This window comes from Leptosomus discolor, chromosome 2 (genome assembly GCF_034619465.1).
Source record: "Leptosomus discolor isolate bLepDis1 chromosome 2, bLepDis1.hap2, whole genome shotgun sequence".
Classification (NCBI taxonomy): Eukaryota; Metazoa; Chordata; class Aves; order Leptosomiformes; family Leptosomidae; genus Leptosomus; species Leptosomus discolor.
In genome coordinates this window covers 52,246,823-52,387,895 of record NC_141392.1, presented here as the reverse complement: position 1 = coordinate 52,387,895, position 141,073 = coordinate 52,246,823, and the positions used below count along the sequence as shown (strand labels likewise).

Below are 141,073 nucleotides of genomic sequence, written 5' to 3'. Positions count from 1 at the left end.
CACTAGTGCTCATACCTCAAAGTGGCTGTGGCGTGGGGACACACGTGCTGTGGCAGCCGTTAGCCATCTGCGCCTTGCCCAACTTCGGTGCCTGAGCCTCTGATTCGCAAGGTAAACTAAACTCGCTAATGCTGGTATCCCTTTTCCCTTTCTTATGTTATTTTTTTCCATGAGTTGCTGCTTTGGTTTGTCAAAAAAATGCAGAGCTCTCTTTTGATCTTACAACTTGCTGAAAAGTAGTTTAATCTTCTTTTTCATGCTGTTGCTTCAGTGTCTTAAAAACAAAGCTAGATAGCTGGAAAGGCTGACCTGCAGGCAAGGTTATTTATTCCCAGTAACTTGTTTGGACCTTGCTTGCACAACTGCTTTCAACAGTGGCCTGGGTTGGCCCTCCCTGCCTCCCGCTGCTGGTGTGTGGCCAGAAACTACTGCGAGCCAGACCGAGAGCTAGCTGGGCTCAATCCCCTCTCCATACACATGCAGCTGTTGTTTTGGCTGAGTTAATTTTGAGAGAGGGCAGTCCATGGTCCCAGCTCGTGTCAGGTGCTGAGGCCAGCAACATGCAGTGGAGGAGAAAGGGAGGGGAGAGGAACACAGCCTGCCCTGGGGGTTTGATGTTGGGTGTCTTTTTCAGACCTCTAACTGTGGGATAGTCCACGGTTGGGTTTGTTTGGAAACAGGTGTCATGTGGTTTCATCAAAAATAACTGTTTGACAGTTTTAATCGAGGCAGATGTCATGTTTGAGCCTGGATCTTGAGCTGCGCCAGAAATGGCTGCTTGAACGGTGTCAACCATGAGGCAGCAGCTGTATTGAGGCCCCTGGATAGAGGGTGCGTCGCACCCCACCCATGACCAAGGCTGTTGCTTTTTAAAGCTGTGGGTATGACAGCTCCCTAAACTAGCTCAACGGCATTGAATCTGGGATAGCTTAAGCCATTCAAACAAGATAACTTTGGCTGGGTCCGGCGAGGGGGTAATTATGTGAGGCATCAGCGCTGGTGGCAGTGAGTGCCGAGCAGCCGCAGTAAGCCGGTCCGTGTGCCTCAGCCTTGGTCAGGACGGGTGATGTGATTGCCAACAGATCATTTCCATTATGCAATGCAGCAGAGACGTCAGCTTGTATCTTATTGGAAAGTAGAGCACATGCAGCTTGAAACTATTCCCAGGCACTCATTTAATGCCAGGAGTCTTACTTGTGAGAGAAATAATTCTTGCTTTTACTGTGAATGTGTATTTTGCATCTCTCTGAGAACAGCTGCTTAGGCTACATCCAGCTTGCTGTTACTCCCAATGAATAAATCCTGCCCTGCTCTTCCCACACATTTAAAAAAACCCCAAAAGTCCCTTCAACTTCCTTGAAAGTAATACTGCTCTGAAACTGCATTAGATTTTCATTTTTGTGTGCCACTGAAGATGTGGTTTGGAACATGATTAAATGTGGGATTTCTTATTTCCTTTCTGTGACTGTTTTGAAGGACTCCTCAGCCTTCCGTGTCCAGGGGCCTGTGAAAGGGTGGAGGGAAGGGCTGGCTTCAGTGACTACCTTGCTGCTGTTCATCTTGTTTCTCTCTTGCTTCTGGCATGTGAGTGAACTGTCTTGAAGATGTTGCTTTCCTCTGTTTCATAACATGGAACTGGGAGAGCAAAACCCTTGATGTCCCATAAAGTGATAACTCTGTTGTATAAAGGACTTAAATTCTCATTCTGTTCTCAAACAGATTTTAATTTGCAAGTTCCCTAAAAAAACCCCACACTGAAGGACACTAGCTTGATCAAAAACTTTGTCCTTTAGTAGTATGTTACCTTTTTGTTGTCTTCCAAAACCAGTCAGAAAAGAATACTGGAGCCCTCAGGAATTTTTCAGAGAAATGCTAACTTTCTGGGGCTTCATTGAGAAGAAATTGTATTCTGATTAGAATGCATTTTCTCCTGGAGGTAAAAACAGCTTTAGTCTTAATCTCTTGCTGTTTTCAGAGCCCTTGAAGGTAGAGTTAGGTGGTTCTGGTTTTGTGTGTGTGTAATTGTGTGTTGTCAAGCTTTCTTCTACTCCTGAACTTTGGTTATTCTCTACTGTAGCTTAATTCTTATCATCATCCTGCGTCGGGATTGTCTTTATCCACTTCAGAAATGCAAGAAACTGGCTCAGAGAACTGATCGGTACAATTGTAAAATGTCATCTTTGCTTGTGAGGAAGGAATAATGGCAAGTATTTGTCTAGGATTGACACAGTCCTTGAATCTGAATAAAAAGTAATTTTATTAGTGGAATTTGGTATGACTCAGCACCTGGTAAGCTGTTTTTTGAGCCTTATATTATTATACTTGAGCCTTTATATGCTGATATTCTTAGGATATAAACTTGTTTTTTCAGTTCACAGAGGGAACTCTCTTGTAGTTGTCTCTAACTTGTTCCAGCCATTAGCAGACTGAAATTAGTACAGCTGCCGTAGTACAGGGAAGACAAGAATCCTGTAGTCAGTAGTTAAATGGAAAAGTATGTGTTATCTTACTGCTGGCTCTTTGATTAGAAATAGGATGCACTGGATTTGAGAGTTCTCTGAGGATTCAAAATCTAGAGTAAAGTAGCTGAACTGCTGTTCCTTCCTCACCCAAGGATTTGGCTTCAGAGTGGAACAAGAATCTGTTCTCCTTCTGGGGGGAGCTGGGGTAAGATAATGTCAAGCGGTATAACACCTATGAGCTAGAAATTAAGGCAAACAAACCTTATGGGTGAAGCTTCTGTTCAACTTGTGATTTCTTGATAGCTGAGAGGAGGGAGTTGAGCTCACTTGCTGGATTTGGTACTAATCTGTAGATTAAGACAAATGCTTCTATGCGTCAGATAAATGCATTAAACCGTGTGTGAGTTGTAAATAACAGGAATCCCTAATAAGTCACTGTGCTGATGTCTTCAGTTTTCTCATGTGATGACTGTGTTAAATAGTACTGAAGTTTCCATTTGGGATAGAAGGGGAGCTGGGGAATCTCTTATGTTGCAAGAATCAATACTGTCCAGAGGATGCAGGCTGCTGCCAATACCAGAAGTGTAGCTGAGCCAAGCTGCCAGCAAATGTTTACTGGGCTGTGCCTTTTTAACAGAGCTTGGCCAGAGCACCGTGCTAGTAAGCCAGGCTGTCTAAAGAACTCCTGACTCCAAACCAGCTGACGTGGGCCTGCGTTGAAACTGGTGGTGCTGTGTCATGCACATCTCACTGCAGTCTTTAACACCTGCTATGGGGGAAATGAATCCTTGCTCTACCTCTGAACTACATTCCATTTAATTTTTTTCTTCTGTTACTCTGATTTATTCCCCATCATATTTAACCAGAGCTTCATGTTCCTTTGTCAGTTTTTAGACAGCTGACTTTCTGATATGGTGGTAGCTAGCTAGTAGGATCTTTAACCGAGTCTCTTGTGGATAGCTCTGCTTGCTTTCCACCTTCTGGCATCACCCTTCAGAAACTGTCTGTTCAAAACTGAGATAGATAGATAGATGTATAAAATGCATAAAGGTGCAGCTAGGCACTAATAAGCATTATTAGCATCTTTCAGTCTGGATGCTGTGAGAATCTCAACCCCAAGATTGGTCTTTTGACCCTGAAGCTAGGTGTCTCCGCTTAGACCTAGTACTTCTGCCGCTGTTGTTGGATATTGCTAAAGTGCAATAGTGTGCAGCCTGCCAAAGCTGTTTGAGAAGTTTATCAGGCTCTCAAGGAAAAAGGTTCACCACCTGCGATATACCTAGTCAGACTGGGCTTTACAGAGATTTAATGGGAAGAGTGAGCGGTTGGGTGTTCAAGAAAGGGGACCTGAAAGAATGGACCTGATACCTGCTCCTCAAGTGGTTATATCTGCTTTGGTCTTGGCCCTAACACAATAACAGTTATTTCTGGTATTTACAGATAGAGAACACGAACATGAAATTTAAGCTAGTGGTGCTCTTAGCTTTATAACTTTGTTATTTCAGGGACTGGTGTCTAGAGGATGACAGTGCAGACAATATGAATACCAACTGACAGGCTTTTTTTCTTTTCAGTTACACATGGGAAGCAATTGATGAGGACAAACATGTGCTTTATAAAATAAACTTCTGTTTTGGTGTTCAAGAGTGTGGAAGATCAAGTGCAGTGTGTGCATATGACATCAATAAGAAGACCTATCTGTCCGTAGGTAAGTAAACAAATGTCTTTCCTCATAAGTAGTTCAGTCATGTTAATGGATGGTTCTTAGAACTATTGCAAACTTTGGTATGTTAGCAAAGATTTTTTTTTTCTTCTGAGAACAGTGTAAAACTTTATTCTGTGGTAGATTTACTGGAGAGATTTGGGAAAATATGATCTGATTGTAGATAATCACAGGACAGTGAAGCTTACCTTATGGTCTAGTTAACTGTAATCCAGTGTGAAACTATGCAGGGCTTATGAAGAAATAACTGCATCTACCTGTGGCAGGATATGTACTGTGAGTTGTAGCTCTAAACTATACCACGACCTAGCCTGATGTAACATCAGCTCTTTGTTCAGAGTCAGGTTACCCTCTGTAATGCAATCTTGGAGTATTGCTAAGCTTCTGGGATGTAGTCTTTAAGCTGTTACACACAGAAAGGAAGTCAATTACATGCAGTCCTCTGTTTTCAGTTACACTTGTCAAATCTGGTGGTTGCTTCGGTAATTCACGGATGTCCTTGGAATTCTGACGAGTCGGTGGACTTCTGCATGGTGATCTAAATATGAAACTGGCACATTCCTGTACATGTGCTTGCACGTGATTTCATCAGTTAGAAGCACCTTGTGCTCTGAACAGTATTTGTGTACTTCTTTTCATGGATGCTTGTCACTTTCAAGGTTGCTTCTGTGCTTCAGCTAATAAAACAATAATATACAAATACTGATGAAGAGGTTTTTCTGATAGTTGACTGTTAACTTCTAATAGAACAGAGCAGTAGCTTTCTGAAGAGTGATATCTCTTCAGAGTGCTCTTAGTACCTGCAGATACAAAGTCTGAATTTAACATGCTTGCCTATCTTGCCTTCCATTAGCAGACAGCTCTTATGGGAAGCTATGAGTCTTCAGTAAAAGTGCTTGAGCTTGAGCTGCTGGAAGCTGGTGAGGAGGAAAAGATTCTTGCCTGTATGCAGATGCAGAGGAGCTAGTCAGCCTCCATTCTCCCCACGCCTCTCCATTAACTGTACAGATACCTTTGTTTTGGGCTGTCGTCAATCGGTGCTTTTCAAACAAACTGCTGCTGTTGTGACCCAGGCTTATAAAATCCCTGGGTGCATGAATAAAAGTATATCTCAGTTCATGGCTGCATGTCTTTTTTTTTTTTTTTTTTTTTTTCTCTATAGTGCAGTATATCCGTGCTCCAGAGTTTTCTGGGATGACTGGTTAGATTGCATTTGAATTCAAACTGCAATTGCATATAGTGGCATATTCTACTCTGAGAAGTGTGGCATCTCTGACCACTTGATGCTGTTAACATATTTCATTCCTAAAATGTACAGCAAGAATTTTGTTTCCTGATGATGTGGGTCTCAACTCACACGCGGTTAAGGCTTCAGTTGCTTGTGAATTACAAAAGGAAGCAGCATCTGGGCGTCTGCTTTAACGTGCTTTTTTGAGTGAGACTGGAATGTGGCAGGTTGAGTGAGCCTGAGGAGGCCTGTTCTCCCCAGTGAAGTGTGAGACCTAGAGACTTGTGTAGGTTTTGTTCCATGCTTCTTGCAGAAGGAGGAAAACTAGAGCTTGGTAGAGACCATAAGCAGTATCAAATATTCCACTGTATGCAAACCTTGAGTGTCTTATTGCCTGACTGCTACTGGGTGGAAGAGGGTTTGGCAACAATCGTAACTTGGTCTTGCAGAGGCTGTTTGACACTTAAGGGTTAAGCCACAAGTCCTGTCCAAGTAAGACATGTTTTTAACCACTCTGCCATAAATTAAGAAATCAAGGCAGTGCAGTTAACATTGTCATTGCATTTTGCTTTGTTTTATTGGTCAAATTGTTTAAGTTTTATTCTTGTTCATGGTTAGTCTGAGACTTACCAGTGATGCTTGCCGCTTCATCATTGTGCCTCTTGTTGCATTGGAGCTTCAGCACCATCACACTGTGTTGAGATCATGCTGATGGGTTATCAAGCTTCTTGCTCGTAAAAAAAACCAAACCAAAACAAAAAAAAAAACAACAAAAAACCCCAAAAAAACCTTAATGAGAAAAGAACCACCTCTTTGATCCAGATCTAGGCAGTTGTAGACTCCCAGTGTAGATTCCAGTTACCTAAAACAGCTAAGCTGCATATTTATCCTCAAGCAATGCAGCTGATACGAGATTACTTGTATGCCAAAGCTGAGTGCAGCTGAAGGGCTTTGATTTGGGAGAAGGGCAGTTTGCCAGCTGATAAACTTTACTAGGTTGTAAGCTTTCTTCAAATACGGGCTTAATCAGATCTCTTCTTCATTCTTTCAGAAAAAAATTTTCACTGGAAACAATAGTTTTGTTTTTAAATATCAGCTGTACAAGGGGTGACAGGTGTAGGATTGGTTCTGTTTGCTGCTCACAGCTTTGGTAGGTCGTAAGGCCATACGCTCTGTGACAGTGATCAGTCTGTATCCAAGGGAAGCCTTGTGGCTAACGTTAACTGTGTATCAGTGTGAGGTACCAGGGTCGGTGTTGAGACCCCAAAGGCCTCTATAGCTTTGATTGACATTAGAAGTTTGCAAGGTGTAGGGAAATGCTTAGCTCTTGAACGACAGCGAGGATGGAATTGACAGGGCACTTACTTAACTTAGGGTGACATCTAGTGACTCGTGTGCCATTTAGCTGGACGACTACTACTAAAATTAAAAGCACAAATATTATTGTAACTGTTTAACCCAAGTGGTGAAATGTGCACTTCGTCCAGCTGCAGTAGAAGGACTGGACATGAAGTGATAACTGCCACCTAAATGCCCCCTTCTTCTGGACAGCTGCTTGGATGTCTTCCGTGGCTGTCTTTCTCCTTTCAAACAACTGAACAGATGAAGTCAATGAGCAAAAAGTGTTGCTGACAGTGCCTTTGATACTACTGTGTAAATATGAAGTATCTGATGCTAACTTTTGTGAGCTGTATTAGCTGATTTGCAGTGTGTTACTTTGCAGAAGAAACAGATCTCTAGAGTCATGAAGAAACACGAGTGATCATTGAAGAGGGAGCTTGATGTTATGGTAAAGGTGGTTGCAGAATTGGTACTCTGGAAGGAAGCTTACGGGAAGCTAATGGTGTGAGCGAATGGTTCATAAGACTATTTGCTCTATGAGCAGGGATGGGACACGTTATGTGCCATGGAAGAGATTCTTGCTAAAACTTCTAGTGAGTTCCCAAAGTAGTTCTAAGTATGCAAGGAGGAAGAGAGCATGTTTATTGGCCTGTAGGAAACAAGATGTACTGACTTAACTTGATTTTTCTTGAATATACTTTAACTGAGGAAATTTGAGTTAGCTCCCAAGTGCCTTTAGTGCAAGGTAGTGTGCTTTTAGCATTGAGAGAAAACTAATGCTTACAAAGCATTCAGGTAAGTCCTCAGATGGTGCTGCTGTGAGTTCTCTGCTAAGTTGGGGCTTAGAACTGTATACATTTATAGCTGAGGAGTTTTTAATCATGTGTGTGTATTGTTACTATACACAGCTCTTGCCTAGAAAGTTGCATTGGCTTCCTTCTGCTCATCTAGGGAAGAAAACAAGGACACTTTGCCAGCATCTTCTAAGCAGTGATGTGATAAGTAGCACTCTTGCTTTCGAAGTAGTAGGTTTAAGAAAGCTGCATGGCACCTTTGCCAGCATCAGTGCAGGAAGTCTTGAAACCTGAAGATAGCCTTTTGATAACAAGATTGTCAGGAAATATAAATGGCAGAAACCACTGCCAGCCTCCATGTGCCTGGAAGGTGCCACTGAACTGCAGTGGTCGTAACATGGTTCACTGTTGCCGCTTCTCAGCCTGGCACATATCCTGTGCACATGTGTACGTGTGCAGGTTTAGTCTACGCTGCCATTCTTCTGTGCTGACGTCTCCACTCTTACCTTCCCTTGAGAAGGCAGAGGGTTACTGAATGGTCTGTAATACTTGTTGCCCTGGTTATATAGGGGATGCTGTGAATGGCTGCTGAGGTATGATCATCTTAATGGGCCCTCCTGTAACGCAGTTAGTGTGAGCATATGCAGCATGAATAGAAGAGCCCTGAGCTACTGAGGGGATGCTGTGTGGGTTAGCATCAAGTTTCCGTTCTGATTGCCACTATTTCAGCTTTACCTGCAAGTTTGGTGGCTATAGTTGCTTTCTCTCTGATGCAGTTCAACAGAATATTTTTGAGGTTCTGGTACCCTCTTTCTGCCCAATTTGCTTATTTCTGCTCCTTTTGCTTACAAGACTATATTACTTGGGTGTAGCGTAGTTTTGCTTGCCTTGAGTGAGGCGATAACAGGCTGGGCAAAGTTCCAGCAAGTGTATTTTTAAGATGAAAAACATTTGGCCTAGGTGCAAAGCTCCTGTCTGCAGTGGTTACGGATTTGCCTTGCTTTCTTCCTAGTGTAGACACCAATAAACATGGAAAAGCTGAAGATGATCAATAATCACATGTTATAGCATTCTCTATAGTTCAACCCAAACTCTTTGCAGAATTAAAATCTACCTATCAAAGATGGGCAGGCTGGAGTTAGCATGCTAGATCTAAAAGGCTTGTTGTTTAATGCTAACCAAAATAGGTTTGAGCAGGAACATTTCAGTGCTGTGAGATGGTGCTCATCATGATTTGAAATACGCTCCATCTTTCCTCTTCGTGTCAGGTGCTGGGGAGGAGAGGGATGTGCAGTGACACGTCACCGACCCCAGCCTTCGTGCAGACATGAGCTGTGGTAAAGGGGATGGGAGATGCAGGGGGACATGCACTGAGGCAGTGGATCTGTGTTGGGTTTGTCTTCAGGCAGTGCCAGTACAGTGGCTGTGCCCAGGTACCAGTGGGTTCTTCATTAAGTAGACTTAAGATTAAGTAAGCTGGCAATGTGCGCTGGAAGCCCAGAAAGCCAACTCTATCATGGGCTGCATCAAGAGAAGTGTGGCCAGCAGGTCGAGGGAGGTGATTCTGCCCCTTTACTCTTCTCTCCTGAGACCCCACCTGGAGTGTTGCGTTCAGCTCTGGAGTCCTCAGCACAAGACAGACATGGACCTGTTAGAGTGGGTCTAGAAGGGGGCCACAAAAATGATGACAGGGCTGGAACACCTCTCCTGTGAGGACAGGCTGAGAGAATTGGGGTTGTTCAGCCTGGAGAAGAGAAGGCCCTGGGGAGACCTTATTGGCAGCCTTTCAATACTTAAAGGGGGCTTGTGAGAAAGATGGGGATAGACTTTTTAGTAGGGCCTCTAGTGGTGGGACAAAGAGTAGTGGGTTTTAACTGCAAGAGGGTAGATTTAGACTGGACATAAGGAAGAAATTTTTTGTGATTAGAGTGGTAAAACACCGGCACAGGCTGCCCAGAGCGGTGGTAGAAGCCTGGAAACATTCGAGATCATGTTGGACCTGAGCAACCTGATCTAGTTGAAAATGTTCCTACTAACTGCAGAGGGCTTGGACTAGATGACCTCTAAAGGTCCCTTCCAAGCCAAACCATTCTATGATAGACTCTCATATTGTGCTCATACTATTCATATTAACAGCATAAAGGCTGGGAAGCTGATAAATAGAAGCTGGTGGGAGGAAGAAGTGAATTGTGGTACTTGCAAATAGCTGGTAACAGTTTTCTGATGGAGTTCTTTAGCTCTTGTTCCTAAGGCAATGACTAATTTGTAGTGGCACCTGCTGTTGGGCTTAAAATTCAAAGTTTGCTAAAAACCTTTGAGAAAGTAGAAATGTGATTAGCGATGTCAAACACTATCTTAACTTGGATCTAGTCTTCCAAATCGCAAGAACTACAAGGAAGGTCTTCAGTTGAACTCTGTTCAAAGACTGTCTTCAAGTGGACTGGTACGTCTTGTGCTGCTCAGTGCTTGAAGTTAGAGCCTGTCTGTTGAGCTTCTGTCAAGGTGCTGTATTATAACCTCTCCTTTTCTTTTCTTTTCTTTTTTAAAAAACCCTAGGTGACATAGGCTTGCAAAAAGTTTCTAAAACTCTTCTGGAACTCAACACTACAAGTGACTGCTTGCAGCAAGGCAGTCGGCACCAAATTCAAAGCAACATTAACTTCCTGTGTGGGAAAACACTGGTAAGCTGAAATCATGTGTTCTTATCTTCAATGGAAATGTATGTCTAACTTAACTTTTAAGAAGACTTGATGTACTTGTGGAGGTACTAATTACTGAGCTTTATAGCTTAAGAAAGAGTCAGTTATGTTTTAGTACCAAGTTAAGGTCATGATCTAATGTGGCTTTCAAAATTCAGTCCCAGCAGAAAATAATTAGAGAGCTTAGCTCTGCTCAGGGGCTCTTCTGGGCCTTTAATGTTTTTAGAGGGATTGCACTGTAGTATTTTAATAGCCTAATATGGAGGAATGAGTCAACAGTGTACAGGGTGCTGTAACAATGAGAGCTATTGTTCCAATGTTGTCTGTGCCCAAGCTGTGGACCTAGCATGTCTGTTTAATAGAAGAGCATTGAAGAAAATGACTGACCTCTGTTACGGGTCAGCATAGCTGACAGCAGTAAGCATTAGGTTTTGTCTGCACATAGTTGAACTAGAAGTGCTTACACATCCAGCTGGGCTTTTGAGGGAGTGGTTGTTGGTGAAAATCTCCTTAAAGTGTGAATGAAGATCCCTGAAAAGTTCCTAGGGATGTCTGTATATGTAGTTCACCTCCACATGCTGCTGGAGTTACACCTTCCACACGCTTAACTGATACCACAGCTTGGTCTTCTGTACAGGCTATGATCAGTTTACATATTTGTGTGTCAGAGATAAGTACTTGTTGGTGCCACTGTTGGCAACTGATGATGCTGTTGCGCACTCTGTCTTGGAAATCTAGCCAATTCAAACAAAGTGTCAGTGCAGCAGAGATTAAATGCTTCTGTTTCAGCAGATGACTCTTTAAACTAAATTAAAACTTATTGCTCAACTCCAGCTGTGCAGCAGACCACAACAATCTTCAAATTTCGTCTAGTTAGCGTAGTTCTAACACCTATTCTTCACGTGACCTAGTAAAAGCATTTTTAATAGTGTCTGGAGCAACTCGTTTCTAACACTTACGGCAGGGTTAAACGAGGAGCAGATTGGTTTAAATATGCTGAAGTGCTTCTAGCTGAGGTGATGGAGGGAGAATGGAAAAATCTGATTGTTGTCTTTCTCTTAAGACATTCAGTTGAGCATCCAGCTCTGAACTGTGGTAGAACCCCCGTCTTGAAATACATACAAATGTGTATAACATAAGCCTATGAAAATAAGTAGCTGAGATCAGAGGTATTCTTTCTGTGTAGCAGAAGAGGTTGCTAATCAGTCGTCTTTGTAGGATAAAGGATGGGGAACTGGTAAACCGTGTACTGCCTTGCTGTTCACCTATTTATACACATTTGTATTGGTGTTTTCCTTTCTAGCAACTAGATGTGACAGGTGCTTCTGCCAGTGTCAATTGGCACAATGAGCGCTTCTAAAAGATGTAGTACAGTTACTACATATTAGGACTGGCATGTGTTATTTTGAGAATTGATGCATATGCAGACTGAGAAGGGTTTGGCACCCTGAATCTTCTAGAGTTTATCAACAAAGCTGTTAAGTAACAAACTTGCTGTTAAGAAACTGTATGCCCTTGTTCTGTGACATGCTGTATGCTGTTTTTCTTACTCTTTTGAATGAACTTCTTGCTGTCTACAGATGCAAAATAAAACTGAAGTCTGTTTTTCAAAGATTTATTTTTGTCTCCTTTAAATAGGGTACCCCTGAATTTGTAACAGCAACAGAGTGTGTTCACTATTTTGAATGGAGGACCTTTGTGGCTTGCAAGAAAGACTTGTTTAAACCTGTGAAAGAGGTAATTTACATACTACCCGTGCAGAAGTTACTCTTCACACATCTGGCAATTGTACTCTAACTGCCTGCTCCCACCTGAAATGAACCCAAACAACCTCCATAAACATAACTTTTTCATAGGCATGTAAAGCATCTGTTGGAAGTTGGTGGAGCTGAGAATTTTAAATAACTCTTCAACCTTTTTTGTGATCTGAATGATTGTTTATAGTAAAACTCTTCTAAAAGCTGGAGCAGAACAATCTGACTTTGGATGCCTCGTTTTAGTCAGCATATCTAGCTTTAAGTCTAGCTTTAAGTATTTGAGCTTCCAGAAATAAAAACCTTTTCTGCATATTAACTTGGCTCTATATGTGCCTGTTCATAACTTCTCCCTACTTGTGTAGCATGGATTGCATGTAATATTTTGTTGTCATTCTAGGTCCCTTGCTATGTGTTTGATGAAGATTTGAAGAAACATGACTTGAATCCTCTCATCCAAGTTTCAGGACACTACTTGGTGGATGATTCTGATGATGATTCCCTATTCATAAACATCTGCAGGGACTTAGGTGTGAACACTTGCTTGTGTCACTAGTGCGTGTATAAATTTCTAGTATTGTAGTTCTTTTCCAGTGCCTCAATTGAGTTTGTCCTATGACCGAAGATCAATATTTTAGGACTTGAACTATTGTTTCAGATTACTTTTGATGATTTGAAGGCTGCTTTCTGTGAAGTCAGGTCTTACTTTCCAACTATTGAGGTGTTCAGCGATATGCCCCTTCTGGATGGGCAAAGTTGACTTTGTTGGAAAAGTTGACTTAAACTGGACTGAGTGGAAGAGCTCAGCTTGTCTTGTAGCCCCTTCTGTTTGCTGCCAAATAGAACTGAGATGGTTCATAGCACTTCACGTGCTCTAGATTTATTCCTTTGGGCTCCAGTTCAGGCTGTTGCTTAGTTCCAAGTGAATGTCCTGAGGTGCTTCTAAAATAGTGTCTAGGTGCTTGGGTACGTAATGGTGCATAGCTAGCACTTTCATGTCATTTGGGAGCTATATATGTAAGGCATTAAACCAGCAAGATCACTCATTTGAAACTCGCTGAAAAGGCTAGTTTAGCTGTATACTCCCACTGTGTTTTTTACTCTGCAGTTAAATATGTGTTTTGTGCCTCTATTAAGGGTTTAATACTTTTAGTGTTAGTGGCAGGTCTAGTCTTTTAAAAATCCTACTAAACTGAAACTTCTTGCTGACAGCTTTGAATAAGATGGTTTATAAGAAACAAAGGAGGGGGAGAAACCTTCCTTGTGAGAGGGGTTACCCGTTATTTGGTATAATTTTGGTGTGGGGTGGTGGGGACACACACATGATGACATGGGTCTAACTTTGCACACTTCTAGAAGTTCTCAAAGCCCTAGGTGTCCAGCAGCTTTACTAGCAACTGGTAACTAGCTGCAGGTGCTTTGGCAAGAAGGATGAATTTGCTGTCCAAACCAGGGCAGCATGAACTATCTCAAGCACTTCAGGTTTGATCTTGTCAGTTTCACATTTTAATGTAACTGGTTTTAAAGCTGTTTTTAGAAAAGGGTAAAGCAATGAATGGTAAGTGGGCACACAGATAAAATGGCAAGATACTTCAGGTAGAGCAGGGCTTAGAAACTGAGTCTTATATTCTGTTTCCTATGTTCTATAACAGGAAGATCAAGTGGAGAGACCAGAAACTGCCCTGCTGGCAGTGCTGCTTGCTTGTTACACGAAGGTCAGGCGTATGATGTTGGCCATCCACAGGAACAGCTGAAACTTCATGACAAAGACAGGCATGTAATTTTTGTGGTGATACTTCTATGAACACTTGTCAGTCGTCTAGGCTGGAAAAAGTAGTCTTGGCAACAGATGAGCCTTCTAAAACTTAACATCAATACCACTTCAATTTTGAAGCATTGGCAGAAAAAAATTCTTCAAATACTGGCAGGGCAGAGTCTTTATCAGGCATCCTGCTGCACTGCCATAACAGATCAAATTTTCTTCATTGTGAGACGCTCCGTTTTACAGAATTGCAAAACTCTTAAAAGGGAGGGATGATTGTTGCTCTCTGTCTACAAGCAGAAGAGTGAGATTTGACCCCATCTACCTACTGTCTGGGGACCCACCGGGTAAATGCACTTGGTGCTCTATGGGTTTACGCATTGTATTTGGCACACTCTACTGCCCAGGGGTATTTTTAAAGTTGAGAATAGGGCCAGATGTTGCCCTTCTGTATTTTTACCTTAATGAGTTCTTAATAGAAGAAATAGGTAAGCAATGCAAGGCTTGTTGTTCCTGTTGGTGGCAGAGCTGGGACTAGGAGAAACTGTTTCCTTAATGCTGCCTCTGTTCTGTTTGCCTTCTGTGCCGGAAGTATAGCTTGAAAGAAAAAAAAAAAAAAAAGAACCACCCAAACAACCCAATGTAGCTCAGGGGACTTACTTACCGTGCTGATCGTTCTGAGTTTCAGGTCATCTGAGCCTGCTTACCTTGTCTGTAGGGTCAATAGTACCCTGTTGACTTCTTTAGCACTCCTTTTATCTCTGGTGCAAGCTGAAGAAAACAAGCAGAATAAACCAGGTTAACAACAGGGCCACCAAAGGTTCTAGCCTGTCAGTGATAAAGTTGAGGGGTTTCTTTTAGTTTACAAATGAAGTTGTTAGTCCTTCATTGCAGGGCCTTGCCCCAGCATGAGACAAGTGGCTGAGGTGTTCTATACCAGGGCAGAAGCATAGATCTGAGGAAGCAGAAGCTTGTTCTCATATTAAGGTGCAACTAGTACTCTATGAAAAGTGCTTGGCAAGAAACCTTTATCTTATCCCTGCTAGGATTGAAGAGCTCTTCATTGTTTGGGGAAAATTCATTGTATGTGCTTGATCAGAATAGGGTGTCCTGAGAAAGAAGCAAGATGATTGTATATCTGTGTCCTGAAGTATAGAGAGGCCAGTTAGAGGTGTGGCTAACCTAAAACCAGGCTGTCAGGCCTCTGCGAGCTGTTGTCTTCTGCCTGTTAGACTGCATAGAACTGTAATGCTTAGTTGGGAAGTTGCCTTGATCTTGTTCTCTCATCCAAGTCACGTTGCCACTTGTCTCTCTCTGTCAGATAGTTAGCATGTTTTATTCTCTTACTCTTGCCTCGTCTGATCCCGGTTGCCTTGCTCCTGTCAGTTTGCTAATGAGTTGATCTTGCTCTTAATTGTGGGGGCAGAATGGAAAGAGATTATACATACAGAGGTGATAAGACATGAGTGGTTATTACTTCCAAAAGTTGTAAGAGTGTTTATCACATCTGTTATCCAGCAGTTTAAAAACAAAGCTGAGAGTGGTCTTGTGACATTCAGCCAAGTTCTTGCTACAATACAGTTTACAAGGCATTCAGCAGAGTCTTAACTGGGGTGCAAGAGGATGCTGTGTTAAGTACTTTTTCTGGGACTGTTTTAATCTTTATTTTAGTTAACTGTAAGGTTAAAGGAATAAAGACCTCCATAAAAGTTGCTTTCAGAAGCAGGGCTACTTTGGTATATTCTGCCTGGGTGTTTAGCAAAGACTGGATGTTCTTTCAAGGATATCCTTCTGTACAGTGCACGGTGTCTTAATTGTATTTTTGGTTTGCCATTCTCTGTTTCTAGGCTGATACTGAGTTATGAAAGAATATATAGCGATGAAGAAAAGCCAGACTTCTGCCTAGGCCATAACCCAGCAGTGACGATCACTTTTGTTTGCCCATCAAGGAGGGGAGAAGAGGTAACTTCATTGTTTTAGTTTGCGTTAAATGGATTCTCTGTATCTTTCGCTCCATTATGTTTCGTTTTTGTTCAGGGCTGAAGAGAACGGAGATTACCCTGACTTGCAGCTTGCAAAGAGTACGAGATGCTAAATATACACTTCAAAAAGTCTTCTAGAACTTAAGAAATAAACAAGAACTTGAATAAAATTTCCGCAGGGGTGTGTTCTTTCTTGTCTTGGTGATTTTGGTTGTCCTTTTCTGGGTTCAAAGCTTTCCTCTGAGAATAGGATGGAGTTAGTATAGTGTTAGGCCTTGGCACAGAGCTTTGCTTGTTAATGAGTACTCTTCCATCATCAGTCAGGCTGGGCATGCTTATAGTTGTTGTCTGTAACTTGTTTCTGTATTAATCTGGTGTTCCTCAAGAAAGAAATAACTAGCACAAGTCCCACTTACTAAGCAGGCTTTGAACTCCTTTTAACTTAAATTCTTCAGCGTTAAGCAGCAACTCAGTTTTTGCAGGACACGGTTTTACCTAGCTTCAGTGCAGTATGATGATCTCTCTGATGTGATGCTGGGGTAATCTTGGCAACACACACCCCTTGAATTTGGCCAGAGTGTCTATTATGATGCTTTTAGTTGTAGGTTGGTGAAGGAGGAACTCTGGCTAATTTTTGGTTTAATGTTTTGTCCCTCATCTGACCTAGACAGGTACCATACTTCACCCTCATTGCCGCAGAATCAAGCCATAGGGCTTTCTCTACTGTCACTTTGTGATGCCTCACTGCAGCTATGTATGCTTGTAGTATGAGTAGTATTAATCATGTTACTTGTGCCTGTAACGTACCTGATACTTACGTGTGTATCTGCCAGTTGTTTTAGTAGATGGCGGAAATACAGATTTATGAAACAAAGTGGTTTTCTAACTGTTTCACTTTGAAGTGAGGAAAACAAAGGCTACCCCTTCTTCCAGAGATGCAAAAATATTTTACTACAGAAAACACATCTGATGGAGGCGTTGACTAAAGAATTCTCGAACGTCTTTCAGTCTTGATTTGGACTGAGGGAATCAAAGTTGCTGAAACGCTAGCGTCTAAGAGACTGCTTTGCCCTCAGAGGATGTGTGATCTCTGCTCCCCTCTTTGAGGACTGTGCTGAGGCAAACACAATCCAAGCTGTGCTTAGCAATTTGGGCTTGCATATCTCTGCTTTTGTCAATGTATTAAGGAAAAGTGGTTTTTAATGTACTATTACTTCTGCCGTCCTCTGTTTAGACTTCTAGTAGTTTGCCACATCATTAATAAGAGCTGTTTTATTTCTTCTCAACACCTATTTCTGAGAGGCCAGAGATGATGTTTGTACCTCTAAAGCAATTTACAGATGAAGTTATGTCATTACCAACGCTAAAGGAATGTGATACTGTTGCTTGAAAGATTATATTTCAAATAGGTCTCTATTTGTAATTTAAATTCTGTTCACTTCTGTATCAGAGTGCAGGTCCCAAACTCACAGCAAAAACAAATTGCCGGTATGAAATTGAGTGGGTTACTGAGTATGCCTGTCACAGGGATTACCTGGAGAGTAAGAGCTGTCTTCTGACTAATGAACAACATGATATCTCCATTGATTTAAGACCACTTACTCAATTTACAGGTAAGCTCACTATTTTTCTTTCATGTTTGTGGCGTTACTAGCCAGTTTTCCGGTTCCATGTTTGGATATAGGAAAAATGTTTGGGTTTTTACATCTGTTTTGCTTGTGTTAGAACAATTCTCCTTTTGTTATTCATTCAGATTATGTCACACCATATTTAGCCAAAGATGACAAAGAGGAGTATTACTATTACTTGAACATATGTGGGAAAACCACTGCAGGAAACTGCAAGGACATCACGGGATACGTTTCATCTTGCCAAGTAAAATCTTCAAATAACCAGCAAAAAGTGGCAGGACGATTTGAAAACCAAACCCTAAGGTGTGTAAAGGCTCTTTAGCCCTGTTAACTGGTCTGATTGATTGATCTTTGTTCGCTACTTTGATGTCCTTATTTGTCCTCTAAGTAATATTTGATACAAGATGCAAGTATTTTTGCTCAGTTTTTTTGTAGAAAAACTTTAACAGTATACCAGGATAGCATTAGTAAACAAAGGAGCAGGCGAGGTTGGTAGAGGCTGTGGCATAGACAGGGAAGAAACTTTCACCGACTTTGATGTCAGAATTGCAGATTGTGCTGTGCTGCCTCTTGCTCTCCTTGAGTTTTGCATGTAAAGTGGCATCAGGATCGGATGCTTTAGAAGCTGTCCTCAACAAGAGGGCATCTCTGCTTCCTTTGCAAGAGCATGCATTAATCATATCCAAGACTACTGAGGTCCAGGATTTTGTACATTTTTTTTTTTCCTCCCAAGACCGTCAGGATTTCCAAGTGGCATATGGGGATAATAGTTTGCATGAAATTGCGAAGTAGAGATTGTTCATCTAGGTATGGTATTTCATTCTGTCAGTAAGCATGACAGACTTGTCAGAGTGATCTCCCAGGAAGTATGACTTCCTCCACCTGCAAAAATAGCCATGCAATAAACTAATGGAACAGGTATTCCACCACAGCTCAAATAGCTTTAGAGTGTTCTTTAAACTCTATACAAAATTGTGAAAAGTAACCAGAAAAATCAGTGGATCAAGCTTTTGTTGCAGTAGAAATGTCAGTATTAATGTTGAACGAGCATTTGTTTTCCCTTTGAGTGAGACAATAAATAGTATGGTTTCTGTTATGTGAAGAACACTGTGATTGTGTGTGATCCCATGTTTCTGTCTAAAACTGACTTCTTACTCAGATACTCTGATGGGGATCTCACTTTAATTTATCCGAATGGGGATGCATGTAGTTCCGGCTTTCAGAGAATGACCGTCATAAACTTTGAGTGCAATGAAACAGCAGGTGAGTTTAAAAGCTGTGATGACTCAGGGTTTGACTTCACTGCTTGCTAGTAGACCTTACGTTCAAAGGAATGCATGCTTTGAGCCACAGCTAACATAAGGAGTGAATAGTTAGAATAAGCACTAATTTCTGTGTCTGGCAGGATTGTTTTATGCTGTGTAGTAGCACTGCTATTCTGAATTTATACTGATGATCAAGAATATTGAGGTATAGAAGAGCCTTGTTTCTTAGCCAACAGTAAAAAAAAAAAAATCAACCAACCAACCAAAACCACAAATGCAAGTCCTGTGCAGCTAAAGGATTTTTATCTTCCTTGTTCATTGTTAGTCTTCAAGTCTCCTTGCTTTTCCCCCCTTCCTCCACTGGAAACCTAACATCTATTTATCCACCTTCAATGTTAAGGTAATGATGGTAGAGGAACTCCTGTGTTTACTGGTGAAGTGGACTGCACCTATTTTTTCACTTGGGATACAAAATATGCATGTATTAAAGAGAAAGAAGATCTCCTTTGCAGAGTTGCTGACAAGAGAAAACACTATGACTTGTCACCTCTCATCCGCAGTTCAGGTATGGCAATGAAAACTAGCTTTCAGTTACTTTTGCCCTGAATTTACATTCTATCTCTAGTGCAATTCTTTAGCTGAACATTAATCAGCTTTTGCTTTTCTTAATGAGTTTCTGGGGTACTGGCATTCACTTCCTTTGTCCCAAAAGGAGTGAGTGCGTTATGAAAGCAGCTGTATCCATGACTACCTTGGTAGTTGTTATCATAAGTGTTTTTAAATGTGGGTCCTTTTTTGTGATAAAAGGCAATTTGTCAAGGAGAGGCTAGAACAGTTAAGCCTGATGACTTGTTCTTAACACCCCCCTTTATTTCAGAGTTAGCCCAGAACTGGGAAGCTGTGGACAGTAGCTTTTCGGAGGTAGGGAAGAAACATTATTACATCAATGTCTGCCATAAAGTGTGGAAGAGAGGAGGAGCTTCCAGCTGCCCAGATGCTGCTGCTGTTTGCTCTGTAGGTGAGTCTTTTTGAGTTATGTGTGGGTTTTTTCTTTTTTTTTGCGGGGGGGGTGGGGTGGTGGTGTGTGTCATGTGGTTTTGTGTGGGGTGTTTTTTTTTTGTTGTTAAGGCACTGAAGGCTTGGCACTTTCTCTGCAAATGGAGTTGGCTGCCCTAAGTGCCTTCAGTTATTTGAGGAAACAGAAGTTAGGAGCTCGTTTCTCTTGTGCTCCCAAAGACGCTAGAAGAAATGATGCAAGTAGCCTTTTATAACTAAAGAACTCCAGGCTTTGTAGCACGGTTTTGGTGAAGTAAAACCAAACTCCTAGTGATAGGCTTTCTTAAGACTTTTTCCATTTGGCTAGTTAATATTATCTCAGTAGTGTAAACTTCACTTCCTTCCAGGGAAACAAGTAATTTATTTACTGTCTTTACAGATAAACAAAACAAGAGTAAGAATCTTGGAACGTTTTTGTCTTCTCCTAAAAAGGTTGGAGAAAATATTCAACTTACCTATTCAAATGGAGACCACTGTGGTGTTAACAAAAAAATCAAAACTGTCATCACTCTAGTGTGCAGACCAGGTGAGAATATTCACACCTTGTTCTCTGATCCAGTTAAAAACTGGAGGTCATTTAATATGCCCAGACATGACTGCTAAATATTAGCGTGTGTGTTTGTCTTGTATTTCCTTCTATGCAAAAGCTGAGGCATTGTGTTTTGTTTACTAGTATGATAGCAATGTAATTGCAGGTATTAAGCTCTGTTCACCTTGTATACAAGTGCTCTTTAAAGACCCTTGAGTAAGTCTCTTGAACTAAGATTCTCCCAAACACGATGAAAGTATGTGTAAGTGTTTAAGTCCCCAAATACCTGGAAGTTACACAAAGCGCTTTCTTTCCATAGATTGTCTTGATGGGAAAGAATGGTTCTGAACTGAGATCAGATACTTTAATCTTCTCTTCCAATAAGGGTGTTCTGTGCTTAAAGTGCTTGCCATTTACAAAAAGCAGAAGCATTAGCAGAAGTTGTTAATGTTGTTCATCTACACATAATAGCCCATTAGTTTAACCATCTGGCAGGGAAAAAGAAAAACTGTGTTCCTCTACCTCAGTTTGAGGAAGCTGAATCATCCAAGTGTGCTGGCTGTTAGGATCAGGTTATGCGTTACTTCCTAATAAAGCTATTGTGTTGTAGCAAAACCCCAGGTTTTTGTATCAAAGCAAACATTTTTTTCCAAAGAGTTGGGAGCAGACTGAGCAGTATTCTTGGGAGGAGGATGCAAAGAATTTGTGCAAGGAATTTTTGGTTCTATTTAGTCCTTATTTTCAGAGGAGAGGTACTTTAACAGTTAATCTTGGTCTGCTGTCGGGGAGGAGTTTGTATTCCTAACCTTAAATTCCTGGTTCCTTTTGGCAGCCTGACTGTCTATATGTGTAACACATTGCTCTTATGATACCAGGTGATCTAGAAAGTGCTCCAATCTTGATGTCTGAAGGTGTATGTTCATATGCATTTGACTGGTATACTGCTGCTGCATGTGTCCTGTCGAAAACAGAAGGAGATAACTGTCAGGTCTCTGATCCTCAGGCAGGTATGTATTTATGTTTAGCAAATGGAAAGGTCGTGAGGGAGAGAACTTGTGTCACAGCACTGAGTCCTTTTGATGCACAAGAGTAAAGCAAATTCTGCTCAAGTCTAAGTACCCCCAACATCAGAGCACAGCAGTTTTAAGCACATACATATGGAAGATTAGAACAGCACAGGCATGATGTTCTGCTAGTGTGCATGTAGGAAAATAAGTGTAAAGTGTATTTTACTGTAGTAAATCTCTCTGTATAAGAAAACGTACTTTTAATATGTCCATGTTGTTTCTGGAACAATAATTAAATGGAAGATTTGTTTGGGGGGTGGTGAACTAGCTGTGAGAGGTGGCAGGAAAAAATTGAACTGATAAAGTTTATTCCTTCCCGATTAGGCTTCTCTTTTGATTTATCACCTCTGGCCAAGAAAAATGGGCACTATGTAGTTAATACTACTGAATACTTGTTTTACATAAACATCTGTGGCAGTGTGCCGGATGAGTTATGTGGCACAAAATCAGCAGCATGCCAAGTGACGCAGAGGTGAGTAACTCTAGTTCTCTTGTCTGTAATAGAAGGTCACTTGTAGCATGATGTGTTGTCTGTATGCAGCAATGAACAATTTGCATCTAAATAATTACTATGCTGCCTGTAATAGATTCAGGTAACTTGCATGCAAAATAATATTTGGTAGTGCAGTAATTATGCTGCCAACTGTTTCAAGCAAAGTGCACACACATGCAATCTTGCTTACAGCTAGCTTTTGAGATTGAATGTGTCCATTGCTCCCCTATATGTTTCCCATAGGGAGTGTAAGCTGTAGATTTAACTGCTGTAGCTGTATTAAGCCAACCTCCAATTTGGAATCAGGGTCATCTGGATTCCAAGAGCTGGCCTAAAGAAGGACTGCTGCACTCAGGATGAGTAGTGGCTGCCTTATGCGGAGGTGGAGCCCAGAGCTTGCGTGTTGTGCTGTATTTCCATTACTAAAAGTGCTCCGCAGGCACAGTCCCAGTGTGTACCACTACTGACAGCATTATTGCTGTTGTCTTCTACAAGCTATGTTTGGGACGGTATCTGTACACTTCAGGTTCCAGGTCAGCCTATTGCCAAAGATGTGGTATGGTACAAGCGCAAGCAACTGTACTTGAGTTGGCTCTGAGTTACCCTCCAAACAGGGAGAGTTCATTGCAGATGCTAAAAACATTCTTCAGGGGAAGGTGGTCAGGCTAGATGTGATAGAGCCAGTGTTAAGTCAGGGCAAGGCTGGTCCCGAGCTAAGAGGGCATACGAAGGCAGTTTTGTTCCCTGAGTGAGAATACTTGCTGTTGTGCAGTGCTAGGTCTTCACTGTCCGCATGTATTTGCATGGAACCAGTCTGAGCTCAGCATTAGGGTGCCCGCTATTTGAAGTCTACTCTGGAGAATGGGAAGTTGATATTTCTGACAGTCTTCTAGAGAAGAGAGTGTTAAACTTTTCTAGATATCTAAGCAAGGTACAACTTCCTTTCCTTTTCAGAGAAGGACACCTGTTCCTGTTTTAAGTTTCCTTTTGTCAGCGTTCTATTCATCCTAGCTCGCTTACTAGTCAACCTTATTTAGTTATTTTGTTTTATTATGGTGCCTTCTATAAACTTACCTGTGTGCTTACTACTTGTAAGACTTTTCTTAAACACAGAATTAATTTTGCATTCTGTTCAGTGTCAAAGCCCACTTTTTCTTTTCTAGTAAGGATCAGTTTTGGAGTCTTGGACTGCCCAGTTCCAAACTTTCATATTATGATGGTCTGATTCAGTTGACCTACAAAAACGGTACAGCATACAATGATGAGAAGAAAACACAGCGATCTACCCTTATAACTTTCCTGTGTGACCGTCAGGCTGGAATAGGTCAGCCGGAATATCAGGTAAGAAATTCTGTATGAAGAGTGGAAGGATCTCAATCTCAAAATCCTCATGATAATTGCTGCCAGGCCAGTGCAAGCAGAGATTCATGGATGGAAATATCCAGTATCCATAAAGCAGACTAAGAGAATTAGTTATTTCTCTTGGTAGATCTGCCTCTTGTTGTAGCCATAAAGCTTGTCTTGACCACTGAGCAGTAAGCCATTCACCTGGATTCAGGTTCTTGCTTCAGTATTCACTAGTCTCTGGGCCGTGTAATTACTAGTGCTTTTGATCATCTTGTATTTCTTGCTAAAAAACCCAAACTGGTTGAGAAGTAACAAGTGGTAGGACTGTCTGTCCTGTAACACAGCAGACAGCAGTTACATTGCTCTACTTGCTGTGGTTCTGTTATTTTTGGAAAGATTATTTTTGGTGACACAACAAATAACAAGGTCTACAGCAAAACAGATCTACACAAATCAGTCTGAGAAGTTATATTCTAAAATCAAGGGGAAGTAAAAAGCTTACCATGTAAAGGAGTGTCTGTGAGTCACAAAATATTCTGTGTGGAAAGCCTCACTGACCTATTCTGCTGTTTTTCAGATAGAAGATAACTATACCTACAACTTCAGGTGGTACACTGAATATGCTTGTCCTGAAATGCCACTGGAATGTGTTGTGACTGATCCCAAAACCATGGACCAATATGACTTGTCAAGGTAGGAAAGTACCGTGTACAACATAACTTGGCTATTCTAGTTTAGTGTTCTGTCTGATAAAAGCTCTGGATGAAGTTGGTTTCCTGTGTATGCAGCACTAGAAACTTCATCTGTTGTGATAATTGTAAGTACAAGTGTCTTGAAATGAAGACAGTATTTCCCTCTAGTATACTGACTTGCCTCCTAAGATACACGTTGACGTTCTGGGATAGTTTCGCTTAATAAAACTTATTACATTGTCAACTGTTTTCTGTTTCCTATGAGTATTCTTTTTAATTGTTAATACTTAAAAATGAGAGGGAAAAAGTTATTTTGAAATGTCTTATGGTTGCTTTGTTTCTTGAGACTGACAGAGAAAGCTAGAGAGAATCTGTGAAGAGTATGTGTTCTTAGCGTAGAACTTTCTCTTCCTGCTCAGCTTAGCAAAATCTGAGAAGAGAGGTGAAAACTGGTATTCCGTGGATAATTCAAAACTAAGTGAGCGCAAGAAGTACTACATAAACGTCTGTCGACCACTGATTGCTGTCCCAGGATGCGACCGGCGAGCATCTGTCTGTCAGATGGAATATCAGCATGATCATGTGAGTAGCCTTTCTATCCCAGCTGGTTTTTCAAGTGAGGGAGACTAAAGGGTATGCAAGATAGGCACGTGAATTTTAGCTTCTTTGTGCAAAATGGTGTTCTGTGTATCCATAATGTTGGCATAATCGCTGCATAATGGTAGACCTCCCGTCCATCTCTTCAAAGATCAAAGCTTTAACTTTTATAAATGTACCAATGTCATGTTTGACCTGCATGATTCTTTGTTCTGTATTGCAGACAAACTGCATGTTTTCTGTGTTGACTGCTGCAGTCTCAGAGATTGCTAGTGTTGCTTTAGGAACAGGCTGCTCTCCTGGATGTTCTGTCTTGCTTCTGGCTTGTTTTAGATTGAACTGCGGAAGAAATGTGGTTTAAAGTTTCTTTGTCAGTCCTCTCTGAGCTCTCTTTGGCTTTGGGGAGTAGACAGGCAGATGGGCTTCTACTTCTGTATTTCCCTGAAGAGTAAGAATTTATCGTGGGACTTATCATGTCCATGCTGACAGCCTGGTTGGACACTTTGCCCAAGGCCTGGCTTCAGTGCTTCTCAAAGCTGTAGGGGAAGTTGAACTGGAGGCTCACCAACCTGTCCTAATTCCTTCTGTAAAATGGAGAGAACACCTTGCCTCCATATGTTTGACGAGGATGTCTGAGTGACTGAATCTGTACGTTGCCATCATGGCACTTGAGCTAAATATTACTACATTCCCTGTGCTTGCATTAGTCCTTGTTGTGTAAGGCTACTTACTTTACAGTGGAGACACATTAGGCCTTCTTCACGTCATTGATGAAGACACCGGAGTAAAAAGTGAGCACATTGGGTCAACCTAAATGCAATGTTGTTAAAAAAAAAAAAAAAAAAACAAAAAAGTGGAAGTCTTCATGGACAGAGTTGCTTTGGCATTATATTATTCTGTTTGTTGTTGTTGCTGAGTTAAAATGATTTCTTAAAAACAAAAAACACCAATTATCTTGCAGAAGTGAAGATTGATTTGGACCTTGGTAGTAGCACTTACTGATGTTCTAATGCTCAGTTTCTGCTAGTGCTTTTTGGGCTTTGCAAAGCATGGTAGATCCCTAAGATCAATTCTAAGAATGCCTGGAGTCTTCCATACACTGTTTTTTAAAGAGCTGTACAAATTAAATCCTACTTACTGCACATGAGGCATAGGCCTCCCTAAATTCCTAAGCTGTGTAGCTGCTGAGATGAGGATGGCTGTTGTGAGGCACTGCAGGCACCTTAGTGTACTAAAAATAAAAGCAAAAAACCCCAAACCATGCCTGCTTGTGGAGCTTGTCTGTTAAATATGTGAAACTTAAGTACAGAATGGGGGAGAAATGTAAGGGGATCTCTACAGCTCTGTTATCTTCAAAGCTCTCAAGATAACTTTCTGTGTACAAGATTACTGTGATAGGTATTTTCTTCTTTTTGGCCATATCTGTAACTCTTCACTTGAGTTTAGAATTGCTGACACGTGTTTGTTTATTTCTAGGCTTCTTACTCTGAAGTCACCTCTATTAGTAATCTTGGTGTTGCCAGCAAAGAACTGGTAGTTGAAAGACCTGGACACGTTTTTCTAACCTATGCAAATGGCTCTGTGTGCATCAATGCTGATGGAAAGAAAACTACTTATACCACCACCATCCACTTCATCTGTTCCAGGGGCACTCTTGTAAGGACAAATGTTCTTTAAGTTGTTGCTTTGTCATAGTAGGTTTTCCATCATATGCGAAGCTACGTGAAAATGTGTAGTGTATAGGAGATCCATGACAAGGGAGACTTCTTGAGCACTTAAAATAGAGATGTAAAAACAAAGGTGACTTAGATGCTAGAGAAGCGTGAGTCTCAAGAGTATTTTACCATAAGCCAGAACTAGTTAAAAACTAGCAGCCTCAGTGGACAGTGATAGTTCAGACTAGTCTAATTAGCGTGAAAAATTAATGGGGACTTAAGACTGAGAAGTCATACATGCAAAAACTGCAGACCCTCTTAAGAGGAAGACTATTGTAAAGTGCATCTTCAGGCTTAGGTTTTGCATCCTCTGTAGCTTATTGATTCTAGATGAGTTCTTAAATCTGTAAAGCTTTTGCTAATACAACCCTACATACTGAAGTTTAAACAAAGGGGATCGTTACACTGGAGATTGCCTAGGCTTGTTCTTGCTGGTTTTTGAAGCTGCAAGTCTTACTCCCCTCACTCACATGATCTTCAGCCCAAGAGGTACGGTGGGAGTCTGTGAGTTGGAGCAGTTATGAACTGCTTTGCTTTTGCCTGAAAACCCTGAAGTATGTATGATTAATACTCCTGTTACCTTGTTACCTCAGCTAAGAGTTTTGTGTTGCTTGGTTTGGTGTGTTGTGGTTTTGGTTTGGGTTGTTTTTTGTTTGTTTGGTTTTGTTTTTTTTTTTTTTAATATATATAGTGGACTATGCGTTATACCCCAAAACTCTTCAAGGCTTAGACTGAGGCAAGGTCTGAGTATGCATGTATAGATTCAGTATTGAATTTAATCTGAATATTTGGATGTCAGATTCAGTTCTTTGCTAAAGCTTAATGACATGCTAGACAAAGTTTTCAGCAGTGACCTTCAAAATAAGTAGGGGAGAGGGAAGCAGGGTGGGAGTTGTGTGCATTTGTAGTGAGGTCTGTTAGAAGAACCTGACAGTTTCTCATAAAGCTGAATCTCGAAACATGGGAAGGTATTGGCTGTTACACTTATTCTGGTCTTTTCTCTGCAATCTGTTTCCAGAGTAGCAGCCCACGGTTTATAGCTATTCAGGAATGTGTGGTCACGTTCTTGTGGGAAACTGAGGCTGCTTGTCCAATCAAGGAAACAAAAGATGATTCTCAGGTGAGGAAGGGGTTGATAATTGTATTCATAGTCTCAAGTTGATCATGACAGAGTCTTGTGATATCTTACTGCTTTCTTGAAGTGTTCTTGAAATGCGTTAACTTCTGACCAAAGTATTCCAGTGCTCTCTCTTGAGAACAACTTGCTTGCTGTGGCACTGAATGTTTCATTCCCTTAGAAGGTTGCTAGTGAAACCTGACTTTGTATGTAAGGATGTATATTGTTCTTGTTTGTGTACAGATCATCAAATGAGCCTTTTTTTTTGTTTTGTTTTACACTGAGCTATATGGTTTCTTCTACTTTATATGTCTCAAAATAAACATGTTAGTCTGAAAACAGCCCTCAGTTAAAATTTCCTTGCTCTTAGCTAACCTGATAGATGTCATCTGTTAAATTACACTTTGATACTTTAGTATGTGGCTGAAGTCAATGGACAGCAGTGCAAAGAATTGAATGAAGTGTTGCTACTGCCAGAGCTGTATTCTGATTGTCCAGATGAAATTGTTGATTGGTAGGCAGGCTAGGAATATGTGTAAATCACTGCTTTGGCTCCTTAAACAAGTTAGGGGTAAAACTTAAACAGAGGAAATGCAGAAGGAGAAAATAATGGTGTTTTAATTTTTTTTTTTTTTCCTAGTCCTGCTCTGTGCGAGATCCAAACACTGGCTTTCTGTTCAATCTGCAGCCATTAGATTCTGGAAAAGGCTATATGGCTACTGGCATTGGGAAAACGTTCTTGGTAAGGATTCTGACTGTACAATCTGTTGTTTATGGATTCTGTTTTTACATTTTTCCAGTCTTGCTTGGTGAACAAAGTGGAGCTTTGACTCAGTTCTCTTATGGAATTTGAGTTGGCAAGAAAGTACTTTGCTTGAGGGGACAAATGGAAGATAACGTGATTCATGTTGAGTGGTCTTAAAAGCATCAAGCTTCTAGTTCTAAGCAAACATAAGGTAGCCGCACTTTCAAGGTGTGGTTTTCTGGTTAGGGACTCTGTTACATAATGCCAGTTTATCTGCTGGTGCTGAAGAAATGGACGGTGGAAGCCTAGAAAGGGATTTAATCTGTCCCTATCTATGTTCTTAATGCAATCTGCATGTATCAGTAGTCCTAGGCTGTCCACAGATACTACCATAGTGTTTTTTTGATTTAAGAATAAACTTGCTAAACCTCACCCTGTACTTCTAGTGGGGAGAATTTATGGACCCTGTAAGATGAAGATTAAGGGTACTGTTCCTATGTCATAGTTGGTTGTCTTGCAGTCTAGAAATGACAGACATTTCATGCTGTTTGAAATAGTTTTTGACAAGTGAGTTCTATTGATGTAGAAATGACTATGTGGACCTAATTTTTTTGATGCAGTTAATACTGTGTACACCCACATTTTTTCAAAAATTCTAGCTAAACATTTGTGGAACCATGCCAGATTGTGGTGAAATCAATGGCAAAACAGCTGCTGGATGTGAAGCAGAAAATCTGACATCAGTGAGACTGGTGGAATTGGACAAAACCCTGTATCTGTCTGGTGAAGGGTTTCTAACTCTCACCTACAGGGGTCCTCTTCATCTACAATCAGGTGAGTTCAGGAAATATGCAGTAGAGATGGATGCCGATATTTTACAAACATTCTGTGAATGGTCTTCATTTCTGACTTTGTTTGTGTACTAAAGTCTACTGGGCTTGGTTTTAGTCACTTAAATGAGCTAGTTCGTATGAAAATTGTAGGAGGAAATCAAATCCTGCAGGAAGGTAATGGCTCAGTTTTCAGTAATACATGTGCATTTCGAACTCCTGGAAACAGACTAAATAAAGTATAGGATTTTTTTTTTTTCTTTACTGAGTAGATGAAAACTTTTGTTCCTCACATGGAGAAATTGACAGTCAAATTGGGAAAACAAGCAAAACAAACTCTGGCTTTTTTACTAAGTGTAGTCATTGCTTTAAGCTTCAGCTTCATGAATAATGGTCTCTAAAGCTGTTTCATATGTGAAGGGTCATTTTTCAGTAGGCTTATTCTCTCTCAAATGGAATTTCTTGAGAAAGTGCTCTAGTACCTCATGTGCACCTGCTTCATTAATTTGTTTTGCAGGTAAGAATGATGAAAACCATGTATTTTACTTGTGGATTTTACATGCTTCCCAGCTGTACTGAAATTGACTTTTTGTAGAAAGGCATATGACACCTTAACAACAAAAAGGTTTTAGGAAAACAGGATTTTTGGATTCAGCAGTCTCAGATACTCCTGAATGTTTTTCCTCTGTACAAATTACTGTGGTGGTATCTTCTTATTTTCCTGGCCGTAATGTTTTCGTACGTAATATCCAATGAGAAACCACTGATTGGGCTCTCATATATTTTGCTTTAAGAGCTTGTACCATTTTGGTAACACTAGGATACACTGATGACAAATGTTACTGTCCCCCCATAATTCTACCGTTTCCTGTGGGCTGTGGAAGGGACTACTAAACAGAACTTAGCATATGCTGCTTAAATAGTATCAGTATTATTTGTTCTGCAGTCAGTATACTGAACTTACAAAGAAAACCCTCAAACCCAAAACTTTGTGTGGTGTAGTTTAGAGGTTACTGGTACAGCTGGCTTGGTGTTTTGTAGGTTTTCTGTTTCTTCAAATATATCGTGTCAAAGACCTCAAAAGCACAGTTCAATGAAGGTTATTATCGTCTTGAACTGTCTCAAGGCATTCTAGTCTTCCAGAATGGAGAGACAGTTGTGGCTGCTAGGCAATTTAGCAGAGATCTCTAAAGAAGGCTTGTGTATTTATAGCTAAAAACCCCAAACAATACAGTAGTATTTTCCTTGAAGCAGTTAGCAATAAGAAACTGTTAGAAAATTTTAAGGTCAGCTGTTAGCTTGAACTTAAATTCAAACCAAGTGAACCAGTAGCAGATAAGTGTTTCTTTTACAGGAACATCAGACACATTCACGGTGACTTTCATTTGTAATGATTCCTATCCTGGAGAGCTCAAGTTTGTGCGTGAAGAGATAAACAGTGTGCTGAACATCCATGATACTTTTTTTGAGTTTCACACAGCTCTGGCCTGTGCTCCTGCTCCTGTAGACTGCCAGGTTACAGGTAAGTACCTGGAATTTGGATGGTCTCTGTCCAACAAATGTCGGAAGGATTAACTGAACGGCAGACTTTTGCAGAGGAGGGCTTTAAGAATATTTATTGTGAAGACGTTTTTAAGACTTGAAGTCTTCATAGAAGTTGTAGAGAGGGAGAGGAGGTAAGTTGTTTGAAGCAGGCTTAACTTACAACGACAGGCAAGAAGCTGATGTGGAACATAGTGGTATACACAAGAGAGCTGATAATTACTTTCAAAACCTTTAATCCTTGTCATGACTGGATGCTGCTTCAGTCCAACTCTGAAGAAAAGGGATTAATGTAGTATCGACCTCTGAAAAAATGCACCTGTGAATTGTGGAGTAGTTACTCCTGGGAAGTAGCTGTCAAGGGAAGTCTGTTCTACATTTGGTGTAGTGATATTTTTTATGGAAACAGCCACTGAGAGAAGATACTATCTAATGTGATTCTGAAAATTACTTTGAGTTATGTGTATTCATCAGTGAAACTTGTATCATTTCAAAGCCAATACCCCTGCAAGTATCTAATAGGTTGTCTTTTCAGCTTACTGTACGTACCACATCTCTTTCAGATGCTGCTGGCAATGAGTATGACCTAAGTGACCTGAGCAAAGAGGGTGAACCATGGGTTGCTATAGACACTTCAGAGGAAGCAAAGAAGCGAACATTTTTCTTGAATGTCTGCAAGCCTTTGCCCTATGTGCCTGGATGCCCTGGTAAGCCATGTGGCAAGCATTTCTTCACTTGTGACTTCTGATGCAAGACCTTATATGCAGAATGCTATCCCTGATTATTTTAGTAGGATTTCTTGAATGCTGCCCACTTGATTACTGAGCTTGCATAGACCTGAGTGAGGTGTGTCAAGGGTGTAATAAACAGACTTTCTCAAACTGAGAGCAGTCTTAATGCTCGTCAGGACTCTTGCATTGAGATGTGTGGGTATGCATTTGGGAAAAATGCATTGAGGGCAGTATTTGACAGTATCCTTGATTTTATTTATTTATTTTTTTAAAAACAAAGGAAGGGAAGTTAAATGTCGAAGCCTCCTAACTGAATGAGGCCAGAATGAGAAACTTATGCCATGTCTTATTGCACTTCTAGACAGTTTGGTTTATTTAACTTGGTGCTGTAGCCTTCTGTCAGTCTGTGGGAGCAGGTAAGTTAGTGCAGTTTTAAAGATTTCAGTGAATGCAGGACAGTAACTTGTTCTATTCCTCAAAGGCTTTAGGCACACGATGTCTCTAGCCGTATTTACGAAAACATTTCTGTTGTGTTCTGCTTCAGGAGTTTGAGATGATGCTTGAAACTCTTAAAGGTACACCGTTGTGTTATTTTGTAGTAAAGTTAACTCGGTTGTCAAAGCTCTGAACTAAAATACAGGCTTTTTCTTTTTCCTGTAGGTGGTGCCATAGGATCTTGTGTGAAATATGCTGATAAAAACAAGAACCTTGGAGTCATTCAGATAAACCCACAGGCTGCTACTGATGGGTCATTAAGCATTACTTACTTGAATGGGGACACATGCAAAGATAAGCAACGTTATTCTACACGTATAATCTTCCAGTGTGATCAAACAATGGTAAGTTTTTGTGCTGATTGCTATTGAGAATTTTAGAGCTTGGACTTGCTATAACAAAATAGGCAGTGTTTATTCCTCTTGGAATGGAGAGACTGGTTCTAAAAAATAATATCTTCTATACAGACTTTTCCCTTGTTTCTTCTTACAACTGCTTTCCTGAGCCCATAGAACACAACAGTGAACTCTATCATGGAATCCTGTGAGCCACCAAAACCAGCTCTTTGCTGAAAATGAGTGCTGAAATTTTATAATGGAGGTCTTAAACTGTGCAACTCAACTGAAAAAAAAAAAAAAACCCCAACAAACGGTTCTACATGTGCATTTTGAGACTTGCGGTGTAATTGTTAGTAAGCCTCCTTCATATGGCTCTTTTCTGTAGGGATCACCGGTGTTAGAGCAAGAGGGTGACTGTGAGTTTGTATTTGTTTGGAGAACCTTGGCAGCGTGTCCTGTTCACAAAGCAGAAGGTAAGTGTAGTTATTTGAGCTTTAATATATCAAAGAAATCTGTACGCAAGTAAGTACTTAGTGGTTTGTTTCTTGCCCTGTGAATCTTTCTGTAAAAGGTGCTGGCTTGTGGAGGAATGTCTCTCCTGAGGTTTAGACCAACTAAGAGTCACATCTGACATTAAAAGTACAATTCAGATGACAGGCAAATATATCTCCCTGCCTAGGGAAAGAAGATAAAATTATAATGCTGTCTGACAAATCATAGTAATACGTTGTTAAATCACAGGAAAACTTGCTAGTGTCTTGTAAATCTTAAAAGCATCACATTTAATGAAAACACAGTTGATCCTGTGCCTGGCAAGTCATTCTCTGTCCCCTGCTGCAGACTGGAAGCTACATGGACCCTTGTTAGACAATGGGAGAGAGACCAGTAGCAGAATATCATAGTTTACAGGTCACTTCAGGACATGCAAGAAGGAATCACAGGTTTAGTTCTGGTGCTTGGTTGGCTTTCAGGTGAAAAGTTGAATGTGCAGGTATCTTCTCTGCTCTTGCAGGCTTTGTTTTGTAACTTGAGATAATGCCTTGTAAAACATCCAGACTTCCTGTAAAGGATCTGTCACAACAGTCCTAGACATTGTTGAAACTGCCAGTGATCTCACATGGCGTAAGAGGGATGTTTGCAAGCTACTGCTCTGTAACGCACAGTTACTGTGCAGGATGCTGGTGACAAGAGTTGTGGTTTTGAAGGGAGGGAAACTGATGTCTTTAAGTCGGTACCGAATTGTTGGATGATTGAGGATAGCATAATAATCATGTGATACAATCTGACTTTTTTTTTTTATATATATAGCTTCACAATATTGAGCAAAGGGTTGCTTTACTGTTGATCAAGTCCTCAGTTTTAAAGTTACTGATGTGCATCAGCTGCATCAGCTGATTAGGCTCATGGAACTAGGATTTTCCCAAACATTTTCTGTGTTTTTCTGTATGCATCTTGGTAGACCCATAAGCTGTAGTTAACATTTCCTATAATCAATTATTTCCTAACTTGGCAAGCTTCATAGCTGTTAAAAGAAGATACAAGACTCATATCTAGGACAACTTTTGCTTTGGCCTTGTGACCTTGCTGTTCTTTCCAGATAATTAAGCAAGTGCTGGACTTAGTGTCTCTAGTTCTGTACTTAACCTTCAGCATGGCTGAAGGAAGAACCTGTGAGGCCACTTTGAGGAGGTTTTTGAAGAGAATCATCATAGAATGGTTTGGGTTGGAAGGGACCTTGAAGATCTAGTTCCAACCCCCCTGCCATGGGCAGGGACACCTTGCACTAAACTAGGTTGCTCAAAGCCCCATCCAACCTGGCCTTGAACTACAGTGTGACTTTTGCATCTTCCTTCAGTGGCAGTTATAAAAGAAATGTTCCATTTGTAGCTTAGTCTCATGGTTCTCGATATTGGTGACTTCCTGAAATGAGCTGCTTAGTGTCACTGCCCTGAAGTGCCCATTACTCATTTTTGTGGCCTTATTTATGCCAGTAAGCCGTAATTGTCCTAAGTGTATTTGGCATGGCTCATGGATATTAAATGGTATTTTAAATTCTTAACTTTTCTTTAAAGGAGAGGATTGCCAGGTGAAAGATCCAAGGTATGGTCATGTTTATAACCTGAAGCCACTTTCCAAGAAAGACATAAAAGTGAGTACAGATGAGTACGACTACTACTTCAGAGTTTGTGGAGAAATAACAGAACCTTGCAAACCAGAGGCTCACACAGTGTCATCGTGTCAAGTAAAGAAGACGGACAATACTTTCAGAAAAGTAGCAGGTATAGCACTCGATCAGAAGGAACTTAGAGAATGGGAAGATTAACCAGGGTGTAATTGAAACTTCTATGCGATATGAGAGGGGTTCTTGCGAATCTTGTACGTCTTATGAGATAAAGTACCCTACCACTTTCGCTTCATGTGCAAATAAAATATCACGTGTATAGTTATCTGGACACACAATTAGGAATGAACTCAACTCTACTATACTAGAGTAGTACTCATTCAATAGCTAGATCATAAGTTTTAGAGCAAGATTGACGTCTTTCTAGCAGTACTTTATTATGCGTGTTATGGCTGTCTATGTAACCCTATTGCCAGAGGCAGTTATGTGTTTTTACTGGATTAGCTGTTTATTTTCTCAACTCTTTGCTTCTAGGCTTGCTTACAGAAAAACTGACTTTCAAAAGTGGTTTAATAATGATTAATTACACCAGTGGAGAAAAATGTCATAAAATATATGAACGATCAACTGCCATATTATTCTATTGTGACAAGACTACATCTGAGGTTAGTTTCAAAACATATGCTTCCTGTATGTGCTGTCTTCCAGAGTTGCCCTCCTCTTAACGTGTGGGAGGACAGGGTGAAGAACATGAATTGACTTCATTCAAGGACTACTTAATCATTTGCAGTTTAGGCAGGAGATTGAAAAGTCCTGTGAGGCAATAAAAAAATGAGCAATATTTTGAATTTCCTACTTAAGGAAGGTACCTTTGTCATGACCCAGGAAAGTCAGGGCATGTTGCTCCTTTTAAGGGGTGCCTGATATTAGCAAAGCTCTTGGAGATGTTGGGGAGGGATGTTTTCCCAGAAATAACAGCAGTTTCTTTGTAAGAAATAAAAGGTAGGAGGATAAACCTGCAGAAAAGCAGGTGTATTACATGGCCAGACCAAAATAAGCTGGTTACTTGCTTTTAATATCTCCCTCTATACTTGTTCTTTCCTTCCTGTTCTTAAACAATGGTACCTAGAGTTACTTTAGCTCTTCCTTTTATTTCACGGAGGAAGCAGGAGCTCCTAATGGCTGCCCTTTTATCAGAAGCGTGCATGTGGATAAACTCAGGTTTGGGAGAAGCCACGTTTTCAGCTGGTCAGAGGCACAGTGTGACTCTAAGATAATATGTAAATATGAGTTTCTGGAACTTCTTGAGACATTTTGGTAGCTTCTTGAGACATTTTGGTGGCTTCAGTGTGTCTAAATGAGAAAGTAAATTCCTTTTGTATTTTCTTCTTTCAGCCTGTATTTTTGAAGGAAACTCCAGATTGCACCTACATGTTTGAATGGCATACTCAGTATGCTTGCCCGCCTGTTAAATCTACCGAGTGCTCCTACAAGTAAGTTGTTTCCACCAACTTAAAATGGAGCTGTATGATGACAGAAACAAATAGAGCCTTACTGCAACTCAGTGCAATACTGCCACTTTAGCTATTGTGTTTTGACTTAGTTGTAGCCTGCTAATGTGGCATTCGGTGCCAGTGCAATGCTTTTTAAGTAAGTCTTGTAATTTGTACTTCCTAAAATTAATTTCACAGAAGAAAAATAGTTTCTTTGAGCTTCCTCTAGGGAATAAGCTTAGTATCAAACTGAACTGTTGGGTGTACAGTTATTGATGGTTGAACTCTGTGTGTCAGGTTGCTACAAGTGTCTAGTTATCATTTAACTAGGGCTAATTTAAACAAGAATACAACTGATGTCTGTTTGGAACTTCCACCAAACAAAGCTCCAGGAAAAATGTCATCTATTTCTGTCACAACCAAGTATGCTCATTAAGTTTTGCTAAGTGGGATCAAATGTGGCTAATAATTGGCCTAGAGTTTTTAACATCTGGCATCATGATAAGTTTCTACCCTAAGGTAAAACAATCCACTGTACCTGTGCATTTGTGCTTGCCATGCACTGAATGCTTGCATGCTTCAACAAAGTCTGAATTACTCTTGCGTTGCCTGAGGACTGTGTGGACAGTTACTGTGGGGATGGCTGGTGAAGTGATGTATCTCTGTACTGAATTTGAGGTTTGTAGGGAGCAAGGAATCTGAGGCAGATTTCTCTTCCAGCATGATACTCTACTTATAGAGTTAAGTTAAAAGTTTTTGTAGTAACTTAAGAATTGTAACTTACAATTATTTGATTTTTTTTTTAAATGAATCCTTTGTCTTTTTTACAGGGATGATGAAGGAAACTTCTACGACTTTTCATCTCTGACACGGCATAGAGAGAATTGGGAGGCAATTGCTCTATCTGCTTCTGCACAAAAATACTATATTAATGTCTGCAAGCCCTTAGTACCATATGGTGCTGCACGTAAGAGCAAAATAAAAATACGTACTCACTGTAGCTAGGGGAGGCAAGTAGTAGGACAGTACTGCTGGCTGTTGTTCAGGGTGAAAAAATCACAGGCAAAATATGTGGAGACAGTGGTGTAATTTCAGCACGAGAGGGAAGGGTAGATTGTGGGCCTGATTTCTGTCTGCTTGGCAGATAAGATTGACTAGCAGCTCTTATCTTCTCTTGATAACTTCAGCACTCTGACTCTTCCATCCTTATCCAAAGTCTGCTATAGCTCTTAAAGATTAAAATAATCTTTTGGTGCAAGATGTTAACTTCAGAATTTTTTTCTGTGGTATCTTCTGACTGACTCCACGTTTTGTGCAGTGGAAGACGAGGTAACAGACTCTAGCCTTTCACTTTGTGTAGTAGTCTACTTCCCCAGTAGTAGCTGCCACTGTTCTCTGCATGACCTTGAGTGAAGTGAGGTTATTGCTGCTACTTGTGATTTGGGGGAAAAAACACCCCAATGAGTGTGGTTTGGACAGTGGCTTGGAGATAGATCAGCCGTGCCATACCTGAAAGTAGAGTAGTGGAGTTTTATTCCAGGCAAGTAAACCCTGATAATGTTTGGAGTAATAACGCAGTTTTTGTTCATCTGTATAGGTTCCTGTCCTTCCGATGCTGCTGCCTCCCTCATGGAGGGTGCAAAATGTACAAGTCTCGGGGAAGTGGCTGATGGTCCCCGGTGGGAAAATGGCATTTCTATTCTGAAATACATTAACGGGGAGCAGTGCCCAGATAAAGTTCGCAAGAAAACGACAATATTGCGCCTCAAGTGTGATGAAAGCAAAATTGTAAGTGGGTTCCTTCTGGCAGGGTTTTATGTTTTGATGAGTTGTTCGTGCCACTGTACATGTATGCAGAATGGTGGGCAGTACTTATTCCCTAATCGTTTGTAGCTGGATGGGAGCCAACCTTGTAAGCAGACTGGCTTATAAGTACTTGAACTTCAGCTGCTGAGAAGTTTTTTAAGAGATCTTCTTGTACAATCTGTTAGCACAGATTTTATTATCTGTAATAGCTTCAGATTGTTGGTTTGTGTCTTGAAGATGAATGTATTGCAGGTTGGGAAGTGTTTCAAGTAGTAAATAATGCTATTGGCTGTGTAGTTCTTAACTCTTGCACATCTGTATGCCTTGCCAGTCGGAACTCTTCTGTTTGGTAAGATGTCTTACCCTCACGTTTTGGATTTTCTGTTGCCCAGCTAGGCTGCCTTTAGCTCCCCGCTCATCAGTTTTATTGCTCGTGATAATATTTCTGTACTGTTGTGTATTTGAAATAGTCACAGTTAAATGCTGTGTCCTTGGGGTAATTAACTGGACTACAGTGGTCTGTTGAGTCCTAGAACTGGCATTCACATTGAGCTCAGCTACAGGCTTCAGGGATAACCCTGTGGCATGAAATCTTACACTATCACTCTGTAGAGATGTCACTCTCTCCGCTGTTTCATGTTTAGGAATCAAAGCCAGAACTCATAACTGCCATTGAAGATTGTGAATATACCTTCTTATGGTTCACTGCTGCTGCGTGTCCTCTCAAAAGCAATGTGCAGAATGACTGTCGGGTGACCAATCCGGCAACAGGTAAGGAGGAGGCCTCAGGATTTTGTTTGTGAAATTTGCTGCTGGAAGCAGCTCTACTGCGTTTGTGGTCTTGAGGGCCTTCATTAGAAAAGGGCAGTGTGACACATCCTCTGGATAGTGACTAACAAGCTTATTGGTAGGTAGAAGTATCTTGTAAGGTACTACAATGTCCCTTGGAACACAAAATAGTCTATAGATCTGAAACTAGTCTCTATTAATATGAGTTAGTAATTGTTTGCCTTTCTAAGCTAGCAGGCAAGTAGAGGCTGGTTGACCTTCAGTAACACTTTAAGTTACTGGAAGCCCTTAATACCAAGAAATGTCTGAATTTTGAATCAAAAAAAAAAAAAAAATTACATTATTCCCTGATCTGTTTACAGGCCACCTCTTTGATTTGACGTCACTGAAGCGAGAGTCTGCCTATACCATCAGTGATTCACACAACAGAAGAATTGAGTTGAATGTTTGCGCTGAAGCTAAAAGTTCATGTGCTAGTGGAGCTGGTAAGCATCTTATACCCTCTGATATTGTAGTCACTGACTATGGAGTGCCCACAGGAAATGCTTATGCTCAAGTTTACAGTAAAATGTGAGGGGCAGGTTTTACTGCAAATGTGGAAGGAGTGAAGAGAACAGCTGTGTGCCTGAATTGGCTGGGAAAAGTTCCTAAAACAGTTTTAGGAAATGAAGTGATGTAAATTTTCGTGGGATCGCCTCTAGTCCAATCCCTTTCGATCTGAATGGGTGGGTATTCTTTTGGACATGGGGGCAGGAGTGTAGACACTTCTACTGCACCTCTTGGCTGTTGCGAAAAGGAAGAAGTTACAAGCTTCCCGATAGAGCGAGGTGAGCACAAAACTTGCTCTATGGTGATGTATTTCTGTAATGCATCTACACTGAGCCTTGTGTCCGCACTTCAAACCCTTGCTAACCCTCTTTCTCGCTCTCTGTTCTCTTTTGGATGTTGCTGAAACATCAGTAGAAGTTAACTTGTATTTTGAGCTGCTTACTAGCAGGTTGAATTGCTAGCTCTTCTGTCAAACTGAATATGAGATAATATTTTAGCATCTTAAATGCTAAAATAAGAGTATTGCTCATGAATTAAAAATTATTTTTGTGTAGTTAGAAGAAATTGATTGATTTGGTTTTTAAGAGGCATCTTAATAAAATTATATATAACCTGGCTGACATTTTGTGTTAATCTCTTGGTTTTCAGAGAAGTGGTAACCAAACACTATGCTCTGTGGTTGCTTAAATGTGTATAGATGCAGTACATTCTGCTGGTTAATGAAGTATTAAAGACAATATTTGGTTTTTGTTTCAGTGCAGTTCAGCTCAGTTTAATGGCAACTCCGGATGGTGTGAAAAAGCCTAACTTTCATAGGAAAATTAAAGTGAGACTAAAATTTTAAGTTTCCTGCTGTTCATGTTGTAAGGTGCAATTCTGAAGGGCAGTTACATCAGACTTGATCTTGTTTGTTCATTTTTCTTTCTTACCTTAGCTGTCTGCATCACTGGTGGTCCAAAACCAATTAATGCTGGAAAAATGAGTAAAACTTTAACTTATGAAGATCAGGTGTTAAAGCTTGTCTATGAAGGTGGAGATCCTTGCCCTGCAGACCCTGAACTGAAGCATAAAAGCTATTTTAGCTTTGTATGCAAGTCTGATGTTGGAGATGACAGCCGTCCTGTCTTTCTGTCTTTTGATGAGCAGACGTGCACTAGTTACTTCTCTTGGCATACTTCCTTGGCTTGTGAGGAAGAGGTAAGAATTACCTCTACGGAAAGCACTTGTGGGACTAAATTTCTGGGAGGGTTAGGTATAGTAGGAGCACATGTTTTAAATTCCTTGAGCGAAAGGTCTCTTCCTGTAGTGCAGAACCCAAGTTCATGTGGAAGTTCTCAAATACTTTTCTTACTGAATTTTCCAGCAAGGTTGAACAATACGTGGCAGACTTCTGGTCCACATGGTGAGCCAAGTTAAAACTTAAATGCTTCAGAATAACCTCTCTGTGGAACGTACTTAGCTGCTTTTCTGTACAGCTCAAATGGAAACCATAGGGCAGCATCTTAGGAATTGATGGTTGAGATCCTGCAATGCAACAGACCAGCAGAGCTTAGGTTGAGTTGAGGATGCATAGCTTCTCTGTGCATGAGGATAGTCTCTGTTTCTAAGCAAGTGACTAGAGGCCAGGCAAGCGTACGATCAGTTTGGTCAATGCAAAAATGATAAACCTCGATAGCATGAGTTTAGGATCTGCCTCTTCTGTATAAAACATGCTCTAATAACATGATTTGGTCAACTCTAGATGAACTGGTGTTCCAGACAATACGTTGAGCTACTCTTACTTTAGCTAGTGAAATTATTAGCAGTAGTGGGTGCACAGAGTAAAAGCCAGCAATGGGAACAGAAGGCTAAATGAGTTATAGGGTGAATTCAGATCTCTTCTTTACACCTAAACATTACCTTTTGTGAATATGCCTCATCATTCTTTTCACTGCTTTGATTACTTCTAGTATGACCATCGTTCTCTGTGACAAGTTGTTCTCCTTATCAGTCTCAATACTACCATAGCTCTCACCTCCATTTAGGAAAAACATTTTCCAGTTTTCCTTTCCCCAACAGGAACTGTCATGTGTCCCCTCGTTCTTTGGTAAGAGTTGTGCTACACATAGCTCAGGTTTCTTCTTCAGTAGTATGTGCCATGCTGCAATACAAATCAACAGTGCCTAAAAATAGTGTGTTTTCTAGCCTATTAACTCTGTTCAGTGATCATTTGTGCATTTCTGATCACTGTTCACAGTGTGTCCACAGTGGCCCTAGCTATTTCAGGGTGGTGATCACTAGGTAGCAATGATGATTGTTTGTCCTGAAATTAAACGATAATTTTGTTAGTTGCTCCTTATCTAATATCTAAATGAGAAGAGACTTTCCAAATTCCAGGTAGGCTGTCAGTAAGCTTATGCACTTTAAGAAAGTATGAAATAGGTTCTGAGGAAACGCAGTGCTCAAGCCATCAGCTGGCAATACAATAACTTTATAACAACTTCTTATAACCAAGCTTGTTTGTTGGGGGTGGCCCAATGATGCAAGAGAGATGGGAAGAGGAAGGAACTGTAGGATCTACTGATCTTACGAAGACTTAGTACTACGTATGCTGAAATATGCATGCCAGAACTTTACGTCTTTATATTGTTCTGACATGGACTTTGTTCCATAAGAATGTTTAAATGATTGAGGTTTTTCATATGCAGCTTGTAGCTGCTTAGTATCTATAGACAAATAAAAATTGTAACAAGTGCTGCTTTACTTAAATCAAATTTGAAACTTTCAAATGCAGCCACTCTTCTGGCCTTATGAAGGACAGGATGTTTGTCAATAAATCAAAGCAAGTAGTAAAAGAATAAGAGCAATAAAACATACTTTCTTGTAGGTGAAGTGCTCAGTATTGAATGGCAGTTCCATTATTGACCTGTCTCCTCTGATCCATCGCACTGGGTATTATGAGGCGTTTGTGGATGAAGATATAACAGATGTTTCTCCAGACTTCTACATCAACATATGTGAGCCTCTCAATCCTATCAAAGATGTGAATTGCCCACCTGGAGCAGCTGTTTGCATGGTTCCTGTTAATGAATCACCAGTAGTAAGTACTATGCCTGGAATTACTGAAAAGTGCAGTTCCCTCCTAGTTTAAAACAGAATCCCTGCCTAGAGACCTGATTTGAACCAGAGGCTTGACAATGGGTTAAAGAAATGGAATACAAAATCAAAATCTACCCTGCAGAATTCCCTTTCATCGCTTTGCCCTACAAAGCAGTATTTTCTTATCCTGAACCCCAGTGATTTTTTTTTTCGTGTCAGAAGATTCCATACTGTGCCGAATATGAAACATTACTACAGAGAATTTTTTCATCTAGTGCTGTGTGCCAAATACGGAGACTGGGCAGCAGAATGCCTCCTAGTCTGACATTCTGTAGCACAGAAACGACATGCTTGATTCTGTGATAGCCTGTTGCAATATGAAGCAGGATATGTCCTAGTGTGCTCCAAAAATGCATTTAGTACTTTCCTCTAAGAACTTGATAGCTGCATGAATAGCAAGCCTGTGACAGAATGTTGATTAACTTGTCTGTGTTATTACCTTGGGAGATGGAGGCTTTTACCTTTTGAGGTCTTGTTTGTGAGCTGTAGAAGATGCACATAAAACTTGAGATTGTTTTCCATGAACTTCAACATTGATCTAGTGATCCCACGCCATTGTTAATACTGCAGTATTTTTAAGTGATGTGTTGGTATTTTGGCACGGTGACTTAAAGAAGAATCTGCTTGTAAGATCCAGAGCCTCCCTGGCTTCTGTCAAGCTTAATCAAAGCTGCTCAACTTGTGTTTTCTTAGGATTGAAATATAACAACTCTTCTTTGAGTATAGAATGCAGTTTTCAAAAGTGCAATAGTTGTGCTCCCATGTAAACCAGATGAATCTGAATTGATCTGAATCTCTGGGCTGATCTGAAATCTAGGTGTGTCCGTTGTGTCTCTTAATACGTATTTTTGCTTGTGTAGGACATTGGTCGTGTTACTGAACCTCCCAAGTTAAATGAGGCAGTAAATGAAGTTTACATCACTTACAACAGCACTACTCCTTGTCAGATAAACAACAAATTGAACTATACTTCTCTTATTGTATTTCACTGCAGCCAAGGAACTAGTCTGGTAAGACCTCTATTAAACTTATGTTAGTGTTGGAGTGCGATGGGAAGTGGGTAGTAACCAGTGTTAGTTTTGTTCAAAACTAAATCAAGGATTTATTTCTAGCTTGTGAGGCTGGGCTTGTTTCCACAATGAGTATACTTAGTATTTGTATTCTTAACTACTTAAGTAGTACTTAAATACTTAGTAGTTGTATTCTTAACCAGGCAAAATTTCATAGAGTGCATGAACTGTAGACTTGAGAGTAGTAGGTTCTGATGGTTTCAAGGATCAGACTTCACTGAAGTAATGTAGTGGTAACTTATTGCTGGTGTTAATGCTGTATTCCACCTTGTCTAGGTCCAAAAGCTTGTACTCATATCACAAGCTAACACAAGGGCCATTGTAACTGTAAAGCTATTGCTGTGAAATGTTGCCACTATGTTGTAACCCTTTCCATAATCATACACAGCTTTAAAAATTTGCATTTAGATTTTTTTTTTTGTTGTGTTGACACCTGAACACTAGATTGAGGTTGCATGGTTGTGTGAATCAAACACTTCTTGAATTTCTTTGAATGCTTTAACAAACTGTAGAGAAGGACTTAGGTATGATGTTGGACAAACTAGGGCTTGTTGAAGGTACTTGGTGGGACCATTTCCTATCAACATGGGGCATGAGCTGAAACTCTAGGCAGCTCCGAGTATTATACAGGCCATAGTCATATTTTTTACATAAAATATGACAAAGGAAACAGCATTCTTTCTAAACCTTAACTGAGTGAACTTTCTTAATGTTCTCTAACATGGAGAAGCACAGCTCTCCTGCTTTTGTTGCTGCTTGCCACTAAGCTGAACATCAAAGTTTTGACCCTAATTAATGAGAAAGCTTGTGTACTTCAGTTACTACTTTGATTGTTTTCTGGAGCTAGGTAGAACGTACTTCACTTGTAGCTTTTTGGTACCAGTTGTAATACGAAGGCACAGTGTTTGACCTATGGTCAGTGTAGTCTAGCTTCAGTAATAACTGAGGTTAACTGTTGGGGTGGAGGGGAATGCAGAAGGAACAACAAACTCCAAAAATTGAACCTAGTATATCTTGCTGTGTTCTTTCATAACAGGGCAAGCCAAAGATGATAAGGAAACTTGACTGCAGTTTTGTATTTGAGTGGGAAACTCCAGTTGTGTGTCCTGATAAAGTGAAGACTTTCGGCTGCTCTGTGACTGATGAACAACTACACTATACTTTTAACCTGACCAGCCTTTCTGGAACATCATTCGAGGTAGTGCCTTCTGGTGGTGTGATTATTTATTTATTTATTTTTATTTGCCCATTGCTATCAGTACTTTAAAACTGAAGCAGGGGTTTCTTTTAAGCATCCTGGAGTGTGAGAGCAGACTGAAGCATGTGCTGCAGCTGTGGTGAGCGTTCATACTTGTTTGGCCTCTGACAGAAGGAATATCACTAGGTTTTTAATGTTTTTGAGAGGGAGATTCATGGATATACTGATGGGGAAGGGAAGGAGAAATCTTTACCTGTAGCAGAATCCTGACCATGAAAACAAGTCTGCTGAACAGACTGTATCCTTGGTTATGTGGGTGTACTTTGTCTGCAGTTTTGCCATGTTAAGGAAGACCAGACTTGTGAAATTAGTTATCTTATTTTCTTCTTGCATTATGCAAGTATTGAATGAGACTTAGTTTATAAAGCACTTGAGTGGTTCCTTGCAAGTATTGACTGTAGGCTCTGAAGCAGCCTTGTTTGTGATGCTTCTGGATATCCCCACAGGTATTTTCTGGATCCAACAGTTACCATGTTGGTGTATGCAGTAAGGCAGCAGGCTTGCCCCAGGGAAAATGCGAAGATGGGGCGGTGTGTCTGACATCTGAAAGTGGTGTGTCATCTTTTGGAAACATAAAGGAAATGAAAATGGACTATAGCCACCAGGATGAAACTGTCATCTTGCAGTACACAGGAGGTGATCGGTGCCCTCCAGGTGAGATTGAAGCAGATCCATTGTTTATGTAAAAACTCGTCAGCTTTTTTTACCCTTAAAGTAAGAGGTTTTGTTACGATAGGAGGGAAGCAACATGGATTTTGCATACGTTAATAGAAACATGTGGTTCCGTTAAATCTCATGCACCATACTAATCTGCAACATCAACGTGTGCCTCCTTGAAGAGAGAGTGCAGCGCTTCTGTAGGGGTGATCAGAGCTAGCTGTACGCTACCTCCTAGTTTTCTAATTTGGTTTAGACTCAATGTTTCAGTATTTCTGTTGTCTGCCTCTGACTTCTTTAGTATTGAAGTGCAGTCTTTGGAGGTGGTCCTGAATACGGATGTGCCTGCGCTGCTACTGTGTGTTAAGAGGATATACCTTTCCTTCTCAGTGACTGAAGGAGGAGAGCTTTGTGTGTTCCCCTTCAAGTACAAAGGGAAGACCTATGAGGAATGCATTACAGAAGAAAAGAATAGGCCATGGTGTGCTACAACTGAAAACTACCAGGGAGATGGAAAGTGGGGATTTTGTGGTAATGGTAAGAACTTCCTATACTTCATGTGCAAGGATCTGAGCTAATACAGGGAGTGAGCCATTATCAGGCTGGGCAAAAGACACCTGGTGCAATATGGTGGTAGTAAAGGGATAGGAGTGGGCAAGACAAGGAACCGATGGGACGAACCTGACTTTACTCAAGTGAGTGAGTGAAATACTTTTGAAATAGGAAGTTCATGCCTTTAGATCATGACTGTTCAAGTTATAAGTGATGGCTCTGCTTTGGAGATCAGTTGTTTTGGAAAGAACACTACTTTCTAAAAAGCATTAAAACTAACCAAGGGAATAAAATTACTAGGCAAAGCATTTGTGCCTCTTTGCTGTCTGAAACAATACCTGATTAAAATTTTTGTTGATACCACAAAATTGCTACACTAAAATCCATACATGCAGGAAAGCCTTTTGCAAAGTATTTTTTCCTCCCTTTTTTTTTTTTTTTTCCCCCAACCTTCTTCCTTATAGCAACTGCAAGAAGGGAATCTACCATTGTCTTCACATGTGATGAAAATGCTGGTGTTGGGAGACCACTCCTTCTGAGTGAGACACTTGGCTGTGCTGTGACATTTGAATGGAAGACTCAGGCTGTTTGTCCTCCCAAGAAGATGGAGTGCAAGTTTGTCCAAAAACACAGAACTTATGACTTGAGAATGCTCTCTTCCCTGACAGGATCATGGATCTTTTTCCACAATGGGAACTCGTGAGTAATGAGCAACTCCCAGGGAGCAGCTTGCTATTCAATAGTTGAAGTTGTGATGTGGGATAGTATTTCTGTTTGGTCCCTGGTCAGAGCCTGTTTAAATTGCTGACAGTGTCTTAAAACTGTTGATGCTTAATACTGCATATAGACAAAAAACCAGAAAGGAACCTATTTTATCTGAAGAAGATGAGTAATTACTGTCTTCATCCTCACCCCTTCCCTCTATTGGTAACCCTTTTTAAAGGAGGAATAAGTCTAAACTAAAAGGTTCTTAAAGGCTTTCTAAAAAAAAGTAATTTTGTAGTTTAAATGCCATTTTTTTGGTTCTTAATCATGTTGAATAAAAATCTTAGTGACTTAGTTGCTCTCTTTTGGCTCAAGTGTGTAACTTTTTTCTCTAAAGTTTACGTAGGCTTTTTTTGGCAGGAAGTCATCAACCTCTTCAGCCTCCTCCCTCCAGTTAGCAAATAGAAATGAACTGGCGAGGATGAGAACATCTAATTCTAGACTTAGGATAAACCTGGGGGGTAATAAAACTGTTTCAGTCACTGCCTTGCTACTATGTCCTCTGTTCTAATAAAACTTAACTGGCATAGCTCCGAAGAGACACTGAATTTAGGATAGTACTGTAACTTTTATAGCTGAAAAAACTTTTGGGCATTTTTTGACTCAGTTCCAATTTCTAGTTTTGGCCTAGATCAAAATTAACTACTGATTAAACTTTTTGCAGTCATTTACTTGAAAATGATGGTTAGAAGTAATCTGCTAAGCCTTAGTACATGCTTTGTTGTGTCAGGTAATTAGAGTATTTAATTTCTTTCAACTCGGCTAGCTTCCCATGAGGATTCTAAAGTTTATATCTCACTTTTTCAGTTTAACCTAAATTAAAGAAGTTTTGTCTACCATCTTCTCTGTAGGTACTATGTGAATCTCTGTCAGAGGGTACATGAGGGACCCACTGGCTGCCCTGAAAGAGCCAGTATTTGCAGGAAGAGCAACAATGGAGATGTTCAAGTTCTTGGACTTGTTCATACACAGAAGCTGAATGTGACAGGTGGAGTTACTTTTGTTCCTGTAGAGAGCTGGAATTGGTTTAAATCTTATAGCCTAGCTATAGTGGTTCTTAAATTATGGTGAAGCCTTTATTTTGAAACAGCTTTATGAGTGAATCTTCTGTTTAAAAACAAAAACTATAAACATTACTACTCAAATTTAAAAGTGGTGTTCAAGCCATGAGAAAACATTGAAGCAAATGAACAGTGTTGTCATTAAAGCTGTAAGAAGTGAATTGTCCATCTGAACATCAAGAAACGCTTTTTTTTATTATTTATTTTTACTGTGGGGGTGACCGAGCACTGGCACAGGTTGCCCAAAGAGGTTGTGGAGTCTCTTACCTTGGAGGTATTCAAAAGCTGTCTGGATGTGGTCCTGGGCAGCTGGTTCCTGGTGGCCCTCCTTGAGGAAGGGATTTGGACCAGATGATCTCCAGGGGTCCTTTCCAGCCTCAGCTAGTCTGTGATTCCATAATGGTGGGATGGGGAATTACTTTTCTTCATCCCATTTTGAAAGACTTGTTTTATGTCCACTAACTTCTTCAATTAAAGCAGCATGTGAAAGATGACTAATTGGCTTCACTCTTAAGAAAAGGAATAAAAAAAATCTCAACCTTACTCAAGTTTTCAATTTAAAGAATATTTTTTTTAAATTGCTGCTGAGTTTGTGAAACTGAGGGAAATTTTCCATCCAGCTGTAAAAACAATAGTATGTATTGCCAGAGTTTGTTTAAAAATGGATATCTTAATTTACTCTTATGTTTAAAAGAGGATATCTTAAATGTAAAAATTCATTATGGCCATACCGATGACCTGAACACATGGTATGATTTAAATACAAAGGTGTTTGAGGAGTGATTTTTAAATGATGATCAGTGTGAAGGCCTCAGATTACTGAAGTGCTGTAACATATGGTCTATGCAGGGGGAAAAAAAAATCCTAGAAGTTAGTCTAAAGTAATGAAGTCTGGAGAAGAAGCAAAGGGAATTTCTGACACCTGCTTACAAAAATGTTGAGTGTCACCATTTTCTCTTCTAGGTGATACAGTGTATATTAGTTATTCCAGTGGGCAGGAATGTAGGAAGAACAAGAAAGTAACGACGATTATAGAACTGAAGTGTGCAAAAACGGTTGGCATGCCCATGCTGCAGAGGTGAGTAACAAATTAACATACCGCTGATCTTCATGGTTTATTCCTTTGTACCTCTCTAGTAAACTGTAAGTCTTGGGCAGTGACTGTCCATTCTGTTGAACGGTCCCTAAAATGATCCTTGATCTCTATTTGTAAGACATGATTCTTCTGGAGTTTCTGCATCTGTTCACTTCCATAAACAATTGTATTCTGTATTTATTTTAAAATTTCTGGGCAAAATTTTGAGCATTCTGCTTTTAAATTAGATCTGACGTGTTGTTGCTTCCGATGTCAGTTGTAGTACAACTTTTAACTTTGCTCAAAATCTGTTTAGTAGAGAACACTTGCTGTAGATAAGTGGTTGAGCTAATAAAACGTGGTTTGTTGCTGCCTCAATACAGATTGTTTAACTAGAAGCCATCCAAAGTGAGGTATATATGCATGATCATAAATAGTAAGAAAGCTTGATGGCTTTTTGCTCAGTCCTGTTAACTGTATATTGTTTGTAGAATTGGGAAACTGAGCAAGATGCTCTCTGTATGCGTCGAATAACTAGGCAGCAAAATCTGACTAGCTTATGCTCCTTGTCCTAGTTAATAATGTGCAGCATGTTAAATCTGCTAAGAGCAGCCAGACAAGTTTGTTAGCTAAAAAGTTTTGATAAAATACTCTGATACACTGTGTGCCTTGTAGAACTTTTGAAGTATCAAGTTCAAGTGCAGCCAGATCTTTTTAGGTCTTGGAACTGCAGAAAAGTGCAGTGCTACTTGACTATTTTATCCTATTCTTGGCATGATGCTTAGACAGGACATTCCCACACATGAGTTATCAGCTGTGCATCTTCCCTTTCTCAAGATACTGAGCACTTGCTACTGTTTCCTGGAATCATGAGTTGTGTCTGTTACTTGGTAGGATTGATGAAGAAAACTGTGCTTACTACATCACTTGGGACACACGTGCAGCTTGTGCTGTGAAGCAGCAGGAGGTGGAGGTGGTGAATGGAACAGTTATTAATCCTGCAACTGGGAAAAACTTCTCTTTAGGGGATGTTTATTACAAGTAAGTAAAAAAACCAAAACACCCCCCACCCCCCCCCCAAACCCCCAAAACAACAAAACCCCAACAACCACCAAAACCCACAACACCTTAGTCCCGTATAACTGTACTGCAAGATAAGAGAGCTTGGTGTGAATATTCTATGTTGCTTTAACAAGTGGAAATAGCACTGAATTCACCTTGTACCGATGACTGACTTAAAGGCCTGATTATTAGTGCAGCTCACAGCTGGGCTTACAGCTTTGAGCACATCCAGGTGTACTCAAGACCGGTCTATACCCTGCATATACTCACCTTGATATTAGATCTCTTTATTGTGGGGTATTGCTCTCTTCCATAGCGTATGGACGTTAGTTCAGTGCCAGAGAACTTGATTTTTTTTTCACCTAGAGTACTCCTTAGCTTTTTACATAGTACCTTTTTTCCTGCTCAGACAATCCATGTGGAAGTAGGAACCCATGCTTCAGAAGCCTTAAAAGTGAGTAAGGTCAGCTCTGGAGGAATGGTCAAACATGACTGAACTCAGGAGAGGGAGGGGAAGCCCAGCAGTTACACTGACTGTGCCACACGTTGCACATAACTTTGGTCCAAAATCTCTTATAAACAGCTATATTTAATGTCAATGCCAGTGTTATGGAAGGAGATCTGCCTGTGCTACTGTTATGGGAAGAATAAACTCTGCTTGCAGGATTGGAGTAACTGAGCAGTAGTGTTGTGAATAAACCTGCTGTGCAAACATGGTGATAGCACTACAAGCATAGAGGGGAAAAAAAAAAACCCAAACCAAATCAAACAGGCTTGGATGAATGAGGAGAGGAAGTCAGGACAAAAATACCTGTAATGTGAGATTAAAGGCAAGTCATACTAGTGCAAGCTCAGCCTTCAAGCAGAAGGCTAGAACAAATAGCTGTATAGCTCATGGCATTCTCACTCTGGACAGCAGTGTGAAAGAATACAGTTGTAAACAGTACTTAGGTAATACCTGTGGTAGAAGTAGTTGTATTTCTGGAGAAGACAGCTAAGCTATGCTATTTATCATAGCTACAGAGCACACAGTATGGTTCTTAGGGTCAGTAGACTGACTTGTGTATGAGCTGATGAATCATGCTTTTGTCTCCAGTTTTTCTTAATCCTTTGGAGGTTCTTAAATAGTACAGCCATTGAGGGCAATGTAACTAGAAAAGTTTGGATTTTATGCTTTCTTAGAAAGATTATATTTATGCTAAATATAAGGATTATTTGTAATGTTCGAGGAGGAAGCCTTAGTCCTGCATCTTTTCTGGTTGCTGAATCAGTCGCTCCATCTTGCTCTGCAATCAACCAGTGGTAGCAGCTACCGTTGTTGCCAGTCTTAGGTTATTCTCAAGACATAAATCTGTGAGTTTAGACTTAAAGGTAGACCTGCCCTCTGTTTCCTCAGGTTGTACACGGCTTCTGGTGACATACGGACAAATGGTGATAAATATGTATATGAAATTCAACTTTCTGGTATAAGAAACTCAAGTTCCCCAGAATGCTCTGGAGCAAACATCTGCCAGGTTAAAACTAATGAACGCCGCTTTCGGAGAATTGGTTCTGCCAGAAAAGCTAAATATTATGTTGAGGGTAAGTATTTGTTTGCTAGCTAGCCAGAATTGCTTCATCAGGAAGTAGTTCTTATTTCATAACATCTGTGCTAATCCATTTCTATAAAGGTATCTGCAGTTTGTCTAGCAGAATTTAGGCTGTTTTTTTTTCTTATTCTTTAAGCTCAGTTGCACATGTGGCCTTAATAGGATTTGGGCTTGACGCTCATTGAAAGACTTCGGTCTTTCTTGCAAGATAGAAGACTTAGACTCCTGTTTTCCTCTTGCTTGTGCTACATAAGCAATGATCTCCTTTAGCTGCTTTTTTCTTGTGAAGAGCTTAGCCCACTGTTCCATAGCAACTGATAGGATCAGCTATGTAAAAGTATAAATTCATCTGCAGATACTGCAAAGTGTAAGCTGTTACTGCAGAATAAATACGTAACTTTCCAGGGTCTAGGGTTAATAGTGTTCTCAAGGAACTAGTAAACTATAAGGTTTTCTTTTCATTGTAGATGATGACTTGGATGTCATATTTTCATCAGACTCCAGATGCGGTAAAGATAAATCAAAGTTTGCATCTTCAACGATTTTCTTCCACTGCAGTCCACAAGTAAAGGAAGGCATCCCTGAATTCCTTCACGAGACAGCAGATTGCCAGTATTTATTTACCTGGTACACATCTGCTGTGTGTCCGTTAATGTGAGTGGTTAACCATTTTCTGAAAGCAGCTCTTGTCGGCACTTCCCAGCTAAAGGCTTTTTTGTATTTGTTCGTCACAGTGATTGTGAAAAAAAAAAAGAAAAGCTAAAAAAGCAGTAGACTCATGGGTAGATGGAATTGGTGTTCCTGTATGTAATGTTTGGTATGTGACCACTAAATAAAAGCTTGCCAAGTTGATCTGGACCTAAAGCTGCTTGTTTGCACAGGAAGTAGAGAGGCATGGTGGAATAATATTGTTGTTTTCATGAAGTAAAACTTACTGTAGCTAACAGAACATGCTGTTTCATGTTACTGAGAGCAGTAACTACTATTTGGGTGAAGTTTTTTTTGTCATCTGTGCCTTACTCTCTGGAAAACTTTAAAGCCACGGCAAAGACTGGCATTCCCCTCTATCTGCCTACTTCCTTAGGCTGGAATGAAAATCATTGCAGGTCTTACAGGAATAATGAGATATTTCTGCAATTAATTGATCAGCTTATTCTACAGATCCAAAAAGGAATAATGAGGTGACAGTGTTAAAAGCAGAGTGACTGTATCTGAGTGCTTACTGGCATTCTTGGCAGGTAGGCAGCCTCACTGTGAAGAATGGAGTGACTGCTTTCTATGACTGTTCGCTTTCTGACTGCTAGCTTGGAAACACAGGCAAAACGTTTATTCTGGTTTAAACAGGCAGTTAGCTATTGAGGTCTGTGTAGTGCCGTGGTCAGCTGGAAGGTAAATAGTTGCTGTAGCTTTTGCAGCTTGCTCAGGTGCAGGTTTGGTTCTAAAATAGCCTGTTTGTGCGGATAGTTGCTGCTGTGTAAGCTCTAGAGTGCCTAATCATGTGCTTAAGTCTTGACTGTAATCAGTTTTATGTGCTGTTGGAAGGCATACCAGGATGTAGGCACAGTACATATATTTTTATTTTTTCCAGTGATTTTTACTTGGAATGAAACTCCCTGAATTCAGTTCTTCATAGCACTTAGGTAGGACTGGCAGGGTGATATGGCATGTTTAATTTCTTTGTATCTGTGGTTTCTAATCCAGTTTGATGCAACTGGTCAATAAATCTTACTCATCTCATCCTTTTTGTCCCACTTTGTTATTAGATCAACCAGTGATCCAGGAAGCAGTGACCACCAGACTGATCAGGAAGCCCAAGTACATAAAGGCCTTTCAAGGAGAAGTCAGGCCGTTGGTGCTGTGCTGAGTGTCCTCCTGGTTGTTCTCACAGCATGCCTAATAATCTTGCTGTTCTACAAAAAAGAGAGGCGGTAAGAAGTGATTGGGAAGCTTTAGGAGTTTCTTTGGTAGGGCTTGGTTTCCTCAGTGAAAGGGAAGTAGTGAACTTCAGAGATTTAAGCTCTGTTTTTCAGTTGGCAACTTCAACTGTCAAACTGCTGGGGCTTTTTTCCGAATTTCCCATTACTGTCTGAAGGTCCAGGTAAAGAGGGCTGGAGGACACAATTGAATTGGGCTAGTCTCTTGTGGAGAACTGCTAATTAAGGAGGAGAAAAGAACGTGACAATATTGTTAGTATTTGATATCCCTCTCCTTTTATGGTGTCAAGCTGGAACCATACAACAGTAGCAAGGAGCCAATGCAAGTCCTGATGATTCTCTCCTTTCCAGACAAGTTTGGGGGTTTTGCCCTTAGACATAAAGACAAGAGGTATTTCAGAACAGTCACCCTGAAGCTGTGGTAAGAGGGAAGATGTCCATCATAATGGACTGAATTTTGCTAGAGTGGTTCAGGGTCAAGTGTCACCATGATAGCTTCAGCTGGCTTGGTGAAATGCTTTATGTTCATGGTAAAAATCCAGTGAAGAAAAGTGAGGGGGATACAGTCTCCCTAATGCAGTATTCTTCCCCTTCTTTAGGGAAATTGTAATGAACAAGATAACGAACTGCTGCAGAAGAACATCCGGTGTTTCCTACAAGTACACAAAGGTAACACAGTGGCAAAATCAAAGTTTTCTTAATATGAAGCTTTTATTAAGAATAAATAACCCCCCTTAATTCCGGGATCCTTCAGTGCGTGGAAACCATACTGTGTGAGTTCAGGAAAGCCACGTAGCTGAGATATCTACGTTTCTGCTGTGAAATGGGAAAGGAAGATAGATTGGGGGAATGAAGAGCAGTCCATAAATAGCCAAATAACACATAAATATACGGGAAGAGAAAGAATTCTGTTTCAGACATAGTGAAAAGCGATAGTAACAGCATGCTATTGCAGTATTGCTGTCTTACGACTAAGCTGAACCCAAGGCCATGTGTGGTATGGGGTCTGACAGCTGGGGAGAACAGCATGTGGCAGAGTCTAATCTCCTCTTGTGTGGTTTTTTTTTCTTGCAGATAAACAGTGAAGAAGAAGCTAATGAGAATGAAACAGAGTGGCTTATGGAGGAAATCGCAGCACCAAATCAAAGAACAGCAAAAGGAGGGCAGGAAAATGGTCATGTTACCACCAAGTCTGTTACATCTGGAGCTTTTACCTCTCTCCATGTGGATGATCTGGACAGTGAGGATGAAGTGTTAACCATTCCAGATGTAAAGATTCAGACAGGAAGAGGACCAGACAAGAGCAAGCACCTGCAAAAGAAGCCACCCAGTCTTGGAAGGGATGACAAAGCTTATTTGCTGAATGGGGGAAAGGAAAGGAAAGCGAAAGCCAAGCCAGGCCAGCAGCAGGCACAGAACTCTACAAATACAGTATCGTTTCATGATGATAGTGATGAGGACTTGTTGAATGTTTAATAACCCCTCTTGTGCCTAATCAAATATATATAGAGAGATTATATATAATGGGACAACGTTTCCAACCAAATATGAGGACTTCAGCCTGAAAGATTTTTCTGAATTTTGCCTTTAACAAGAAACCATTGAAAAGGGAAGAAGAGAAAGATTTCTTGGTTGTTTACAATGATCTGTTCAGTAAAGACTGGATTTCTAACATCCAGTTGACTGAGTTATGTTGACTCTCTGTAGCCAGGACACCCCCCCCTTTTTTTTTTTTTTTTTTTAAGCCTCAGCATAGATGTTAAATGCTTGCTTAAACAAGAGCAACCTTTGAAAGGAAAGGATTAAGGCTCAATGAAGCCCCTGGCTCCTGAGACTCAAGTTATCTGACTACTAGCATTTTAACTCCTTGTATTTATTGATCCTCACTACTCAGGTTTGCTTAATAGCAACATGTTCTTCCTGCCGGCAGGGTATTATTCTATGGGTTCACCCATTGTAAGACAAGGAAAAATATAACTTTTGTGTGTTGGGATGATTTGATGTAAATTTTGGAACTGGTCTAATTTATCCTGTAAATTTGAATATCCATTCTAATTTAAACAGATCATTGTTTCAAAGGTGTTGATTGAAAGGTACAATTCTGTATAGCTTTAGCCTGAAATGGTTGCTGTTCTTTGCATGAGATTTTTTTGGTACTGGTCATATGACTGACTTCATCAGTATTTGCCTAAGCAGCTGACAAGCACCCAAAGATTTTTTTTTTTTTCCAAGATAATGGCTGGACTAGGCTGACTGCACAGAGAACCAGAGTTTTCAAGGACATAGAGGCAGAATTCCTATAATACAACCTGTGCTGCCCGGTTTGTCATCACCAAGAAAAGCCCAACAACTAGAGGATCCCTAGTTGGCGCAATACCCCTCTCTGGTATTAATTACAAGAACAAAAAATTGGGCCAATGTTTTCTGATAGCCGAAGTGCTAGCTCTTACTCTACAGTCCTGGCCGTGGTCATTGATTTGAAATGTTGCTGCCAATGAATGCAAGTCAAATTTCCTCTTGCTCTTCTCCAGGCATTTCCTAAATTAATTTATGGGCAATGATAGGGTTTCAAAGCATCATACAAGTACATGCATTGGTCAGAATTTTTTGAAAATTTTTGTTGTTCCTTTTGGCTGGCTTATTCAGTTTCAACAATGGTTTCTTTTTATAAAAACTCCATTTTGAATCAAAATAGTGTAATATAAAGTATTCAGCAATTTCAATAAAAGATATGAAGTGGGTATTCCAAACCCCACATCTCAAGTCTGGAATCTTTCTTACACTAGTGTATAATGCTGCTCATCAGCCTGGTGATACCCTTTTTTGCTGTGATAGCTAATATTTTAATTGCATTACTCAAGAATCGATGTTTGATGACAAAGATCAGAATACATAGGTAAGCCCCGGTGGTGTATTCTTTCTTTTATCAGACTTGTGTTTTCTTCCTCTTACATTCTTACCAGTGAAGCTGTAAATCAGTTCAGCTAAAGTTGAACCTTGTCATACTTGAACAAAAGCAGCGTTTTTCATATTTAGCATTAGGCTAATTTGGGGGAACGAGAGGCTTGACAGTGTATTTCTAATACTGTCAGTTACCATTGCAACAGGTCTTTTCATGACGTTGAAGAATGCTGCTTCCCTTCCCCAAGTCTTCACGGCTGGCATCCTGGAGTTTTTTTGCTCCATGAACTGCTGCATGAAATGACTTCCCATATGTCAAGGCATAACGCCGCACGATCTCTTCGTTGTGACTGTGCACAAAGAGGCTTAGGCAGAGCAGAGGCACTCTGCCTGGGGTTGCTTATCTGAGCAACATCAGTGATTTATTTCTAATGTGCAGCTGATAGTGGTGAGTGACTTTAGTGCCTACCTAGTCTTGGAACTATTGCCTGCTTTTTATCTAGGGATTTGTAGGCAGGCTAACTGACTCTCATCTTGTTCAGAGCTGGATGCATGATTTGCTTCACCAGGCTATTTTTCCAGTAGAATACCCCACTTAACCATAGGGAGGGAAGTGTTAACAAGACTAGTGGGGACCAGAGGAGTATGTACAAATGGCTGGGTCAGGAGCAGAAACCCTGCTAGTCAACAGTGTGGCTGGGAGCCTCTAAGACACCCACCTGCATGGCACAGTGCCACCCAACCCCTGTCAGCACTGCGGAGAGGGTGGTGGGAAATCAGAAAAAAAGCGTAGGCTGGATCTCACTTTTTTTTTTTTTAGTTCACGTTGAACTTATGCACACCATTACCAACTGGTTAAAACCACTAGGAAAGAAGTAATGTGAGGTTTTTTGGGTGTGTTTTTAAGATTCAGAGTAATGGCTTCAAACTTCACCCGCTTCCCAGGCAGGCTTTGATTTCAGCTTCTTTGGCCTCAGCTGACTTGCACACATCCTGCTGTTGAGGGAGGCTGCAGGGGCTGCCTGTAAGGGTGGTGGCTGCGTGCACTCGTGTGTGTCCATCCCCCTCCCCAGCTCCACACGAAGCCCCTACAGTCACCAAAGCGAAAGTCTGGCATGGGGTGGTGCTGTGCTGGGCGTGGGGTAGCACAGCTGTAAGTGGCTGCGGGAGAGGAGTTCTTGTTACCTTGCTTCAGCCGTTCCTGCCTGAGAAAAGGAGACAGGAGAGGAGAGGGCATAGGTCTTGGTTTGAAAGGCAGGTGTCTGCTGAGGAAGGCAGGAGCCTCCCTTGAAATGGAAAATGCAACCCCCTTCCCTCGAAATTATAATTTTGAAATTAACGGGCCTTCAGGCAAGGATATGGGGAATAGGAATAACAGTTCTTTACTAATATATATATATATAACACAAGGCAGGAAAAAAAAAAAACCAACCCACTGGTTTACACTGACAGAGTCAGAAAATACAACCTGCCACCCTGTTAGGGTGGCAGTAGCAGTCCGATAAGATGCTGGCTGCAGTCCTCCTGAAGCGGTGGATGCAGTTCTGTGGAAGCAGCGATCAGGTAAAAGAGTCTGGTCTTCCTCCGAAGGTCCAGTGGTCGGCAGGTAGCTCTTGTCCTCTGGAACTCCAGTGAGGGGAAAAACTCCTCTGGGAATCCAGTGGAAGAAAAGCTGCTAGGGTGTTCGAAATCTCCGTTTTTACTTGGCATGGACTGCTTGGCTCCTTCCCCCCCCCGGGCGGAGCATCTCACAATGGGATGGGGAGTCGTGAGGCAGTTCCTTGATGGGCCATTAACAGGAGATAGCCCAGGAGCGAGTTATCGCTGGGTCAGGCGATAAGGCATTGTTGTGCCCATTAACAGGAGATAGTCCAGAGGGGGGAGGCAGGGAGCACCGCCCCACCTGGTCTCAACAGCTCCTGAAGATGGTAATAGAATACTTTTTTTTTTTTTTTTTTTTTTTTTGAGAGCACATTTTACACTGTAACCTAGGACAGCATGTCTATGTGATACAGGGAATGATCTTAGAGTGCTGGTCCATGAAGCAGCTTCCATAGCTGGTTAGGCTACTGTTGCTCTGACAGCTGACGGGTAGCAAGACTCGGTGACAAACTGGTTCTGTTTCTGTCCCTCGGCTAGAATGACCGCCTAACCTGGTTTGGTTTTTTGAGTGTGTTTAGAGGATGTCTTCAGTTTTTTTGCCTTGTTGCTTAAACTGTGCAAGTTCTTTCCAGACCATTTTTTCTCTTTTTTTTTTTTTTTTTTTTTCTGTCTTTAAAATGTTGCCTTCACCTATGCTTTTCTTTCTGATGGAAGCAGCTGTTGTCAGCAAAAGGTGTTGGAGTGGCAAGTGTTTATCCATAGACAGCACAAAGTATCATTGGAGCCTGATATAACTGGATTTTTTTTGAGGGTGTCCCACAATGAATTCTACCTAGAGTCTTACAGGTCTTCTATGGTAAGAAATAGACATTTTGGCTGTAAATATTTTATATTATGACTTCCCAAAGCTATTACCAGTGCGTAATTCCTTAGTGAATGCTGTTTATCTTTTGTGTTAATGCAAAAATATGGTCAGGTGAAAATTGTGTTCCCTGATGTAAGTGGGAGAGGTTTTCCTTGGAAATGGAGGTGTGTGGGGAGTGAGGGTGGCTGCAGGGGTGAGCCACACAATACTGGAGTTTGCAGGAAAGCTATTCCTTTACTAGTACATAGCTCAATGTAGAGACACTTCTGTTTCACAGTGTACTTACTTACTTACCTATTCTTTATTGAACCTGGCTGATAAGCCTTGTTTCCATGCTACACTAGACTTTTCATTTGCTTGCGTGTTGGTAGAGTTTTCCATCTCCACTTGCTTCTTAAAGTGCCTCTTCTTTGAGGAGCTGTTTTGGCTAATAAAAAAACCCACCAAACAACAAAGTGCTATGGCTGTTAGCACGTTTTCTGGAGAAAAGGAACATATGTGCTCTGACTAGGGGTTAAATGCAAATTCTCCCTGGGTGAATTAAGGTCCAATTTCAAATGAAACCTAAAAAGTAAATCTTGCAACATGTAGTTTAATAATTTATGGAGTTAGTCTTGACTTTTGGTCAAATGTCTTTGTTACTTAAATAGCTTTGCTGCCAACTAAATATATCAGTGCTGCAGAGAAGACCTAGATGAGGTTTTTGGGGTGGTTTTGATGCCAAAATGCCAACCCTAGACGACATTTTGGAGTGTGTTGGAGAATTTGACAGGTTCCAGAAGCAAACCTTCTTTCTCCTGTGTTTGCTTTCTGCTGCCTTCACCCCAGTGTATGTGGGTGTCGTCTTCTTTGGGTTCATCCCTGAGCATCGCTGCTTCAGTCCTGGGGTGGCTGAGCTGAGCCAGCGGTGTGGCTGGAGCCTGGAAGAGCAGCTGAATCACACCGTTCCCGAGTGGGGCGGCCATGGAGCCGGTTTCAGCAGCCGCTGCAGGAGGTACGAGGTGGACTGGAACGCGACAGGCGTCAGCTGCATCGACCCCCTCAGCAGCCTCGTGAGCAACCAGAGCACTGTCCCCCTCGGTCCCTGCCGGGACGGCTGGGTCTATGACTACCCGGGGACCTCTCTTGTGACTGAGGTAAAAACGAATGCCCCTTTACCTTGTCTCCCGTGTTACAGACAAGCTGAGGGACGTGGGAGTGGGTTGGTGTAGCCTTGGTCAGCTTACCTGCATGAGGGATCCTCTCTCGCTGTGAGCTTGTGCCAGGTGCTTTGCAAGTCATCTTCCTTCTGTCCTTGCTGTGAAGCAGTGCCTTGGCTGCTCGGGAGGTTTATGTTTCCAGCTGGGGAGCAAAACATATCTCAGCAAATAAGTCCCCAGGTAGATAAAGTTCAGTTCCAAATGAAACTCCTGTCAGATGAGAGGTCCGATTGGTGGAGGTGTGTAAACAGTGTCTGTGAGGGAGCAGCAACTCACAGTGCTGCAAACAAAACTGGTCGATCCCTGAGCGGGTGCACTGCACAGAGCTCCCAGTCTTTCTGGGGTCAGGGCCCAGATATGAAGGTCTTGATTTCTTTTCCTTTTTTTTTTTTTTTTTTTTTTAAATGAAGAAAGTCTTTTAAAGTTTGTTTCCAATATGATTGAGTGACTATGGGTGAAGGAAAAGGTAATCACCTCCCACAGTATCCCACAGGAATAAACTGCAGAAAAGCCAATGGCTGTTTTGTGTCCTCAGAAGATGTGTGAATAAACCGAAAATTTTACTTAAGCTACTTAGAGTACTTTGGGGTTTTAGGTGCTTTAACTTTAAAAATAAATCAGTATCTGGGATGACAAACTTGATTTCGTCACAGAAAATTCCACCAAATTTTTAGAGACGGTGAAAGTCAGGGCTTTCCCCCCCCCCCACATCTAACACAAACACAGGAGCAGATAAATTCTGTGTTCCAGCACCCTCAGCGTTTATAGTTTTGTAAAAGGTTGGAGCTAGACTTTTAGACAGTCTACTGTATGTGTACTTCTTTCAGCAAAGTATGGGCTGTGTGTTACTAAAGGGAGGAAGTGAGACACTTCAAACAGAGGGTGACCCAGAACTTCTACAAAGCAGCAGCGCAGCAGGCACATCTTGCTGCAAAACACTTGAGCAGATGCTGTGGTCCAGATGCCCTTACCATGATCTCTTGAGATTCTGGGAAGCTGAAAACTTGCAGTCTGTGTGGATTTGTACAGTCACGCTTTCACATTAGTTGTCTTCCCTTTTCTTCTTGAAGGTGGTGCAAGGCCAGGCCCTTGGGTTGCTTCCTTCACAGGGTAACCAGAAATGTCACATGCCTCTGTGTGCTTTTTGGCAATGTGTTTTGCTTCTGGATGTGACCATTTCCATGAAGGCTCTCAGGCTCTGTTGTCCCTTGCTCTGGCAGCCGAGCGAGGGAAAGGATAGTGCAGAGTAAGGAGTGTTACTTTGCTCAAAGGAAAAATTGACACGTGGAAGAATATCCTCATGAGAACCCTCACAGAGCATCAGGAGGAGTATCTGGGTTTATGTTGATTAGAGATGCATAGCTTTGAATAAACCCAGCTACCAGCAGGATGGGAAGGGATTCTCAGTCACATTAGGACAGGTTTTTTAGATTAACTTATTATCATAGAATCATAGAATTATTAAGGTTGGAGAAGACCTTTGAGATCGTCAAGTCCAACCACCAACCCCACTCTACCAAGTACACCCCTAAACCATATCGCCAAGCACCACATCTGAACGATCTTTAAACACAGTAAGGGATGGTGACTCAGCCATCTCCCTGGGCAGCCTGTTCCAATTCCTGACAACCCTTTCAGTGAAAAAAATTTTTCCTAATGTCAAGCCTGTACCTACCCTGGTGCATCTTGAGTCCATTCCCTCTTGTTCTGTCATTGATTACCTGTGAAAAGAGACCAGCACTATTTACTTAAGGAAGATATGAAAACTAAGGCCAGATGGCAAATACATGTGAGCGCCCATGTGGCATAAAGCTTGGCCCTGGTGCAAAATGCCTGGTCTCCTGGAAGGTTAGGCTGTAGGAGAGTGTAGCTAGGCAAAAAGCCAGAGCAGAAAGAAAATGCTGTGGCCTCATGGGCAGATGCAGATACCTCCTCCCACTCTCCTTCAGAGAGCTGGTGTTCCATGGGAAGCAGGACAAGGTAGGTAGGCTTCAGCATCTAGCATACTGTTAGTGAAGGCATCACCCTTAGTCCTGAGGGGTTTGCAGGGACTACTGTGGCATACAAGGGCATGAGGCAACCAGAACTGCTTAGAGATGTTCACAACCGGCCACAAAAAAAAAAGCTGTTTGAAAAGCCCATGGTGATGATCAGGTCTGTGCTGATTTGGTCAACAAGGCCTAACACAAATTAGGGTCCTTATCTCGACAGGTAATAACTCAGTTATGTTCTTTCCAGTAACAAGAGATGAGACATGAATAGGAAATACCGGGAAACTGCACAAGGGCTAGGTCCTGTTTTTAGAGTTGGACACTTAATTAAGTCAGTAGGGTTTCTGAATGCTGATAAAAGAGGCATTGACCCAGAAACAAGTTTAAATCTTTAACTGAAGTAAAGGAGACTTGCAGGTGTAAGCCAGCCCCTCATTTCACTCTTTTGTTTCTAACCGTGGTTGCTCTTTTAGTTTAACCTGGTGTGTGAGGACTCCTGGAAGCTGGACCTCTTTCAGTCTTCTGTGAACGCTGGGTTTTTTATTGGCTCCGTAAACATTGGCTACATAGCAGACAGGTATGTGTGGGCTGACAGTAAAACCCTCTGCCCTCCCTTATCAGTGTTCAGCAGCTAAGCTCAGGTAAAGGCACAGAGAAGTTGTGCAACTGGTATCACCTCTGCTCTTCTCGAATTAAGGTCAACCACCTGGACGTTCAGGCACAGTATTAAGAGCGAGTACTCTGTCTCTTAGGTCATACCTGGTGGTTTGCACGAATTTCTCCTGCCCTGCGAGTCCTGCAGAGCCTGTGAGGACTGTTTTAGGACCACATGCCCAACAGCTTGGGGGTGTTAACCAAAGCCAGGAAATGCTAGTTTGGAGCTTAGAAACACCTTGCTTCCTTTGGAGGCACTTGGAAATAGTAGCTGCAAAGATTACCAGATAGATAAAGCAGGAGTGCCGGTTTGGAAATCCATGTGTCCTGGCATCCTTAGCACCCCCATTCAGAGCTAGCAGAGGCACCACCCTTGCCCAGGTGACCAAAGTTAAAAAGAAACAAGTTCTGGTACCTGAAAGCCCTTATTCCCCCTTGGTCCCCTCCTGCCTAGAGACTGTTAATACAGCAGGCTCTGAGCAGCCTCAGCTGTGAAATGCAGCCCATTCACAGTAAGATCCATATAGATAAGATTTGTTAGGATTAACATTGGGGTATATAAATCTGTTACCGCGGTGTATGCAGACATATCAGAATAATAATATTAACCTTTACTTACTTTTCATGACATTATAAAAAACAAATTACTAAGCTGCCTATTCTGAAATTCAGAGATAAGTCACGGCCCAAATATATGTGAATATGGGACTATTGCAGCTCTTTAACTTAGGAAGTTTCTCTTCCTCTGAGAAGCCTGGAAGTCTATGTGGAACTGCAGAGCAATTGACACTGTAATTTCTCAGGGAATTGGAAAGCAGATAAGTGAGTAATGGGCTAAGAATAAAAGTCAGTGTGCATGTATCCCTTGTATAACAAGCTGGATTTTTTCCAAAGAGGCACAAAGCTTTTGCTTCTTTAAAACACCTATGTTTTCCTGGCTAGTGTTTGCTTTACTTGTATTGTCTTCCAATCCAGGTTTGGCCGTAAATTTTGCCTCTTAAATACAATTCTTGCAAACGTTGTCTGTGGAATCCTTCTGGTCTTCGTGCCCTCCTACCTGTGGATAGTCATATTCCGCTTCTTGCAAGGGCTGGTCAGCAAGGGCTGCTGGACAGCAGGATACATCCTGGGTGAGTTCAGACCTTTTCCCACAAGCAAGACTGGCTGCAGAAGATGAAGAGAAAAAAAAAACCCAAGCAAAAGCCATTTAAAAACCACCTCCCATGGCTTTTAAAAATCTTATATGCAAGCTGATATCAAGGAATTTTCTCTCTCTGACTCCGCAGGATTTTTTGAAGCGCTGTCATTAGGGAGAAGCAACGGTAGCCTTCAAAGATCAAGCAAGCGGTGATGCGTTAGGGCTGTTACCTTAAAATAGGCTTTCCCCTGCAGTGCAGCTGCCCTTTGCAGATCTGGGCCCCCAGGCTCCCCTGCCTCCCCTTGGGCACCAGGTGGGGAAGGTGACAGCCCAAAGGCAGATGGCAGCCACTCCAGCTGAGTCACAGACAGGGTGCTGACAGAGGAGGCCATTAAAAAAGTAGGCAGAGGGTGGGGAAAATTGGAGGCACTTTTATGACACAAAGAACATTAAAGGGCAAACAAGAGGCTTTACAGTCTAAAAATAACCAAAGAATAGCATGTACTTGCTGAGAAAAAGACAAGCTGCTTGGATATCTGTGCACTTGTCTGAGTGGAGGCCAACCCAGGGGATTGCAAAGCAATGCGAGGAGCCAGGCTGTGCTGGTGCTTCTCCCAGCGCTGATCGTGTCTAGGGGCGAAGCACGGCTGCGTGGCAGCAGGGTAGGGGCCAGCTCAGGACCACTTTCTGGTGTGTGGCAGAGCTGCCTGAGGCTTCTCGGACTTCTCTGGTGTGGAGTTCAGGCTCCCGCAAAAACGAAACAAAACCACCAAAAAACCCCAACAAAGAACCCAACACCAAGCAATCACCAAACCAACAAATAAATCTAAATGCTGCCCAATAGAGCATTATCAGGACTAGGATGGCAGGTGGCTCTACCAAATAGCTCTGAGTGATCCATTTAGCTGTGATGGTGGTAAAAATGTAAATGTCAGTGCTCTAAATTGTTAAATCTTTTAGTGGGGACATTTCGCTAATGCAGTTATCCAGATGTTTGATATAAATAAAATAAAAACATCTAGCCCATAGTCCAGACCATCTTCTACCAAGATGATTGTTCCCTCATATGCATATTCTAGATACTTGCTTGGCCTCTTAAATGTTTTTGTGGCACAAATGAAATCTTTGTCACCTCTTCTGAGGAGCTTTATGCCATTTTAGAATGTAAAATCTCAGGACAATAACTTGCCTTGTCCTGATATTTTTCCCTCAATTATACCTTATTACTTCTGGATTGTCCTTGAAATTCTGTCATGAGAGAGAAGCCACCCAGGATCAGCCCCAAAGCCCGTTTAAACTTAAATCACCTCCCTGAAGGTGGCCTATAACAAATGCTCAGGGAAGGGTACAAGGACAGAGTCAACCTTGTTATCGTTCTCCCTGGGACATTTGCCTACCTTTCAACTGCTTTTGGCTCAGTCCAAGGAGATGTCTTTGTCTCTGTGCATGGTTTAGCCAAGCAACATTAGCTAATCCATGGCTCCAAAACACAGTACTTCCTCCAGTTGCCAAATAAAGTTGCAAAAAAGCAAAATAAGTTGCTTTTTGTTCTTTTTCTAATCAGTTTGCTTTCTCGAAATCACACAACTGGATGCAAAATTTTGAGAAGGGTTGTGCCTGCCTGCTTTAATAGTTACTTTTAGCTCTGTGTTGACAAGACAAGCTGTGGGGCTAGCCCGTGATGTACAGTTGCAAAGTGCAGATGAGTTGTGAAGCCATCCATCCTGACGGGGAAGCTGCATGCCAGCCCATGGTACAAAGGTTTCTTATATACTTGCAGTGAGACGCAGGCTAAAAAAGGTGCATTTAGAAAACAAAGTATTCTAGTTTGTTATTGGGTTGGAGACATTATGCAGGCTGGCATTAGGTTTTATAAAAAAATCTGTCTGTGCACTTTGAAGAATGTTTGATTTACACAGAGACTTCCACAACAATGGACGGTATGGATGCCTTAGGCCAGTGTAAGAGCAGGAGCAGTGTTTTCTCCTCTGCTGAGAGCTTGGGTGACAGAAAAGCAAACCTTCCTCTGTGAACAACAGGGGACTTCTGTCTAGAGGCTTTAAGCCCAGGATTACCAAGACTGTTTCTTCAGGGTGCTAACACAGCATTGGTCTTCTAGCTTCCCTGCAGAGCAGGTTACTGCTGCACTGAGCGGTCATGGCTGAGCTGTCATTCACCTGTCTCTGTGTGTGTTTGCAGTGACGGAAGTTGTCGGTCCAAAGTACCGGAGGATGGTGGGCATCCTCTACCAGATGGCCTTCTCCATTGGGTTGTTGGTCTTTGATGGCATCGCTTATGCCATCCCTCACTGGCGGTGGCTGCAGCTCACCGTCACCCTACCGAGCTGCTTCTTCCTGCTTTACTACTGGTAAATGGGCTTTTGTTGTACCTCTGCCCACCACCCAAAAAAACAGTTTCTCCTGCTTCCTGAGGGAAATTTGGCACTGCTTTTTGGTTGTGTGCACCTCTTAGTGCAAAGAGGAGATACACAGCCAAAAGGACAGGGAAATAGGATGCTGACTTCTGTTTAAAAGAAAGACCACTTTGAAAAGCACCTGGAGACAGTGGTGCCTTTCATAAAGGAAAAATGCCTTGATATAATTTAGTGGATCCTATGCTGAAAAGATGGTGGTTGAGAGATTATTGAATGCTAACGTAACTGTAACAGGTTGTTTACATGTTCTTCTAAGGCAAAAAAGTTGCAGCTTTTTGTGGTCCAACCAAAAAAAGGCACATGGGTTCACCTTTATTTGGGATTTTATTCTCTTTTAATTGTTTGTTTTTTTTTTTTCCCATTTTGAATGCTTTGGATTTGAGAAATTGTTTGGATGGGTCTAGAGATTAGGAAAAGTAGAAAGACATTTGTTGTCTTCCTTTTTCCATGTTTGTGAATTGGTAAGCCAATTCTAGCTTACTTACTACTACTTAACCTGTGATGGCACAACTGGAAAATGACTCCCTAAGAGGATCCGGTTTCTGGTGAAGAGGATGAGTAAGATGATAGCACTAGTCTTGTTCAAAGTCCTACGCTGATTTATCTTTAGTAAACTCATCTCTGACTACAGTCACTACCACAGCTGCTCCTCTTCCCATTTCAGCAGTGGGATATACTACTTTTCCTGATGCGGGGGGAGGAACACACAAAACTCAACCAAACAAAAACCCCACCTGCCTCTATTGAACCAAAGCACCCCACAGTCTCCATACATGGAAGTCCTATGTGGGTTTTGTTTTGGTATATAATAGTATCCACTCACATTGTAGGTGCCTCCCAGAGTCTCCCAGGTGGCTGATATCTCAAGGGAAAAATGACAAAGCTATGAAAATTGTCAGTGATATGGCCAAAAAAAATCGGAAGAAGATGCCTTCCCATTTTGAGGTGAGCTCAGGGTTTGCTTGCGCATGTAAGCATCACAACAGTATCTTCCATCAGTTCTTCCCAGTGGAAACTTACTATACTTCATACTGGCTCTTCTGCAGGATATTAAATTTGAAGAGGAAGATGGTGGAAAGCAGAGTCCTTCATTCATTGACCTTGTCAGGACACCACAGATGAGAAAAAACACACTCATTTTGATGTACAACTGGTAAGGGGATAATGGTGGAGAGCTGTTTCTTGAAGCTCTGATTTTGAAGGCTTCAGCAGGACATGGAACCTCTGTTCTCTGACTGACTAACGAAGCCGGGATGCTCTTCTCTGTCCAGGTTCACAAGCTCCATCCTCTACCAGGGGCTCATCATGCACATGGGACTAGCGGCTGGGAATATGTATCTGGATTTCCTCTATTCTGCACTTGTGGAGTTCCCAGCTGCCTTCATCATCATTGTCACCATTGACCGTGTTGGGCGGCGCTATCCCTGGGCTGCGTCAAACCTGGTGGCTGGAGCTGCCTGCCTTGTTACAGCCCTGGTCCCAGAAGGTGAGTCACCTGGTGGTGGCTTCCAACCCTGGTGCTGGCTTCCAACCCTGGTGCTGCCCCCTGGGAAGAGCACCCATCTCTCCCTCTCTCCCTTTCCCTGAGGTCCAGGCCCGAATGTTCCCAAACACACGCCTGCCATTGGGTGCTGACCTTTAGTGGTGGTCCTCATGCTGCAGAAATAAAATGAGGTTGATTTGTAGGACTGCTAATAATAAATCTCAAAGCACCTGGGTCCCCTGTGCACTTTGGGAGGGCTCCTGGGCCACAGCTCATGTGTGTGCTGACTGTTCCCACTCCTTCATTCACACATGTGAAACAAGGCCCCTTAAAAATATCAAGTGACATGAGATCAGAGGTCCCCCTAAGATAATACTGGTGTATTAAATCATTGGGATACTTTTAAATGTGTCGAATGCATTTTTTCTGCAGACATGCATTGGCTAAAAGTGGTTGCTGCTTGCATTGGGAGAATGGGAATCACAATGGCTTTTGAAATGGTTTGCTTTGTAAACACTGAACTGTATCCAACATACATCAGGTAGGTGCATCCTCCTCCCCATTGGCCTGGAAACAAATAGTTGAGGCCGATGTGTATGTTATATTTTATACTAAATTAAGTTATCCTCAAATACTTCAGAGCTACGCAAGTACTGCTGGGCATAAAGTAGGTGGAGCACAATTATAATGCTTTAAAAATGTGGCTTAATAAAGAAAATAAATGTACTTTCAGGCAGATGAAAATTCATGTGACTGAAATAAAGGGAAAGTGGACACAACCGGGGTGGATGAGGGATCTGAATTCCCACAGAGTGCTTGTATTTGTACTGTGCAAGGGTCAGAGCTGTGATCTGTCCCCTTTTATCTGCAGTGCTCTGATGCTAACGTGACCCCTTTGCTGTTGAACCAGGAACCTCGGGGTGATGGTCTGCTCCTCCTTGTGTGATATTGGTGGAGTCATCGTCCCATTCATTGTCTACAGACTGGTGGAAGTCTGGCATGATCTGCCGCTGATAGTCTTCAGTAAGTGCCACCTTACCTCCTTGCTGGCCGGTCCTGGGGTGCAGCAGTGGGGCCCAAGTTTCAGAGAGGGAAAAGCTACTGAGGAAGTTACTCGAAGTTCAGCAGAAGCTTTTTACTCTCTATGCAAGCCATAGCCTTCAGTTTATAACAAGCTGGAGCTTGTTTATTCATTCATGTCTCCTTTGCCCTTATTATTGTTCCTTGCGTTTTAAAGGAAGTTAGAGGTGAATATAGGTTCAACAGATGGCAAAGAGCTGAGAAACATTTTGATGAGATTAATGTTTGATGGATTCAAATCAGATGAGTTACTGCTCTTCTGTGAAGTATATTGTCTCAGTCCAGGAGCCAAAACCTAGAATTTCACATAATTGCCTGTTTAATGGACTACAAGCGTAGCTGTTACACTTCAGCTTTCCTGACAGTCTGTTAACGGGCTATTCTCCAGCTATTTGGAAAGAGGTTGGTAAATAAATGCAAGATGAGTGTTTGCAGACTAGTGACCTGAACCCTCAAGTCAGGATCTGCAAAACTTTCTGTATCTTATTTATAGAAAAATGTCTTGAATATGCAGTTTTTAACAGACAGGACATTTAGAAGGGTGCTTGATAGATTTAAAATATAGACTCCAAATATGTACAAAGCGGGTAAAAGAAATTATCAATGGAGAAGTTAGTCACATTGTGTAGGAAATGTATTTTCTAATCTCAAGTGAATAGCAGAAAAAAAAGAATGCATTTCCTGGTATACTCTCACACTAGGAAGGGTTCTTTCCTCCATAAAGGAAGGATTGTCTGTCCAGTCTGATGCCCTAGTTCAGTGCATAACTCACAACTGAACTTGGCTCATTGCTGTCTCCATATGACAGCCACATCCTCCAGAGGTGGCATGACAATTTTGCGTGTAGACCCTTGATGTGCACATCTTGTTGGAAGAACAAAATAGAATTCTATTTACTGGTGCTTTATATCAGGCAATAGAAAGTGGTGTAAATGCTGGAAATTGGTATATTCTAACAAGCTCCTCATGCATCTGTTCAATTTAAAGCTGTTCTTGGTTTGATCGCGGGTGGATTGGTGCTGCTTCTACCTGAAACTAAAGGAAGAGTTTTGCCTGAGACTGTTGAAGATGTTGAAAACTTTCACAGGTGAGTCAGGATGATGAATTTTTAGCAGCTTTCACTTGAAATTGTGCAAAATCCCTTCCCAGGGCTCCTTGGGGAAGCCCAGGGGTTACTTGGCTGCCTCCTATGCTTCCAAGAAGTTGCTAGTTAATTCCCAGACTCTAGCTGGAGAGATTTTGGACTCTCTTTTTACCACTCATCTACCTAAGTCTCTGAAAACAAGCAGCATAGGCCTTTACTGGCCTGGGAATAACTGCGCTAGTCTCTCAAACATGCTGCAACGTTATAAATGTCATTTGTGCTTAAAGAAGACTCTAACTGTGGAACTGAAAAAGGGCAAAGTTGATAGCAGCTACTTGTGTGGTGAGTGAAGCACCAGTATCAACTGAGGAGTCAGAACAAACCTAGATGCTCATTTTCTTTGGGGGAGAGGCAGAGCAAATGAAGAACTTGAAGTTAGGTGCTCACTGAGCACCTTCATTCCTAGTTTGCTGCTCACATCTTGCTATTCTTGCAGGCAAAGTGCTCCAAAGGCCAAAAAAATCTATCTCCACGTCCGAACATCAGAAGTAGCACATGGCTGAAGAAGGCATAACTCTGTACAGTCAGCTTCAGGGGACTAACACGGAAAGGCAAATTGGAATAAATACTCTCTTGAAGGTTTTGCCTTTTTTTTTTTTTTTTTTTTGCTTATCCTTTATTTACAATGTTTGGGGTTTTCTGATGGGATTATCCCTACAACTATATAGCTGCTTCCACCTCTGTACACTATAATATAAACATGGTTTAGGTCTAGTTGTGTGGACCTCAATATGGGCGCAGATCTTAACTTGGGGATGGTGGAGTCCATCCCAACAAAACTTCATAAGCCTCCACGAAGTCTGAATTGTTTTGCCTTACAAAGGGGCAGCACCGTATAACAGAGATTTACCTCTGTTGTGGAACAGTGGTGACTCATACAATCATGTTACAATCTGCAACAGATCTGCACAGACTTTTTTTTTTTTATTGTGTGTTATGGTGTTCATGTGAGTCCATATGCTTACACAGTAGCCCTCATTGGGGATTTTATTGGCTATCCCCAGACTCACAAGGATGGGCATGTGGCAACTCCAGGACATGAAAAGGGGTGCATGGGAGGAAGACTCATAGTCCTTCAGAAGGTAATAGCCTTGTTCAGTTTTCAATGTGTAACCACTGAATTTTCTTCTCTTGTTAAATATCGTCCTCATAGAGGATAATCTATACTTTTTTTTTTTGTGCAAAACTGTTTTGCTAAGCCTCCATAGCATTATAAATGTGTGCATAACCAGACATGCAGAATTTTATTAAAATAAAATTTGACTTTTTCCCTGTAGTCAGGGAAAAAGCATTACAGCCACCAGGGGAGGGACTGAGAGCCCACCAGAGTCCTGCTTCACTGGAGACTTAGGGTGGGACTGGGGCCTGGACAAAGCTTTATCTCTACATGTTTGTAAGCAGCAGCCCTGCCAGGGGCACCTCTTTGGAGTGAGCCAGGCTCAGGCTTGGGGAATTGCAGGACTCTGACCAGGGATTGGGCCAGGAGTCCTGTGCCTCAGGGAACATTAGGGACAACACTGGGTCTTCCAGGAAATATCCAGCACCTTCCACAAATGTCCTAGTCTATCCCATTAAGCAACCATAACAGATTTGTGGTTGCAGATGAAAACACGCACAAGGGTACTGTGGCTCCCTTTGCTGTTTGTATGGCTGGTTTCTAGTACTTCTGGGAAACACTGTTTTTCAATAAGGATGCTGTAAGCAGAACACAAGATGCTGCCACCCTTTAATGATCATCTGCAGGGAGACATCTCCCAGCTGAGCAAAGTGTTGCTGGACTCTCATAGGTAGGGTGAAAGTCCCTCAGGATTGCTTCATGGTGTGACAGTATAGTGACCTTGCCCTTGCTTTCAACTGTCCTGAGCCCCAGTTAATGTTCAGTTGCTGTGAGGGCCTCAAAGGCAGGGAAGCATGCTGTCCAGCAAAGCAGGGCTGTGGCAAGGTTGCTGTGAGAAGAGTAGGGACAGATTGGGAATGATATGACTTTGACCTGAGCAGTTGCAAACCCAGTATTTGCTTCAGGGTCAGAGTGGAACAAGCTGGTCCTGAGATGGGCAAGAGGGACAGTGAGGTCCTGCTGTGGTTGCAGAGATGTCTCTGCTCTGCAACAAGAGAAATCTGTCAGAACAGCTGTCTTTACTATAGCTCATTGATTCAAAACCTGTTGAAAACTCTGCAGAAACAAAATAGGGGAGGTGGCAAGAAGTCAAGCAAAAGCAAATACTGGGATGAATAAATGACTAACTCCAGAAGCTGACTCTGAAGACCCTTACCCATCACACTGGCATTTCTTTCCACAAGCACTGCTACTGCCACAGCAGGAACTGCAGAGGTGGCAGGCTCTGGCATGCCTTCCTTTTGCAGTCACCTATGAGTTATATCAGTTATATCGGCATTTACTTCTGGTGCTACCTTAATGAGCATGAGGGCAAATGTGCCTCATTGATTTCCTTGTTGGTGACCTTGTCCAGTCATGTACTGCTTCCTGGAGTTGGGAAGTCAATGAAATATGTCTTGCTCTCAGAGTGCAAGACAGCTTTTGTGTCCTGGGCGTGCAGTAGGAGTGGTTCTCCTCTAGGGTATGAGACAAGCTGTCTAAGATAAAACAACAGTTTGCCAGCTTCCCTTCCCCCTAATAGAGGCTGAACCTTGACTGCTCCTGGGACTGCTGGAGCAAAACCAGCTCACTGGCAGGGCTGTTCCTGGACTTTGGGAAGGAATACTTCAGGGCCCAAACACAGACTGGCCCAGGCAGCCCAGGGAGCACTTGAACAGAGTTGTGTCCAGGTTAATGAAAGTGAGACCAGCCTTTTGAGAAGACCCTGTCCTTCACCCAACTACTAAAAAAACAGGATTACATAAGGACTGTGCCTAAAGAGAACATTAAATCTCCATGTTTCAGGGTACCCACTAACCTTCAGTAACTGGGTTTTGGAAACAATTGCTCCTTACTTTTACGAAGTTTCTGGTCTTCTCCCTGGCAGTTGTGGTCCAGCATGGCACTGTTCTTGTCCTCTGCTGTTGCTCTCAGCACCAACATCCAAACACCACCATGCAGCATAGCTGCTATTTGGAGACTCCGGTGCTAATTTTATCCCATCAAACGTGGCCATAGGCTCTGTGGTGTATCAGAGACTCTTTAAGGCTTCTTGCCTGTAGGCTGTAATCTTAACATGGTTGTTTTGTCAAGGTGTTCTTCATAGAATGGTTTGGGTTGGAAGAGACTTTAAAGATCACCTAGTTCCAACCACCGTGCTGTGCGCACGAACACCTTCTGCTAGACCAGGTTCCTCAAAGCCCCATCCAACCTGGCTTTGAACGCTGCCAGGGAGAGACATCCACAGCTTCTCTGGGCAACCTGTTGCAGTGTCTCACCACCCTCACAGTAAAGTATTTCTTTCTAATACCTAATCAAAACCTACCCTCTTTCAGTTTAAAGCCATTCACCCTTGTCCTGTCACTACCCTTCTTGATAAATAGTCCCTCCTTATCCTTCCTTTAGGCCCCCTTTTAAGTACTGGAATGCTGCTATAAGGTCTTCTTGGAGCCTTCCAGGCTGAACCACCCCAGCGCTCTCAGCTGGTCCTCACAGGGGAGGTGCTCCAGCCCCTTGATCTTCTTTGTGGCCCAACTCTGGACCTGCTTGATCAGGTCCATGTCTTTCTTGTGCTGGGGGCCCCAGAGCTGAACATAGCACTGCAGGTGGGGCCTCATGAGAGTGGAGTAAAGGGGGAGAATCACCTCCCTTGACCTGCTGGCAATACTTCTCTTGATGCAGCCCAGGATGAGATTGGCTTTCTGGGCTGTGAGCGCACATTGCTGGACCATGTTGAGTTTTTCATCCAGTGGCACCCCTAAGTCCTCATCTGCAGGGCTGCTCTCGATCCACTCATTTAATTTAATTTAAGGAAACAGTAAGTTTGCTGTCATGAAAGTTCAAGAGGACAGCACATGATAGTTGAATGGCCAAGTCCAGAGAGTTGTGGTCAATGGAGTTAAATCCAGTTGGCGGCCGGTCACGAGTGGTGTCCCCCAGGGCTGAGTACTGGGGCTGTTCCTGTTTAACATCTTTATCAATGATTCGGACAAGGGGATGGAGTGCACCCTTAGTAAGTTTGCAGATGACACCCAGCTGGGTGGAAGTGTCAATCTGCCTGAGGGTAGGGAAGCTCTACAGAGGATCTAGACAGGCTGGATCGCTGGGCCAAGGCCAATTCCATGAGTTTCAATAAGGCCAAGGGCCGGGTCCTGCACTTCGGCCACAACAACCCCCAGCAGCGCTACAGGCTTGGGAAGGAGCGGCTGGAGAGCTGCCACACAGAGAGGGACCTGGGAGTGTTGATTGACAGCTGGCTGAGCATGAGCCGGCAGTGTGATCAGGTGGCCAAGGCAGCCAATGGCATCCTGGCCTGTATCAGGAACAGTGTTGTCAGCAGGAGCAGGGAGGTGATCGTGCCCCTGTACTTGGCACTGGTGAGGCTGCACCTTGAATACTGGGTGCAGTTTTGGGCCCCTCTCTACAAGAAGGACATTGAGGTGCTGGAGAGGGTGCAGAGGCGGGCTACCAGGCTAGTAAAGGATTTGGAGTATATCTCATATTAGGAATGGCTGAGGGATCTGGGGCTGTTTAGCCTGGAGAAGAGAAGGCTGAGAGGAGACCTTATTGCTCTCTACAGCTACCTGAGAGGAGGTTGTAGTGAGACGGGGGTCAGTCTGTTCTCCCAAGTAACAAGCGATAGAACAAGGGGAAATGGCTTTAAGCTGCACCGGGGGAGGTTCAGGCTGGATATTAGGAATAATTTCCTTACTGAAAAGGTTGTCAGGCACTGGAACAGCCTGCCCAGGGAGGTGGTGGAGTCACCATCCCTGGAGGTGTTTAACAGACTAGTAGATGTTGTACTTAGGGACAGGGTTTAGTGGTGTTGGTAGAGCTAGGACAAAGGTTGGAATTGATGACCTTGAAGGTGTCTTCCAACCGAAACTGTTTTATGATTCTATGGTGTTCCGATTCATTCAAAGAATTTATATGCAATTGTCTTGTGATTTGAGTAAATAACCAAGACTTGAGACTTTTCTAGGTTGCTGTCACAGAGAGGAGAAATCAATGATACAAAACAGTGCATTAACCAAAAGCTTATGTGAGACACCATTTTGTGCTTGCAATAAAACTGAACAGAGGGCAGCTGCATTGTTTGGTCGTTGAAATCTGCTTATCAGAAAGATACTCTGTAGTTTTGCACAGTGGCTTCTGATGGCTTTCAGGCTGGGACAAGTTTGTGCTGTCCCCCTCTCTCTCAGCGTCCCTGACGCAAGGTGCTCGCTCAGGCACTGCTGCTCCCAATGCCCTGGCACAGGCAGCAGCCACTGGGCCATGGGACTCCCGCCCCTACACTCCCAGTTGCTTGTTAAAATGAGTTTCCACTGTCCGGACACTTTGGGATTTTTGCCTATGACACTTTTTCATAACACTTTGTGGTTTTTGTCCCTGTATCCCCATGAACTGATAGTTGTTTGACACTAATATGTCTGTGGTTTTAGTCTAGTTGTATTCCATAAAGAGAAAGGAAAGATGTTTTATTTGGTGGCCCTTAAGTGACACACTGCTTTGAGACTGTGGCCCTGGAGAGAATGCTTAGCTAAACAAAAGCCAAGTGCCTGTCACTGGTTGCTCAACATCCTACATTTATGACAGCAGCACTGCTGGTGTGTAGGTGCAGAAAGCACTTACTGTACCCGGATGGTGTTTAAGTGTGTGCATGTGTCCATATGTTTTTCCTTTTCAGAAACAGAAACCATGGGCATTTTTAGATGAAAAACCTGAATTGTGCATTCAAATCCAAATTTTAGGCCAGACAAAAATTGCGGACAAAAATTCTATGATCTAGCATCTGCAGACAAGTCATCTGATTTGATGCCTTTTTTGAAATTTAATTCACGCCTTTTCTCCAGCCTCTCATTAGCTGGTATAAATGCTGATGGTGGGACGTACATTAGCTTTTATGGTATTTCTCTTTGTTGGATCATAATACTGACATGGGCCAGGTTAGCAAGGATTGTTTTCCATTTCCTAGGGCAATAACCAAGAGACAGGGAGAGGGAGGTTTGCATGACTCACTGTCTGGACTGACGCCACAACAAGACAAGTACCACCTGCGATCGTGTTTGCTGCAGCCCAGGGGTAGTGACAGCCAATGCCATCCAGTGTTAGTAAGAAGAGGAAGGTGGCTGGGAACTTGACAAGAGCAGAATAAAGGAAATCCAGATACATGTTCCCAGCGGCTGTTCCCATGTGCATGATGTCCCATGGTAGACAGAACTCGTGAACCTGGGTGGACAACAGGGTGCAAATGAAGCCAAACCCTTTGGGAGAGAGCTTATGCAATGAACTGAGATTTGCAGCTGGTTGGGAGCAAAATAGGCTTAAATCAATGACAATGATTTAGGACACTGAATCACACACCTCTATTTGGGCTGCAAAAGCCTTCCCTTACCAACTGTACATCAAAATGGGTGGTTTTTGACATGAGGTGTCCTGACCAGGTCTAAAAATGAAGGTTTCAGCTTTTCTCCATCATCATCTTCGGAGTTGAGATCCTCGGAGCACAAGTGACAGAGGGGAAAGTGATTGCAGTGGGCAGGGGAGAGGGTGATGAGCACTGCAATGCTCTGGGTTATGCGCCAGCATTTCCTTCTGGGTTAATGGGAATATGAGGGTTTTCATTTGCCAGTTAAGTAACCAAGGGCAATATAACTTCTCCCCTTTGGGGAAGGAAACATGAAAATTTATACAGACAATCTTCCTATCTGTGCAGCCATGTGTATGAGGCTGTTGCATGACATGAAGCAGCATTTAAAAACAGTAATGAATAAAGATGTTCTGGAATTTCCACTCATGAGATTTGGTGAGTTCACTGTCGATTGATACTACCTAAAGGAAGAATTTGTCTTGTCTGCTGGCTGTTTTTGCAAGCCTCTTCCCACATACAGTCTGCAAGGGTCCTAGGTAATCAAAGAGAAGAAACCCCACCTTTCCTTTAGGGAACTGCAGTGCTTTTGGTCACCAAGTTGTTCCCTGCTCTAAACCCAAACCAATCCTAAACTCAAAACATTATTTGCCTTGAGGTTTGCATATATGCAGCAAACACTTCTTCTTATTTCACTTGGCAGTGTGCTTAAGATCTTCCATGGCTTTGTCATTTTGCTTTTGAGCTATGAGACACCTGAGGGACTTGGGCAGACACCTGCAAGACATATAAGCATGACAGCTACGGGGAAGGAAAATGCACATTACTGGCACACAGCAAATTAAAATGGAACTGAGTTTCTCAGGTTAGGATCCTATGATGTATTGAATATCCAAGGGTGGTATTGAACGCAGTGGTAGCTGTGTCTGTCAGTGATTGCACTCTGATTTGTGCTTTGCTTGAATGACAACATAGCCTTTATTTTTTTTATTTTTTTATTTATTTCCTAAGGCTAAAACCAGTCTATTGTGATCTGGAAACATTAGTCTGAGATAAATTCTGTTGACATGTTTTAGAAATGGCTAATAGGCTGTGGATATAAAACAGAACAGCTATAAACCTGATCATTCAGCTTCTCCATGTCAAAAATAAGCAAAATCAAAACCCCAAAAACCTTCCCAAATCTGTTCCCTGGTCTGACTATGGATTTTTCTAAGGAGCATTTTCACTCAGTTTTTTTTTTGCAAACAGTCAATAAAAGTCTGTTGCTTGCATTAAAAAAAAACCCACAATTTTAATCAATGATTAGAAAAACTCACTTGTCAGAGTAGTTCAAGTACTGTCCAAGAAATAATAACGTAATGGTTTGTGATGGGTGGCAAGGGCTCCAAACACAGAAGCATTAATGACATGCTGCAGGTAGTCCCTTGGTCTCAGGTGATTCAGACTAAACCCTTGGGGAGGTGGAACAGAACAACAGAAAATGCCCAATCTGATACAATGTCATCTCAGAAATCCGGCATGCAGCACTATGGCTGATCCTGTTCAGAGAAACCTCAGCTCCCAGTTACAGTCACCTGTTTTTGGCTTGGTGTTGCTAGGAGCTGTAAAAGCGAGCACTTACATATGGTAGAGCAGGAAGAAGAAGTTGGACAGTGTGACTGTGAGATGGAGCTACCTCCAGTGTGGAAACACATCAGCCAGGATTGAGAGGATGAGGAGTCCCAGGGTGAAAGCAAGCTGATAAGTAACGCCCACTGCCCTCCAGTAGTTTGAGTTAACAAATTCTGCAACTGCAAAGACAAGTCATATAAGCAAAAATAAATTGGAGAGCCTGGGAACATAACTCCTGCCAGCTAAAACCGCATGGAGCCCCTGCGTGTAGCCATGCCCTTGTGGCGTGCTGTGTGGGTGTGGGTTTGGATGGGAGAGCAGAGTGGCTGTGGGTCCTTGGTGTAAATCAAGTCCTGATCCTTCCTCCTCTGCTGGTCAGCTGCGGACTTTATCCCTGCCTCCAAGGGTGTCAGGCTCTCACCCATTAACATTGGGCAAATGTTTCTTTCTTCTTCCTACTCCTTAGTTAAGAGCTAAATAGGAAAATAAAATAGACAGCTGGCACTTGCTTGCCTCCATCTCCCTCCTCCCGTACAGCTTGGGAACAGAGCCTCCCTACTGGCCAAGCACGTGAAACAACACAGCAAAAATTGTTTTTGCACCAAGGCTGTGAAACAAGTGTTATCTCTCACAGCACCCCTCGCTGCCTTTCCTGGAAAAGTGCCATGCATCTTCGCAGTGCTTTCAATTAGTTTTTGTCTCTAGACCTTGTCCTCCATTTTGGCACGTGCCTCTCCAGGTACAAACACTCCCTAGTTTTCAGAGCTGCCTCACAATTATTCCATTTATGTATACGAGCTGGTTCACGGTTGCATCATAAACACCTGCACTTAAGCAAAGAGGTGCAGTTTGGTGGTAAACAGCACAGTGTCACCATCTGCTCTTGTTACACGCAGTTCCTTAAAAATTGGATGGCACAAGCAGGGGTCAGCCCTGCTGCTAATCAGAGGGGTCCTGCCCAGAAAATGCCATAGCAAGCTGCCGTAACTGAGGATGTAGCCTGTCAGCCAGGCCCCCTTTGCTGAACAGTCCTTGTATCAGGTGTGTAGCTCGATGCAAAGGCCATGAGAACCCCTGAGGCCACATTGATGAGGACTGTGGCCAGGAGTCAGAGTTTGTGGCCAAACCTGCAGAGGGAAAGAAAAAAAGAGAAGAAAGAGGCTCAACTGCTAGCAAGGTAGGGTGGCAAACCAAAGAGTTTGAAGAGGTTGGAGATGGTCCCTATCCCTGTCTTTGTTCATTTTGAGTAGGAGTCTGTATCTGCTCTTCCCTTTGCAACATTTTTCATCTCAATGGAAACTCAGGGGACTCCCCTGCCCTGTGTTTTCAGGTCATTGCTTACTTCTCGTTAGTGACTTAGCTAATGAGTTCAAGAAATGCTCTGATGTGACTCTTCAGTCCATCTTTCAAATCTGCAATAGCTTTTTAATGGAGATGTCATTTGATAACTGTAATCTCTACCTATTTTTCTCATCAACCTTGACTGACCTTTAAGCTCTTCTTGAAAAGGGTTTTCTACACCTCTGTTATTTGTCATTCCCTGTATCACCACGACTCACTGATAGAAATAAATTGTTTCCAAAAGAAACAAGCTTATTGGAACACTGGAAAGGCATTTGTTTTATAGCTGACCAGAGATATATATTCAGTTAGAAGTATGATTTATAAAAACCATTAAATTAGTCAATGTACACTAGCAAAAATAACATGATAATAAATGCCAGCCAAAATAAATGTCTCTGATCTCCACAATAACATCAGCAGATCCCATTGCTCAAACTTTTCCTCCTGTCGTGAGCCTGACATACAGACATTTTTGACTTGCCTTAAAGTCCAGCCCAAGAGAGCCTCATCAGACCATGAGAGGAGCCCTCTCCTGCAAAAGTTCTTTCCAAGTGTTCTGGCTCTGAATGGCAGAGATGCAATGCTGCATGTTAGCACTGACCTCAGGAGCTCTCTAGGGACTCGTGGGTGGCATTTCCAAGACACCTACGACTCTTGAACATCAAAGTCAACGCCTGGATGTGTGCCTAGAGACTGATCAAGTAAATGAGTAAGTCTAATCCCTCAGAGACAAGCATATTTGGGAAGAGCTTATGAAACCTCCCCTGAAGACCTTGAAATGTTTGCAGGAGTTTTCCTGAGTACAACAGATTGCTGCAATCTCATACATAGGAAAACTAGCACTCCAGCTGCACTCAGGCTGTCTGATGAGAAGAGGATGGGTAGCTCAAATCCAGGAAACATAGAATTCATGGGCCTTTTCCCCGTTCTCTCTACTAAATTGGAGGCTTCTGTGTTTGTTTTTGCTGTAAGCACAACACTCTCTGGGTACGGGATTTTGTACTGCTTTTGGGTGCTTGCAGCACAGGAACCACGGTGAACTGGGGCAGAGCAGTAGAAAATCCCTTGATACAATGACATGCATGTGCTTTATCTTAGCAGTAATGATATCCTACTCCCTTGTGTCGTTTCATACTTTTGCTTGACAATAAACCTTGGTAAAAAGATCCTTTAGTATTTTGACACAGAGAGAATTTCAGATATAAATGTCTGTGGGTTTGGGAGCTCTGGTTTCTACTGGCTCACACAGTCATACACTGCCAAGAAATACTTTTGGTAGTGAACTTGATTGTTTAATGCACTTCTGTGCTGAAAAGGTGGTCTGAACAGTAGTGCCTCTGATGGTCAGAGGATCTGTTCACTCTTGTTTCATGTCCTGGGTGAGTGGCTGCCACACATCCCCTCCTTCGCTCCCATAAGCTGTGCATCGTTATCCAAGTGTCAGTTCTGGGAAAAAAGATGCAATACTTTCAAATTCACTAGAAGATCAGCCAAACAAGAATTTGGATCTAAGGGAAAGAGAGAAGGGAGGGCTGACCTATGTTTCTGTTTCAAAAAAAAAAAAAACAAGATCTTTTTAAAATGTGTGTGAAGAAACCCAAAAATCAGCGCGAGTGTTCAACCTCTGTCCTTCAAATCAGACAGGGGACTCCAGCCCAGGACTGAAGCCTGGATATAGGATCTCTGTGGTACTGCTTTAGCCATTTGGTGTCTTTCACCCGAGAGAAATTTTTGCCAAAGGTGTAGCCACACAGAAGATGTGGCCAGAAAGAGTTACTTGGATAAATCACTATCTTCTGATGAAAAATCTGTTGAAGTAGAAAGCTTAAAAAAAACATGGTCTGGTTCACTGGTGGTAAGATAATGGTTTTCTGAGGACTGGAGAGTAGTCTGTGCAATCTGTGCATAAGTGAGCTTCTTCACAAACAGGTTTGTCCATAGCACTATGGCAGCTGCTTTCCCCACAAAGGTGGTGTGCACAAGCTGACTGAAGATGTGTTTGCCCGCCATGAAATATGGGAGCAGAGACCAGCAAGACAAATACAGTCCCATCCTTATTTAGTGACACTGCAGAAGTACTGTGGGGACAGCTGTGCCCCTTCCAGTAGACCTTCCACCTTGGAGGAGGGGGACAGTGAAAAGAAGGGCACAGCAGCAATATTTGTCCAACAGAGATGATTTTGGGGCCTGACCAGCATGGGAGGAAAAGGCTATTGCTCATTGTGCTCTCCTATGTCCTGAGAATACAAAGAAAAAAAAAATTCTCCCAGAAAGACTGACTCTACACAAGGATTGTTTACCCCATGTTACCTTCACCTCTTCAAATTCCAGTCTCATCTTGTCTTGCCATTTTACTGAAAAATTTGGTAAATGTGCACAGGAAGGTCAGCTACAAAGCATTAGATTTATTCAGAGCCTAACCTAAAAAAACCCTCATTGGGTAGATATATGGCTCAATGACATTTGTGGTGGAAAAAAGGAGATGAGGGAATAATAAGGTCTAGATATGGCTACATACACAGTCAACTGAGAAAAAGAAGGAGGACCAAAGAAAATTTAGGAAGGAGCAACTTCTTCTATTTCTGTATCTGAGAGAAAATCTCCTGTTTTGAAACTGATTTATTGCCATCTGAATGCTGTTAAAATTAATGTGAAACAAATTTATCACAAAGATGGGCAAATAGTTCTTTGTGCATGATTTAACATTTCCTCTCAAACTCTGAGCTCACATTGCAGTTTGCCACTGTGAAAGAAAACAAATTCTCTTCACTTGTCAATACGCAAATTCACCACGGAGCCTTTGAGAGGCTGTAAAAGTGAAGCAACACCATGGCATTTCTGTGGATTCCTTGGTCACAACAGCCTTTGAAAGCATGGGCCTAGGAATCACCATCCACTCCTTTGTAAGTGACGCATGGGCCTTTCAAATCAAGTTTTAATTGCATTAATTTCCTCTTTGAATTGTGAATGTTGTTCAGTGACATGTAGAAAGCAGATACCAGAGGAAACAGTTCATCTCACACCTGTCTACATACTACATACCTGTCTGCTAAGTAGCCAGTTCTCATGGAGCCGTTAAAAAACTCAGCATTCACAGAAGAGTGGAAGAGGACCAGCTTCCAGGAGTCCTCACACACCAGGTTAAACTGCAAGAGCAACCACAGTTAGAAGCACGGGAACATTCAACATAAATCATGGCTGCTCGAGGAGGAAGGAAACCGATGGCACACAGCTAGAACACAGGCTCCAGAAAACAAACCCTCATCTCTTTAACTGACATCTGCAATACATCTTGTCTGGATTTTCCCAAACCTTGTGGAAAAGTTACACCCTGGAAAATGATTGCACAATGACACATAAGAAGAGTGAGAAAGAGAGAGAAACTTTGAAAGAACAAATTAAAAGGTTCAGAAAAATCTCACCCTCTCCTCCCCACCCATCTGCTTGAAATTTGAGGGACACTTGGAGCATCGTTTCCTTCCCAGGTGCCAAGGCCTGTCTCTAATCATGTGTTATCTCACTGCGTGAAAGTAGTGCTGGGCATGAGAGGTGGCAGAGATGCCATGAGTCCTGCCGGAGGGGAGCCAAGAGATGACTGTCCTGCTCCTCATTAGCACTGGCAAAACGCCCAGGATTTGGTTGACCTTTCTCTGTGAACCGGTACTCTGTAACTTGCTTTTGATTTACAATTAACAGGTTACCAACTCACACCCGGCAAGGGGAAGAGGACAAACTGGTGTTAACTTCTCTACAGCTGGAAATATTAATTCAGGTGTAACTACACTTCAGCCCAGAAAGAAGCATGAATTTCAATGATGGATTATTTAATCTTTCTAACCCGGACAAGTTTGCTGGGACTGTACCAAACAGCTCAGCTGTTTCCCTGGCTCGACTGGTGTGGAGGACGGCTCGGAGCGCTACTCTCTGCCCCAACCCATCTGTCCCAAGGGAAAGTGAGGGGGAGTTTCTTTGTAATGGTGATGATAGTGAAGCAAGGGAATATGAATACCCTTTCTGAGGAAGCTGTGAAGTATGCAACATTGCCGTTTTTTTAGGAACAGGTTACAGAAACATCTGCTAGGCATGGTTTAGGTATAGTTAATACAGATTTGGGACTGGAGGAGAAGTAGAAGAGATCTCTTTTGAGATCCTTCCTATGTTTCAGGTCTCTGTGGGGCTTTTAGGCTGGTAGTACTAGTTTGCACCATTTTTCACCTTGTAAACTATCTTCTTTAGGTAGTGTAAATTGGAAGAAAAGAATCCTGCTGTTTCTAACTCATTATGTGAGAAATGTAGCCTCATCCTCTGCTTCTTGTTCAATGCACATGACTATCTGTTCGAATTATCACATGAATGTGCAGTTCCTCAGTTTGGGCTATGGGATGCTACCCTCAGTTTGATGACTGAAACACTAAATTATGAGAATAACCGTTGCCTGATAGATTACAAGCTTGCAGTATTACCCTCACAGGAAAGCAAGCATTTCCCGTTATTTATCCATATGATTCTCTGCTCTAAGTCCCTAGCAAGTCCTGATAGTTGCTATTTATTAGCAGTCAGGCTCTAGCTGTGCACCATAAACAAACTTTACCGATCCAGCATCTTCTGTCTTTAAGGTGTGCAGGCAAGAGTTATTTTGCTGAACGATCTGTGTCTTACCTCAGTCATGAGAGAGGTCCCCAGGTAGTTGTAGACCCAGCCATCCCGACAGGGACTGAGGGGGACGGTGGTCTGGTTGCCCACGAGCCTGCTGAGGGAGTCGATGCAGCTGATGCCCATTGTGTTCCAGCCCACCCTGTACCTCCTGCAGCGGCTGCCAGAACTGGCCCCATGGCCTCCCCACTTGTGAACGGTGTGATTCTGCTGCTCCTCCAGGCTCCAGCTACACCGCTGGCTCAGCTCAGCCGTGCTGGGGTTGCCGCAGTGGTGCTTAGGGGTGAATCCCAGGAAAAAAACTCCCCACATAAATGGGAGCGAAGGTAGCAGAGAGCAGGCATAAGAAAAGAGGGCTTGTTTCTGAAAGAAGGCAAATTCTCCGATGTGTCGTAAAATGTCGTCCGGGGTTGGCATCTTTATATTTTGCCACTCATTAAAATATCTCTGTTGCTTTGCAGGACTTTGCCCTTCACTGCATGCTTAAATAAAGGCTGAAGTGTTTACTTAAAACTCACAAACAATTAACTTTGTCAATTGTCAAGCCATGCATCTCAAGCTTTATCTCTCAAATACCATTTCTAAATACATTTTGGCTCTCCTGTTTCGGCCCCTGTTATTTTGTATATGACATGCTTGAAATACAAGAGCTGATGTCTTAGATTATGCCCATTTCAGTCTGCCACTGAGAGTCTGTTAGTGCATGGTATGGGGTAGGTGATGGTTCCTTTGTCCAGTATTTTCAAAGGCCATAAATATTACAGAAACAATGTGAACTCTCCCTCATGTATACACAACTGAAGAATGTTGTACTGAAAACTGCACTGGGTATAGATTACCGCTTGCATGCAGCCTTGGGAGTGTAAAAGAAGACAACACAGAGAAGACACAACAGGGCAGATTTATTTTAGGCACCTAATAGCTAAAGAATAGTGTTTTGCCCCAAACAGGGGGCAGACCAGCCACTCCAGTACTTCTGAGTGAGAGGTGCCCGGAGTGAACTTGCAGTGCTTCACATGCAGCTGCCCCGCACATGGGAAGCTGAGAATGACCCTGAGACCTGTCACCAGGCCTCATGTGCCCATCCTGCTCTCTGCCTCTTGTCCTGCACCCTGAGGAGACAGTGGGCAGAGGTTGCCGTAAACCACAGCCCTGATTCACAAACACTTTACTGTTGTTTCATGTGAATTTATTAGACAATTATAGTGTGTAAACAGTGCTTAAGCAATGCAGACATCCTCAGCCTCTTTTACTGAGGGGGATGATCTATGTCATGTTCCCATAGCCATGGTTGCATGAGATCCTTTCATGTTGTTGCCCGTTTGTCCGTCCTGTAAGCAATTAGCTTGTGTCAAATAATGTAAGCAATGATGGAGGACTGGAAGCGGTCCAGTGCAGCTGAACATCAAAAACGTGGATCTGGACAAAAAAAAAAAAACATTTATGGGCAAAGATATCTGTCTGCAAATTTTCTGCAGACAGGTTTTGTTACCCCTCTTTCTAAGGCAGACTGTATAGCAGCCTTCAGTACCTAAAGAGGGCCTACAACAAAGCTGGAGAGGGACTTTTTGCAAGAGTGCGTAGTGCTGGGACATGGGAGAATGGCTCTAAACTGAAAGAGGGTAGATTTACGTTAGATGTAAGGAAGAAGTTCTTTACTGTGAGGGTTGTGAGACACTGGAATAAGTTGTCCAGAGAGGTTGTGGATGCCCCCTCCCTGGCAACGTTCAAGGCCAGGTTGGATGGGGCTTTGAGCAACCTAATCTCGTGGAAGGAGTCCCTGCCCATGGCAGGGGGGTTGGAACTAGACGATCTTGAAGGCCCCTTCCAACCCAAACCATGCTATGATTCTATGACTTTGTAGCTTGTTTAGTGCTTCTGAAGCAGGCTGCTGTCATTGAATTAATTTTCCACCTGAGGAACACTCTGTGACCTCTGGGGTTTATGAAGCACAAAACTAAACAATGAACCTTGGAGGAAAACAGAGGTGAGAAGTAATGTGATATTTTAAAGCGCTGTTAATAACAAGTCCTGTTGAGTTACAGTGACCAGCATACCTAAGAACCATCATGAATCACAAATGAGGCTGGTACTTAGCTATAAACATCTTTTGCAGCTAAGAAAAGACCAGACCTTTGACCATTTACAACTAAACTGTTTACCTATCTCTGTTCAGGTCTGGTTTACATCAGAAGCTATCCCCCTGTTAATGCTCAAGAAGATGACTGCACTAGCAACTTTTAAACCTTGCACCCACCTGCAGACCGACTAGTCAGCAGTGCACGTATTTGATGCATTTGTTAACAGCTAAAACCTGGGTCACCCAAAACACAATTAAATGCACAAGAAGTGCATAAAGCATCCTGGAATTCTGCTTTACTCCCTTTCCTGATTCTGCCTAGCATAGTTTCATGCTGGGGAGAGTGAGAAGACTGATGCAAATGTTGTGTTCATATGCCAGTTATGCTGGCAGAAGGTTGTATCTCTGCTTTTGAGGCAGAATGATGTTCTTTCTCTTGGAAAACCTCCAGTGTCACTTGAGTATTCTCTTGTACTGCCAGTAAGCAAAGTGTTGTCCTATAGTGGGAGTGACCACTGAGTAGCTTCAGGTATCGTGTGATGTCCAGAGGGCTTGTTTTAATTGATATTTGAGCTGGCCTCGAATGTCCTGACAAGACTCCCTCCTGTGTATGGTGACACCAGTCTTAGGGGAACTGAGCAGTCCAACCCACCAACAGAAGGGCATGTGACTCTTGTCACCTGGACACACCTGAGTGCCTTCATGTGATCTCTTTAAGATGTTTTGCAGCAGGGTTTTTTTCCATTTCACTGGGGACAGAGCAGGGAGTGATTATACATGCAGTTCTGGTGGTGGATCTGAGCACATGTGAACGGAGGCAGTGTGACAGCTTGCCAGGGTGACATCTGTACTGAGAAACTAAACAGGATTGTGTATGGGATCAAGCACTGTCCCATATCCACACTGCTTAATCTTTACCACCCTCCCTAGTACTGTTTTGCCTGAGTCTTGCTAGCACAGTCCTTAAAACATCCAGGTAGGTTTGAGTGGTGATGCCAGACAGGATGTTTCTGGCAGGCAGGAGGGAAAAGATCACCCTGACTGGGGAAGATGTATACAGAAGTAGGCCATGCCATGCCCCATGCCTCCAGCAATAAAAAGAGGCCTGCCCACTTTATTTATTAGCACAGAGGCAGCATGGCATCAATCAGCATGTAACGCTTAAGGCAGCCAGAGGAGCAAAGTAAACAAAGCCAAACCACCTCTGTTAGCAGAGGGCATCTGTGCCTGTGACAGAAGACCCATATTGCTCTGCAGTGGCAGGTTTGTGAAAGAGTGTCAGCTGTGACAGGTTTACTGCATATAATCAGCAATCCCTTCAGTTTACAGTAGTGAAGCATTACCATGCCTGCTTTAAAACATGTCAGCCTTCCAAAACCTGGGGTAAGCATTCCTGTACTCTGCCCTTCCTGAGCTTTAGATATATGCTCACAGGGTTGGGTGAACCGTGAACAAAATGAAGCCTAAAACACGGCTGTAAAAAAATTACAGATACAAGACAAATCTAATCCGTCCATAAAAACAGTGCATATTGATAATGGTAGTATATATAACAGCTGTCAAACAATAGCCCTGATTCAAAGATCTGAAAGCATCTTCTTATGAAATTACTCATGAAGACTGAGAAACGGAGACAGAGACATTTAACAGGTTAGCTCTTCAGAGTTACTGGTTTTCAGGTCTTTCATAGTTTAGGGTAAAATGATTTACTAGAGATGCCTCAGATAGAGGTTTCCATTCAGGTGCCTCCCAAGGTGTTCTCCTATAAGCCTTCTTGCATGAGTAAACATTTCTGCATTGATTTCCTTCTAGTAAGTCATCCTTTCATCCATGCCATTTAGTAATGGGTTTGGTTAGGTGCTTACCTTGTATATGAACCTTACTACAATTCTGTTTCCTGTGAGTGTAACGAGAGCATAGATGTTTAACAAGGAGCTTTGAGCACAATGCTCTCTGCCATAATCATGTGCTACCATGGACCTGAGCAGGACATACTAGGTTCGGTGGAATGTGATGGATAACCACTGGAAACGTCCAAATGAACAGCGAGTCATGTTGTGTTCCTGCTGGGCTGCACTGCCTGTGTATTGGGGTGCAGGTACATGAGGCGGGCTAAGCCAGTCTGGTTTCTTGGTGTGAAGGTCCCACTCCACATCTCCTTTCCTACAGCCTGTTCTGGCACTTGTTAGTCCTGTACTCCATAAATTGAGTCAACTTGTTAAGTAGTCAGAGGCTGACCCTAGCAGATACCTGGGTAGATTCATCCTGCACTAGTCAGTTGTAGGGGGTCAGTGAAGTGATGAGGAAGAATCAGCACAAGGGAAAGGACAGAACCACATGGCTGGGAGCAGCTGGGAGAGGGAAGCTGGAAAGCAGAGGGAAGAAGCAGGATGTCCTCCTTGTGGTGACGAGCAGACCAGCTGTCTTGTAGATTTTGGTAGGGCTTTACCTGGGCTAATGTTATCCATGTAAAAGCCGAGCATCTAGACTGAGCTAGTTGTCTACACTTGTTGTCGAGGCCTGTCCAGTCAATAGAGAAGGTACCTCCAGATGTATATCCACATGTATAGCAGGAGCCTACAGCGGTGGTTAAGAGCAGATCTGTGCACCCAGAGCTGTTTGTAGCAGTTGGAGAACCCTGCAGTACACAGCTAATCTGGACAAGGTGTTGACACATGGGGAAGTTTCTGACAAATTAACCAGGGCATAAAGTGCTGAGCTCACGGTGGGTCTGACTGCAGGTGGCCAGACAACACCCAATCTCATGTGGATCCTGCTGGCAGAAAGGTGCCTGCCAAAAAATGTTTAAGCAAATTTGGACTGCCAAAGAGTCTGTGTATACACCAGTGCTTTGCATCAGGGGATCTCAGCTCTTCAGATCAGCATTGAGGGCTAGATATCTAAGAGCTGACTATAGAGGGAGCCTACACACCTTGTTTTTAGGCTGCTCAAGTAATTTCAAACAACATGTGTTTGCGCTTCATATTTATTTGCACAATGAGAAGGTATTTTATAACTGAGAGAAACAAAGTGTACTTTACGGTTGGCTCAGATACTACTAACGCATTTTTCTTAGATGATAATCACACTATGTTTGGCAAAACCCTCTAGTTTCTGATTATTTGCATCTAGAGCCAAAAGTCACAGCTTGAACTCATTTCCTTATTGAACACTAATTACTGCTTAGCATTGTGCAACCTAGGAATATCTCCCTTAATGACAAAGACAGCTCAGTGCATAGTCCTCACTCCTTGGCTTTTGCTGTGGCATAGAGCATGACGTGTTGCTGGACTTCGTTCTTTGAACATTTCATTTCTGCAGTTGTGAGATGGCATGACTTTTGTCAAGGGCGGGAGCTCTGCTGAGCTGCTGCACCACTGGCATTTGAGTCTATGATCTGCCAGAGCACTGTATGAGGAGCTGCTTGGACTGAGACTGGGGATGGTCTGCCTAGGGTAAGGGAATTGGCCCTGAGGCAGTTTGGCTTGTGAACCTGTGCTGTGGTCCCCAGGGTCCTGCTGCTTTTCTTTGACTTCCCAAGGAGACAGCAAGGTCACCTGGCAATGTGCTTCAGGTTTACACAGCCGCTCTTATCAAAGGGGTAGCGATAACAGGTTACCAAGGGGAGCAAAGGAGTCCAGGCAGCCCTTGTAACTACCAGCACAGAGCCTGGAAGGTGTGCTAGGCAATTCAGGAAATACACACAGGTTTTTTTAAATGCTGATCAGAGACTTTTCCTGAGCCCACCCACCCATCCGGTTCACAAAACTCCTCCCAGAGCTGCCTGGAGTAGGTGACTACATCCAGCAGCAGAGTCAAGGCTGGACCAGGCCAGGCCAGCCTTGCCAGCTGTGCAGCAGGTACAGCACAGGCTGTCTACAGTTATCCTGATGTCTCAACCATCATAGCCATCAACACAACTGGGTCCCAGGGCTTCAGCTTCCTGGTGAGCAGCAATGTACGGCTGGAAAGGACAAGCGCTATCCCCGAAGGACTTGCAGTCTCAGTCTTAGGTTTGTTATTTCTTTTGCATAGTTGAACTGCTGATACATGCTCTAAGGGTAGCAGGACTCGACATGAGACAAGCAATGCAAACAGTATAGGTAGTACAAGGCTAGATCCTAAACAAGGGACTTGATAAACAAGTGAGGATGGAGTGAACCTGGGGACTGAGGCTGCAGCGTAACATACTTTTCTGCTGGTGGCAAAGGTAGATTTTGCTGTCACGACATACTGCCCATAGTTACCTGGAAAGGGCTGAGGCAGTATCAATTTCACCATTCTCAGCCTGGCCATAGTCACTCCTGGGGTGGTTTGACTCCTCTCCTGCATACAGATGCTCCCTTTGAACCAGCAGCCCTGCAGGAATGGGAGCTGTTCTGTGTCTTGGGTAAGAAGGAAGAGGCAAGTTAAATAGGTTTCAGGTGAAGCACAGCTCAAAGAAAGCCTGTGAATTTGAAAGGGAAGAAAAAAAACCCATAGGAGAAAGCTAATTGGCAATTAGCAAGCAGGTTTGCTGTCAAGACAGCCAAAAGACACTAATGTTTCGACAAAGGCTGAGAACTGGCCCTGTTCAGTAAGACTTTAATACATAGTTAATTGCAAGCATTTAATTTTGCAGTAAGGTTTTGCAAGTATGACTGCTTAATTAATTCCTAGATTGCATACTTACTGCTGTGCTCAGACAGAGTATCACAGCTGCACAGCATGATGTGAGGCATGGAGCCACCCTTGGCACCTCACCCCAACTCAGAGCAGGGGCAAAAGTGGTGGCAGGGGGTAAGACTGCCCTGTCTGCAGGGATGAGAGCAGGGGATGCCCCCTTCCCACCTCTACAGGCTCTGCTCCCAGCACTGCTGCTCTGGGCAGCCTGAGAGGACAGCGAAGGTGAGAAGGGAGCAGCACATCCTACCACTATTTCCAGCATCAGGGGCTCCCAGAATCCTGCTTTCTGGAGCTCTGCCCTGGCCTGTGCCTTTCTCCACCTCTACACAGTTAGGACAGCACCTACTGAGTGAAGTCCCACTGGGAGGGGGAGAAGGGGGTGCTTCTCTGAGGGATGGGTGACTGCATGGAGCAGAGGGTGACCCTCTGTCTTGTCAGACAAGACTGCACTGAAGCAAAGTGTCCTGACCCTCAAAAAGATGGAGAGGAACAGGAGGGTGTGAGGAGAGACTGCTCTTGTCCTTCCAGAGCAATTGGTCCTCTTTGAGGACCCAAACTCACCTCTGCCCTGCCTCAACCTGCGTCAGATCCCCCTGATTCCTCCTGCAGCCCTGTCCTTGGCCTGACCTCTGCTGAAATCCCATTTGATCCTTGAGGCAGCAAAATATCGTTACCTGTAGCACTGGGTTGTCTCAAGCCAGCCCTAATAGAATAAAAAGTGGTATAACATTGAGACCTGATTTTCTGAATTTCTGATGGCCCTGCTCCTTGTGTATCACCATGCAGCTGTCAGGATCATTGGTGTGAATCCAGTCTAACGAGAGACACAATCCCCCATCAACACCATGCCAGAAGACTTCAGCTTCAGCGTCATTATGCAGATTATTCTTGGATCTTCTATATGGTCTTCAGCTAAAGCATCATTTTAGCACTTCTATGAAATCAGGAAACACACCCATCTCTACTGGCATGGTTATAAATTGCTTTTCACACTACAGAAGGCCTGGAATCCCACAGCACTTATTAAAAAGAGCAGTGAAGCAGTTAAAACTGGCCTAGAAAAATGGTAATTGGGGAACAATCAGTGCAACAGACTTAGTGAAAGACTTTTTGCCTCTGAGTTTGAGTACGTTTTTTCTGGATGAGAAAGGAGTTCAAATACATTCTGCAAGCTTAATCTTTGGGGAGTTAACGTATGCACACAGCTGTGATGCATTTTGTCAGTGTTTGTTTACACAATTGTTATTAGCCCTGATATTTATGCTTCTAAAAGGACTTTCTGCTCAGCGGGGGATGAAGCTATTGCTTCTGTTCAAATCACTTGTAAACCCAGCCCTTTTGTAGCTGAGAAACGGCACATTTGTCTGTGAGCTTCCGTGTTCAGGTCTGCTGCCTCTGACACCAGGTGGAAGCGAGGTGCTGTCTCAGTAAAGGAGAAGATATCCAACACTACTTGCCATAGTAGGTGCTCTTAAGTCTTCCCTTCTGGAGAAGCTGAGAGCTCCTGTTCTTAAGTTTTATGTCCATATCTAAGCTTGTGTTGCAAATTTTTGGGTTTTGATATCTTGCAATTTGGTTTTCTGAACATTTGAGCATCTGTCTACACTTCTGGGAGACAATGAAACATACTGATGGCACAAATCCAGTTGCAGCTACAAATGAGATAATGCAAACACAATCTCTCAGAATCCGCAAGGATAAAGAAAGCTGCCAAGGAGGAACGGCAAGAAGGCATCAGTAAGTCCAAAGGGAACATACAGACCCAACATTCATGGACAAGCAGATGGCCTTTGGTAGAGAACTGGGGCTGAACACTACAGACCCATCATGAATGCAGACAGCCCTGCCTCACTTTATCCCCAGGACTGCTGAAATTTCAGTGGGACTAACTAGACCATAAGAGGCCAGTCAGAGAAGTAAAGGGAGTGGGTGGAATGAGATAGTTGGACTTCACACTTTGTACGGATGAACCATAAATGCAGCACAGGGGCACTGCTGGGCTGGAGTGGTTCCACTCTCAAGCTGGGCGGAATTGTCTAAGCGAAGGCAGGGGATCTCCCTGCAGAAGAGCTGTTCTTTGTGGACTGAAACTATGGCATTGAGTCAAGCATGTTAATTAGGTGACGGTGGAAGCTTAACCTCTAAGTCAAATAAAGATAAAAACAAGGACAAAGCGCAGGAATCATTCACAGAAGGAGCCACAAATTCAAGTACGAGAACAGCAGCGTGTCCCTGTGTGTGTACGTGGGGGCAGTGTGTGTGCAGGGAGGGTCTTGCATTACTCAGCAGGTGACAGTAAAAAAACCAAACAGCCGCCCCACAACCTGGATGGTCCCACTCTGGTTTCCCAAGACTGAGGTGGCAGAACCGGCAGCACGGGCAGTTTGACAGCACACAGGTTGTTCTCCAGGAAGGTATTTTGGACTGAGTGTCCTTGTAAAATGTGTGTCCTGACACTCCTATAGAGCAAGCTGCCCATTCAGTACAAGAGGTTCCAGATAACTTCTGAATTATTGGGCTGCTCCCACAAATACAAGAGTAAGTGTATTATGAATGTACCAGGAAACTGTGAGCCTAATTTGTCATTAAATATACCTTCATGAGTCCCTAAGAGTGGAGGTGGATGGGCAGGGTGGTTAGTCATACCTGTGGGGAGCATCCAGGTGAGTGACATACAATGAAGTATGTGCTATTACGGACATTTTTGGGACAGGCTGTAAACACATCACAGCAATGTTAATATTTAACTGCATCTGCCCCTCAGTTTCAGCAGAAGATGCAGTGATCTCAGCTTTTCCACCTGATTTCAGGGTATGTCTGTACCATGACCTGCAGCAGAAATGTCCCATACCAGTAACACCAGTGCTGGTTCCCAGGTCACACAGCACACAAAGCTGACCTGAATCGCCTGGATACAAACACATATTTCTGTTGAATTAGTGCACATGACATGGGGTCTATGCCAACTTCATGCTTTTACATTGGTTTCAAGGCCAGCCTCAGGATGACAGGTGATACCCAAGGCAGCAGACAGTGAGGGACCTCAGCCAGCACAGATAGTGCTAGAAGGTCTCTTCAATACTTTCTAGACCAACGATAGTCAACTGGACATATTTATGCCAGCTCAGTGTTTTGCATCATTTTTACCCAGTACTAGAAGCCTTACAGCCCGACCAACCAGCGCCTCCGTGCTTGCCGTCGCTCCTGGTAGTGCATGGACAATCCTGCGCATTAGGGATGTCTAGTGTCTGGGATATGTGTGGCTTTACTTCTTGAGAAGCATTGTTTTCTTGAACTCCACAGGCACAAGAGGATTATCAGATAGAAATACAGCTAGCAAGGACCATACCTAGCAGGAGAGAGCATGTGCTTCAATGATTTTGGGCAGCGTAGGTCCAGCTGGATGTGTAGACCTCAGCAGAGACTCCTTTCCAGGCTGTGGAGGTAGTCTGTGGTGGTTCACACACAGGTGCTCTGCCAGGCTGATCTGTGCTGCCAACAAAGCCATATCCAGTGCAAAACAAACCTGACAGTTACCAAGCAGGAAGAAAATACACCGTGGACTCCTAAACTCTGTTCTTATCAAGAACATCCTGTAAGACTTGTGTGTGCTCTTAGATAATTACAGGTGGCAACTGTTAAGAGAAAAGCTTTTAAGTCAGATGATAGCATGCAAGAACTTTGTTTAAACTTCTACCTGGCTGTGGTAGTCTTGGGGTTTCCAGGCACAGTGAACTCTACAAAAAATAATCTGAAAAAAATAGCCCCTAGATCTGCTAAATAAAACTGCCATGTAGCAAGTGAGAACCTGAAAAACACCTGAAAAGCTTCAGAAGCTCCAAAAAAACGAGCCAAGGTTTTCTAGGCAGGCACCGGGAGTGATCGGTGGTGCAGGCTGAGTGTGAGGGTGCAGGAATGCCACGGCCCCATGGACATCGTATGGAGGTGGTGGCAGTATTAGTTCTGTATTAACAGTCAACGATACCGATTTTCAGCATTGCTAATCTGTACCTGAGAGTGACAGACACTGGACGAGCAGTTGTGCTTCCGCTTACTCCTATGACCATTTTTGGTCCCCTCCCTGTTTTCGAGCCATCCCTACATGTCCTTGTTTTGCTCCTTGATCCTGGGGTCACACTGCCCATGTGTTGTTGTCCTGCTCAAGCTCAGTGCCTTGCATTTCTGCTTCTCCTGCAAATGCTCCTCATGATCGAATTTTTCTAGCCAGCGACCTTTGCCTCAGGCCTTGTCTTGCATCAGGCCTCCATGCACAAACCATCACCTCAGCTGCCCCTTGGGAGCAGCCTGCACCACCCTGCCATGACCCGGCCTGGCCAGCACCTGCTTCCACCACCAGGCAGCAGGGTGCCACCACTGAACCTCAACAAACCTCCGCCAGAGGTATGCACACACACACACACACATATACACACACACAGAGTGCTAGTTTAATCCTCTGAGAAACCTGAGTGGTAAAGGGAAACGCACTTGTACCAGGAGAGCATCAGCTGCATGCCTGACCTCAGCCACCAGCAGCAGCAGATAGTAAGATGTTGGTTGCTATCTGGGACATTAGCTTCCCTGACGCATCTCTAATGTCATTTTTCCCTTCATGAGAGGCCAGCTTCTTCCGAAATATCGCCTGCAGCGACAGCGCTGGAGAGACCTCATGGACACTCATGACTTTGGTGAAGACAAGATTTTTTCTACCCTGGGTCATGGCTTGGCATCACAACACTGACAGTCAGAGCTGTCTGCTGAGCTGTCCCCAGGGAGAACCAAGGAACAAGGAACTCTCCTGCCTCCTTAGCCAACCAAGAAGCTGTTCTCCTCTCCAGCCCTTTGGTGAGGATCTAACCCAGGCCCTTCTCCTGCTGGGAGCCTTCAGAGGTGGCTCCAAACCTCACTCAGCTTCTCTACGTCTTATCTACATCCGCAAAACATGGGAGGAGTTCAAGGCTGCAGCAGCAGGGAAAAGACCTCTGGATCCCAGCATGAGCTGTGTTGGTGAGGATGGAGCCCTCTATGGCTGCCATAGCTATGGGTAAGGCGTCACAGTGGTCCTTCTGTCCTCACTCACTCGTGTGGACTCACAGCAGGAGGTGGAAGCGGTGCCAAACACATAGCCAAGCACGACCGTTTGTCTGTGGTGGCCATTGCTTTCTACCCTGGCTGTTCCCAGCTCTTCCGTGTCTTCTTGGGGCCAGCAGAGTTGGGGGGTCACCAGGGGAGCTGAACAGCTCTCCCACAGGGACCTGGCCCTGCGTGGTCATTGCACCAGCTAACCTGTTCCCTCTTCTATCCCTCTGTGCCTATTTTGCACACCTTTCCGTTTGTCCAACTCACACGGGTTAATGGTGTTTTAAACAGATCTTTGCTCCACAAGCTGGTCTTTGCTCTCAGCCAAACCCACCTGCAGGCAGGGAGAGAGGCCAAGGCAGCAGCAAATACAAGCCTGGGACAAGACAAAACAGAGGAGACCTGGTGAGGGTGGGCAGAGCCAGCCAGCCAGCCCGCACCAGAGCAAACCAGTAGCAGACAATGACATTCTCCTCCCAAGCTCCTTCCCATTGCTATACTCATTCCCTCCCAAAAGACTGCCCCATTTGCTCTTAACCCCCTGCCCCCAGTTTTTCTGGTTTTGCAGTGGTATCTGGTATCTGTGGCATGATAGCCTCCATATTTTCTGCCCGGGTCAGCAATTCCTTTAAGCTACTTCTTCCCTTTCATCATACACTTAATGCTTCTCTTTTCTGCCATTTCTCATGTTGTGACCTTATAATTTCTCATGCAGTTATTTTGTTTATGTAGGTACACGTCAGGTTTGGCCATTTGTCAGGTTTGGCCATTTGTCTGCATGCCTCAACAGAGCAAGCTAGCTGGGACAATCTGGAGGTGAGCACAGGTTAGTCTAGATCAGGTATTGTTACTGTAACTGTCTCTATGGGCAGCCTGGGGGTTAGACCCAAGGCCTGGTGAACAAAACTGTCTTGGTACCACCACAGCATGAAACCGACAGGAATAATTTTGTTATTTGGCGCTACTGTAGTTTTTTTGCACACACATGCACAGTAATTTCTGATAAAAGCATGAGAAAGATGAGCTGAAGTTAAGCAAATTCAGCTTGACTTTGTTTCCCAGCAGTAGAGAGGGGACAGGCTTAGCACAGGTAAGGTAGGCTGTGGTTGCTTGGAGCTTTGCAGGGAAAAGGAAACACAGAACCATCACTGGTTGATGTTGGAAGGCACCTCTGAAGGTCCAACCTCCCTGCTCAAGCAGGACCACCCAGAACAAGTTGCCCAGGACTACGCCTAGACAGCTTTTGAATATCTCCAAGGATGGAGACTCCACAACTGCTTTGGTCAGCCTGTGACATGCTCAGTCACCCTCACAGTAAAAAAGTATTTCATTATGTTCAGAGAGAATCTCCTGTGTTTCAGTTTGTGACCATTTGCCTCTTAAAACATCATTCTTAAGAACATGCTTTAATCCCCTCATGGGAAAAATTCTGCAGCATCTCTCCACAGAAGTTTGGACAGGGCCAGAGTCAATGAATCTCTGAAAAATCAGTATGTATTGACAGGGATCGCAGCTGGGACTGTGGTTGCAAGGTCCTAGACCTCCTTATGTAGGTCGCAAGACCAGTGTTTCCCTCTGGGCTGATGGCTTTATGGAACAGGAGAGTAGCAGAAGGAGGGATTTCTCATACTGTACACAGTGTTTTCCAAGTTTATTGATTTGTTCAGAAGACTGGAATTACCTGAAAGGTTCATCCCCAGAGGAGGGAAAATTGAGGTGGAACAGAATAAAATGAGAATAAAGCATGACGTGATGGGAAAACCAAGGGAGAAACTTCTCTGAACATAGAAAAATCAACAAAGGATTAGCTGGGAAGACCATAGACTTCCAGACGATAAACAAGTGCCTTCCTTGCCAAAAGCTGACTTATTGCTTAGCTAGTGCCACCCCTCTGAGCAAAAGCTGTTAACAGAAAAAAAGTGAAAGAAGTGTTCCTGGTGTTTTAGAATAAATTGCCATTTTAATCATATTGCTGAAAGAAAGGATGAGAGATATTTTTTCCCATATTAGTTGTGCCGAGTTGTACCCTATCTGTTACAAAATTGTCAGCCATCCAGTTGGAGAATGTGAAGAGGATGGAGGTTGATGAAGATGCCTTTAAGTCCCTACCAAGCTGGGATGAGGGCTGAGAGGGTGAAAGCCAGGACCTGCAAAGCATTAGGTGTGTAACAGACAGATTTCCTTGGGTGCACAAACCGCTCTCACACATGAATCACCTTGCACCCCTGCTCTGCCAGCCTGTGCCAGATAGGCTGCAGGGCTGGGATGGGCTCTGCTTCCCCTCATCCCTGTAGGAAGGCGGTGAAGCCTGCAGCCCTGCAGAAGATGCGGAGAGGATGAGGTCCGTGCTTGTGCCTGCTCGCTGTGCAGGAGCATAAACATCCCATTGGCTCTGTGGCCCAGTAGCGGTTTCTTGTTGTACACAGCGCTGAATGGGGGTAGCTATTTGAGGGGTCAGGATGGTGCCAGCTGCTGTGCTGATGCATATGTGGAAATTACATGGTAAGATTGGTGGTTTTGATTATTAAACAAACACAAAGTAAATCCCTTTTGCTTTTCTTCAGCTATTGTTTTGCTAAAAATACTATGTGAACGAATCCTCTAAATAACCTTTTCATAAAGGTCATCTATGGAATAATCTCCTAAATCTAAGTTTCAAGGAGCTGGCAGTTAGTCTGGTAACCGCTTGTTCACTGAAATTGGTTCATTCCCAGTCTCCTCATCTCATAGAGTCGTAGAATCCTAGACTAGTTTGGGTTGGAAGGCACCTTTAAAGGTCATCTACTTCAACAACCCTGCAGTGAGTAGGGACATCTACCAACTAGATCAGGTTGCTCAGAGCCCTGTCCAACCTGACCTTGAATGTTTCCAGGGATGGGTCTTCTGCCACCTTTCTGGGCAGCCTGTGCCAGTGTTTCGCCACCCACATTGTAAAAAATTTCTTCCTTACATCCAGTCTAAATCTACCTTCCTTTAGTTAAAAACCATTACACCTTGTCCTATCACAACAGGCCCTGTTAAAAACATTGCCCCCATCTTTCTTATAGGCCCCCTTTAAGTAATACTGAAAGGCTGCAGTATAAGGTCTCCCTGGAGCCTTCTCTTCTCCAGGCTGAACAACCCTAACTGTCTCAGCCTGTCCTCACAGGAGAGGTGTTCCAGCCCTGTCGTCATTTTTGTGGCCCTCCTCTGGACCTGCTCAAGCAGGTCCATGTCTTTCTTATGCTGGAGGCCCCAGAGCTGAACACAGCACTCCAGGTGGGATCTCATGAGAGTGGAGTAAAGGGAGAGAAACACCTCCCTCGACATGCTGGCCACGCTTCTCTTGATGCAACCCAGGATACAGTTTGCCTTCTGGGCTGTGAGCACACATTGTTGGCTCATGTCCAGCTTTTTGGCCACCAGTACCCCCAAGTCCTTTACTACAGGGCTGCTCTCAATCCCTTCATCCCCCAGCCTGTGTTGATACTGGTGATTTCCCCAACCCATGTGCAGGACCTTGCACTTGGCCTTGTTGAACCTCATGAGGTTCACACAGGCCCACCTCGCAAGCTTGTCTAGGTCCCTCTAGATGGCATCCTATCCCTCAGGCATGTCAGCTGCACCAGTCAGCTTGGTGTCACCTGCAAACTTGCTGAGGGTGCACTCTATCCCACCATCTATGTCATCAATGGAGATATTAAAGAACACTGGTCCCAGTATGGACCCCTGAGGGATGCCACTTGTCACTGATCTCCATCTGGACATTGAACTGTTGATCACTACCCCCGGATGCAACCATCCAACTAATTCCTTATCCACCGAACAGTCCACCCATCAAATCCATGTCTCCCTAATTTACAGAGAAGAATGTGGGAGGCATGTCAAAGGCCTTACAGAAGTCCAGACAGAAGATATCTGTAGCTCTTCCCTTGTCCACTGATGGAGTCACTCCACCATAGAAGGTCACTAGGTTGGTCAGGCAGGACTTGCCCTTGGTGAAGCCATGCTGGCTGTCCCAAATCACCTCCCTGTCCTCCATGTGCCTTAGCATAGCTTCTAGGATGATCTGTTCCATGATCTTCCCAGGTACAGAGGTGAGGCTGACAGGTTGATAGTTCCCAGGGTCCTCCTTTCTATCCTTTTTAAAAATGGGTGCAATGTTTACCTTTTTCTAGATGCCAGGGACTTTGCCTGACTGCCATGACTTTTCTAATGTCATGGGGAGTGGCTTGGCAACTACATCAGCCTTCAGGGCTCTGAGATGCACCTCGTCAGGTCCTATAGACTTACATATGTTCATGTTCCTCAGGTGGTCATAAACCTGATCTTCTTTTGCAGTGGGAGAGACTTTGCTCCCCCAGTGGCCCATCCTCACGAGAGGTATGGGAAGAGAGATTACCAGTGAAGACTGAGGTAAAAAAGTCATTGAGTATCTCAGCCTTCTCCTTTGTTATTACCAGCTTGCCAGACTTGCCCATTAGTAGGGGTATGTTTTCTCTAGCGTGGAGGAGAGGTATGTGGGACTGGAAGTACTGGCTGCCCCAGAGGACTGATAGTGGGCCTGCCTCCAGGGAAGGCCACCCACCATGGCAGTGGATGACACTGCCTCAGACTTTCCAAGACATCTCCAATTCCCTATTCCACTGCAACAGCAGTGGCCAGCACGGAGCTGGGCAGCATGTGGTCCCATCCCTTGTCTGTTAGTAATGATGTCACTTCATCATTCAGTAGCCCCAGCTCTTGGCTAGTGCACAGCTACAAGGGCTGAGGCAAGGGTTGCACATCTTATACTGAGACTGACTGCCAAAGGGAGCAACCTTACAGTAGGAAGAACAGTCTTTTGCACATGATGCCTTCCAGCTTTCCACCTGCCACCATACTTTGCATTGTGGTGACACTACTAGGGTCCACCTGTCTGAGTTTCCTGCACTCCTCTTACATAGAATCCTCTGTTAAGGTATGGGCTTGGTCTGTAGACCCTCATGATTGAAAGTTCAGCTAGAAATACAGCAACCAACTCAGGGACTCCCTCCGCCAGCTGCATTATTTTGTGCAGGTGTTAGACTTTTCATCCAGTCACTGCAGGATTGTTTAATGGGAAAATGGATGTAAATGATGCAGCCATTTCAGAAACTCTCAGCTTGAACTGGTCTTTGTTTCAGCTCATCTGGTTGCTCAGGATTTTGGGATCTCAGACCAAAGTACACAGTTTCTTGATTTTTGAATGTTTGTTGAATCATTCTTCCTTTGCATCTCCAGATCAGATATTTACATCTTTGTATTTTTTTCTTAAATACACTCAGGAGCATTTACTAGGGAAGGTAAAATATAACAAGTCCTGTGTAATAAATAAACTGACATTTAAAAGCAAGTAAGCATTAAAGCAACTGCAACTACTGAGCAATTGAAGTACTATGTAGTAGGTCCACATTTCCAAAAAATGCCCATTTTAAGTAGTGTGCTAGGTGCTGTATCATGAGCAGCGAGAACGTGTGCCCAGCTAAGTGGCCTGATGAAAGTGGCCTGGTCCCTCTTCCTATTAATAAGGCATGCTAATCAAGCAAGAGGTGAGAAACCAGCTGTGAAGAATTCCTTTGGGTTGGTATTGTACATTTTGGACAAAGGACACAATATTATAGCAGAGATAGACTATGAAAACAGAGTCAACTATAAATAGATTGTTACCACTAAGCGCTTCCAAAAACAACTACAGGAAGATTAGAGAAAGGCACTGAGGAATTACTAGTTCCCATCCATCCTTCCAGGATGACTTGGACTTTCGCTGGTGCATTTGGAATGCACTGGGTCTCTGCTGCTGCTCTGAATTTACCCTGCTCCTGTTTTTATTTTCTGCAGAGCTGCACCTCGGTTCTTTTTCAGGTGTGGTTAAAAAAAATTATTATTATCTCAGAAAGCCAGAAACAGGAATTTGATGAGACTAAATAATTTTTTGCATGAATATGAAATGTATATCAATTGTCCCATGTGGAGTTTGATCAACCAGCTATTCAGGCTCATGGAGTATTTTGAACCTGAATTGTCTTCTATACCAAGTCATGCTGCTTATACACAAAGCTGTCCATAAGATGGACAGTTGTGGTCTAGGAGAGTTGCTCTATTACCTTTGTCTCATATGTATGAATGATAGCACTTTCATTACACTGACCAGTTTATTGGTGGTCTTCAAAGATCCTGAGAGTCCTCAGCAATAGGAGTTATGCAAAAACAATGCCACAAAAAAAGGCTTGTTGGGAACATTTGATACAACACCAACTAATTTTTTTTATGAACAAATTTTTAATGAAAGTTCCACTTCAGAAACAGCTAGGGAAGCAGACAGCTAGTGAGTGGCACCCACAGAAGACTTCATTGCACTGACAGCTTCCTTGATATGGTTTAAAATTTTCACATTTATTTTCATGAAATAGGGCTGGAAACTTCACACAAAGCCCTTTTCTTTGTATTTAGAAACGTTTATTTCCAAACTTGACAGAAACTGAGTCACAGGTGAGGGCTGTGCAACGATGAGAAATCCCAAACAAAACTAATGTGATTGCCCCCATCTTTCCAGGCAGGACTTGAGGCAGGTGCGGCTGAGAGAGAAAGCTAGCTTGCGATTCACAGCTGTCTGATAACATGGGGGGGATGTTTTTGTTTTATCAGGAGATTACACCCATCTCTGGAAATATCCCTTGTTCATTCCATTGTGTGAAATAACCTTTGGTGAACTTGACTTGTCTTATTTCAAGGCCGAAATGCTTAGTTATTCAAAGTCATTAGCAAGGGTCCTGACAAATGTGCTGTGGGATTATGGCATATTTATCTGAACAGGAAGGCAGAGCCCAGTGCAGCCCCTCTGTTGGCCTCCAGAGTGACCGGGTGAAGAGGAAAAGGATGAGGGAAGCCACATATAGACTATAAAAATGTGTGTGTAGGAACTGCTTTTCCTTCAGCTGGCCTTCCTTCAGCTGGCCTTCCTTCAGCTGGCCTTGGACGAGCTGCTGAGCTTTTTTGGTTCCTCAGCCTATCTCAGATACTGAGCTGAAATCCTCACAAACAGGTGTTCCCAGATGTGCTTGGAGAGCCACAGGTTTCTGCTGCTTTCCCTGAGTAGGATTAAAGTCAGCGGGCAACAGACACAGGCTATCTGCATGCATCCAAATGCATGGCACCTGATCTTCTCCAACAGCCAAAGAGGAGCAGTGTGCAAGCGCCACGGTGGTGAAACAGCACTGGGTTTGGGTGAGAAAACACAGACCCACCAGGATCCCATTATCCTTGCAGCAGAGGATGCTTCTCCCCACAGAAAAAGCCCATGCAAGGAGAGATGTGGGGCAGTGGGGAGGGAGTCATTGCTGCTGGCTGTGGTGGGGATGAGCCTCCAGGAGCCTCAGGGGCTGTGAGAACCTAAACTTTGTGTGTTATCCACCCTCTGCACCAGGAAAGCGTGAGGAAAAGCTGTGAGAAAAAGGTGTGAGAATGAGCACAGGCTGCAGGTAGAGGATGGCTTCCTCCCCTGCTGTAAGTTTTTTACCTACACATGCTCAAAATGACAGAGGTATGGACTGTTGCTGGTGTGGTTGCTACTGGTCTGGTTTGGGGTATTTTTTCCTCTCCTGTGAGAGAAACAGGAAGCTCTTTTCTCCTATTTTGCTTTTCCTTTCATTCTCCACTTTTTCTTCATTGTTTGAATTTTCCTTTCTCTCCCCATGTCACCATTTTCCTCTGCTGTTTCAGCTGCTGTCCTAGAGATGAGTACAGATCCCCCTGGATGCTGTACTCTACAGTTCCTAGAAATACATTTATTTATATTTATTCTTGGAACCAAGATGGTAAAAATAGCCTAAAGGTCATGGAAATAGTGAGGGAGGGGAGAATAATACATTGTGCATTGCTTTCATGGATTGCCAAAGGGTGGAAACCCTGTTGACTGGAATTGACTTTTCCCAAGTCTCAAAGTTAACCTGCAGCTCACTAAGTTGATCTGGAGGCCTGGGAAAGGCCGTACTCCGTTGAGTAGAGTTGCCACCTTTTGGCAAGAAAAAGAGGAAATCTGGAAGAAGAAGAAGGGGGAGATAAAAGAAGAAGATGAAAGTGGGTGGTGAGAGGAAGAAGAAAGATTAATAAAGTGAAGGGAAAAAAACAACAGCAACAAAAACCAAAACACAAGAACTGTCAGAGAAAAAGTTGTATGTAATTTAGTGTCCTGACTTGGAATGTGATTGTACCATGTGTGGGAGAGGGGAGCATAAACATCTCTAATCACCCCCATGAAAAAGTCTCAAAAAATCCTTTATTTGTTTTATCTTCAAAACCGAGCTCCTATGTCCTTTCCAGCCTGGCTTCTTAACAAGATGTGTTGTAGCAACGTGAGCCCTATGAACATGCATTATTTCTGGTGCTGGCATTTTCTGCACTGCAGCATGGTTTTTGCACAGGATAGTGAAACCTGCAGGATGCAGCTGGAAGGTACATGAATGGTGAAGTGAGTAGTGAAGAATGATGAAAGGACCTGCCATCTTCTGCTATGAACCAAGCTTTGCCATTAAGAGCTGTGCAACATACTTTGAGCTGCTACTGCCCTGTTCCTTGTGACAGTCTCTGCTATGGGGTCACCGTCTAGCAGAGGTACAGATAATCCCCAAATGCAGGGCTATAGAGATCCCTGTCCCTTCTCCTGGCATGGAGAGCTGGAGATAAGACTGGTGTAGGCAGTCTCCTGGTCCTAGGATGATGTGGTGCTGACTGGTTTACAATCCTGCTGCTTAGTGCTGTCTAGTCTACAGCAGATTTGTCTGGGGGAGGAATATTTGGTGCAAAATGAAGCTGCATCAAACAGTGAGATAAAAGGCAGGGTGGATGATCACTGCCCAAGCTTCTTTCTGCACCCTCTTTTATTTAGCAAGAGGCATGTGTCTGTAGGAGATCAAAACCTAGCTCATGCTTTTCTGCATAACTTTATCACAGAAATGGTGCTGTTATGTAGGATGGTGCCCTCAGGTGTCTGCAAACTGGCTGATGTCACTGCCCCCTGCTTATAGCATCCCAAAGAAGGACTTCAAGGTTTTAAAGTATTTGTCTGAAGCACTGGCAAAGGTCATCCAGGATGTTGCAGTAAAATTGTAACTTACCAGGATTCAGAGCAGCTATTGATCCAAATGTCTCATGCTCTCACCCAGACATATATAATGGGTAGTCTAGTCCCATGAGTGTACAAGGAGCATATGTGCTTTCCTCTCTAGACTAAATAGTTCTTATTCTGTTTCTGAAATAGCTGTGACATTTGGGCTTCTAAATAGAGTTCCAACTGAAGATGCTCATGATTGTAGTTTAGTTGTACTTCTATATCTCTTTCTCCTCTGCTCCCCTTTCATCACCGCTTCTGCCTCTGCTTTTTCCCTGGATGCTGCCTTCCCACTCTTCCCCCTCCCTCTTTCTGTTCTCCTCTCTGCATCTGTTCTTACTGCTTCTGCTTTCTTCATCAGTCGACATCTTCCCTGTCTCTTTCTTCCCTTGCTTCTTTCCCAGCATCAAACAGCATAATTTTTCACTGTATGTATAGGACAAAATGTTTAAAACGCTAGTTTGACCCTGAGATCTATTCTCAAAGATTTCAAGGCATTCTTTCAAGAGGTTACAGTTGCAGGCTTTGTATACAAACCCATCATCCTCCCACCCTTAGACGAGTTCAGCTCTCACAGCACGCAGAGCTGAAGTTCTAGGAAAACCTTGTGGAAGCTGGGAATTCTTTACTGTAGGATATATGCACACTGTCATGCATCTGTCACTGGGATATTTTAGATTTCTTTGACAAATTGGAGTCTTGCAGAACACTGACATGGTGGCAAATATTGATAAGCAATTTTTGAACAGAGAAATGAAAACACGGGTGAACACTAAAGAACCAAGGTCACTTTGATATCACCTATGCCAGACAGATGAACGGATTTTACTGAATGCGTCTTCACCTGTATGACCAGCAGTTTAACTGGAAGTCTGGAAGACTCCAGACGTCCACCGCCATGACATTAGCACTGATCTCTCTCAGCTGCTAGGTTTTCTCGTTACTGATCTGGTAGACTGCAATGCACATGCTGTGCATGACAAGAGCATAATGAATGAGATGTGTGAAATTTTGACAACCAGCTACTAGACCATGCTTTCTTTTGGGAAAGGAAGTAGCTCCAGAAGCAATGTTGCGATAGTGACGTGAATTCTCACTCAACCAAATCTGGTCTAGCTCCACTGATTAGCAAAGAGGTGGCCATGGTAGTTGCACTAATGGTTTTCTGAAACAAGTAAAATGCTGAGCACAGCTACATTGGTACATGGCTTACAGGGGATGAACCCTCATGATTTAGAATTGAGCTAATACCCAACAGGGATAAAAGTAACATTTTTTATTGGGGTGAGGTTTGAGGAGCGGTGGAGGTTTAATACACCCTCCAGCAGAGCTGCAACAGCAGCACACAGGCTGATTGTAAGGCGCTCTCCCCATTTATTTCTCTTTGTGGCAGTCACTACCAAGGCAATCTCCTCCCCAGTCACTGGAAGCTGCCAGGATAAACCATCTTTGACATCTGAGCATTATTGATCCCCCAGTTAGACCTGTTGGGATAAAAGAGCTTCTGTTCTTTGAAACCAGCCATCAGACAGTGACCCATCTCCTCAGGCACAAACCTGGACCCAGAGATGATGGTTCATGGCCTCTAAGCTTGATTACTGCAAACCAGCATAACCAGGACTCAAACAAATTCCCCTAAAATCATCTTGTGATGCAAGCACAGCAGCGCACCTACCTGGAAACCCGCATCTTGACCGAGCTCACCACACAGCACTAATTTTCATTTCTGTTACAAAGTCCATGTCAGATAATCTGTATAGTAATCAAAGCCTTCCTTGGTCTGGATCTAACTGTTTTAGAAATTATACTTTGCTTCAAAACCATAGACACCCATGGTCAAAGCTGTAGGTAAACAGAGACAAGGTATTGCAGGACACATCTTTGATAGGTGCTGTCCCCATGCTCCTTCTCGCAAGACAAAAGAGTGGCCGTGGACCTCATGATCCTGAACAAAGTGCAAAACACCTACTGTTGCATGTCTGATTTGATTCAGGGAGTTCTGCACAAGATGTGCTCACATGTACACAAAATGCACCCCGCTCCTGGCTTCCCCTTCCCTTCTTCTCCCACTCAAGCAAACAGCTGAACAAAAAAGTGAAGCATCTCGTTTTCCATTCATTTTTGAGGAAGAAAGCCTAGTAGTTTCTCTTTTAAATATTTGGAAGACTTTGAATTTAAAATTAACAAGGTCATACAAGGCCTTTGTGAACAGGTAGATCCAACTTTAAAAATATAATCCTGGATTTTGGACTGGTGCAATTTGTGAGCCTAATTTATTTACACTACAGAAAGTTTAAATCTGTACAGATGGAAAAGTAGCGCTTTGGAGAAGCAGTTATACACTGCCACAGTATTCATTCATATTTGCTGAAGGAAAAACATTATATCTCTCTTTAAAACAACTTTCTTCCTGCCCCTGCCATCCCACAGAGAGGCTGCATCACTCACTGCTGCTTTTTGCAACAGCTTCTGCACCCTTTCCCATCTAACTTTCTGTTTTATCCTCACACCTATTAATTTATCACAGCCTTGGTGAGAGCTGGCATTTGAAGCTTGCCCACCCCGAAGGAGTTAACTGGGTTTATTACATAATCTGTTTAACATTCGGGATGAATAGGAAATGCACGCCCCTTCTCTCCTACAATATGTTTGTGCGCTTTAGATCGCACTCCTCCCCGGCTGTGCGTAAGCCCCAAGCCACTTGACATGCCCTGAGTCCCCGCGTGTGTGCTTGGGCGCATGCTTGCATGCCTGCCTGCAGCTTCGCCCTGTGCCGGCTCCACTCATGCTACCGGCGGCGTTGCACACCCACGTGTCTGTGTGTGAGCGTGGGTATGTGCACATGAGAAGAGAGGAGTGAGGGGAGGCGAGACGGTCACGTTTATAGGAAGTGCCATCAGCTGATGCGAAGTGTGAAAGAGAACTCTGCCATCTCTTGGGCTGCTGCAAGTGGACAGACCACCTCACATAATGCCATCTTTTGATGAGGTTTTGAAGGAAGCTGGGGAATTTGGAAGATTTCAAAAGAGGGTCTTTTTTCTTCTTTGCCAGACAGGCATAACTTTTTCTTCTCTGTTCGCAAGCGTGGTTTTCCTTGGACAGGCACCGGACAACTACTGGTGCAGGATCCCTGGGGCAGCTGAATTAAGTGAACGATGTGGCTGGACTTTGGAAGAGGAACGAAACTTTACAGTGCTGCCCCTGCACCTGGGGAATGGGTCCTCCAGCGGGGAGTGCGAGAGGCTGGACATCGCATGGGACGCCTCTGTCAGCTGTGCCAGCCCGCTCGCCCACTACGGCAATCGCAGCAAGGGCAACCTGCGGCTCGCCACATGCCATGATAACTGGGTGTATAAACAGCCCCACTTATCCATCGTCAGCGAGGTAAGGAAAATCCCTATCCTCTAATCAGTGGCTTCTGTCCTGGTGTGGGATTGCAGCAGTGAAATGGGATTACCATGGCTTTGGTGACTGGTTTTCCTTTCTGGATTTGTTTCGTTTCAAGTCATAAGTAAATCGGGACAATAAGTATGATTAAGTGCCAGTGTCAAGCTATTAGGGAAAAATGAGCTTATCTGAAGGGTGGCTCTCCAAAGCCAAGTGCCCCATACAAAACCAAACACCCCACACAGAGATTGCTCTGTTGCTAAACGAATGCTGGATTAAAATAAAGAGTTAAGTCCTTGCAGCTGAGGCTTCTGATGCTCAATTTTGGGCCAGCAACCTTGGTGGTGTAATCTCCAAGTATAGCTGACAGACAACTTGATGATCTGGGGATCAGTGTATGTTATCCATTCACTGTATTTCCAGTACTGAACTTTTAAGTCTGCAGGTAATAAAAAAACCTGGTGATAGACTGCCCTTTGGAGATCTGGCAGAAGTCAGCAGAAACAACTGTGCTTACTAAAAAAAAAAAAAGCTGTCATTCAGCTTTTCCCAAAAGCTCAGTGTCAGAGAACCTCAGACTATTACCACACTGTCAAATGTAGTGGCTCTTTTAAAAAGGCTGCAAAAGGCCATTTAAGATGCTTTCCTAGGAGATCCACTGTGTAATCTGTAATCATGCTGTGATGTGCTGTGATCTGGCTCCAGCACACACGATGCACACTAGGAGTGTGTATTTTAAGGTCATCCTGACAGTAACTGTCACCGGTGCGGTGATGAAAAATATGAAGTGTGCTTAGAGGGGCTGGGTAGGAAATCATCAAGGTGCATTGCAAAATGTGTCGGCACTACCGTGGGCTCTGGCTACTACCTGTCTCATGAGCCTTCATCGGCGGTTTTTACCTGGGTGCTTGCACTGGAGTTGGGCCCTCTGAAACACACAGCAGGGCAAAGCAGGAAAACTGTGCACTGAGCAAACACTGAACTGAAAAGCTGTGACTATCCTGACCTCTCAATTCACCATCCTTCCCCCATCCAGCTGGGATCGCTGGATCTGCTTGCAGGATTCAGGCTCTTGAGAGCAGCAGCTCTGTGCCCTGAGCACCATATCTGACCTGAGCAGCTTTAGCCAGGATCTATGCTCATGAGAAGATAAATCAGAGCACATGGTTAGCCCTAAAGCAAAGCTTCAGAACTTGCTTTTGTGTGTGATTGCTAAAACTAAGGCTGCTTGGAGGGCTGCAAGTGACACACAGGGAGCTGGTGTCACACTTTGATCCCTGGGAATGATTTATTTCTGCCCATGCTGGCAGTGGTAGCCCGGGCTGGGTGGGCAAGAGGGTGAAACATGCCTGGGAGCCACAGCCTGTCTCTGGAGTGAACTGGGGGCTGTGGGGTGTGTGTGTGGGGTGTGTGGCTGTGGTGGGAAGGTTATGCTGCTGCCTCCAAGGTACCTCTGCTGAGGGTCTGCGAGAGGTTAGGTCATGGTGTCTTTTACCCGGGCAGTCTGTGCTAACCATTCCCCTCAGAGCTTAAAAATAAAAATATAATTATTTCTTTTCTTTTGTTCCTTTTTTTTCCCCTTCAGCCTTGCTGTATGTGAAAACATGTAAGTTGTGTCCATAAAATTGTGCTCAGAGTCTGTTTATGGCAGCAGTTTGTGTATCTAGCAAAGCCACTGTGATTTTCCAGCAGCCCTTGGCCACAGGGTACAGCTAAGAGAAAATGAAACCAGTGTTTGTGTTGCAGCAATAAACGGCAGTGAAAGGTTCATTGTTCTCTGGCAAATCTCATCTACTTGCACCTTTTCCCCCAGTTCTCCTGGGGAGACCCCCAGGGCCGGGGGAGGGAGGAGGGATGAAGGGATGCTTGGGGAAGCACTCCCTACCTGTGCTTCTAAAGGTGCACATCAGGAAAACTAGGGAGTAACAGTCTGCAAGTAGGGACAGGCTGTCCCTTGTGCCTGGGCAGCAGGTCCCATCACCAATGTCACTTCATCTCCTAGAGGGACTGTTGGCAGCTGGTTGCACCTTGGCTAGAGGGTGCTGGGCCATGACCTGTGGCACTTGTGTCCTGTTCCCAGTTTTGCAACATTTGCCAGATAAATCACATCCTATGACGACCCGTTTCTTCATCCAAAATGGCAACTTGTGGCACACATATCCTTGCTCAATTACTTTGAGATCAGCTATTAAAAGGAGCTTAATATCTTATGAATGCATTATACATCCAGCAAAGACAATTTAAATCCCAGATTTAGTCTCCTTTTGCTCAGCTGAGGCTCTAACAAATTGTGACTCAATTTAAGCAGATTTGTTCCCTGTTTAATCAGCTCACCAAAGACATCTTTTCTCATGTGTCTACTTGTAAATGCTTCATTTTGTCTGTGTGTGCAGAAATAGTTCTGTTTCTTTCAACTGTCTTAAGATTCCTGGCACTTTATATCTGGCTGAATCAACAATGGAAGTGACCATGGAGACACAGCTAAAAGGATGAGTTATATGACAATCCGAGTATGTTCAGGGAAAAAGAGAGACAAGGGGGGAAAAAAAAAAAAAAGTCAGGATGCTGAAGGAGTTCTTCCAGGCCTACTGCAAGCACAGATCTAGTTTGGATTTGCGGCATGGCAAGGGAGGCAGAAGGCAAAGGCAGGCATGTAAAGCCTTCACGGGAAAAAGATGTCAAATCACAGAGCAGGTCTGGCAGCCAAACTGCAAGCTATTGCAATCAGTTCTGAGCACCCTAAAGAAGCTAGATCATATGGCTGGAGGGATTGATTTATAAGGAGTTGTGAAATGAATGGTATTGCATTATCCGACTTCACTGATCTTATTTGTGCATGATTGAAGCATGCTGCTCACTGGCCGCTCTCTCATCTTAGATAGCTATCTTCTGCAGAGGCGTTCTCAGCAGCATCAGAAGAAGGAAGCAGAGGAAAAAGGGGGAATGTGGACTAATGAAAAGCACCCACTGCTTTGTAAGCAGCACCTGGAGTGCCTGCTGCATCACCTGCTGCTGTGGGACTCCTGAGTCTCAGTGCAGGGGTACAGCAGGGTGCTGGGAGAATGTACCAGGACTTTCTTCCTCCAGCATTTGAGGAGAAGAGCAAAATCTGTTAAAAAATCGTCACAGGAGGAACACATAGCAAAGCCAGTTAGCTTGGTCTAGTGACAGGTCACAGAGCACTGTTAAAGATTCACTTTTAAAATCTTCTTTTGATGTCTAACGGGCTCTGAGAGGAGGTCCCTACTTCTGCAGTGACATGCCTCAGGGTCTCTGTGCTCTATTGCTTTAGGTCAGGCTTTTCCACGAGGGTAATCCAGATCAGAGAGGGAGTTGTCCACTGGTGCTGCACTCACAGTCCAGCACTGTGGTGTCTGAATTAAAATAGAGAAAACTGGAGCTGGGATGATGTAAAGGTTTTGATGTGTCAGTAAAGTCCTCTCTTATGTGTAAAACTTGGCAGTGACCCCTCTGATGCAATGGTGTTGCAAGTGGTGGATCTGTGCAGAGGACCTTAGCCTGGTGTAATCTGCCCACATTTAGTTTGGTGGATATTGCACAGCTCCCTGTGAAACTGGAAGATGTGGCTGTGTGCGTCAGCGGCGGGACGGGAACCCAGTGGCTTCTCAGATTTTGCTTGGAGAGAGAGACTGAGGAGGTAATTATCGAGCTAAATCCATTCCTGACTCATGCCAGTGATGCCATCTGACATAACGCTGGTCGTAGCAGGTGTCTGGCACTGCTCCGGAGGGAAAGCTGGTGACAGCAGCACCTCTTACAGGGGAGGAGGGCAGAAAAGGGTGGCCTTTCTGCACAGCAGATGGAGAAGGAGGAAGAGCAGAGGTGCTGGGGGCCTGTGGTGGACTAGGGGGGGCTGCAGCCTCATGCTCTGGTCCAGGGGTCTGGAAGGGAGCCCAGGTCACACACTTGAAGTAGGAAGTGTGTTGCCTGCCATTTCCTGCTAGGTGAGCGTTGTGAGGGACACACATACCCAGGACATATAGAAGTTAATAAACCTAATTTTTGCAGGGACCTGTGCTGAAGACTGAGTCACTGACCTTTAATACTGCTGGGGTTTGACGCAATGTACTTTTGTCCCAGTGGAGAAAGTCTAGCACTCTGCCACAGGGCGGCTGGTGATAGTTTGTAAAGCGATGGCCATTTTATTCAGACATTTTTGGTAGCGATGACTCCTAGAGGCATGTGCATGAATTACAATCACGTCTGCGGGTTGAAGGGCCTGTGGTGGCGGGTGAAAGGAAGAGTGACATCTACGTGGTCATCAGCAGCTACAGCACAGCTGGCATATTTTAGGCTTATTGGCAGCCTATGTTGGCAGGGCTTCAACAGAAGGGACTGATTCCAATACGCCCTGTCTGCAGCAACTCTTCATGCTGTATATGATGTCATTTCAAGACCTGGCAACAATTTATCGCCAAAGAGGGACATCTGAGGCAGACAAATGAACACCTGAATGTATCCTATTGCACCAGCTGGGAATAAATCTTACTCCTTTGCTTGCCAGCTGTCTCAGAAAATAACAGTCAGTCAGCATTTGCAGAGAAACCTGTAAGCAAAGCAATAATGTTCGTCTCATCGTTTTTACAGTCCCTCAGAGAAGGCGATAACACGGCAGTCAAGCTCAGGGTGGAGAAAGCAGAGCTAGTCCTTTTGCTGTCCTCCTCTGAGGCAATAAACAACGTGATTCACCCTCAAAGCGTTGATCTAGTAAGATTATTGTTATTGGCATGGAAGTACCCTGTCTTATTTCCACCGTCATGGTGGGACTGATATTATGTAGTGGAGGGAAAGGAAAAAAGGGTAGACAGAGGAGCAGAGAGAGGGAGCAGCAATTGCTGAATTTCTTATGAAGCTCTAAGCTTTCCCTGTATGAGAGGGGCTGGAGCAGTTCCTTGCACGGGTTATGCCAGTGGGGCTACATTTCTGTCACTGCCATTGAGCCAGCTGATACTGGCTGAGGGTTCAGGCCTTGGTTTTTCTTATTGTTTTCAGGACAGCTGCTTTTTTCCCTAATTTAGGAGACAGTAAGTTTCTCTGTCTCCCTCTTGCTTTGGCCATGGACAGACATAAGAAAAAAAGGAAGGACAGAACAAGTCTTCTGTCCTAGGATGCCCAATGAGTCCAGGCGATCTGAGTGGCAGTGACACAAAGGTACCAGCTGGGCGTTGGGCCATGCACAGGAAAGAAACCTCCAAAGTTTTCAAAGCTAAGCTGTTCCTCAGATGTTGAGCCACAGTAAAGGCTGTCTCCATTTGTCCTGTTAAGTGCTTAGCTGGAAACAGGACATGGAGAAGGACAGTGTCCTTGCTTAGTCTCATAGCACTCTGACAGCAGCTTTGACAGAAAGAGGCAAAAAAGGTAATCTCTCCCTTTCCACTGTATGTGCTCGCAGGGTGTTTTTTGCAGCAAGGATGTGTGAAAGCTAGCAGTTTGACAGCCCAAAGGACAGGGGAGGTAGAGAAGAGCTGCCCAGCAACGAATAAAGGACATGCAGCAACAGTCTGCATCTGCCCAGGTTTCCTTAAATGATGAATATTGCCCTAAATTGTTTGTCACTGGTAGTGGAAGGGTAAACCAGCCTCTGGCCATGTGTATGAATGCCACTTAAAATGGGCGGGGGGGCGGGGGGTGTGGAGTGTGGCTCTCAATATGCTGTTGTAATTGGGCTAGGGAATCACTGTAGATCTCTCTATTGAACAGAGTTTCATCTATCATTTTGAAATTTAATTGTAACAGGCGGTAAAGTGCTTCCAAACTCCTACTCAAAGTTGCTACATTTTGAGGAGCTTTTAATAACATGTTGTCATTTAAAGTAATGCATTTCTACAGGGACAGGTGTACTGAGGTGTTTGAGGACTTGCTTGGTGATTAAAGGCCTCTCAACTACCAGGAATTACAGGTTTGTGGTTAGTCTGTATGTCAAACTAAAATGGAAAATGTTTGCCTTCTGCCAAAGCTATGAAGAAATGACAAGTTGCCACAGCCCCGTGTTCCAAATCATTTAGTCATGTACGAGCATTTCTTCTGTTCCCGTCTCAGCCAGATCCCACTCCTTTCTATAGACATTACTCCACAATGGGAACCAGTGCAAAACCTCTTCCTTCTCTGGAAGAAATCTCACTCAGGCGGTTTGCTGCTGCTTTAGAGATCAGCAAAGTGCACCAGCGCAGTTCCTTCCAGCCACACCGCTGCTACTGTAAATCTGCACTGGGATTTCACATTGATGTTCAAGTCTCTAGCAGGTAGGAAAGCATTCATCACAGGGATGTATGGCTGCCTGTACTGCAAGGCTGTCAGGGTGGAAGGGACTGATTTTCCTCAGTCTGTTAAGGACATTGTAGAGGGGGATGTCCTGAAGGAGCTGGTTCCTGCCGCCTGTCTCTGTTCACAGCACCTCACTTCTGCTCAGAACGGCAGCTCATTGCCAAGGCTAAGAGGAAAGGAGTGCAGATGTGGATTGTTTATTAATTTGAGCAGCACAACCATTTTTAGTAAACTCCCTAAGTGGAAGGAGGCTGTGTTCAGGCACATAATGCTTTTTGTCACACAGTGGATAGCAATTGTGCAGGCAAGTGCGGCACCGAATGCAGAGATGAGTTGTAGGGTTGTGCTGGGTGCATTCACTTGTGCAGTGAGGGGCTTAGCAGGGAGCACGGCAATGCTGAGGAAGAGGATGTGCCCTTAGCTGGAGCTGGCCAGCTGAGCTTGTTCATCCACTTAATGATTGCAACGAGGAGCCTGCTAGCTAGGTTTTAACAGAGTCTAGGTGTAACCAGCGCTATACAGGTCAGCAAATAGGTTTAAGATCAGGGGCAAAACCCCCTAAGGCCCTCATTTTTTTTCCATATCCCTCCCCCCTCACTGCAATAAATGTTTTAGCAACTAAATTCCAAGTCAATGGAGGAAAGGGAACTGAACACAGGACATGCTGTCATTCCCTTTCTGTTGTCCTGGGTGAGCTTATTCAAGTGAAAGCAGAAATGTTTGCTTCACAGTATAGATATGCGCTGTGAGGACACTGTGGACAGAGACACCTACAAATGCACAGGGAGGACAGGACTGTAAACTCCCTTCACTCCAACGTCTCCCAACTGTTTCTCCAGAATATGTCCCAAATTTTGCAGCAGCAGGGGTATGCTGTTGCAGCCGTAGATGTGACGCTTCTGAAAAGAAACCTCATCCAGGTTCCAGCTTGCCGAGGGTTGTGTGATGCTCAGCAATGATGCATCACATCTCTTGTGCAGCTTATTTTCAATTGATATGAGCTATAGCTCTTCTTCCCTGGAGGTGCCAAACTGGAACGCTCAGGAAGAAAACAAAGAAAACCAAAAAGTCAGACAGCTGTGGTCCAGACAGATAGAGAGCCCTAGAGTTTTTGATTATCCATATTACCAATTTGGAAATGAAGTGGGATCGCGTGAGGGTAGTCTGTGACATTTAAAGATCATATGCTGGGATTTTTTTTGGTATGTTACGAGAAGAAAGTGTACTTTCAGGGAATGGGATCTCTTATTTCTCACAGTGGGAGATGCTTACTGACAGGGGTAGGTCTTCTGCTCCTTGATGCCACCAGATATTTGCGTGGAAGTGCTCCTGGTCAATGAGCTTCTCACAACATGGACCATATCTGCCTGGGTATAGGAACAGCCTGTGTAGTAGGAGGGTAAATATCAGCCCACGTATGGACAGGCGTATGACTCTTCAGAAACAGAGAGGAGGAGGCACACTCTGCTGCCTTTTGAGGAGGCCGCTAGCAAGGAATAGAGGAGATGTTTTGGGGGAGTGTCGTATAGGAGGACTACTGGTTAACTGGAGACAGGCTGAAATCGTGGATAAACAGATGCAGATGCTTTTCCTCCAAGTGATGCAGATGGGGATAACTATCAGGCACAACCAAACCAGGTCACAGCTGAAACGGTGATGTGGGTCTGACAGGCCTCTTGGACCAAAAAAAACCCCTCTCTGCAGGGTGTATAATTCTTTTTGAAAGGTTACATTTCTCTCTAAAGGTTATGTTTGCAAATGAAAAGCAAGACATTAGCAGGCTGATGGCTTAAATGTTAGGTAAATACTTAGAAAATAACACAGTGCAGGATTAACATAGGAGAGTACAGTTAGGATATTGTCACTAATCTCTTCAGAAAGAGCTCATAGTTTCTTAGAAGTTTTCTGTATTTTCCTATTTCCCATAATATTTAAAATATTTTACTATTATTGTTAGCCAAGAGCTAGTTTCACCTGGCACCTAAATCATCTGAAATTGCTGTTTGGATGAAACAGTCCTCTCTGGCAACGAAATTTCCCCCTCTCTCTTTCTGGCATGAGTTCATTCTCCTTCCCTCTTTCACGACAGCTTATTCATTGCCTGTTTACAGTAAAGAGGGATCAAATTATTTAAAAAATAAATATACCCTTTGAAAAAGGATCAAAAGTATAAATCCTGAAGGCCAGGGCCTGCAGCGGGTGCTGGAACTGGTCCCTCCTGGCAGCTCTGTGCAGGCTGGCTGCTTGCCTGGGCATGGCTCCAGTACTGCCCAGCAGAGCCACCCACCACCACCCTGGGAGCTGAGCCCCTCACCTACCTTTGTAGCTTTGCAGCTTTCCCTCTGCTTCTTGAAGGGCAGGTGCCCTTCCTGGGACAGCGGCTCTGCAGTGTGCTGAGGGTGCCAGGCCAGCACCGTCCTGTGGCAGGGTGGAAAGCATGCTTCTCCTCCAGAGGGGCAGCCGGCCACCCAGCACTGCCCGTGATGGCACTCCCTTTACCATCACTTGGGCTGCCAGGATAGCCTCCCGGGTCTTGGGAAACCTGGTGTGTTTGCTCAGGTAGAGCTGTAATCCCAATGCAGCTTATAGGTGTTAGAAATCCGGGGTTTGGTCTCTGCAGGTGACAAAAGAAATTAGTGCTGGGTGGATTTTAAGTGATCTACAAAGATTTATTTACAGATTTTTGTGTCTGGAAAGCATCATCTCGTTTTGACATTGCTTTAATGGTTTTGTTCTCACACTAATTTGTTGCTGTTTCTGGCAAGGCAATAGTGCTCTTACTCCTTTCCCCATTCTCTCCCTGGCTGTTTTGTCTTATGAGGGGTAGTCCTCTCTCATGACCAGCTTCTTCAGGAACAGTATCGCAAGTGTCGGAGGATGTTTTGCTCTCTAACTTGGGCAATTCAGTAAAGCACTCTTAAACCTGGTCTTGTATGAAGCCCTCCCTGCTGATCTATCAATCAGCCTGATATCTCTTACCAAGGTGTTCATCTTTCACGAAGCCAAGCCGCTTGTGAGGTAACCTCCACTGGTAGCTGACTCACTCTTGCAGACCTTGGGCTCAGATCCCTCTGTTATTCCTGGAGACTGCTAGGAGAGAGGTATGAGGGCTCCTCTCTGCCTCTCTGGGGAATGGTTCTCCCAGAATCACTTCACAAGCATCTACTGGAAGCAGAAAATAATGGTGTGATGGTTCGTGTACAACAGTGTTCAAAGCTGGAGCACAGTTGCAGGTTGAAGCTGACCTGTGTCACACTGTATTGCTGTAAATGGCTGGGAAGAGCCAGCACATCACAGCCAGGTCTGAAGCCACTGGTAGGAAACAATATGAAATAACACAGCATTTTGTAAAACAGCCTGTGTCATTGGGCTTTGAGTTCTCACTAGAGCTGTCACCCGCATAGCAGAGTGTGGAGTCTCTCCTGCTGGCACTGGTCTGACCAAAAACCCACAGAGAAGAGTGTAACTATGTGGTGAGACAGGCAAGGAGAGTGAAAGACCTGTGCTGTGCTTTGAAGTCCTGGGAGAGCTGTTGCTGCACGGTGCAAATGCTCAGCTGAACAGTGACATTCCGCACCTGAATGTCTCATCTGCACCTGAAATTCGGGCCAAGCTGGTCAGAGAAGCCACGCCAGTGACCCACCAGTCAAACAATATATATATATATATATATATATCTCCATGCATATACAAGTCCAGCAACTGTCCAGATGGTCTCCATGGTGCATACATGGCAGTGCCATTGTGTTAAGTATGGGCCCTGGGTGGGGGACCTGCACCAGAGATGTGTCCTGTGAGATATCTAGCTGAGTACAGCTCTGGCTAAGTCAGAGAGTTTTCCTTGAGCTCATGTGAAGCCACTCTTCCTGCTTGCCCTCTCTGCCTGTCTTTTCATGTGATTATTTCCTTTTCCGTTACACTTCAGCAGCACACTTCTGAAGCCAATATTTTCTTGTAGCTGGCTTTTAGCCCTCTGGTAAGGTGTGTTGCCCTGTATAGTTGGCTGCAGATGCTCCTTTGAGACCCCCAACATTTGCCATCAGCAGAGTCAACTGCATTGCCTTCTAAAATCTTGTTTTAATGGTGATTCTTTTGAAAAAAAATCTGTTTTCCAAAGCTGCATCTTTTGATAATATTTGCCGGGGTGCTGGAGTTTCAAGAAGCAAGAGGTTAAGCAGCATTTGAAGCCTGAAAGTGCTGGTCCATGTTCAGGCTATTTTAGGAAAACATTGCATTGCAATAGTCCTGGAGTATGACAGCTGAGACCAGGTTTTATTCGCCTCAGAGGAAGCTGAGGTTTCTGCATCTCTTGCTCAAGATTTGCAGAAGTAGAAGCCAGATGCTGATGGCCTGGTTGGGCTGAAAGGTGTCCAGTCAGGGTCTCCAGAGTAATGGGGTTGACATCAAAACCATGACTTTGTTTGAAGTCAGTGGGGGTAGGATATCTATTGGGCTGGGGAACTATGAGGTAACTAGCCAAGTATTTCTTCACAATTGTGAGAGCTGGAAACTGCAGCTCTCAGTCACAAAATTCCAAGACCTGCAGCTTTAAGAAAAACAAAAAGCGACAAGCAAACCCAAATCCTAGTCTTCCAGTAAAATCATCGTAACTAACAACAATGATTCTGCTGTAGTTACTATCAGTGACAATGCTAATAGTACATTTGTAATCAAAACTGATAAGCTTCATTTTAAAAAGTGAAGAATAGCCCATGGAAATGAGTGTGAATGGCACCTGTGTGGAGTTCAGAATATTAAAAGAAATGGTTTCTTATTTAGATACATAAATAAACATTTATGAGTATTACTTCAGATTTTTGGTTCCAGATTCAGTCTTAGTGAAATCCAACTCTGGATGCCCTCTGTATCTCCTGTGTGGGCACCTCTGAAATTGCAAGCCCAGGCAACACTCGCTGGGCATTACAGCATGTGAAGGGGCTAAGACAGAGCTTGGGCTCACAGCACTAAATTTCAGAGTCTGGAGAATTATGAGTGGCAGAAGAGGCTGTTAATCTTCTCTCTAACCCACCCTGTGGCCACCTTATCCAAGCACACTGTTTGAGCGCTGGTATTGTGGTACATCGTGCTGGTGAGCACAAATGTGACACACTGTGTGTGCTTCGGCAACCAGCACCTTGTCAGCAATGAAAAGATTTCTTACAGCTCGTGCCTGAAAGCAAAAGGGTATCTCTAGGGTAAATGTTGGCAACTGCTATTATCTGTGGCTTCCCTTGCTCCTGAAGCCACGTTGTTCCTAAGGTTACCCTGGGTATGGACCAAAAATTCCCGACTCCCATAAGGTCTGTAGAAGTTGGCAGGCAGTAGTTGGTATTTCTTTATTCTCAAAGAACCTCTAAAGTAATTTCCAACGACATGCTGTCTGGATAACTACTTTATTTTTTGTTTCATTTTAGTTTTAATTCCTGGTTTCTTTATCTTCCTTCCTCTCATCCACTTCTGTCTTCCCTTCATTGCCCCTCTCCCCGTCTGCGTTAATGAATTCTTCAGATAGGCACCAATGTAACGTCGTGTGTGGGAGTTATGGCTACCGCAGTATAAGGAACAGAAAAGTCTGAGAAAGCTACACCAAGAAAATACATATTCAGTGTGTCTGAAACTGATCTGAGATCTGTTTTCAGTTTCCTCAGAGACCACATGTTTTTGCTTTTATCTAGAAGGCGCTAAAAAAATATTTAAACCATTCCTATAAGCTGATGTTTTCATTGGCTGTAGCTGTGCAGTCTTATTCTGCACTAAAGAAAGTCACAGCTTTGCCTTGACAACGTATTTAACAGTGTTGTGTTTGATTTGCAGGAGAAATTTGTTTTCCATATCTGGACAACTAATGTATGAAACACAGCATCCTTTTGGCAAGGAGAAACTTTCTGTCTTCATGGTAGCTTGAAGAGTGCTTGCTATGGCTGTCCTTCCCTGGCCTACTGGTGCTTGCTGTTGAACAAGCATATTTGAACTTTCCCTTCCCTGTCTCACCTGGCCCTACACAGTTTCTGTAACGTTTTGCCCTATGGATGATGAATGACCCATCTGAGGTGTTTATGCCTCTCCCTTGTTCCCGCAGTATAACCTTGTGTGCGGCAATGCCTGGATGCTGGATCTCTCACAGGCCATCCTCAATCTGGGGTTTCTGGCTGGCGCGTTCACCCTGGGCTACGCTGCAGACAGGTACTGTATAAGCACTGCTATCCTTTGATTTGTTTGGAGGTGAAATCGCTTGTAGTGTCACCTGCAATAAGCATGCACCAGCATTTTGGAGATTTAATTCACTTTGGATAAACATCCCCAGCCTGGGTGAACAAAACCCAGGCAATATAAGCTTCCTTTTGGGCTGGAAACTTCATGCGATAGTACTTACGGATCCTGTTTGGACTTTAAAATGTCATGAAAAGAGCTTTTCCTGTGGTTTCCGATGTTTTCTGTGTAAATCTGGACCCAGGAAGGGCAGAAGGATACAGAAATGAAAAGGAAGCATTCAGAGGAGTTTTATGGACTAGTGTTTGCTGGAGGATGTTTAATAGGCACCATAGATGGTGAAAGCGGCTCCTCGAGGTAAGAAGGAAGGGACTTGGTATGGTAACTCTCTCCATTCACAAGATAGACCTCATATACTTACCCAAGGTCATAGCTCCCTCCTGCCGGTCCTCAACTCTCTTAGAGCTGGATAAATACCAAGGAAAAGATGTGGGTGATATTCAGACTTGAGCAGCCAGCCTGCCCTAGAGTGGGGAGCTCTCATAAGCTCTACCTTGCTCTTAGAGTAAAGGAGGGAGCCTAGTTTGTGCTTTGTGCCGATAATTAACAGTAGTCAACCTGTGCGCTGGCTGAGAGCACCACCGATCATTTCAATGGCAGAGAACATTTCCGCAGTTCATAAAGTACTTTCTTTCTGCCTGTTGTATTTTTCTTTGGTATCTGTAATAATAGTAATAATAACTTAAAGTATGATTTCTTTGTAGGCAGGAGTACTTACAGAATTATCTGGAATGTCCTGTCAGATAACAAATTTTGAACTAGCAAATGAAAGTACTTTCAAGGAAAACCTCATCTTTCCAAGGGATATACTAAGAGAAAAATAAAGTGGAAAAGATGCCATGACACTGACTAACTTAAGACATCTGTGCCCAGTGTCTGGCTGGGCAGTTGTAATACTAGCACCTTATGACTGTGTAAGAGTAGAGACGTTACAGCTAATTATTTAAAAAAAAAATATATATATGTCTAGGAGTACTTGTATATTAAGCACAACGTAATTACCATGTAACTATGAATGTTTACATTGATAGCACTGGGGCAACGTGCTGCAGCCAGACTGTTAGATCTTGTCTCCTTGACAGCACTCAAAAGAATGGACCTTGATTTTTGTCCCATATGAATTCTCATGAAACCTTTTGAACAAAATGAACAAATATATTCTCAAATACTTTTTGGTATTAATAAACAGCTATGTGAGTTTTCACAGTTTCTTCTTAAAACAGCAACAATAACAGTGGAGATCAAAATGGAAAATCTAGTTCTGTTCCAACGACACAGTTGCCATGAAACTACAGGGAGAGTTTGTTGGGGTTTTTTTGGAATTATGGCTTACCTTGGGCACACCTATTAATAGTGATGGGGTTTGCTGGAAAATGAGACTCATGAATACGTTAAGCAGACTTTGAAAATAAGCAGTCTAAATCTAAACAAAACACTGTAAAATCACATAAGGTAATTAAACAATAAATCACTTTCACAGAGCTGGCTGTAATTGCTATTAGGAGACTAATTTGTGAAAACAGAAATGCCCCAAAAAAGTTGCCCTTATTTCAACTGGATCAAAAATGTGAACTGTAACATATAGGCCATAGTTTAGGTACAAAAAAGACAAACTTCTTTCTAAAACAAAAGGGGGCCTGGTGCGAACATTACCAGTTTGAAAATTACTGACATAAAAGCAGTGATAACTACCACAGAGAAAAAGTCCCGTATCCCAATAGCCAACACTACAAAGTTTCAGGCAAACTCCCTTTGGAACACAGAAGGTCTCAAAAAGGTATTTTCAGATCTAGCATTAAAATGAGATGCCAGGAAAAAGGAAAAATCTTTGTGTCTTTTAATGATTTTCACTTTCTTTTATTTTTTCAACAGATATGGCAGAATCCTCATCTACCTGCTCTCATGTCTCGGGGTTGGGATATGTGGTGTCATAGTGGCGTTTGCACCAAACTTTACTGTATTTTTGATCTTCCGTTTTCTCCAAGGCATGTTTGGCAAGGGAACGTGGATGACATGCTACGTGATCGGTGAGAGCAGTTACCTGCTTTCTTTTCTGGTTAGGAAAAGTGAGGAATTTTTCGAGGACAAGGAGTCTGGCTACACCTGCTGTTGATAATATTATTTCTTGGGAACAAAGCAGTGGCCCTGGGGTCAGCAGACAATGAATAACCCAAGTCCACTCTAGTTAATGCATTTGTCCTCCAAGACAAGATGCCTGCATACGAATTGTAACTTGGCATCATCCACAGTCTTAGCTCATGCCTGAACTGAATATTTGGGGAAGCAGTCACCGGCCTTTGTCCAGACCATGCTAGGGACCTTTCTAGCAGCTAAATGGTATAGTGTTTCCTTACCTGGCAATGTCTGCTAATTTACTGGTACAGAGGTGGCCTCTGAGAATGGCAGCAAGTGCAAACTCTCTGATATTCTGTACTGATATAGGATGGAAATGAGAAGCAGTGTACATGCCTGCCTGACCTCATAGGATCCCATACAGAAAAGCAAGGAAGAAGTAATGCACAGACTAGCAAGAGTGATGTGTTCTTCAGAACTGTCCAAACTCTCCTTTCGTACCCATCACTGTGGTACTTAAACATGCCTGTGAGCAGCTGGCCACAGGCAATTCAGTAGCAATGTGACACTTTCTGTTGGTGTTATTTGAGGACTTTGATGGCTGTCTAATCTATAGACTCCAATGGGGAGACATTAACACAAACAATTAAGAGGTGGATGAGTGGAATGTATATATATAAAGGTTTTCTTATTACATAGAAGATCACCAAGATGATCAACATCTATAGAGCAAGCCCTGAATAAACCAGATACACAAACGGGGTCATGGTTAATTTTGGCAGAGCCTAAACATCTTTGACAGATGCTCAGAGGAGTTAACTGCTTTTGTTCACTGGGAGGACAAACACTTGGGTGGCTGCTTGTCGTCCTTTAGCTGGGAAGATATGCTTAGTGCCAGGTTGGACACCAGGGTCCATATTAGGATTATTATTGCCAGAAAAGGGAAAAGGAAGGGAAGCTTTTTTAAAAATAGCATCAAAACAGCAGGGATCCAGACTCTTTGGTAGGCTATAGTCATGGCCCAGCAATGAAGCTCCTTCAATAGCAAGCTTACTTTTCACAAGAAAAGGGCATTGTTGTGGCATCTTGAATGACTGCCAGGTTCAGAAAGGGAAACTGCGCTCTAGAGTATGAAATAGGAAGACATTGAGGAAAGCATCCTACTAGAGACCTCAGATTTACTTAAAAAGAAAATCAGCTATTCGCTGTGATAATCCAAAACACAATGACGCCTTGTCTATACTACCTGCTGGGAGCAGCCCCTGCCTGGAGGATCCTCTAGTCTGGGTCATGGGCCAAAACTGTGCCAGGGAGACTGCTAACAGTTTACCACCAAGCATGATTATGATGCAGTCTCAAACCTCTGTTCTGGCCCTACTTAACTAATTAGTAAACATGCAGTCAGAAACACCCCCAGCTGACGAACGGTGGGTGAATTGATGAGGAGGTGTCACCCATGTTTGCCCTGGACTGTCTTGATAACATGGCTTACACTGCCAAAGGCGAGATGGTGGGCCAGACAGACTTGTGAACTTGTGACAGTGCTATCCTTCTTTATGTTCCGCCATCAATACATGTCTTTCAAGTTAGGTTTGTTTCTGTGTTGTTTATGTTGGTTTTCTCTCCTCTCAGTGACGGAGATTGTTGGTTCTGACCAGCGGATTGTTGGGATCGTGATTCAGATATTCTTCACCCTGGGAATTATGATTCTCCCTGGAATTGCGTACTTGGTTCCCACCTGGCAGGGGATCCAGCTGGCCATTTCACTGCCCAACTTCCTCTTCCTTCTGTACTACTGGTAACATTGCAGTCATTGCTCTTGTCATTATTGCTATTGCTATTGTTGTTCGAGCACCTTGAGACTCCTGCTGTGGTCCCAAGTCTCCATTATGCAAGATGTTGTACGTTAGGAAGAAGATATTTGCATACTGTTGATTTTGGCATTTTTCATTCCTTTTAATGAATCACAGTCATGTACTACTTTCCTTTTCCTGCCCAGGGTTTTCCTCTCTTGTCAGCCACAGCTGGCCCTTCACAGAACTCTGCTTTGCTCCTGCTTAACCTAAGGCTGTTTATCTGATTAACTTGACCAAAGTCTGCTTTTCCCATCAGCCACTGGACCCCACCTTTACCTCTAATTATATACTCGGTTCAAGCCTGAATTTGCCTTCCAGGTCCCATGAGTTGGCCAGTACAGCTAATGAGAAAGCAGCACACTATGCTGTGGTGAACATCTGTCCCAGTGGAGTGAGGCCATCCCTTGGGCTGAATCCAAAGAAACTAGTCCACATACCCTCTTCCTGCACATTGTTTCCTTAAACATTGCCTGTTTTGAACTTTTAAATTGAATCATCTTAACCGTAGGCTAGAGAAACTGAAACACCAATCAGTAGTATTGCTTTGTGTTCAGTTTATAAAATACATGTACATTTCATTGTGTGTGTGTTAATCTTCTAATGATACAGCTAGAAGTTTCCTGATCTGCCTGTACTTGGTACTACATGTGTTTTGTGTTGTCTTTCATTGTTCCTTGCTGTTCTACAGGCACCCTGTTTGCTTGTTGATTTTGATAATTTTGACATCCATTGTGCAAACACATTAGTTAGATTTCTTATTTTTCAGCTTTGTAGAGTATTGATATAGTCTATTTTCTTCTTTCTTGCCCACAAGGATCAGATATTTTACAGAAGACTGACTGCAAAAGCACAAAAGTGTTTCTCTGTCCCAAAGACTGAAAAATCAGTGTGCTGTGTATTCATACAGGCAAAAGGCAAAGGACTTTGGTCTGCTTATGATGTTAAAGGGCAAACCCACTATTTATGACTTTTGTGTTCTTACAGGGTGGTTCCTGAATCTCCACGTTGGCTCCTGACACGCAAAAAGGGAGAGAAGGCGTTAAAAATCATGCACAACATTGCAAAACACAATGGGAAATATCTCTCACCACATTACTCAGAGGTACTGTCATCTGCTTGAGCTACAGGGTTTTTTTCCTAAACTTTCTTAACCTTTTGAAAGTTCAGTTGTGTTAAAATACATTCTTTTTATGTGATGGGCAACACTCTTGAAGTGTCACATCAGAACAACATTGTCAGTCCCATACCTACTTTCTTAATTTGAAGAGTGTAAAAGTGAACTGGCTGGAAAGACATGGTCTGAAAAAAAAAGAAGTTTGCAAAACAATTAGTCAGGTCTTTCATTTGCAACACTCCTACTTTAAAAACTTGTGAGAAATAATCAGAACCCAGCCTGAGGACCAATGGTATTTCACAGCAGCTGCCATTTTAGCTGACATAGTGAGCGGAGACAGCAGAATCTTCTTTCCTGTCTCCTTTACTAGAAATTCCATTTACAACTCAAAGAGAAGATGATGTAGAAAACTGGAATTTAAGTATAAATTTGCTTCCATCCTAATAGGGAGAAAATATGCCTCAAAATTCAAAATAGAAGTACTGGCTGAGATCACTATTTACAAAATAGGACAATTTATGTTAGAATTACATTCTCTGACAAGTGGTCTTGACAGAACTGAAACGACTGATTCATTTCAGATGACACTGTCATATCATTGCGGCATTTGCCTTGTTCTGCGTTGAATAGCAATGGTTGGCTCTCAAACCATGTTCATCGAGGCATTGGCCTTATGGTTCAGTGATGACAACAGACATTGACAAGGTTCCTGTTCTGTAACAAACTAGATCTGGAGCCTAAATACTAGCAATAGTAATGTTAGAAATCATTATTTGAACTGAAGGAAAACAGCCACAAATTTTTGGCAGCACACAGCAGCCCAGAGGAATACACTACAAGTATTGTAGTGAATACACAACAAGTACTTCAGAAAGAAGTTGTGATTTTTTACTGAAAAAAATGAACTACATAAAATGCCTGTCTCTCAGTGCACAGTAGTATCCTGTATGCCTACATATGTACATATGCATATACATTCATTTGTATACATATATAAAATCATCATGTGTGACTTTTAACTAAATTTTCACTGAGACTAAAGGCAAAGACTTCCGGGTGGCAGTGTTTGGAGGAGACCAATGTGTCCCAGTCCGTCAGGAAGGATCATCATGACGTGTGTGCTTTGTAACAGGTAGATGGCAACCTGGGTTCCCACAGCTTGGTATCTTACCTACATCTTTCTCATTGCTCTTCTTAAGCAAGGGAGAACCTGAGAATTTAGCTCAGCTTATGCAAAATAGTGGGGTTGTTTCACCAGCATCCTAGAGTATAATTCTGGATGAACCACAAGCAGTAATAATTGACACTCTTCTGAAACACCAGGGAGCTCTTCCCAGATCCATAGGATTTTATTTACCTGGTGAGAAACAGGCTCCATAGATCGTCCGGCCAGTCCTCACAGCTTTGTTTATTCAGGACCATTCCTGCTATACATATAGACCTTGCATGAAGTGCACACAGGAAGAGGCATGTGGCAACAGGAGTATAGAAATGGCCAGTTGATTTATACCAATATTCCATTATCTTTCCACTTCATTAAGTATATCTTAATGACAGTTCTGGCAAGATAAATTTCATGCAACAGGTTCCACAGAGAAGCTGGGCCCTAACCTGTACTATGCCACTTAGGATATATGTCTCTGGACTAATGATTTTGTAAAGTCAAAACTAGACCTATCAGCAGAGGTGAGTATGCTGAAACATACATTTCCACAGCTGTTTTATTCATAAGCAACTTGTTCAAGTGCCATAACATCGCCACAATGGTGTTTCTGTGAATGTTATGTTGCCTGGGGAGCACACAAGGGTTAATGATGAGGAGGGAGGTCTGTTGGGGGAAGAAGTTATATTTAACTTCCTTGGCCAAGAAACAGGATACACTGGATGAGACTCTTGTACATTACTGAAGCAACACGACAGAAGGAGTTTTGATGAGCAGTAACAAGCTAGGCCAGCAATTATTGAACTATTTTTCCAATGGAATCCAAGGCATCTCTGTGATACCAGCCAAGGTCAGGAAATTGCCCTCAGCTCTCCCACAACACAGAATGAGCTTTGCTAGTCACGTTGAAGTAGCATCTTATGCAACTGGAGTACTGCAGACCGAAACTGGTGGGAGAGAGACAAAGTGAAAAGACTGGCTAAGGAGAGAGAAAAGGGCAAATCCATTAATGTCAATGACCAGCTGGAGTGCACGAAGCTCCACCTGGGGGTGGATGACAAGCCAACCGAGAGCTTCTGGGCCAGGATTAAAGGGAGGGCAGGAACAAGGGACATTACAGTGGGGGTTTGCTACAGGCCACCCGACCAGGAAGACTGGGTGGATGAGGCCCTCTATAGATAGGAGCAGCCTCACGATCACAAGCCCTGATCCTCATGGGGGACTTCAAACACCCTGATATCTTTGGAGGGACAACACAGCAGGGCATAAGCAATCTAGGAGGTTCCTGGAATGTGTTGATAACAACTTCCTTCTCCAAGTGATAGAGGAGCCAACAAGGAGAGGTGCTATGCTGGACCTTGTTCTCATCAAAAAGGAGGGGATGGTGGGGAATGTGAAGCTCGAGGGGAGCCTTGGGTGCAGTGACCATGAAATGGTGGAGTTCAAGATCCTTAGGGCAGCAAGGAGGGAGCACAGCAAGCTTGCTAGCCTGGACTTTGGGCGAGCAGATTTTGGCATCTTCAAGGATCTACTTGCTGGAGAACCATATGATAAAGCTCTGAAGGGAAGAGGGGCCCAAGAAAACAGTCAAGGATCACCTCTTCCCAGTTTGGGAGCAATGCATCCCAACAAAAAGGAAGTCAGACAAAAACACCAGGAGGCCTGCAGAGGGTGAAAGCAAGCTCCTGGACAAACTCAAACACAAAAAGGAAGTGGGAGAACTGATTACCTAGGATATGAAAAAGGTTGAGGTACTCAGTGATATTTTTGCCTCAGTGTTCACTGGCAAGTGCTCCAGCCACACCACCCAAGTCACAGAAGGCAAAGGCAGGGACTGGGAGAATGAAGAACTGTAGGAAAAGATCAGGTTTGAGACTATCTAAGGAACTTGAAGGTGTACAAGTCCGTGGGACCTGATGAGATGTGTCTGGAGGTCCTGAGGGAACTGACAGATGAAGTTGCTAAGCCACTATCCATCTTATTTGAGAAGTCATGGAAGTCTGGTCAAGTTCCCTTTGGTGGGAAAAAAGGGAATAAAGGAAGACCTGGGGAACTACAGGCCAGTGAGTATCACCTCTGTGCCCAGCCAGATCACAGAGCAGATCCTCCTGGAAACTGTGCTAAGGCACATCGAAAATAAGGAGGTGACTGGTGACAGCTAACACAGCTTCACTAAGGGCAAATTGTGCCTGACAAATTTAATGGCCTTCTGTATGGGGTTACAGCATTGGTAGATAAGGGTTGAGCAACTGACACCATCTACCTGTACTTGTGTAAAGCATTTGACACTGTCCTGCATGACATCCTTGTCTCTAAATTGGTGAGGCATGGATTTGACAGACGGACCACACGGTGGATTAGGAATTGGCTGGATGGTTGCACTCAAAGAGTTGCAGCAATGGCTTGATGTCCAAGTGTAGACCAGTGATGAATGGCGTTCCTCGGGGATAGATATTGGGACTAGCACTGTTTAACATGTTTGTTGATGACATGAACAGTGGGATTGAGTGCACCGTCAGCAAGTTTGACACCAAGCTGTGTGGTGCAGTTGACACGCTGAAGGTAAGGAATGACATCTAGAGAGACCCTGACAGGCTTGAGAGGTGGGCCCATGTGAATCTCATGAAATTCAACAAGGCCAAGTGTAACTCCTGAACCTGGGTCAGGGCAATCCCAAGCACAAATACAGGCTGGTTGGATAATGGATTGAGAACAGCCCTGTAGTGAAGGTCTTGGGTGTGCTGGCTGACAAGAAGCTCAATGGGACCTGTCAACATGTGTTTGCAGCCCAGAAAGCAAACCATATCCTAGGCTACATCAAAAGAAGCATGACCAGCAGGTCAAGGAAGGTGATTCTCCCCCTCTACTCCACTCTCATGAGATCCCACCTGGAGTACTGTGTCCAGCTCTGGGGCCTCCAGCATAAGAAAGACATGGACCTGCTCAAGTGGGTCCAGAGGAGGGCCATGAAGATGATTAGGGGGCTGGAGCACCTCCCCTATCAGGTCAGGCTGACAGAGTTGGGGTTGTTCAGCCTGGAGAAGAAAAGGCTCCGGGGAGACCTTATATTGCAGCCTTTCAGTACTTAAAGGGGGTCTACACGAAAGATGGGGAGGAGCTTTTTACAAGGGCATGTAGTGATATGACAAGGAGGAATGGCTTTAGACTGAAAGCGGGTAGATTTAGATTAGATGTAAGGAAGAATTTATTCACTGCGAGGGTGGTGAGGCACTGGCACAGGTTGCCCAGAGAAGCTGTGGCTGCCCCCTCCCTGGCAGTGTTCAAGGCCACGTTGGATGGGGCTTTGAGCAACCTGGTCTAGCAGAAGGTGTCCCTGCCTGTGGCAGGGGGGTTGGAACTAGATGATCTTGAAGGTCCTTTCCAACCCAAACCATTCTGTGATTCTGTGATTCTATGTTTTATCGTCCTTGGCTGGGGCGCATACGCTGGTGAGATTCCCCCATCCTGCTCAGCACTACCCAGCACTAAGAGTGGCCTGAGACATGTAGCAGGAAGTTTGTGGTGCTGCAGCTCACCCTCTGCATTCAGCCCTGCATTCCTACACCTGCATCCCCTCTCTAAATATCAGCATTTTCAAAGCATCACATCAGAATAGAGATGTGTATCTTTCCTTTCTTTTTAAGTTATGCTTAATTTTTTTTCAGAAGTGTCCCTGATTGTGACCCCAAGCCACTCACAGCTGCAGCAAATTAACCTCCACACATCCAGATTCGTGCTCAATCTGTTCCTGGGACCTTTTTAATATACAATATCTGTCATCCTTGGTGCCGTGCCCAGAGGAAAGAGAACATCTCTAGGAAGTGTTAGTTGCGGATCAAGTGTATTTCTCACATTAACTCACATCAGACTTCTCTTTCACAAAGCAACTCCAGAATTTCAGGCAAAGTGTGGCAGGTGTGGAGGTACAGGGAGTATATAGTGAGAGGTATTATCCATCAATGCATTTTGGCTAAGATTTTCCAATAAGTCTGTAACAATTTCATTGGCCAAGTCCCTTATATGGCTCTGAATAGTAGCCTTGCATTTTTATTGGTATGCAGAAACCACAGATGACCTTTGTATGAAAACAGATAAACATTTGCTTCTTTTGCTCTGTGAGTTACGACACTGATACAGTTCAGCTCCATCCAGAACTCACTAAATTAATTGAAAATCATAAACATTTTTTATCCAGTTGCTCATAATTATCCTAGCATGGGGTTTTTTTTCAAGCTGATTTTTAAATTCTTGGTCTCCGTCCAAAAGCAGGATGAACCAGCTGAATAAGAGCTGTTTCTTGAGTGCACTGTGGATCAAAATCCACTCTCCCTTTATGTTTATATATAGATATATATTTCTACTATATAGACATATCTAGACATGTGTATTTCTAGTATATGTATTAACTTACATACACTGTGTTATAAACATCCATGGATGCACTGTCCTTTGCTAAACGTGTGCAGAACTGTATGTCTGTGCTATGAGGTATCTTTAAAAATTATTGCAGAAAAACTGGTATGTAATTTTGCTGGGACATAAAAATGTCAGAGAAGTTGGTTATAAAACTTCCTCCAAAGTTTTCAGAGAGCGTATCTTTGGAAACATAGGCCCTGTCATTGAATTCCTGACTGCACTGATGTGAACAGCAAAGCTCTCCTTGACTTCAAAGAACAAAAAGAGATTTTTTTTTTCCCAACAAGAGTTGACTTTCCACAGTGATTTTCTTCTTCATCCATCAAAAAATGCTCGTTCATGCTTGGGGTTATTATGAATTTATTGAGACATAAAAATATATGATAGCAGCAGTGCGGAATTTATCTTTAGTCCTTTGGAAAACTAAAACCATATTTGCACAGTCACAACGGATGGCTGGCAGCCTGCTCTTACAAAAACAGTAATGGCAGCTTAATATGAGAAAGTCCAAGAGCAGTGCAGAAACCCAGCAACCTTTGCCTGCCCCACAAATGGCTATGGCATACAGCAGAAGTGTCAGTGCTTTGAAGAAAACTTCTGGCTCTGATTACAAAAGAGAAGCAAGAGGGAGTAGAAAGAAAGTTCAACAAATGTGGTGTTTCTCTGTCCACTTAGAAAGTTTTGTGTCGCTCAGTTACAAAAAAGTCATGTGTAAATGCATCCAGCCAAATCTCACTGAAAAACATCTGTGCTACCTTATGATATGATAAATGAATACAGGGAGAAAACTTTGGGCATAGCCTTGGCTGAGCTGACGAGACCCTCAGGCAATGCTGTTGGCTTTAACTGTGTTCTCATCATGGAACTGCATGTTCCCATATACTTCTCCACCCTTTCACCCATGTCTTCCCACTGGCCAGCATGATTTCCTTGGGCTCCTGCGCCTGTGTGGGCAGCGGGTGCTGTGGTGGTAGAGAGGGATTTACTCCTCTCTTTGCTCCCTTAGACCTCCTCTCAGGAGGGGGGGTAATAATAGAGTCAAAGCAGCCAGGCTGCCTGAAATCCTCCTAAAAAGGGCGCAGCAGGTTTAACCCCATGTTTCCCACAACTGCTTTGAGAACTGATGGCAATCCCGGATGCAGCCGCCAGTTCTTGTGCCGTCTCACCGTTTGTCCCTGCCTAAAACCACCTCTGCCTTCTCTTCCTTGTCCTCTTCCCCTGCAAAATGAACACATGAACAAAAGGGCTGCCATCTGGCTTGGACATCATGGTTAAAAACTGCTGGGCACAGTAAAAAACAGACTCCATCATTGTGCCTAATCCGTTTTTGGCCCTGCTGATATTCTGGCTCCACAATATCTTATGGCAATGAAATCCAACATGTAAACACAGACTGTGTGAAATCCGCTCTTTTCTGTTATTGTTAAACCTTCTAACTAATGATTTAATTGAGTGCCTCATTGTGACTGTATTGGAGGAAGCAGTGAACAGATTCACTATACTTTGTAGGCAGTATGAGGACCATTAATTCATACTTTGCATGATTTTTTTCTTCCAGGGTAAAATCTGTGTTCAGCAGAGTGCTTGTGTATTTTAAGACCCTCTGCATTTCACCAGTTGAATGTTTTGTAGTGTCCAAGTGCCTTCACAGATCTGCTTTTTCTCTCACTCCTCTTTTCTTCCTGCTGCCCAGGGTGCCACCAGTCATGTTCCCAAACTTCCTGCTCACCTCCTCCCTCCCTGCTTCCCTCAGCTCATTGCTTTGCCTTCCTGCCATGGTCTCTCCTCTCTGTCACCTCTGGCAGAAGTCAGCTCTGTTCCCAGTGACCCTGACATGACAATGACTGCTGATTGCCTTCCAAGAAATTCCAGGTCAACCTCTCTCAGTTTACAATAAGGAAATAATTTTTCCACTCTCAAGTCAAGATTGGGGATTTTTTTTTTCAATTTTTGCATGATCATCATGAAGGAAAACCCACAACCGTGTGCAGTTATAAGCTATTTCCCATATCTGCACACTGCTCTGGAATGTTAAAAGCAGCAAGCTGGCTCATCAGCACCTTTGCTCACTGGACTGGAATATTGCTGAGCACTGTGTTTACATAGAAACTCTGTCCCAGTGCCTGCCTGACCCCTGACAGCTGACTCTACTGCTCTCTTTTCTCCTCAGATCACTATTAGCAACCAGGAGGTCAGCAACCCCTCCTTTCTCGATCTGGTGAGGACTCCCCGGATGAGGAGGAACACACTTATCCTGATGTATGCCTGGTGAGTGCCCACATCAGTCCACTTTGTTACCAGGGTGGCAGGTTTTGAAGAAAAATTGCCTTGTGACTTTCAGGGTCTTTTCTGCTGCTTGCAGTAATTTATTCACCTCTCAATATATTTTTCCCTTTCCTGTTCAGGTTCGCAAGTGCCCTCATCTACCAGGGTCTTGTCATGCGCCTAGGAATTGTCGGAGGAAACCTCTACCTAGACTTCTTCATCTCAGGAGCTGTGGAGCTGCCTGCTGCTCTCCTAATTTTAGTGACAATTGATCGCATTGGCCGGCGCCTTCCCTTTGCAATAAGCAACATTGTGGCAGGAATTGCATGCCTCATTACTGCCTTCTTGCCAGAAGGTAATTCCCTTCCCAACGTCAGGCACTTTAGGTCAATGACTTCTCTCTGACACCCCTGAAGCAAGGAGAGCAGGCCACACAAAACTGTAGATAAAAAGTGTCTGGTGTTGGAAGCAGCACTGCAGTCATGGTACGACGTACCTTATTTGCTTCTAGATTGCCCTGGGACATGTAATGGCCGTATCTTTGGTGGGTGGTGAGCAACAGCTGGGTGTAGTCTTTGAAAAAATATGTATAAAGGCCCTGTACTGGTTTTGAAGGCAAATGAAAGGGAAGAGTATAGAAGCATAAAAGGAAAATACATTTCCTGACTTGGAAGATACTTAATGAGGTAAGAAATCAGTGATTTAGCTGAGACAGCTTGGTGGTCTTCTCATTTGCAAATAAAACACTGCAAACCACAACATGATGTAGGGGCTGTGGCAGGCAACATGGAGATTGTTGCCCTGCCCTCCCCCTTCCAGGGGTTTAGACAATGTCAAGGGGTTGAAAGAAAGATATAGCTTTTGATTAAGTCATTCTTATCTGGTTTCAAGGACAACTAAAAGGTCTGATATTGCATACAGGCTTCCCAGCACTCCTATCTTTTCCTCAAATTGTTTTCCCTTCTGTGTAATTTTTTCATCCCTGGGGAAGCATTTGGAGGTGCTCTGAAGTGAATGTTACCATATCAGCATGTTTTGTCTCAGCATAGCTGGGGTCTGGCAGCTGAGTGGACATTAGAGAGGTTTATTCCTCCCCAGGGGTGTTCCTGTCAAAGTAAGGGACAGCCCTGACCAGCCTGAGAGGTTTTAGTTCCTGAAGTTGTATCGTGAGGCAACCATTTTCCTAGAGAAGAGCCATGAGAAGCTACTTCAAGAACATGATGTGCCAATGAAAACAGGCAGGTTTGTGGTTAGTGCAAGATTAAATCCTTCAAAGATGTGTGTTGGTTCACCTTTGTCTCTGTTAAGTTCCCTTTAAAGGGGTTCCTCAAAAAATACTTAAAATGTATACTGTATTCTTGAAGACCTCCATTGCTTTAATAGAAGCAGAAATGATGAGGAAGGGAGAGGGAAGATCGATCATCTGTTCCTTGTGCTGGCACTGGTCATTGTGTGATCATGCCCTGGGATATCACGTTGTCGTCCCTTGTTTGCATTCATTACTTTGACCTCTGAAGCCCATGAAGACTGACTCTGCTGTCCTGGTGGATTTTCCCCAGGTCCCTGCTTCTGTGTGCCTCTCAGAAGAGCCACCACATAGCGAGTGGATGCTGGCTGCCCTGTGCTCCTGTGGCAGCTCCCCTGACATAAGGCACTGCAGTTCAGTCACAGAGTGCCTGATCACCATGTCATCTGCTGGCTTTGCCAGCTTCCTATTCCACCTGTTAAAAAAGTACAAATGTACCACTGGGACAGCAGAGACTGGGGACTGTTGTCACCTGCACCTAGGACTGTTGCTGGAGGAGGAAACAAAGAGCAGCATGGGGGAATTACTCCTACAGGACACCTGTCTCCAGCACCTTCATGTATTTTGGGCAACACCATATGCTGAACACGGTGCAGCAGGTCTGTGGTTAGAGCAGGAGCATGTTTTCAGGCTGGTATGACCTGAGCGAAGGGAGAAAGTGGTGGCCCGGGGCCGGCAGGATGCTGCCACCAGCCTGCTCTCAGTAGTAGTAAAGTGCTGAGGGGATCTCGCCCGGGTGAAGAGAGGACAGCCTGGGGATTAAGATACTTGCCGATGGGACTCCTGAGGTCCAAGTCCTGCTTTCAAGAAAAGTCTGTTTATACAGATGGGAAAAACTGCAGTGGTAGCTTGTGAGAGCTCCATCACTCTAGGGTGCTCACACAGTTTGAGTCCCCAGGCAAAGGGAGGAGTCACACAGATGTCGCCCTCACCTAGGGGGTCTGGTGGACTGAAGGAACGCTGGGGAGACAATGTGGATTTGTTTTGTTCTTTCCAGCCTTTGCTTTTCTTACAATTGTTTGAAAACAGAACTTTTCAGGGCAAATACAGTGTCTCCCAACATGGGATGAAATTTAATGGGGTGTTGTTTGGTTGTTTTGGAAGGGAAACAAGCCCAAGCATCTCATTTGTTGGTTCAGAGAAAATTGAAATGTTTTCTTGTTCTTCCTATTGAAGTTTTGAGAAAACACAACCATTGCCAGAGCCCTCCTCAGTGGCAGAGCTCCCCTTTGCTCCGAGTTCAGGCTTGTTGTTTCACTTGCCTCCTCTTCCGCCTGGTCATGGTTAGACCATAAAAGAGATTGTCCTTTCCTAAGGGCATTGCAGAAGTGATTATTGCATTCCTTGTGATGCTCCTCCAGAGGCCACCGGCTCTCCAGACAGGTCACTCGGACCGCTGAGGGGTTGCATATGGCAAGATGGGATAGCTCTGCCCTGCAGTGTGAGTCTCACACTCCGTGTTGATGTATAAGTGCTTCCCACTGATGTATACAGGGCAGTGGCTGCACACCAGAGCTTGAGCAGAGCTGGGAGAGCTGGGCAGAGCTAACAGGGCAGTGTCAGAACCCTGGGCCAGTCACGTCAGGTACAAAAAGAAGCACCAGGGAAGGGAAAGAGGAGGATGGCCAGGAGTAGCATTATTAGGAGAGTGTCTAATGTGCAGTAGCTAGACAAATTACGAAGTGTAGTTGGCCTGCTCTAGGGAGAATCATTTTACTGTAGCACCCTTGTTTAAAAGACATGTAAATGTGGCACTGAGGGACATGGTTTAGTGGAGGACTTGGCAGTGTTAGGTTTGCAGTTGGACTCAATGGTCTTAAAGGTCTTTTCCAACCTAAATGGTTCTATGATTCTATGCAGCTTTAAAGGTAAATTCTTTGTGGTCAGAAGGCTTTGGGAGGTGACTCAAAGGTGTTTCTTACAGTATAACATCCCTATATAAATATATGCTCCTTTCCAGAGCACAATTTGGACATGATCATGGAAGCTTGTAATGTTCATTCTCCCACCTATGCTGTTTTGCCCCACCAGCATCTTGAATCAATGGACTAGAAGTAGTTTCTGATTCTCCAAAGCAGCCTTGCATGATGCTGGAAAAAAATAAATGGCAGTATAGATTGATATCTACAGCAATGGCCTTTCGGTCTGAGTTGCACTGATCCCATGTTTCTGTGATGTAGCTTCTGCTGACAGGGTCTGGGACTTTCAGAAATGCTCTGCTGGTGCAGCAAAGCGCACTTCACCCGGGTTTCTTTTTGAATGAACAGATATCCCATGGCTCAAAATGACAGTCGCCACACTGGGAAGACTGGGCATCACAATGGCTTTTGAAATAGTCTATCTTGTGAATACTGAATTGTACCCTACAACGCTGAGGTACGTCCGAAGCTCACAGGACTCTTTCAACTTTTCCCTCTGCTTTTCCCCATTCCCTATTTCACCACTCTTTAGAAAAACTTGGTTTTCTCCAGAGTTTCCTAACTGAATAGCTACTGCTCAATGTGAATGGCGTGTACTGACAAGATAATTTTGGAGCTAAGTCTACATTCTGCTCCTTAAACTGCTGGTTCATCTGTTTGGAGCACGTCTTAAATATCTGGCACTATTTTTCTTTTGCAGAAACTTTGGTGTTTCCCTGTGCTCGAGTTTGTGTGACCTGGGTGGGATCATAGCCCCATTCCTGCTTTTCCGTTTAGCAGCCATTTGGTTGGAGCTACCTCTAATTATTTTCAGTAAGATTTGATTTAAAATGTACTTTTGCTTTAAATATCCTCCTCCTAATGGAGCTTTTCTTTTGGGGCAAAAGTAGTACTGCGTGGCCTCTTCTCCCCCTCATACCAGGCCTTCTCAAACTTCATGCCTTGAGCTGAACAGCAGATGGGTGAAATGTGGGTGATTTCATGGCACGCTATGGAAGAGCTCAGGTCTGCTTGTGTAACTTGGCTGAAAGAGCATAAAAGAAACTATGTGAGGCACTTTAAGACTGAAAAAATTACATCTAAATTCTGTAATTGCAGAGAAGTAAGCTTAGTCTCCCAAGAGTAGAGGTCAATGTCCTTTAAAAAATACTTGTTTTTTCATAGATTCAGTTATGTCCATGGATGTTGTATTAACCATAGCTTTGTATTCCTGTCAAACTCTTTTTGTCAGTTGTGTTTTGGAAAAAATGAGCCCTGCAGAGTATTTCTGTGGAAAAAAATTTAGTTATTTCAAACAAGGAAGCGGGAGACTGTGGCTAAACCAGATTTCCAGGGCACATGTGACTGGGAAAAAAGCAAAAGGGATAGGATAAAATGAGAAGGGAAATTGGTGCTAATGACAACTTTAGCTGAAAACAAAAATGGAAAGACGAAATACATTTTAAAAGATTACTATTATTCCTAGAATAGACATATATGGAAGTATGATCTTTATATTACCTAATTCTGAAATTCTGCTGCTGCTGAAGGACATATGAATTCCCTCTGTCTTGAGTAAACAGCTACAAAATCAGAGAGGATCAGAACGGACTGTGCAACAGTCAGGGAACTTTTTACTTTTTGCTTCAGTCCTATCTTTTACTTCTTACATTATTTAAGTCACATCTGTGCAGGAAATTATTGCAGCTCTTCAGATTCAGATTCAGATTATTCAAACTATTTCAGATTGGTTCTGTATCTGAATGTGCTTTCCCAAGAATGAATTTTTATTCTGAATCACATAATCTACTTTGGCCATGAATACATGAAGAGGGTATTTCAGGAAAATCTCAATGGTCTCAAGAAACACAGATGTATCAACGCGACAGAGTCCCTTGAACAAGGGCAAACTTGTCTTAAGTGAGAAATACCATCCTGGTTCCAGTGCAGTTTTTATGCACACCCATGTACACTTATCTCAGGCTTTTAACTTCTAAGATCTCCCTTTTGGGACAATTCAGGCTACAAATGAACCCCTAGACCCCAAATTTTTTGTAATAGATTAAATTAATGTAGCATAAAGGTGTTAGATAAGAGTAGGGTAATCGAAAATAGCTGTTGCACTTCAAAAATCTCACTTCAACCTTAATTTGAATAAATATTCCTCAGTAGATAAACCCTGAAAACAGGAAAAGTAACAATTTTCTTATTGCTTTTGTATTTCTTAAATGTCCATTGTAGGTATTCTCGCAGTTGTCTGCGGGCTCCTGGTATTGCTTTTACCAGAGACAAAGGGAATCTCCCTGCCAGAGACAGTGGAGGATGTGGAGCAGCTTTCAAGGTATGATATGTATTTTCTTACTTTTACTTGGGTGAGGTTTCCCAAGGTGTGCTCCTCCAGCCTTATCAGCTGTCATAAAATATTGGTGTTTTCCAAGTATCAAAGTTCCCTAGTCAGGTGGATGTTATGAGCAGGAGCATCTTCCTCAACAGAAATGGGAACTTTTCAGTACCACTAAGGCAGGTTGTTAAAAAAAAGTATGGGGATAGAATCTGTATTTTTCTCATAGAGACACAAAGTTGTCCTATGCACCTCTAGATGCAGAAAGTAATAGTGTGCAAGAGAGATACTGCAGAGTATAGCCTGCAACTCGCTGTTCAAGAAAACCAGTCATTACCTCAATCAAAGCATCCCATGAATCACAGAATCACAGAATGTTAGGGGTTGGAAGGGACCTTGAAAGATCATCTAGCCCAACCCCCCTGCCAGAGCAGGACCACTTAGGGCACTTGATCATGGGAGCATTTCCACAATTTGTGAATGCATTGAAAAGCCACGTACAAGATGAATTTATAGCTGAAGAGTTGTAGGCACAGCTTTCCCACTCTTGGCATACAGCAAGCCAGACTCTTCACTGCACTGCAGGCATTCAGGGAACATTTACAACTTGGCTAAATTTCTTGAGGAGCTAGTGCTATACACTAATATTTCAAGCAGTTGGCTTTGGATATTACATCAACAACTTTTGCCTGCTTTAATGTACAAACTAAAGAAAGAGGGAATTTTCTGTGCAGGAAGTAAATGTTTCAGTACTGCAACTTGGACTACAGCTTGGAGCATGTCTTTTCCTCTTTCACTCTTATACTCATCTCCACTTCTGTTTCTTCAGTCATTTTGGTAAACGTGGCAAGAAACGGAAACACCAGGACACCAATTCTTATATTTGACCTTTGAAGGACAGCACTGAGCAAAGAACTTGTTCCCATACTGGGAATTTGTTCTCCACCTGCCACCACTTCAAGATTTGCTGCAGAGTATGGATTAAACTCCATGTTCTTCTTGTAAGCATAAGGACGTTTAAAACAAGCAGTGTATTTTTCTATAAATATTGAATAAATTCATTTTTTTCTGAGTGTGCTCTTTGCAGGAAGGGAGCACTCTGTGGTTCTGGTAGAGAACAGAACAGCTCTAAAAAGATGCACTATCCAGCTCAGTGAGCTCTTATTTATTTCTTTATATATTTGAGCCATTTGTTTACTTCTATTTTTAGCATATACCTTTGGGTGGGGAGCATTTGAAATGGTACTGCTTATTTAAGACTTGGATGACACTGAGGAGGAAAGGATGAGTATTTCAACCTGTTCTTCTTTGCCCCTGGAGAGTCTGGATGAACAGAAGATCCGATGGCTCAGGAAGGAGGGTGTTGATCAGGTGGCTCTTTCTCTGGTTAGGAGGGATGGGAACCAGAGGCGTGCATCAGGAGATCCTGGCCCTGGTCTGATCCACTCCCCCAGCAAGCCTCTGCCACAAAAGCCCTGCTTCTTTCCCTGTTCAAGGGCCTTCTGAAATGTGGCAGCAGTCCTCCCCCTCTCATTCCCAGGGCTTTATGTGGGTGTCACAACATACACAGGGCATTAGCTCTGCAGATCAGATTGTCCTACTGTCCACTAGTGCCTTCCCCCAGACCCAGCTGGGGTTCATATGACACCCCATTGTCCTGTCCCCTGGCCAGGGATAGCCGTAACTCCAAGGGAAGGGCTTCTGCCTTCTCTCCCCTGTTGAATGCTTTTGCAACCCTCTCTTTCAAAAGCATCCTGGTTTTTCCCCTTCTCAAACATGTTCTCTGCCCATCCCTATAAACCAAATTCCCTCGCCCTTGACCACTGCCAAGGTGGCCTGCAATTTGTGTCTTCTGTCTGTTATTATTATTTGTCACCATTCTGTCTTAGGGATAAATTATTTGGGTTATTGACAGGGATGTTAAGCTGTCCTTGGAAGATGGGCAGGGATGAGACAAGAGCTTCGGTTATGGAGGGAAGTGTTAACTGGTCCTAGTTGTTTGAAGCTGACATGTAGCAGAATAGCTTGAATCTGTGGCTCTGCAAGCAGATAGCAGGGACAGCCTGCCTTCCCTTTCAGCTGTACGATCTTCTTCATCAAGTATTGGGTCCTGGCCACTGACAATACACTCCTTACAGTGAAGTACTTGAAAAGATGGTGTTCAAAAAGTATCCTGTTATCAACAGAGAATTAAAAAAACAAAGGAAAAGAAAGCAAATGATCCTTTGTAAAGGGTCTTACAAGGTCAGTAATAACATTTTTGGCATAAGCAAATATAGGACTGACTTTTGAAGGTTCATACCACAAAGGAGCGGTTCTAATATTACAGTCAGTGCAGCTGAATGACTA

The 141,073-nt window shown here is 43.3% G+C and overlaps 4 protein-coding genes across 5 annotated transcripts in view; 3 read left to right on the top strand and 1 right to left on the bottom strand.

Moving 5' to 3' along the window:
• IGF2R (insulin like growth factor 2 receptor) overlaps window positions 1-55,618 on the top strand; it is a 59,539-nt gene extending 3,921 nt beyond the window's left edge. Inside the window, exons 2-48 of the mRNA XM_086460410.1 lie at window positions 4,037-4,170; window positions 10,105-10,229; window positions 11,886-11,984; window positions 12,402-12,531; window positions 13,654-13,774; window positions 15,611-15,725; window positions 17,196-17,358; window positions 17,499-17,679; window positions 18,536-18,639; window positions 19,042-19,206; window positions 19,519-19,659; window positions 20,077-20,223; window positions 21,102-21,233; window positions 21,618-21,765; window positions 22,950-23,127; window positions 23,711-23,826; window positions 24,245-24,407; window positions 25,899-26,078; window positions 27,156-27,257; window positions 27,895-27,996; window positions 28,659-28,833; window positions 30,184-30,351; window positions 30,935-31,078; window positions 31,763-31,941; window positions 32,321-32,408; window positions 34,008-34,214; window positions 34,592-34,722; window positions 35,453-35,550; window positions 36,381-36,517; window positions 37,148-37,338; window positions 38,001-38,127; window positions 38,508-38,630; window positions 39,629-39,891; window positions 41,561-41,773; window positions 42,693-42,842; window positions 43,939-44,100; window positions 44,607-44,814; window positions 45,208-45,354; window positions 45,834-46,068; window positions 46,986-47,122; window positions 48,159-48,273; window positions 49,165-49,311; window positions 50,729-50,913; window positions 51,389-51,575; window positions 52,685-52,849; window positions 53,455-53,524; window positions 53,930-55,618. Coding sequence (XP_086316536.1) covers window positions 4,037-4,170; window positions 10,105-10,229; window positions 11,886-11,984; window positions 12,402-12,531; window positions 13,654-13,774; window positions 15,611-15,725; window positions 17,196-17,358; window positions 17,499-17,679; window positions 18,536-18,639; window positions 19,042-19,206; window positions 19,519-19,659; window positions 20,077-20,223; window positions 21,102-21,233; window positions 21,618-21,765; window positions 22,950-23,127; window positions 23,711-23,826; window positions 24,245-24,407; window positions 25,899-26,078; window positions 27,156-27,257; window positions 27,895-27,996; window positions 28,659-28,833; window positions 30,184-30,351; window positions 30,935-31,078; window positions 31,763-31,941; window positions 32,321-32,408; window positions 34,008-34,214; window positions 34,592-34,722; window positions 35,453-35,550; window positions 36,381-36,517; window positions 37,148-37,338; window positions 38,001-38,127; window positions 38,508-38,630; window positions 39,629-39,891; window positions 41,561-41,773; window positions 42,693-42,842; window positions 43,939-44,100; window positions 44,607-44,814; window positions 45,208-45,354; window positions 45,834-46,068; window positions 46,986-47,122; window positions 48,159-48,273; window positions 49,165-49,311; window positions 50,729-50,913; window positions 51,389-51,575; window positions 52,685-52,849; window positions 53,455-53,524; window positions 53,930-54,331 — 7,300 coding nt within the window. The 3' untranslated portion in view covers window positions 54,332-55,618. The remainder of the gene's footprint in view (window positions 1-4,036; window positions 4,171-10,104; window positions 10,230-11,885; window positions 11,985-12,401; window positions 12,532-13,653; window positions 13,775-15,610; window positions 15,726-17,195; window positions 17,359-17,498; window positions 17,680-18,535; window positions 18,640-19,041; window positions 19,207-19,518; window positions 19,660-20,076; window positions 20,224-21,101; window positions 21,234-21,617; window positions 21,766-22,949; window positions 23,128-23,710; window positions 23,827-24,244; window positions 24,408-25,898; window positions 26,079-27,155; window positions 27,258-27,894; window positions 27,997-28,658; window positions 28,834-30,183; window positions 30,352-30,934; window positions 31,079-31,762; window positions 31,942-32,320; window positions 32,409-34,007; window positions 34,215-34,591; window positions 34,723-35,452; window positions 35,551-36,380; window positions 36,518-37,147; window positions 37,339-38,000; window positions 38,128-38,507; window positions 38,631-39,628; window positions 39,892-41,560; window positions 41,774-42,692; window positions 42,843-43,938; window positions 44,101-44,606; window positions 44,815-45,207; window positions 45,355-45,833; window positions 46,069-46,985; window positions 47,123-48,158; window positions 48,274-49,164; window positions 49,312-50,728; window positions 50,914-51,388; window positions 51,576-52,684; window positions 52,850-53,454; window positions 53,525-53,929) is intronic.
• A 3,330-nt stretch (window positions 55,619-58,948) lies between these two features.
• LOC104340576 (solute carrier family 22 member 2) lies at window positions 58,949-69,867 on the top strand. The gene is made up of 11 exons (XM_009960326.2): window positions 58,949-59,359; window positions 61,887-61,990; window positions 63,043-63,197; window positions 65,405-65,573; window positions 66,470-66,584; window positions 66,686-66,792; window positions 66,911-67,125; window positions 67,555-67,663; window positions 68,033-68,145; window positions 69,190-69,289; window positions 69,783-69,867. Exons 1-11 carry the CDS (start codon window positions 58,949-58,951, stop codon window positions 69,847-69,849), a joined length of 1,665 nt encoding a protein of 554 aa, XP_009958628.2. The 3' UTR covers window positions 69,850-69,867.
• A 7,563-nt stretch (window positions 69,868-77,430) lies between these two features.
• Window positions 77,431-83,838, bottom strand: LOC147415989 (solute carrier family 22 member 2-like). Its single transcript, XM_086460409.1, is given in 8 exon segments — window positions 77,431-77,603; window positions 78,413-78,434; window positions 78,436-78,466; window positions 78,468-78,551; window positions 81,811-81,914; window positions 83,428-83,727; window positions 83,729-83,769; window positions 83,772-83,838. Coding segments are annotated over 8 exon segments (822 nt in total).
• Window positions 83,839-107,321: 23,483 nt separating this feature from the next.
• SLC22A3 (solute carrier family 22 member 3) lies at window positions 107,322-139,611 on the top strand. Of its 2 annotated transcripts, none has more exons than XM_086461068.1 (11): window positions 107,322-107,735; window positions 120,103-120,206; window positions 122,166-122,320; window positions 123,999-124,164; window positions 125,207-125,324; window positions 133,085-133,182; window positions 133,320-133,534; window positions 136,753-136,861; window positions 137,105-137,217; window positions 138,625-138,721; window positions 139,521-139,611. In XM_086461068.1, the coding sequence occupies exons 1-11, from the start codon at window positions 107,322-107,324 to the stop codon at window positions 139,609-139,611; spliced, it is 1,680 nt and encodes a 559-aa protein (XP_086317194.1). The 2 variants fall into 2 exon arrangements, with proteins under 2 accessions (XP_086317194.1, XP_009948271.1); XM_009949969.2 differs by having other exon boundaries at window positions 138,625-138,724; window positions 139,554-139,611.
• The last annotated feature ends 1,462 nt before the right edge of the window (window positions 139,612-141,073 follow it).

Bases quoted from the DNA above. Each gene is read 5' to 3' on its own strand.
- LOC104340576 (XM_009960326.2), top strand. From the start codon at position 58,949: ATGCCAACCCTAGACGACATTTTGGAGTGTGTTGGAGAATTTGACAGG. The intron at 66,793-66,910 runs GTAAGGGGATAA...TTCTCTGTCCAG, and splicing joins CTCATTTTGATGTACAACTG to GTTCACAAGCTCCATCCTCT. The intron at 69,290-69,782 runs GTGAGTCAGGAT...CTATTCTTGCAG, and splicing joins GATGTTGAAAACTTTCACAG to GCAAAGTGCTCCAAAGGCCA.
- SLC22A3 (XM_086461068.1), top strand. From the start codon at position 107,322: ATGCCATCTTTTGATGAGGTTTTGAAGGAAGCTGGGGAATTTGGAAGA. The intron at 107,736-120,102 runs GTAAGGAAAATC...TTGTTCCCGCAG, and splicing joins ACTTATCCATCGTCAGCGAG to TATAACCTTGTGTGCGGCAA. The intron at 138,722-139,520 runs AAGGTATGATAT...TTTCCTCTTTCA, and splicing joins GAGGATGTGGAGCAGCTTTC to CTCTTATACTCATCTCCACT.